Source organism: Sphaeramia orbicularis, chromosome 12, assembly GCF_902148855.1.
Source record: "Sphaeramia orbicularis chromosome 12, fSphaOr1.1, whole genome shotgun sequence".
In the NCBI taxonomy this organism is placed as follows: Eukaryota; Metazoa; Chordata; class Actinopteri; order Kurtiformes; family Apogonidae; genus Sphaeramia; species Sphaeramia orbicularis.
In genome coordinates, this window is record NC_043968.1 from 33,083,476 (window position 1) to 33,215,158 (window position 131,683).

General features: G+C 38.6%; 8 protein-coding genes and 1 long non-coding RNA gene across 14 annotated transcripts in view; 4 read left to right on the plus strand and 5 right to left on the minus strand.

Annotated features, from left to right (window-relative positions):
- Positions 1-30,988, plus strand: part of LOC115429759 (neural Wiskott-Aldrich syndrome protein-like) — a 32,635-nt gene extending 1,647 nt beyond the window's left edge. Inside the window, exons 2-11 of one of the 4 annotated variants that reach the window (XM_030149466.1) lie at positions 12,907-13,041; positions 13,326-13,412; positions 13,996-14,092; positions 16,567-16,590; positions 22,653-22,836; positions 23,031-23,073; positions 25,420-25,573; positions 26,836-27,386; positions 28,312-28,466; positions 28,689-28,790. In XM_030149466.1, coding sequence (XP_030005326.1) covers positions 12,907-13,041; positions 13,326-13,412; positions 13,996-14,092; positions 16,567-16,590; positions 22,653-22,836; positions 23,031-23,073; positions 25,420-25,573; positions 26,836-27,386; positions 28,312-28,466; positions 28,689-28,755 — 1,497 coding nt within the window. In that variant the 3' untranslated portion in view covers positions 28,756-28,790. Of the gene's footprint in view, positions 1-12,906; positions 13,042-13,325; positions 13,413-13,995; positions 14,093-16,566; positions 16,591-17,814; positions 19,767-22,652; positions 22,837-23,030; positions 23,074-25,419; positions 25,574-26,835; positions 27,387-28,311; positions 28,467-28,688; positions 28,794-28,965 lie in introns of those variants that run through there. The other 3 variants (XM_030149468.1, XM_030149467.1, XM_030149469.1) reach the window with 3 other exon arrangements.
- A 6,218-nt stretch (positions 30,989-37,206) lies between these two features.
- lmod2b (leiomodin 2 (cardiac) b) lies at positions 37,207-46,465 on the minus strand. The gene is made up of 6 exons (XM_030149458.1): positions 45,842-46,465; positions 45,111-45,569; positions 42,344-42,604; positions 42,046-42,258; positions 40,914-41,372; positions 37,207-37,997 (listed from the first exon to the last, which is right to left on the minus strand). The coding sequence occupies exons 1-6, from the start codon at positions 46,115-46,117 to the stop codon at positions 37,971-37,973; spliced, it is 1,695 nt and encodes a 564-aa protein (XP_030005318.1). The 5' UTR covers positions 46,118-46,465; the 3' UTR covers positions 37,207-37,970.
- Positions 46,466-48,350: 1,885 nt separating this feature from the next.
- asb15b (ankyrin repeat and SOCS box containing 15b) lies at positions 48,351-57,639 on the minus strand. The gene is made up of 14 exons (XM_030149457.1): positions 57,540-57,639; positions 56,916-57,024; positions 56,475-56,527; positions 56,170-56,301; positions 55,392-55,559; positions 53,801-53,907; positions 53,567-53,705; positions 52,400-52,571; positions 51,853-52,013; positions 50,580-50,724; positions 50,316-50,471; positions 50,105-50,207; positions 49,841-49,994; positions 48,351-48,954 (listed from the first exon to the last, which is right to left on the minus strand). The coding sequence occupies exons 1-14, from the start codon at positions 57,544-57,546 to the stop codon at positions 48,785-48,787; spliced, it is 1,776 nt and encodes a 591-aa protein (XP_030005317.1). The 5' UTR covers positions 57,547-57,639; the 3' UTR covers positions 48,351-48,784.
- A 3,904-nt stretch (positions 57,640-61,543) lies between these two features.
- Positions 61,544-68,282, plus strand: LOC115429760 (uncharacterized). Its single transcript, XM_030149470.1, has 7 exons — positions 61,544-61,764; positions 63,725-63,832; positions 63,941-63,997; positions 64,105-64,263; positions 64,929-65,088; positions 65,494-65,594; positions 66,221-68,282. The coding sequence occupies exons 1-7, from the start codon at positions 61,753-61,755 to the stop codon at positions 66,383-66,385; spliced, it is 762 nt and encodes a 253-aa protein (XP_030005330.1). The 5' UTR covers positions 61,544-61,752; the 3' UTR covers positions 66,386-68,282.
- A 456-nt stretch (positions 68,283-68,738) lies between these two features.
- LOC115429751 (zinc finger protein 184) lies at positions 68,739-76,345 on the plus strand. Its single transcript, XM_030149454.1, has 7 exons — positions 68,739-68,933; positions 70,208-70,407; positions 71,708-71,800; positions 71,916-72,008; positions 72,205-72,315; positions 73,227-73,350; positions 73,761-76,345. Exons 1-7 carry the CDS (start codon positions 68,909-68,911, stop codon positions 75,440-75,442), a joined length of 2,328 nt encoding a protein of 775 aa, XP_030005314.1. The 5' UTR covers positions 68,739-68,908; the 3' UTR covers positions 75,443-76,345.
- Positions 76,346-78,630: 2,285 nt separating this feature from the next.
- LOC115429079 (high affinity choline transporter 1-like) lies at positions 78,631-88,728 on the minus strand. Its single transcript, XM_030148328.1, has 9 exons — positions 88,720-88,728; positions 87,541-87,733; positions 87,286-87,399; positions 86,077-86,232; positions 85,103-85,251; positions 84,183-84,326; positions 81,413-81,566; positions 79,900-80,117; positions 78,631-79,149 (listed from the first exon to the last, which is right to left on the minus strand). The coding sequence occupies exons 2-9, from the start codon at positions 87,722-87,724 to the stop codon at positions 78,631-78,633; spliced, it is 1,638 nt and encodes a 545-aa protein (XP_030004188.1). The 5' UTR covers positions 87,725-87,733; positions 88,720-88,728.
- A 6,044-nt stretch (positions 88,729-94,772) lies between these two features.
- On the minus strand, positions 94,773-107,342 carry LOC115429756 (high affinity choline transporter 1-like). 3 transcript variants are annotated; one of them, XM_030149460.1, is made up of 10 exons: positions 107,219-107,342; positions 104,149-104,220; positions 102,115-102,307; positions 101,875-101,988; positions 100,835-100,990; positions 99,034-99,182; positions 98,212-98,355; positions 97,945-98,098; positions 97,446-97,663; positions 94,774-95,605 (listed from the first exon to the last, which is right to left on the minus strand). In XM_030149460.1, the coding sequence occupies exons 3-10, from the start codon at positions 102,296-102,298 to the stop codon at positions 95,087-95,089; spliced, it is 1,638 nt and encodes a 545-aa protein (XP_030005320.1). In that variant the 5' UTR covers positions 102,299-102,307; positions 104,149-104,220; positions 107,219-107,342; the 3' UTR covers positions 94,774-95,086. The 3 variants fall into 3 exon arrangements, 2 of the variants coding, with proteins under 2 accessions (XP_030005321.1, XP_030005320.1); XM_030149461.1 differs by lacking the exons at positions 104,149-104,220; positions 107,219-107,342 and having other exon boundaries at positions 94,773-95,605; positions 101,875-102,008; positions 102,115-102,214; XR_003936830.1 differs by lacking the exons at positions 94,774-95,605; positions 97,446-97,663; positions 97,945-98,098; ... (4 more) ...; positions 102,115-102,307; positions 104,149-104,220 and adding an exon at positions 106,956-107,061.
- On the plus strand, positions 101,266-112,384 carry LOC115429761 (uncharacterized). Its single transcript, XR_003936831.1, has 3 exons — positions 101,266-101,277; positions 108,005-108,015; positions 112,248-112,384. It is a non-coding gene; the product is annotated as an uncharacterized LOC115429761 (long non-coding RNA).
- A 5,434-nt stretch (positions 112,385-117,818) lies between these two features.
- Positions 117,819-127,160, minus strand: LOC115429755 (high affinity choline transporter 1-like). The gene is made up of 9 exons (XM_030149459.1): positions 126,846-127,160; positions 124,911-125,103; positions 124,661-124,774; positions 123,863-124,018; positions 120,596-120,744; positions 120,211-120,354; positions 119,857-120,010; positions 119,312-119,529; positions 117,819-118,520 (listed from the first exon to the last, which is right to left on the minus strand). Exons 2-9 carry the CDS (start codon positions 125,092-125,094, stop codon positions 117,993-117,995), a joined length of 1,647 nt encoding a protein of 548 aa, XP_030005319.1. The 5' UTR covers positions 125,095-125,103; positions 126,846-127,160; the 3' UTR covers positions 117,819-117,992.
- Between the last annotated feature and the right edge of the window lie 4,523 nt (positions 127,161-131,683).

Genomic DNA, 131,683 nt, shown 5'->3' on the forward strand with positions numbered 1-131,683 from the left:
AGAATCAGATTGGACAAAACGTCAGTAAAAATCCAGCCCTTGCTAAATGGAACAATTCAGATTTTATGCAACATGGTTCACTTGACTGATCCTACTGTTTCACTAATGTCACCTAATGATATCAGCCATAAAGAATGTCACACCTTTATCCATCCTTGATTGCAGCTACTGATACAACATGTTTTTACAACTGTGTTATTTCCGATTTTCATCCTTCAGTACAAAGGCTGTTACATATGGTCGTTAAATACAAATGTACATGTAGGCACTAAATATAGGTCTGATTGAATCTAAGTAGTTTAGACTTTCACATGCCTATTCTCAAGTTACTTCCCCATAGTGATCATAGTTTCCTTTAATTGTGTATAGCCTAGTAAAGATGATGGGTGTATAGGACAGAGAAATGTCTCTTCCTCTTGGCGTCAGCTGAGCTCACATCATTGCAGTGAACCTGTCATGCAGTTTGGTGTGTGTGTGTGGGGGGGGTACCTGTGTGTGCAGTTGTTTACTTTGGAAGGCAACATTTCCTGTCACATGACACAATACGTGTGTGTGAAAACTGGCCTGCCTTTTCCTCCTCCTCCTCCTTTCCCTGAGTGCACAGGTCTCTGAGGTGTGTCTGGCACCTATGCAAGATACAGAAAAATCCAACGACGACATTCTTTTGGCATTTAGGCCATTGTGTCATTCAGCATGTGACAGACGTGGATGCAGGAACATTCCTTACAGTCCTACACTCTTGTGTGTCTGTACACATCTTTGCATGCAGTGAGAGTTTGAGGGCGACAGACTGTGTGTTTGTGCAAGAGACTGGGCAGAGGGAATTCGGAAGAGACAGACATTGTGTGTGTCTCTGACCATTCTAATTAGAATGGTCAGCAGTGGTTTAATGTCTGACTGACTGTCTATTATGTAATGTACTTAATATTCAGAAAATGTAAGATTTTTCAGAGTCACCTTTACTGTGTTCTTTTGCAGTTGCCCTTTAAACATGCACAGTCCCTTTCTTGATTCTGATTCTGAACAAAATTGGCTTTTATTTATTTTAGCTGTAAAGGGTCTGTTTGTGTAACATACTAGTGGTAGCTTAAGTGCTCCTTGGCTGTTCGTAGTCTTTAAGTCATGGTATTATGGCAGATAGCACTCGACTTTGTTATATTGGGCTGTAGTTATGTCCACAGTACGTTTATGTGAGAATTCACTAGCCCAATATTGGCAGGTAACCATAAAGTAACCATAATAATAATAATTTAAAAAATCTGCATACAAACATTAAATCAGTCTCAAACATACACAGTGGTTACACTCATTAGTTCTGCTCATTGGTATTCCTTCTGCTGTTTTCACGATCAGCAACACTGTCTGCCCGGGCAAAAGGTGGATGGGGTCCAATTCACACTCTGTGTGTGTGTGTGTGTGTGTGTGTGTGTGTGTGTGTGTGTACAGACTGCCTGATCAGCAGTCCCGTCCTACAGGAAGTCCCGTGGTCGGCCTCCTCTGGTGATTTGTGCTGGAGTAGTGGAACATGACTCCTCTTTTCCTCTCCTTTTCTTAATTTTCTCTGCTTCCTTGTTCCTTTTTATCACCTTGCCTCTTTCATGCCATCTGTGCTATCCCTCATTTCCTTATATTTTTAATTTCCCCTGTTAGTTAATTTATGAAACTTTTATCCGTTATGTACACTCCTTTCTCTCATCTTTTTTCCACACACTTCTTTTTTTGCCTGATTTTCCTGCTTTGTGTTTCTCCCCACTCATCCCCCATTTTCTGCCACCAGTCACACACCTTCAGTTCCTAATATTTTTTTTAGCTACTGCTATGTATGTATTCTTGTTCTGTTTCCTTGTTTTGTGCCTTCTTTGAGTTAGGTGGTCCCAACTCTTGATCAATTTGACTTATTCCAGAACTCACTCTGTACAGTAACTACATCTACGAGGGCTGTTCAATAAGTTCATGGCCTCACCCAGAAATACTGGTTGTTATAATACAGGATGTTACATTCTTTCGTGATGGGATAGTGATGCTTGAACATCGATGGACCAAGTGCTTTGCTGTAAATGGAGATTATGTTGAAAAATAAAATATAAATTATCAGTCTGTGTTGTTCTGTTCTGGGTGAGGCCATCAACTTATTGAACAGCCCTCGTGTAATTTTATTTGTTGTGTTTATCATTGTACCTGTAAGGTCAAACTTTATTTTATCCCTGAAATCGAGTGTCGGTGGTATAATGGTTTTACCCCGAACACCACCGCTGGATATCCTTGGTGTGAACATAACAACTAGGACAGATTTGGTTGGATTTCTTATCCCTTGAGAACCAACATAGGGGAGCTCTAGTGGAAGAACTCTATTGATTTCAGCTTCTTTATGAGTATTTTAAGTATCTAAATGGGGGCGAATTAGTTGAAAACCAGTTTTTTTGGACATAAATCAAGCAATAATAGGTCAATTGAGATAAAATTTGGTTCATATTGATCGTCTTACAAATGTTCATTTTCTGCCTACCATCCAGAGTTCATATGGTGTCATTTTCATTCACTAGGTGGAGTTTTGTGGGAAAAATTGGTTCTCTGACCATTATTCTGCCACTATCAGGTCAAAGTAGCTCAAACTGAGTTCATATCAATTGTCTAACAATTATCGTGGATAGAGATGCGTCGATCCCGATACAGTATCGGGATCAGGCCTCCGATATCAAATTAATTAAGTATTGGAAAGTATCTGAATATGACATGACGTCGCTGATCTACCTTCCGATACAATAGTATCGGAATAGTAAAATAACTTAGTAGTAGTGAGGTCGCGTCCACACATTTGCGGCATCTAGACGGAAGTGACTTCTTCTTCTTTGACATAGGTGAAAGTCACATCCACTTAGTTGCCGTAAATGTGCCATGCGCAAAAACGAAGAAAGCATGTCCTTAATTTGGAGGTACTTTTCACTTGAGACGCAAAAAAGTGCCACAGCAAAGTGCAACATATGTGAAGCCGATGTTCCGAGGGGTGGACTAAAACCTTCAACGTTTAATACCACCAATTTGGCCAAGCATTTACGAAGGCGCCATGCGAAAGAACACGAGGAGCTGGAGCAAGCTAAACAGCAACAACAACAAGCGCAGCAGAGGATAACCAATTCAGTCAAGGGGCGTGAAAAACTTCTGACAGACAGTCTGAAGGCTCAAAGGATTACAGAGAAGGTGATAAATGTCATTGCACTGGATGATCAACCTCTCTCTGTTGCTGATAATGTAGGCTTTCATAGCCTGATAGAACACCTTGAGCCAAGGTATTTGATCCCCGGTAGAAAATACCTAACAGACACTGCTTTACCAACACTATACAAAAGAGTGTCATCGCAGCTAATGGCGTAGTTAAACGATGTTAAAGCTATGAGTTTTACTACTGACATATGGTCCTCTGAAGTTAGCCCGATGTCGCTAATCAGTCTCACTGTGCATTGGCTGAGTGCTGAGAATTATGCTTTTAACAGTGCGGTGCTGCAAGTTAAACAGTGCAGGGGCTCACACACCAGCGAGTCGATTAAAACCACAATGACAGTATTTTTTTTATTTTGTGTTTAATATAATTTTAAGAAGCAGCTATGCTCATTATTTTATTTATGTAGGTATACTGTTATTGTACTTATTAATATTGTAATTGCATGATATTAAGTAAATAAAAGGAGGTTGCCACTTGTACTGTTGCCTTTTGTACTGACTGCACTCATTATTAGTTCAATTAACAAATTGCTTTAATTGAAAGGTAATGCATTTTTTCTATACTTACATTTTTAGCTATGTAGTCTACTTAAGTATCGGGTATCAGGAAAGTATCGGGAAACAACCAAATTAGCGCATCGGATCGGATCGAAATTGATAAAACATAGATTGGAGCATCCCTAATTGTGGATAGATTTATATATAGCAGAGGATTGGGGGATTTTGGGGATATACTCTTGCTGACAGCCCCTGACAGTGTAAGCCTGAGATGATTTCCACCCTTTAGGTAAAAAGTCAGTCATTAAACTGAAATTTTCTGTTTCCAACTCTTTCTCTTACCTTTTTATTTTTTTCATATGACTTTTTTTTTCTCTGAACTTTCCATAATAACACAAGGTAGTTATGTCCTCTATCTCACACCAACACTTTGATGACCTTTTTTACTTTATAGTAAAATGACACTGCATTCTGTTTGGATAATTTATTTCAGCAAAAATCATAAATTACTTTGCACATAAACCACACTCACTCTGTTAGTGACCAAAACCCTTGAGATATGGAAAAGCAAAGATGCATTGTTTCCAGAAGGACTCATTGTCTCATTATTCGAAGTAACATACTGGTAAATGGCCAGTTTATTTCTGGATTGGCCTCCACATTTTGGCTTAGTCCAGTACATATGAATGAACTGTGAGTGTATGAGGGAGGGAATGTATTTACAGTAGTGTGTATGTGTCTGAGTGGGTTTCTATGTCGGGTCTTGATGACGCCATAGACGGAGCTCCACTTCCTGCAGCCTCTGGCTCTGTCATAAACTATCAGCCCTCCATGGGCAGATGGAACCTCAGGGACTCTGAGCCTGGACAGCATTACTGCTGCTGTTAGAGGTAAAAGTCCATCATAAGAAGAAAATTCAGATTTTTCTTATGATCTTTGGGTATTTTGATCCTTATCAAGAATGCCGGACTGTCACGCTGCCAAGAGACTCATGCTTGTGTATAAATGCGAGCAAAAGTATTTAGTTCATTAAGAGCTGAAGGACAAATGTCTTCTCTGAGGGTGTACTTGTATAGCTATTAATGCTGTAAGTCATGTTATAGTCATCCATACTTGTATAGTGTATATGTGTACATTTGAATGTACTAGAGATGTTCATTTTATGCAAAAATACTATTTGACAATAGCAGTGTCATTACAGTTCCCTATTTTGTCAGACCAAAAAAAAAAGACCCAAGGAATAATGTGTATTACTCATGATATGAAGATAGTTGCATAAAGACATAATTTTAATATATTATAATATCATGATGCATCCCGTGCATTTTAATTGTGCAGCGTCATACACATTGCAAGGTCATAAACATTCATGAACGTGCACTGTGACATAACATGTCCCCTGTGTAGATATTCTGTTACCTCATGTAGTCTGTTGTATGTGCTGTAATATCATGCAATGTAGCCACAGTAGCCACTGCTAACAGCCTTTCTGCTTTTGCCTTAAAGCCTTGAGGCAGTGTAACCCATTTAGACAAACATAGCTTCTTATATGAAACTACGGTGCATTGAGTTGGTGAGTAATCAGCTCCTATTTATACTGGTGGAGCGATGTGTAAGTATCAAAGCAATAGTCTGTGAGTAACCAACACTGAAAGGTATTCTTGGGAAAGTAGTTCTTGCCAGTGATTGACATAACCTGTATCTGAAAGGTTATGTATCTCTTTCAGATACAGGTTGCTCTTCTGCTGAGATAAACTCTGCAAGAACTGTAGGAAAATCCATGAATTGGGACCACTACTGGTGCAGGGAATTTGTTGCAGTCGTGCTTTATCTTCTTTGTTTAAAGGATATTTCCACAATACCCATGAAATGTGTTACTTGAGTGTAATTTACCCTTACTCAGCCATGCTTTCACATTTCTTGTGTTTTGGGCATTTCTCCACATTTTAATGCACAGATTGGAAAACTGCAAATTGTGTGAACAATAGGGTTTCACAATATTGAACCAACTTTCATTTAGTTTTACTTCTTTACTGTTAAAAAAAATAACTGTAGGTATTTGTGTAATTTTGGCAGTCTGAAAATTGTTGGATTAATGTCTGACTTGAAATAATGTTTTATCTGGGATTTCACAGAAGCATTAGTACACACATTCTCTTTGGAATTCAGAGTGGTGTTCTGCAGCTGTTCCACTTAAGGGTACCAGCTTAATGAGGTGAAATATGTGTAACAACAAAACCTGATCTCATCAGCATTTTTGTTAGGTTGGTAGAACTCAGAGATCCTTCTGATATCTAACTAATTTTTTTGTACTTCTATGAGTTTATCGTACTGACCAATATGTCTGGACTGCTACTTATACAGACCTGATCAAAATCTTAAGACCAGTTGAAAAATAGCTAGAATTTATCTTTTGCACATTTGGATCTTAATGAGGTTTTAAGTAGAGCTACAATATACAAAAGCAAGAAGGGGGAGTGAGACAAAAAGCACTTTGAAAAAGTAATTTATTGAAAACAACAAGTAAACTGAAATAGGCTGTTTATCAGCTGATCAAATGTTTAAGACCATCGCTCAAAAAATTACAAAAAACTCTCCAAACCAGAACAAAAAATTTTCTCAGTAGGACTCAGTAATGAGTAGCTCCACCGTTCTTTTTAATCACTTCAAAAATTCGTTTGGGCATGCTTGATGTGAGTGTTTCCAGGAGGCTGGTGGGAACATTGCTCCAAGTGGTGAAGATGGCTTCATGAAGGGCATCAACTGTGTGGAACTGATGGCCATTTTTATAAACTTCCCTTGCCATCCATCCCCAAATGTTCTCTATGGGATTTAAATCAGGGGAACATGCGAGATGGTCCAAAAGAGTGATGTTATTCTCCCTGAAGAAGTCCTTCGTCAAGCGAGCATTGTGAACTGCAGCGTTGTCCTGTTGAAAAACCCAGCTGTTACCACACAGACGAGGGCCCTCCGTCATGAGGGATGCCCGCTGCAACATCTGCACGTAACCAGCCGCCGTTTGACGACCCTGCACCACCTGAAGCTCCAGTGTTCCACTGAATGAAAAAACACCCCAGATCATGATGGACCCCCCTCCACTGTGCCGGGTAGAAAACATCTCAGGTGGGATCTCCTTGTCATGCCAGTAACGTTGGAAGCCATCTGGACCATCAAGGTTAAATTTTTTCTCATCAGAGAATAAAACTTTTTTCCACCTTTCAGTGTCCCATGTTTGATGCTCCCTGGCAAAGTCTAAACGGGCAGTTTTGTGGCGTTGTAGGAGACGAGGTCTTTGAATTTGTTTTTTGTTTTTGAAACCCTTTTCCCGCAGATGCCGTCTGATGTCTGATGGTTATTGCGCTGCAGTCGGCACCAGTAAGGGCCTTAATTTGGGTCAAGGACCGCCCTGTGTCTTGACGGACAGTCAATTGGATCCTCCGGCTCACCGCAGGTGTAATTTTTTTGGGTCTACCACTTGACTTTTTTGTTCCATAATGCTCAGGATCTGTCAAAAAATTTAGAATGACTGTCTTACTGCGTCCAACCTCAGCAGCAATGGCACGCTGCGAGAAGCCTTGCTTATGCAGCTCGACGATCCGACCACGTTCAAGAAGCGAAAGCTTCTTAGCTTTAGCCATCAGGAGGGCATGACCGTGTGAATGCCCGACAGAAAATGAGAATTTTGAGCAGATTTTGGCTTTTATAGCCTGCGGTCTTAAACTTTTGATCAGCTGATAAACAGCCTATTTCAGTTTACATGTTGTTTTCAATAAATTACTTTTTCAAAGTGCTTTTTGTCTCACTCCCCCTTCTTGCTTTTGTGTATTGTAGCTCTACTTAAAACCTCATTAAGATCCAAATGTGCAAAAGATAAATTCCAGCTATTTTTCAACTGGTCTTAAGATTTTGATCAGGTCTGTATATAGAGTACAGGAGTTAGTACATGTAGGCTTCAGTGCATTTTTCATAAAACAGAATTATACATGAGACCTGTATAACAAGAGGACAATCTGGAGTGTGCCATCAAGTTATTCTACACTGCACCAGCATTTACAGTATTGCGTTAAACAAATATTGAAGCATGCATATTATCCGTACAGATCTTTTTTTTTTGCTTTCATAATTACCATAGACCCGACACATACAGTACATTGAATACAAAATTCTTTTGAACCTGCTTTTATTGCACATACGGTGCATAGAATTAATCTGTTAAAACAGATCATGGTTATTCTCTTTTCTGTATTTGGACAGGCTTTTGTTTATCAGTCAGCACTACCTATGCGCACATTACATATTTGACAAAGAGCTGTTGTCTCATCACATGTAAAACTTCTCCACGGGTTGAGCTGAAAAATACGCAGAGATCTCCAGACATTTTCCCCGTCTATGGTGTCTCTTTCATCTGTGCATTAGTAGCTGTGATCATTGACTCCCTCTGTGGAGAAACCCCTCCAGCAACCTGTAAAATCTGATAGGGGGCCAGATCTGGTCCTGGTGTGATCCTAGATGTCTCTGTGTGGGCACTGCAGGTGTGCTCCTTAGCATGTACATGTAATTACATCCATATTGCCTCTACCCCTATTATGTACTGGTAGTTTAAGAATTGAATTCTTAACTTTTCTGCTTAATAAGTTAGAAAAAATATTATACAAATGTAATCCACAGACATTCACAGATGGATAGACAGTAATTATTTTAGCTGAGTTTGGATCAATAGGAACCCACAGGTGTCTAGGTATCCAGATTTATTTATTTGGGTGTTTATTCTTTTTGACTTAAGACTTTCACTTCAACAGCTGTGCAGTTGCTGAAGCGCTTGGTAATTTCAGACATGCATGATATGCTTTTATTGTCAGATTCTTTGGAGAGGGGAAGAGCTGATCTGGACTGATTAACTGGCTTTTCCTGCTACAGACTGTCACTTTTCTTATACCAAAAAAATATAAATGCAGCACTATTGTTTTTGCTCCAGTTTCTGATGGTTGAAATCAAATGCATAAAACTTTCTCTGTGTGCACAATAGACAAGTACCTCTCAACTTTTCTTTGAAAAGTTGTATAAATGTGTGATACTGAGCACATTTGCTTTGCTGATGTGCTAGTGTGGCCTGTCAGGATGCTGATTTTACAGCATCATCAACCTGTACATTTTAGAGGGGTGTTTTATTTTGACCCACCTAAGGCACATTTCCTGCAATAATGATCGGAGTAAAAGTGGTGCATTTATATTTTTGTTCAATGTATATATCAGGGTAGAGACTGCGATCTGGTAGGATCGGCGATTCTACCAGTAGAGACTCCAATCGTAGTCTCTACCAGTAGAAACTCTGATCAGAGTCTCTACTGGTAGAAACTCCAATCCAAACCCTAACCCTAACCCCAAACCCTAACCCTTCTACTGGCAGGATCGGAGTTTCTACCAGTAGAGACTCTGATCGGAGTTTCTACTGGTAGAGACTACGATCGGAGTCTCTACTGGTAGAATCGCCGATCCCACCAGATCGCAGTCTCTACCCTTACATATATATCATCCTTTAAAGATCAGCCATTGTATCATTCTACTTTTATGTTAAGTGCGTTAATATTAATAAGCAACTGGAGATAAAAGCATGTGCACTGGTTTAAAATAAGATTCAGATATCTGTTAGTTTTTTCCTCTTTTCTGTATGGAATTTTCTTTTCTTGAATTCTCTTTCCTCTCTTTCCCTTTCCTATGTGAATCTCCTCTGCTGAAATCTTGCTCCGTCGTGTCAGATAGATCCAAAGTCAGAAATGCACATTTCTTCTAAACTACCCCTCTTCAGATCCATTTATTTTATTGAATTTCTCTGCAGAATTTCTTTAGTCCTACTCCATAAATGTCATTGTCTGTACTGTATCCAATGGTACAATAAATCAATCATTAAGGAATATGACATGTTTTTTCATGAAGTATATAAACAATATTTAGCTTTTATTCTTATAGACCCTATTGAAAGAAAAATTCAGGTTCACAGGAAAATTACCGCTTATCAATTAATTGTTAATCAATTGATAAGGTCAACCAACTAATGGTTAATGAATTAATCGATAATTTGCATCCCTAGTGGAGACATGGTCTGACGATGCAGGACTAATTTTGGAGACTCAGACTTCTCACTGCTTACATTGGAAAGTTGTGTCTTATGCTGCTTGTCAGGTTTTTGTAATTGATTGATTCTGTCATGACAGCTGCAGAGGAGGGTGATTTGCCCCCCCCCAGAGTCATTCCATGTGTGGATGTGTCATTACATATGATGCTGCCCATTAAATTGTTATGAGAGTCACTGGAAAATGGGGTAATTTAGGTGCAGTTTACTGGCAGATATTTATTTAAAATATCTCTATCATTCCTTATCTGAGTTGATAAGATCAGTGACAAACATGTTTACGTCACAGATTTTCTTTTAGATATGTATCTGTGTCTCTTTCGTTCAGTGTCTTCCTGTGTAGCTGTACAGCACATAGAAGTTTGTGCTCTGTGATCACACAACATTGCCTTGCCTTTATTTTTTACATATCTGTAGGTACCTGTCACTGGAAAGCACACATGAAGGCATGTTCCTGCAGCGACCAAGTATTGTGATAGGAATGTTGTTTAGCACGTGGGAATCAGGTTTCTGTGATACTACTGGTCCTGGTGAACCTTATTCTCTGTAAGTCGGTCAGATGATGACATTTGGATTTTGTACATGTGCGCAGCATCAGGTTAGAGTTAAAATCAGTAAAACTCTGAAACTGAATTTACATGTTATGCTTAGTTTTGGGGTCCTCTTCATATGAAATAGCTCCAGTAAAGGCTGTTTTTTTTTACCTTCTTTGTTTTGCCACAGTTTTAAATGGGTAAAAGATATATTTAGTAGCTTTTCCATTGGACCTCAAATTGCATGAATATAACTTGCACATAAAAATTTACCTAATGGAAAAACGACAATTTCACCACAACTCTTGTTTTTCGATTAAAAGTTTTAGCGCTGGCAAGAAGTGGTTTTTCGGGTGTAGCACAAATGGTAGGCTATATCACACAAAACTGCAACAGAAAGACCTTTTTCCGCAACTAGAGTCATGTGAATAAAAAAAAAAAAGACTGATGTTGTCAGACGTTACAACAAGTGAAGAAGAAGAGTTTTAAAAGAAACTTGGTACATGGTATGTGTGGACACACCAGGAAACCGAATCATTTTTTAATTTAGTACGGGATAGAGGGGTAATATATAATAATCATGAATATATCTGTACTCCGGCTTCCTCCCACCATCCAAAGATAGGTTAATTGGTTAATCTAAATTGCCCATAGGTGTGAATGTGAGAGTGATTGTTTTTCTCTATATGTCAGCCCTGCGATGAACTGGCAACTTGTCCAGGGCGTACCCTGCCTTCGCCCCTATGTAGCTGGGAGAGGCTCCAAGCGACCCCCGTGACCCTAGTGAGGATAAAGCGGGTTCAGAGAATGAATGAATGAATATCTGTAAATCTACACAATATCTGCATTTGCCACCATGTTTATGGACTGACTTCTCGTGTCATCTCGCGATAATAAATAAACAAATCATTGCATTTATGATTTAATGAAAAAAAAAAAAAAGACATTACGCGCTTCTGTTTTTTCGACATTTAGTAAATATTGGAAAAGTTTTGTGCAGATGTCCAATGGAAAAGCCACTATTGACAATAACATTAAAAAGTATGCTGTTGAGGTGTAGATGCAACTTGATTTTGTGTTTTCAGGTAGGCTGTGCTACATGCATAGCCTGCTGTGGTGATAATGCATTTTTGTTTTGTTTTTAAATGAGAGACTTGTGGGAAACTAGTGATGCCTCATAAATTCCAAATTGAATGATGCAGCATAAACCATGCACCTCTAACTGCTTAGTATTTACTCTATACCAACCATTCTATACCTGTTTACAGTCTAAAATACACCATCATGGTCCTTCTTTATGGATTTTACTTGTTCTCTACTACATAGGTTCTCTCTAGGTTCAGTGGGTGAGTCCAAAGACATGAACCTCAGTCGATTACTTACAGTTGCCCGTAGTGTGAATGTGAGAATGAATGGTTGTTCATCTCTACATGTCAAAGCTGCAATGAACTGGTGACTTACACAGTGTGTGTCCTGGTGGTAGTTTGGTTAGGTATTCCTTCCTGACCCTACAAATGATTAAGTGCTTTGAAAGATAAAATAGATGAATGAATACATCATCAGTAAGACACACTAATAGGTCCTGGGTGATATTACACACACCTTTGGCCTGAACTAATGTCAAATATCTCTGAGGCATAAAGTTATAGAGCCTATATTATATTTATTATGTGGGTGCTTCTATGAAACTGGGTTCATTTTGATACCTGGCTGGCACCAGCTTTTTTAGACTCAATAATAGAAGAGAAATTTAGACATATTTCAACCCAGGATGTACCTAATGATGACCTCAAATAAATGCAAAAAAAATTAAACTCTTGCTCTGAGCCATCCCAAAATTAAGGAATTTTTTATAAAATATTGGGGCCAAAAATAGGACCAATATTGGGACAGGAAAAACTGCCTAGGTGTCAGTGCATTTGATCTTGAAAACATGGCTATAAATGGTCTTATATACCACTATGAATAAAGATGCTGTGTTAAATTTGTCGATCCTAGAGGTTTTTCTAATCCAGACACGTGGGTTTTTTATGAATCTCAGTCTCATTCCAGGTTTTGTATATAACTCATCGTGCTCACCTGCCTTACAACCTGCCCATTTAAACATATATATCGCGAGTGATTTTGCGACAGCGGTCATTTTTGTGAAACACTGCCTTGCATAATTAGTTTGATTCTCAAAATGTACCTGTGAGAGAATAAAAAGATATTTGAAAAAATAGCGCATAATTTTCGTGTCGTTTTGTACCGTGGTACATGTAGATTTTTGTATTGAAATAATATAAAAATGTGTTTTATCTGAAAAATAGTTTCTCTTTTATCTCGGTAAATATTTATTTTTTAAAATAGACTCAAAGTGCTTCCAAACTTGCTTCTTAACATTTGTCTACATCCTGTTTGAATGTTTAGCCCCTCTGTCCTGTTTTAGATACCAGTTTTGTAGAAGCACCTATATGTATGTTATTGTTTTCCTTGTCTACAGCTAACACACATCACATACACGATTCTCTCTCTGTTTGCTTGCAGACATTGTCTTCAGCAGTGGTCCAGGTGTTCACAGCCGATAGGAACTCCAGCTGGAGTAAGAGATGCTGCGGGGTGGCCTGTCTGGTCAAAGACAACCCCCTACGATCGTACTTCATCAGGGTCTTCGACATCAGGGTAAATAAACCCAGACAAAAAGGCTTTTGTGCACATCAACTATTGTGTCTGTCCAGTTCAGTGCCGTGGTAGTTTGTATTGGTTCATAACCACATGATGCTGCTGACCACTGTGAATATCCGATAGTGATGAGCAGCCATTTAATATTCATTCTTATATTTGTAAAGCCACGCAATGAATAAAAAAATAATGAGTGCATGTTTCTATGTATGAAGTTGTTATGTGTCTAATCAAATGCATCTACTCGGTATTGATCATGTTTTTTTATTTTTTATTTTATGCAGGATGGTAAGATGATGTTTGAACAGGAGCTGTATAACAACTTCAACGTCTACCTCTCCAGATCGTACTTCCTCACATTTGCTGGAGATGTGAGTTATTCTCTCCTTTTCTTATCTTTTATCTTTTCCATGATCATTTTCATAATTCTGTTTGTATTTCTCATATTGGGTTCTCTTAATCAGCATCCCACTTTATTCATGGTGGGGTTACTTTCTCATTTTGAGCTCATTTTTATTTGCATCTTCTCATAAAAATGCACCCACAGTGGAAATGGAGAAGCTTCTCTCTTTCATTCATTTATCATGTTTATGCAGCAGGCTTTTTATTAACTCTTACAAGTAACAGAAGAAAAGCCTCTTATTTATGCAAGTAAACATCATATTAAATGATGAATTTTGTTAAACTTAGCATCAAGTGAACACAAGGATTTACATTTATAAACACACTTCATAGCTTTATATAACATCTAAAGAACTTCATATGGCAGTCCCCATCTATTTGTTATGTAAATATCGTGGCTGCTGGGTTTCAGACTCCAGCAGACCATGAATTATTTGGGACAACAGTGATAAGACTGAGAACAGTCACACACAGATCTTTAAGATGTTGTTCTGCCGCTTCGTGTTGCTGTGCAAGCAATCATGCTTCTTTTGTTGTGTTTTTGTTATACAGACATGCCAAGTGGGTCTTAACTTTGCCAGTGAAGAGGAAGCGAAGCGTTTCCGTGGTCATGTGACAGAGCTACTGGGGAGAAGACAAAGGAAAACTGGTACAGTCTTGCTGCAGCTGGCAACTTACCTGTGGCTGAAAAAAATGACTTTTTATGAATTTTTATCTTGTGTTCAGAATGATCAAATCAAAGCACACTTTCAAGAGAAAGTATAAAATAAGACACAACACGTTGTCATCTGTGAATATTCCTGTGATGTTTCAACGCACAGTAGGGGTGTAACAGTACGGAAAAATTTTGGTTCAGTACATGGATCTTCAGTTCGATACGTTTTCGGTACAGAGAAGGATACCAGTGTGTGTGGGGGGGTGCGCTCTGTAACTACCTGTGGGACATTTCTACAACATATTCTTCAGTCACTTGTGCATTAACTGGCACCCTACATGTTTTGTATTTTTGAATGTTCAATGTTCATTTATGGCAAACACTGTAATTTACTGAGTTTTTGTGAACGCCTCACAGTATTCCCTGAGGTGCTGTGAATGTGACCTCACAGTAACACTGCAGCAGAGGCACGGTGGAGGAGAAGAGCAGCAGGTTCACTGGATTTGGCCAATTTGAGTTAAAAGTAAAAACCTTTTTGCTATAAAGGAACCTGTGGACTCTTTTGTGTCACAAAGCTGCAACGAACCAAAAACCAACAGTAAAACTTAACATGCTTCGAACATCTGATCTGGGCTCTGTGCCTTTGTTATACTCTCTGTTGTCATGTTTTGGGTTTTTTTTTGCAGCGGCGCTGAGAATTCACCGCTGCTGAATGTATATAGAGGAAACCCTGCACATGGGTTCTGCTTAGTGCCACCCTGCTTACCTAGTGTTTCTGTTCTCCACATAGGCTACATGTATTCGTTCGGTACACCTCCGTATTATATTGAAGGCCCCGAATGGAAATGGTTCAGTACAAACGAGTGCACCGTTACACCCCTAACGTGCAGTATTTTGACCAGTGTGAACACAAGATGAAATCAGTCAGAACTTGTCATTTTTTTCATGCTCAACTACACACAACCAGGCAAAAACATCTTGAATTCAATACATGAAGAAAAAAAGAGTCCCTGGACTAAACTTTGTGAAAGACATATTCTTAGTCTTTAAATGTCATGCATTGAAAATGATTGAGATCTGTTTTTGCCAGGGTTTGTGTTCTCTACCACCACGCTTCCTCTTTTGATCTGCCATTGTTTCTCTGTAGCTCTGGGTAACACATAACCCATTTCCATACCTGACCATCTGCAAACACTTGAGCTTACTCGTGTCAAAGTACAAGAATAATATTCTGTTAATGATCTGGCATCTCAGTATGTAAATCACAAGTGATGGTGCACCCAGCTGTAAATTACACTGTGTAGTCAACAGGGGGCACTACAAGCTGAAAACAACTAGTAGGAGTGGTCATGAGAGGGACCCAGCATGATGTCTTCTGACTGACTCCAGTGCACACTTTGTAACTCTTGAATTGATTAGAATGATTAAGATCATCTTTTTACATAATTTTCATTCAAAACCAACTAAGAACAGAAACAAAGATCAAGATTTTTATTTGTCACATGCTCATGGTATGGACAGTGAAATGCAAAAACTGTCCACAAGGCTGTGCAATGAAATTAGTCAAACCTACAAACACTTACTCTTAAAGATTAAAGTCATATAAATATAGATGTAATATAAATATTTAAATGAAATAAAATGTACAGTGCAACACTTCCCTCTTGCATCTGGAGATACTGGACTATGGATGTATGTATAGACCTGTGTTCAGTCTAACAGTCACACACACTGAGGTTTAAGGTGAAATCGCATTATTCGCTTGTGCTCTCATGCAAATACACATTTCACTTTAACACATTAATCGATCTTTTGTCTTTTATCATCGTTTTCCTGATTAAAGCCGTCCGTCTCTGCCTCTTTTCCCTCCTCTTCTTCTGTGGGTCGTTTCCTGACCCTTCAAATGAGTTGTTCTCTTTCATCTTTGCCCCTCAGCCCGCTGATTAGGGTGCCTAAACTTAGCAACAAGGCTTCTTCTGTCTGACCTACAGGCGCTGGAACCTCAAGCCATCAGCATTTAAAAGTGTGTGTGTGTTTGATTTGTTGTCAGTGAGCTCCGTACGGTAGCCTAACTGTCTGTAATTTACAACCTCTGTTCCTTTTAACAAACTTGACTCCTCCAACATTTATATTCCTAAAGAAAAGAAAGTAAGTCATGTACATTGTCCTCCAGAGGATTGAATATGGGTTTAATGTCAGTTGTGTGTGTGTGTGTGTTTTAAGGAATGTATGACTGAAACCTCCTAAACACACTAACTGAACCCTTTGCTTGGCAATTTTTCCAAATAACTTTCCTTTCTGTGCTACAAATGCACAGTACCGTCGAGCCCAATGCTTAAAAACCAATAAACTCTCTTCTCTTTGTACATTTGCCGTTTGACACACTCACACATTCACTTTTCTCTAACACACAACCAACCACAGCCACAGCAGTGTTGTAACAATTTAATTTGTCTGTGTGTTCACAGAGAAGAGACGAGACCCTCCAAATGGTATGTTTCCACCATTTCCTGTCTGTGATTAAGCAGAAGAGAAGTGTAAAACCAGCAGCAGACCTGTGTCTGTGTGCCAAAGGGGTGTGGATCAGGGTCATTGAGAATTTTTTTTTTTTTTTTTTTTTTTACTTGGCAGCCAGTTTAGACGATATTTCCTTTTCTGTCATTGTGGAAACTTTACCAACCACCTCACATATGAGAAAAACAAAGCATATTGTACTGATTATAAGAACAAATTGTATTACGCAAGAGCAAATTGTTTTAAGAGTTCTTTTTAGTACATATGAATATCCTTTTAGTAATATTAACATTAACTGTGTTTGTTGAATCATGAACTGACTCATGCATTTAGAAAGACGTCTTTAAATACTGTTGATAATAATCTATGAAGATTAAGATGGTTTGATTAGACTTCAGAATAGCAGTGACTTACACTATTCCCATTCAGAAAGTCTTTCTTTACACTGTACCATTTCTTATTACCTTTCGTAGTGATCATAATGTCTCACCTTTTCTACCTACTGTGCAGAGAACTCACAACACATTTCAATATGTTCATGCTTGTTTTATTGAATGTGGGACAATATGTCTTGGTCAAAATGAGCACAAAGGTCCAAGTTGATGGTATAGAAACATTAACCCATAAAGACCCAGTGTTACTTTTTGGCAGTTTCCAAATTAGAATTTTTTCTCTATATTTAGCCTTTTTTAAGTGATTTATCACCATTTAATATACTATTATCCTCAGTATTTTGCTTTTTTAAGTGAAAATCAGGTATTTTCTTATATTTGATTCACTGATCTTATACATGTTCATATAAGCTCAGAGTAATTTCAAAGGGGATTATATCAGAAACCGAGGAAACTGAAGACAAAATGACTTTTCCAGTAAAATATATCATTAACTGGACATAAACCAAGTGTGTCCATCCACTGTCCTTTATCAAACTCCAAGGGTTTTACTGGTGATCAGTGTTGTAGAAGATGACAGTGTTTGTACGTTCACTACGGAGCCTCTGAATGTCCAAATGGGTCATATCTGATGACCATGAAAAGATGAAAAACTGCATTTTACACCAATTATTTCAAGGTATTGATAGGATTAGTGGATCAACGGGTATTAAACATTTAACATCAGTAGATGATTTTGTTCACCAGCAGATGTTTGAGTCTTTATGGGTTAAAAAACATATAAAAGTGCAGAATTAAATAATGTGTTGATTGAGGAAAAAAGAATGTAAATTATCATGGGACCAAATGCAGCGTAACATCAGATTGCTGTGCATTAGTTTTAGTGTGGGTTCCTTAACAGTGAACATTTTGCCCTTAAGACAAGACAGTGTGGTGAGATGACTTAACAGATGGTGTACATTTGTGGATATGCACACATTTATTTTGCGGATACGCTGCCTCATTCCACACAGGAGAAGTGGTGATGAACTAGTTCTGGACTGACATGCAGTGGGATTTGACCCAGCCGGCTTATTAATATATCTGCATCCATGCGGAGGTCTTAACTACACAGATGACACATTTAGGTTGAAGCATTTAGGCGATCCCCGTATTCAGAGCAGCTTAACACTACTTATTCTGTTGATGTTGACATTTGACATGTTGACATTTTTGAGTCTGTCTGCATCCCCGTTGGACGTATTATCTGACAGTGCTTGTGCAAATGGGGCAGTGATGTATAAATGTATCTATATGGGATCAGTCATGCATTGTTTTACTTTAAGAATAAGTGCATCTTGGTCTGAGAATTGGCTCATTTCTAAAGGAAGTGAACCCTGTCCTCCCACAGGAATATACACTCCATCTGTGTAACTGTTACTTGTCATCACTTCTATGTTACTGGCTGACCAGCTCCAGTCTGCCTCTTCTCCCTCCTTCTGTTTCCCCCTCTTCTCCTGCTGTCCTCTTCTGCCCTTTGCTCCTCATTTCATCTGCATTTATTTTCCCTTCTTTTCTGTCTGTTATCACTCTGCCTTTCTCACTTCTTTCTCACTCTGCGTATCCCTTATGTTTGAGAAACCAGTGAGATTAACGTGGGATTATGCATGGATGGGTCTTAATGGTTACGTAAAATCCACTGGTAAATCCAGAATCATTTGCTGGGATTAGATCCATTTGTGTGTTTTGCAGGGAAAGGGAGGAGACAGTAGTAGAAGTGGGTGGAGAAATGATCACAGCAAAATGGTCTGAGCATGATAATCTAACAATGCACCCCGCTGGGATCGAAAGTCAGAGGAATAGACTGTAGAATAGATTAAAAAAAAACAAAAAAAAAAAACCATGCAGAGATTACACAGACTGATACTGCAAAGAAAGAGAATCTGGGCAAACGCAATGCACAGATCAAATCTGTTGCTGTGATGGAAGGAATGTAAGAAGAAGAGTTAATTTTGGTTTATGGCTGAACATCAGCTGGTTCTGCCTTCACACCCCAGCCAGTGTTTGGGTCAATTCCACCAGACGATGAGGAGATAAATCAATGAATCCAACCAGTGGCATCAAGTACGTCCTAGGTTGCCTTATTTTGATCTCATTTTTGGAACCTTTGGGAATCGCCTTCACATCCTGGCTTGGGAAGTGATGATTCTTCTCCATAACAAGACAGAGACAACAAGAAGTGCTAACATTTTTTTTCTGTGAAGCAGTTGGTCTCTGTTGGGATGTGATGCCTACCTGTAGAATCTGGTTTGTATCTATGCTCTCCAGTTTGAGGCAACAACACTGTTTCTGATCAACAAATCTACGCTTTATGTCCCTGGTTTTTATTTGACTCTTGAACTCTCATGCTTGACGAGCAGCTACGATGATGTTCTGCACCACCTTTCTATCTGCTCCGTCTGATGATCTGGGATGTGAGAGTGGGGGAGATAAAGCAGCACTAGCAGATGGAGGTTTGGGACCAGGCAGCTGCTTGTCTTCCTTACACTGCCTGGTTCTCCCTCAGGACGAACTTTATACATCCCTGTCCGAACCCACCACTCACCTCTCCATTTGCCCCAAAGACCAAACTTGCAGTTTAGTCGGAAAAATGCTGTTTGATGTCGGTGTGACTACCTGTGGCACACGGGACAGTGGGTGTATTTGGGACAGGGTGAGGAGGCGGCGTAGTCGATCAGCCTCACCATCGCCCAGCAAAAGTCCCTGTAGTGAGAGAGTCAAAGGTATGTGGTAAAGTGAAGGCATCAGAGGCACTTGTTGAAAAAATATATATAACAGGGTTGTACAAAATTCAGAACTGAATTGAGAATGGCCCTTAATTCCAATTCAGTTCTTGAATTTGAATTGAGATTGCAAACAGGACATGGAATTGCAATTCAAATTCAAATTGCAGGAAATACGATCGGAATTCCATGAAATTCAAAGACATTCATGATACATAATTGAGGTGTATTCAACAGTGAAGCTTTGCAGTATATATTACATATGATTACAACATGAATTTCATACAGATATTGTATGGACTTTATGTACACAATACTTTATTATAATAAATAAGCCTGTTTTATTTATTTAACCACAAATCAACATTAAAAACATGCTCTACATTGTTTCATTTGATTACTTTGAAATGAAGATATTGCTGATTATTCAGCATTAAGGGAATGGATGCTTAATGATACTGTGTGTACTTCCATTTGGAAGAAAAATGTATGTTCAATGTATCACATTCTCACCAATATGTGATCAGAATGAACTGCAGTGAATTCAGTTCCACTTCCTGGGATTCCAGTTCAATTCAACATCCTGTAGGGTGGAATCAATTCAAATTCATTCATTAAATTGAATTAAATTCTGAAATTCTGAATTTTGTGCAACCCTGATGTATAAATCTATCAGATGAACAGAATTCAGCTGAAATGGAAACAGCTCTCAAGATGGCGTGCTGACATGCCATTAGGGTTTGTTGTCGTGTGCATGTGCAGTACATAGTGGAGATGCTGTGTGGGCCGGCTTATTGTGATTGGTTTGAAACGGTTTATCTCACTGTATGTTTTTGTATATCACACATCGGAATGTCTGGGTTTATGTGCAACGTAATAGAATAGTGAAATTTAACACACATTTATCTTGGGTATTTACATCAATATCTACCACAGGTTTTTCGAATACATGAGTCAGATTAGTAAACATACCAGTCTGAGGGAAAAGAAGGTGGATAGGTTCAACATGAGTTGTTATACTCCTGTAGAAAAAGCCAAATAGACCAGTTTTGTAATGTTATCAAATGGCACTTCTCTATTGAGCCCTCTGTGTTATATAAACTTTTACCAACATCCAGTGGGGATTTAGTGGGACATAGGATGATCTTATGACAGAAATGGAAGATGTTATTCAGATTCATGCTTACATTGATGTGTAACCAAAACAAAATGAGAATTATTGTGTTGGTTCCTAATTTTTACAGTACCTGTGAACAAACTTCCTCGTCTTTTTTTCCTCTTTATGTCCAGCATTAAGGTGCATAAGTCTCATCCACTATGTTTAATTGTGGAGTGTGGAGTTAAAATCCCCTCAACTAAAAAGCATAGAATGTATAAACCAAACACTATTTGCTTTTCCATTGACCCTCAAATTGCGTGAATATAACTTGCGCATAAAAATTTACCCAATGGAAAAACGACAATTTCGCCAGAACTCTTGTTTTTTTGATGAAAGGTTTTTGCCCCGGCAAGAGGTGGTTTTTTGGGCGTAGCACAAATGGTATATCACGCAAAACTGCAATGGAAAGACTTTTTTCCACAACCAGAGTCATGTGAATTAAAAAAATGGATGTTGACGGACATTACAACAAGCGAAGAAGAAGAGTTTTAAAAAGAAATGTGGTGCAGTATGTGTGGACACACCAGGAAACTGAATGATTTTTTAATTTGGTACTGGATAGAGGGGTAATATATAATAATAATGAATATATCTGTAAATCAACATGATATTTGTGTTCATCGCCATATTAATGGAATGAGTTCTCATCTCACGATAATAAATAAACAAATCATCACATTTGTGATTTAATGTAAAAATAGGACGAATGGCCCTGTAGCTTACTGGCCAAATTAAAAGCTTTGGGAAATGTATCCAGATGCCATTTATTATCACCGAGTTATGTGTATTTATTATATTACAGAAATAGCCCATGTTTTGGTCATATTCCAATCAGATCTGTAAAAAAATCAAATTCCAACTTGATATCATTGATAATTAGTGATTTATTGGATCAATCCACTTCCTATCTCTTATAATGGGAAAATTTTTCAAAGTAGCACCATATCCAGAATCAGATCTGGATCAAAGTAATTTCAATGCCTTGTGTTGACATCATCATACAGAAGCTGTATACCAAGTTTGAAGTCAATCAGAACTGTAGTTTCGGAGAAAAAGACGATTGAAATTTTTTCCCCATAAGAGCTCATGTTACATTTTCCGTAAGTTCCCGGATCCAGAAGAAGATCCTGATCAGCATGTGGCCATTATGTTTTGGTCATCTCCCCATCAGGGCTGAACTGTAGAAATTTACACTTGGTATCATTTACATTTACTGAGTTATTGCATCGATCCACTTCCTATCTCTTATAATGGGGAAATTTTTCAAAGTTGCACCAAATCCAGAATCAGATCCGGATCCAAATAATTTCACTAACTTTTGTAGACATCATCATAAAGAAGCTGTATACCAAGTTTGAAGTCAATCAGAATTGTAGTTTTGGAGAAGAAGACGATTGAAATTTTTGTAACGGACGACAGACGACGACGGCGGACGACGACGTCAGATGACGACAGACGACGACAGACAACGACGCCGCATGACGACAATAGCTTAAGGCCTCTTGGCTGGTAAGCTAAAAACTGACATTACACACCTGTTTTTTTGACATTCAGTAAATATCGGTAAAGTTTTGCGCAGATGTACATTGGAAAAGCGACTGCTGACTCTATGGCCACCATAGGGGAGGGTGGGGGTTGTATTCAAGTGTTGGCAAAATGCTACTTCACTAAGTGATATCACAAAATATCTTGATCTAATTTTTTAATACTTGTGTCTCATCCTTAAGGCCCTACGTTGCCCATGGCCACAGTCGACATCAAAAACCCAGAGATCAACAGTGTTCAGCGTTACCACAACAACTCTCAGGTGAACAACATTGTGCACTCCTCTTTCCCCAAGAGGGAGAAAAAGACTAAGGGGAAGAAGAAGAGGTTGACCAAGGCAGACATTGGCACACCAAGCAACTTCCAGTAAGTTACACCGTTTTGGGTGTTACAGTTTTGTTTAGATGATAGTGATCCCAGTTGTCATTGTGATGTTTGTAGCAGCTACAGACAGGTGTTTACAGCAGAAACACACATTAATCTTCTCAGCTTTTTCACTTCCACGTGTGTTTCTATTACGGAAAAATGTATTAAGTTTTCTTTTCCTACTTTTTTCACAGGCACATTGGGCATGTAGGATGGGATCCAAATACAGGATTTGATGTGAGTAGAATTTGCTGAAGCTTCTGTTATTTTTTTTTTCCCACTTTTTGCAGCAGTGTGTTCGTGCGTATGATAGTGTATGACCTTTATACATTCTTAAAAGTTGATCCCAGTCTCTTGTTATCTGTTTCTCAGTCACCAATCCGTTTTACAGACAGATTTTTCAAATTTAATATCTGCCTCGATATATTAAGCTGTGCAGCACAGCCAAGTTATCAGTGAGGTTACACAAGGAGATTTCAGGAGGAAGAGAATCAACCTGGATCTACATAATCCATGGACTCTTTCCAAAAAAGCATCATCAGTAATTATGCTGGATGCTAGATGATGTGAATGAGATCATACAGGTCAGAGGACTTACTCCGTCCCCAAATGAAAACGAGAAAATTCATTTGAGTCGGTTTCATAAGTTAATGCTTTCAAGGACTTTGGTTGATTTGAATAGTTGACGTCATCTGAACAAAGCCTGTTCACCCCAAATCTGCAGGTTTTAAGTTGAAGCACAAATGAGCAGAGAGTGAATTTTTATCTCACTTTCTTCTTTTCAGTCTTTACTCTCATCTCTTCACCAGTTAGGGACAGTGGTACTAGCCAGGATTATTCAAGTTAACTAAAAGAAAAAACAAAAACAGCTGAGAAAATAATTGTGCTAACAAATAGAATAAAAATAAAATAAAAACTACAAAGCAGCACAAACTAAAAGCCATAAAGAATTAAAAATCACTGTAGATTTTGTGTTCCCCAAGTTCAGAAAGTCACCTGATTCACCTTGTGTATATCATGAAGCACTTTTCTTTGTAGAGTACAAGCAATGAAAAGATTTACATAATATGGGAATTAATTAGAAACGGTTCTGTTAATCTAAATTTTATCCTTTTTTAATGTTCTTATTGTGTGAGTCCAATGGCGAATCAGTACACCAAAATGTTTTTCTAAATATGCATGTATGGTGTATAATTTGGAATGCCAATAAAGTGGCTATTCTATTCTATTCTATTCTATTCTATTCTATTCTATTCTATTCTATTCTATTCTATTGTCATAATTCTCTAAAATGTAAAACTTCATAAAAATTAAATACTAGTCATTTTCTCAAAATGAAAACATAAATGTAACATATAACATGTATGTTTTGTTTGTAAAACCAAATTAAAAAAACTGAAATGAAAAAAAAAAAAAAAAAAAGCTGAGAAACAACACTGTCGCCTCGGCAAGAAGGTCCTGGGTTCGATTCCAACACCAGGGACCTTTCTGTGGAGTTTGCATGTTCTCTGCGTGGGTTCTCTCCTGGTACTCCGGCTTCCTCCCACCATCCAAAGACATGCACTAATAGGTTAATTGGTTAATCTAAATGGCCCATAGGTGTGAATGTGAGAGTGATTGGTAGTTCGTCTCTATGTCGGCCCTGTAATGAAGTGGTGACTTGTCCAGGGTGAACCCCGCCCTCACCCATAGGTAGCTGGGATAGGCTCCAGAACCCCCCACGACCCTCTTGAGGACTAAGAGGTTCAGAAGATGAATGAATGAAGCTCAGAAACAAAATTAAAATAAAGACTATAGAAATCTAATAATTGCATGTACCATCATTTGTTTTTGTCTAGTGCACTGTCACATTGAAAACTACTATTGTGAGAAATAATTGGAGAAAAAAAAATTGATTTATGGAATTTATTAAATAATATGTTGCACTGGTGCACTTAACTTTGTTTTCTGTTCTCAAAGAACTCTTAAAACATGAATGAATGAATGAATGAATACTGACCTCAGCCCGTAGCTTGTATTCATACATACAGTGATACACTTCAGGGACTCTTTCCCCCCCACACCACAAGGTGGCAGCAGAGCAGCTGACACTGTTGTCATGTGTGATGGACCTTCTGAAAGCATCCTCACAGCTCTAACTGTAACATTCCAGCTTCCTGCAGTCAGCCCCTGAAGGGAACCCATCAAACTGTGTAATCCTGTGCTTTAAAACGTCTGTGTGATCCAGCAGGTCAAAGTCTACTCTTAACACATCAGTCACTTAATGTGTTACTGAGCTGTAAAGCTGATGTAAACCGATCAGAACATACACATGATATGGTACATGTTCAGGACTGTGCTCATAAAACCACACATGCAGTTCTGTCTGTCCAGGTCAGTGTGTTACTAATGTGTTATGTAACACAGTACAGCATAGTTGTTTCTATTTTTGTACCCATACATGAGCCAAAATGCAGCTAAATAATCACTTTTTTTTATCACTGGAGTAACTTGTACTCCAGATGTGTCCATGCTGAGCAGTTACATATCCAGTCCTTGTATAATGTATAATAATATCTCTCATTTTTCATGTTCTTTATCCAGTTGAATAACTTGGACCCAGAGCTGAAGAACCTGTTTGATATGTGTGGCATCTCTGAGGCTCAGCTGAAGGACAAGGAGACCTCCAAGGTCATCTATGACTTCATTGAGAAGAAAGGTGGAGTGGAGGCTGTCAAAAATGAACTACGGAGACAAGGTAAGACAGACACCGCGTGTGATTCAGATCTCCTTCTGTTTCAGAAAGTTACCGAAACACGACATTTATCCACTGAGGTGACCACTAGTAAACCTATACTGACTGTTGAAGAATAAGTATAGGGAACCTGGCCCAGTCGGACTAATGTTTTAGAAAATCAGAACTGCTGGTTTTGAAAAGGACCTTCTCCATCAAGTAAACATCCCTGTTCATCTGATAATTTGAGTACATTGTCATTATGAAGTTAAACATTTTCAGAGACATTGTTAAATGTGGTTTCTGAACGTGTGTTTGCAGGACACTGACTGTGTGAAAATGCATTTTATAGGGTTGATTATCAGTGTAAGACCATCTAACTAGTGTGGTGGTTTTATCCCCAGGTCCACCCAGGTGGAGCGGTAGGTTTCTATGCATGACCTGCTGTGTCATGACTGTGCATGGAGAACTGCTCTGTGACTGAAGGGCTCAGATTTGGATTTGACGCTTTTGAAGTATTTTATGTAGTTTAGTGTTTGCTGTTTCATACTAAGCCAAACGTGGGATTGATGGGCTACACTTTTACCATCAGGATGAAAACTGGCCACAAAGGCTGACAGTTTAGAAAAAGAACACTGCTGGAAATGAGCTACCTTTAACTTTATTAGACTCTGAAAATGTTTAGGTCTTATTATAGCTGTATTGACAATTTACTCACATACAAATAATCTCAGTCAGGAAGTTATTATCTCTTACGTTAGCTTAATACCACAACTGTATTATAAGTCTGATAATAACTGAATAAAGCACATATAGCTTTTGAAGAAGAGACATGTATTGGCTTATATGATATAGTTTAAATATGTAGAACAAGAAGAATGGGACGCAATTAGATGATATGATTAAAAGAGCACCATTCGTATTGAAAACACTGTGGGAATAATGATGAAACATGTTATTTCTATCACACTGTTTGTATACAAATTGAAAAGATTATCACAATTAGTTAAAGTCAAAACTGTCAAAATATTTGCTCATGACAATTATTTAGCAATTGACAGGTCTAGGTGTAATGATTAGATCATATTGTATCGTTTCTTCTCTTCAACTTATAAAGTCAGATTCTTGACACCACGTGACCTTCTGAACTGTCCCTTAAAATGGTAATAAGATGCACTGAATGATTTCTGGCTGTTTTTTGTGGTTGCAGTGCAAACTCTGACAGATGTCTGCGATGACGACAGTTTCCCCTCTGTTTAAACTCATTTCTCTTTCTCTCTCTGTAGCTCCTCCACCTCCTCCATCCAGAGGTGGCGGCCCTCCACCTCCTCCCCCACATCACAGCTCAGCCCCGCCACCTCCTCCCCCCGCCCGAGGCCGAGGTGCCCCACCGCCGCCTCCCCCTTCCAGAGCTCCCATCTCTGCACCCCCACCTCCTCCTCCATCTCGACCGGGCATGTCTGCTCCACCACCACCCCCACCCAGCCGAGGCTCTCTCCCACCTCCCCCTCCACCAGCTCATGCCTCACTTCCTGTGGCACCTCCTCCACCACCTCCTCCCCCCTCATCCTCAACCCCATCTGGCACCGGAGTGGCCCCCCCTCCCCCTCCCCCTCCTCCTCCTCCACCTCCGGGCCCTCCACCCCTTGCTCCTCCACTGCCGGAGGCTAATGGAGGGGACGGTGGCTTCCCTTCATCTGGGAAGTCAGCGTTGCTAAGTCAGATCAGAGAAGGTACCCAGCTGAAGAAGGTGGAGCAGAAAGAGAGGCCAGTGTCCTCCTCCACCGGCCGAGACGCACTTCTGGACCAAATCAGACAAGGAATCCAACTGAAATCAGTGAGTACTGAACCACTACTCCTGTCTGTCTGTCTGTCTGTCCGTCCGTCCGTCTGTCCGTCTGTCCGTCTGTCCGTCCATCCGTCCGTCCGTTACAGCTGCCAAAATTAATGCAATTAACCCATCTGCAGCGCAGAGTGACGCTCAATGTTTCTGCCAGCGCATTTTGGGGTGATGCAAAACAGCATGTTGGCCCTCTGGATGGAAATATGAGTACAAAAACCCAGACAGAACAGTCGACCGTCATAAAGTATTATACACACTCTGCAGGAAGGAGTTTTCTTTTCACCAAAGCACCTCCAGCTCCAATACCACATTAACACGAAGCATACATTAGTCGGGGATTCTGCTAGCACTTCAGCTAACACGTCACCCAGCTTGTGACAAACACATTAAGTGCATATATATTCCCTTCTTTCTTGAGTCTGTTTCCTCATGTAAAATGAAATGTGATCAATATAGATTAAAATGAATGTTATTTAATTGTGATTGTGAGAGAGACAGGGACTTTTGAGACCTAGCAAGGCATTTTTTTCCCTCTGTAGGGGACGGGGGTTTTATAGCTTTACTTAAAAAATACAAAAAATCAAACAACAAAAACCACTGTCCACTACAAAAAACATTCCATTATAAAAATCTAAATGTATAAAAAAAACCAAAAGTGTCACATCCTCTTGTTTCCAATCAAGACAATTGTTTTATGTAAAAAAGCTACAACTTTTCCTTTCCTTAGTGTCAGGCGGATACGTAAGCATGCACCAAACAGTAACGGTGAAGAGAAGGAGATGAGACGATGAATCAGTGCAGATGTGTACAGTGCACAAGGATGTAGATGTATGTGTGTGCTGTATCCACCTGGCTGAGCTGTGAGGACAGCCTCAGTTCCTTCCTTTATTGGGGTCTGATTGTACTTTGTACTTTTCAGAGGGATGATAACATGGATTCAGCTCCTGCCACTCCGGCCCCCTCGGCAGGCATCGTGGGGGCGCTGATGGAGGTGATGCAGAAAAGGAGCAAAGCCATTCACTCTTCAGGTAAATCCAAACACATTACACGTCCACCATCTGCTAGACTAGCTCATTACCTCTGCCAAGGAGCAGCGGAGGTAATGTTTTCATCGCGGTTTGTCTGTTTGTTTGTTTGTCTGTCTGTTAGCAAGATAACTTAAATAGTTATGGATTTTGATTAAATGTTCAGGAAATGTTGATACTGGCACAAAGAACAAATGATTAAATTTTGGTGGTGATCGGTGGGGTTACTCATCTGCCTTGGCAGAGGTCTGCGCTGTCTGTGCTTTTCTAGTTATCAGTGTTCTCAATATCACTGTCTTTTATCCTTATTCATCTCATTTATTACAAAGGAATTTTGAAATCTCAGCCCCCAAAGGTTGCAAAAGCAGGACTGACCAACACAAATATAACATTTTTATAGCTTTTATTCACAAAAACGCATCATTTATCAAGAAAGGAGTTTTTAAAATGCATTTGCATTAGTATTAAGTAATGTACAGTATTTTATTAATCCTAAATGTCATAGTTCTTCCTAAACTTAATGTTGTCTTTTCGTTTCTATCCCACAGATGAGGATGACGATGATGAAGATGATGAGGACTTTGAAGATGAAGATGAATGGGACGACTAGTGATTTTGCCCTTTTCCTTTCCCTCCCAGAAGAACCCTGGATGATTATGACACTAAATTGTTCTCGTCTTTCTAAAAAGAAATCTTTAATTTCAAAGTATAAATGTAAATGTTCTATCAGTTTGCTGTATATTTTTGTTGCCTTTATGCTTTTTTTATTAATCTGTGCAATACCTCATTTAATCTGTACATGTTTGTCATTCTCATATCGTAGCATTTTGTTCCTTTACCTTCTTCTCGATCTGTCTTTACGTCGCTTGAATCTTTACCGCGGTTATGTCATGTTTCTCATTTTAACTGTCTTCTGCTTTTGTCTTTTTGTCGTTTCTCCATCTCGTTCTGCTCCTCACACATTGCCAGATCTTTGATATTTATCATCTCCATCTGTCATCTCTCATATCTGATGCCTCACCATCCAACATTTTTCCTGTCTGTTCCTGCGTTCTCTCGCTATTCCATGTTCCACAGATTAACGTGCAATTTCACATCATATCTGTCAAACCTTAGAGTTGATTTTTTTTTTTTTTTTTTTTTTTTGGTTTTCTTTTGGTCAGTGATTGAAGGGAAGGGCTTACAAATGAAGCTGCCACATCATTGTGTCACCATTGTTTGTCGGGAGGAAAAAAAATTGAACTATTTTCATACCCTATTGCTCTGTAGTTTATTTTTACTTATTCAAAGGAATCCTAGTTTAGCACTCATATTTTCGTAAAACAAAGAAAAAAAAAAAAGAAGAAATGCTCTTTTTTTGGAATATTTAGCTTCATTTGCTGTCGACTGTAAATTTGCTCCAGAGTTTGAGTCTTGTTATATTTTTGCACAGATTGAAAAAGGAGACTCGCTGCATGAATACAGGATATTTTCAGGTCTGTATCATTATGAAACATACATGATCTTTAAATAATGAGGCAACATACACTTGGACGTAAACATTTTTAACTGTTAACACTACATACAGTACACACACAGGTAGCCCACAATGTTACAGCTGGCTATCGGTTGTGAATTTTGTTTTGTATGTCACCACCACACTACAAGTTCAGTTGAAATTGTGTATTTTTATTCTTTTTTTTTTTTTTTTTTTTTCAGTAGCAAGCAGAGTATTAATAAATGCCTGTTTGTTGAAATCAGGTCTGTCATTATGTAAAGCTTAAGGAATAAAGGCATTTTAGTTTTACACACCTGATGCTTAAAGTGGGTCCATATACTCAGTTACTGGACAGAAACAGTGGGGTTAAAGTAGTGTTATCCTGTTTTAGACACTAACAGTGTGAGGAGATGCATTACATTCATGGCATTAGTCAAGTATCAACATTTTGTCGACTAGCAAGTAAATCATGGAATCGCTTACAAAATCACTCCGGTCAGTTATTCACAGTAAAAATTTAACACAGACGTGTATTTAATCTGAATATGTAATGTGTTTAGTCAGCCTCAAGGAGTAAAAATCGACTTTTAATCTGCAACATCTTGTTTTCCCAAAGTATCTGTGGCGTAGATTAAATACTGAGGCAGATCGAGATGTTGTAGATTAGAAAAATGTGACACTGACAATAAAATGATTGACTTAAAAAACCCAGGATAGCATCTGTTAAAGTATAGAATTGTGTTGACTGAATGAGGGATGCTAACACAAAGAATGCTAGTACTGCTAACATACAAGAAAAAAATGATTTCCTTCAGTTTGACAAATAACCAGATAAGGAGTCTGTTTGTCTGAAATGAAAGCACCTTCTGTGAATTCTGTCTTTGAGAGACAAGTTGCCACTTGTTTGATGTTAAAACTGACTTCCTGTCAAATACATGATGATTTTTGGGAAACCTAGCCATGTTTTCACTGATTTTAGCTTCTGTAGGTAACTCGGTTAATAAAATGTTATGGACGCCATGCCTTTCCAGTGAGGCTGGACAAATAACGAACTCTTACAATGTACACTCCAATAAAAGGTTGATATTTACATACTTTGGTTTTTGGGCTTTTTATTTTTGTTTTTTTTAACTTCTGTCATCTTGGTTTTTTTGTGAACATTTCTTTTTTTGGATGGTTTATGAAAACGAAATCCTTGACTGTCCAGCTATTTGTTTAGAGTTAAAATAAACCCATCCAATGCTTGAAAAGCCAGGTGATCCAGATCCCAGAGTTTTGAATTTGATCTATGTATTAGACAGTCAGGGTTCATACGGGTGCTTGAAATCCTTGAAAATACTAGAATTTCACTGCTGTGTTTTCGAGGTCTGAAAAGTTTCAGTGCTTGCAATTTTAACTCTGTGATGTGATTTATTTATTTACTGTTAGTTAACTCTTCCAGGTTTGATGCCAAGCCAAAGCTACTTACAGAGAGGTGATACATTTAGAACAAGTGGTGCTAGGCACAACAAACCCCGCCCCTCACACGTATTATAGGTTATTTTGGTATTGATGCAGCTGAGGTCATCATGTCTATGCATGTGCTGATGTCAGCACATCAGTTGCCTTTATATATGTGCCAAGTTTGAAGTAAATTGAAACAAATTTATAGGTATTTGGAATTTGGCCCATTATAAGTAAATAAAAAAACAAAAAAGAATTTTTGAAGTCCATTAAAAAATGTGAACTTTGACCTACTTTTCCTAAAATGTAATCAGATTTATTCTGGGTCACTGGCCAACTATAAACCAAATTTGGTATGAATTCAACCTGTAGTTTTGCTGCTGGGGTGTTAAGAATCAAAGAAACAAACTGAACCAAAAACAATACCCCTTGCCTCCCCTTCGGGGGGTGGGGTAAAAATCAAACTTTATGCCAAAAAAGAAAATTACCAGGTGTTCTCAGGTCGATTCCAGGTACATTTTTATCTTTGTCTTGCCAAGTGGCTGCTCTCTTTTTTTGGATAAAACTTTGTACTCTCCTTTGATTTCTAAACTTTTTGCTATTTTCAAACATGGATATATAGCATAATACAATGTACATCACTGAGATAGAAAGTGAAAAAAAAAAAAAAAAAAAATCCTGAGTATGTGTATTCCTGTAGGTATGTATTTGGCTCCAGTGATAAGGTGGTGTGCTGGAAAAATTAGAAAATGACCCTTAAAAGTGCTTGAATTTGAGTTTGAAAAATGTGTATGCACCCAGGACTGCACTCATGCCTGTCAAACATGCAGTCTGAGTACATGCATTTGCTTGTCCATGTGTGTAAGAAGTGATGAACACAGGCCTCATCACATGCAGTACGCAGCCAAACAGTGAGCTGAGCAGATCTGGTAACAGCTGAGCAGGGGATTATCGCATCTGCCACCATTTTTATGCCTGTGCCAGGTAGACGTGGAAACGGGGTGAGTAAGAGTGAAAGCACAAGTACATCTTGTATCTCTCTGTAGCTCTCATTGTGTTTCATTTTCCACATGCGTAGCAAAAAGCCATTTTGTTTTTTGTTTCAATGTGTGCGGAAGATGAACAAATGCACCCCCAGCCCACACACATAATGGCTTTAATGTACCATTTTACACAGGCTGCTGTTTCATCTGACAGATACTCATGACCCCATAGGTTACTGAGTACAAACACTGTTTCAGGGTTAACCATTTCATTTCATGTACATACTAGATGGAAAACCTAGCAGTTATACCCAGTGTTAGAGGAAAATGTATTATCTAACCTCTTTGCTGCAAGTTTATGAATTCAATGCCTTTACTGTTTATTTTTAGTTGGGGTCCACATCAGCTGACACCACCGAACCTGTATCACTTCTCACTGTTGCAGAGCAAATGAGAGGGATTAGAGCAGCTATGGTACTTTCCACTAGTGTGTCAGCACTACATGGATACACACTGCAGCTTTAGAGATCATTGTACACAAGAGGACAAAAGCATTTACAGAAGAACAACACCGACACTACACTAAATCAGGAGCCACAAACGAACCATTATGATTTCAAGTGGGAAAGACCACAAAAATACAGCTCTGAAAAAAAAAAAAGACCACAGCAGAATTATCCCTTTCTCGGATTTGAGCATTTATAGATATGTGTTTGAATAAAATGAACAGTTTTGTTTTATTCTCTAAACTACCGACAACATTTCTCCCAAATTTCACATAAAAATCTTATTATTTAGAGCATGTATTTGCAGAACACGACACATGGTCAAATAAAAAGATGCAGTGTTTTCAGACCTCAAATAATGCAAAGAAAACCAGTTCATATTCATTTGTAAACAACACAATACTAATGTCGTAACTTGGTAAAAGTTCAGACATCAGTATTTGGTGGAATAACCCTGGTTTTCAACGACAGCTTTCATGTGTCTTGTCTCTCCTCCATTGCTGTTGGATAACTTTATGCAGCTCCTGCCATAGAAATTCAAGAAGCTCAGACATGTTCCATGGCTTGTGTCCATCCATGTTCCTCCAGAAGTTTTCAAAGTGGGTTCAGGTCTGCAGATTGGGCTGACCATGACAGGGTCTTCATCTGGTGGTCCGTCATCCAGACCTTTATTGGCCTAGCTGAGGCCAGGAGCATTGTCCTGATAGAAAAACCAGTCCTCAGAGCTTGGGAACATCATCAGAGCAGAAGTCCAGTAGTTTTCAATAGTTACTTTTGGATTCAAATTACTTTTGCGGTACTAATAGCACTGTTTTTGTCTATTGAAAGAAGATAGTGATGGCCACAGAGGTGGTTTTTATACTTCACCTTCTTAAATAAGACATGGATCAGGTGTTTATTCAGTAGAATAAGGTGTGCATGTGTTGGAATTCAACAGACACAGGAATGGAACAGCTGTCATACATGCACACATGATTTCAGAGGAAACTGCAGTGGTCTCTTAATGTTTCCAAAGGTTGTAAATACAAATAATAAATAACAGTGAAAGTAAAATTACATCATGAAAATGTTTGCATCTACAAAGTATCCTTAAAAAAACACTAGCAACCTGAAATTTCTCAAGAAAAAAAGGTGCAATTTTAACAATATTATGTCTCAGCTCATCATGTGCATTACAACTTACAGATCACAGTGGAGCTGCAAAGGCACAAAACATTTAGTAACAGGCAGAATATTGTAAAATACCACTCGATTCTCTTATGACATTTCATTTTGTTCATATTTGCTCAGGTTATTCACAGTTTTTGAAAGGATAGTTTTTGAACGTTAATGTTTTCATGTAATTTTGTTTTTTCATGCAAATATAGAGACAAATTTGGAGTTGTCATTATTTATAAGTTAATATGATAGTATTTTACTGGTCTGACCCACTTGACATTTCACTGGGCTGTTTATAAGACTTCTTCAATTGTTAATGTCGTCAGTGTAATTTTTGCATTTCACAAACTGATCCCACGGGCCCATTTTAGCCCATGGATCATATGTTTGACACCCCTGTGCTAAACCTTTCCTCTGCTCATTACTACACATTGTATTTGTTTTTTATGGAATATCCAAAAATTCCATAGTTCTTTGCTTTGTGTTGTGTCTGCCGGCGCAGTAAAAGCAGCATTTTCAGCAGAATCACATGATTTAGTTGTATTACAGAAGACTGCGGTGAAGCAGAAGTAAGAAGACAATCCCAAGCTGAACTGGCGCTCTAATGCACCAGCTACAGTGAAGCTTCAGGGATTAGCAGGATACAAAACTGTGCAGCAAAATAGCCTTATTCTGTAAATCAGCTACAGTGGTGCATATATTAGTGAAGAATTCATAGGTCAAAGGGCGTTAGAGTTGTGACTGAACCCAAGTAGGGTTACACTGTGGCTGGAGTGTCCATCTCTGTCCATTCCAAACATCATGTGTTGGAGAAGGAAGTGACCACCCTGAGAGCAGAGCAGGAAGCTGCAGCGTGTTATGACAGATGTTATGAAGGGATCCTTCTATTGACAGTTTGACACATTTGATGAAGTGTTGCATGAAGCCCTCAAGGAAGTTTTATTCTTAGCTCCTTTAGCTCAAGGAATGCATTGTAATGCGGCGCTGTAATCGAGAATACCATTGAGAATTCTTTCCTCCTGCTGCGTACTTTTACTCGTTCATTTGTCTTGTAGCTTGAGTGCAGTCGTGGGTTCCTGCAGAATACAGTCTAGAACCCTGGTACAGGTTGTGGAACGTTTTGCCATCATATAATCTGTAGTTTTGTCTCTGCAGCCACTGTTGAGCCCTCGTGTCACCTCTGAACTGCTGCACTGTGGATTTAGAGGTGGAGGGAACTCTCCATCACACATAAACAAACACAGAACCAGGATTAGGACCACAGATACTAAAAGCTCAGGTGTCTTAGGCTCTTTTTCTTTCATTCTCTCCTGTCATCCCCCTCTCACATGTTCTCAGACTCCTGACCCCTAGTTTTCCTCTCTGTTTTCCCTTTTGTTTGTCACTTTTCTCACTTGATCTTGCTTGTCAAATACAAGTCCCTTAGTCACGTTTCTGTGTCTTCATGAAGGTTAGAATAGTTTTGGATTTTTACCTCCGCCAAGGAGGTTATGTTTTTGCCAGGGTTTGTTTGTTTGTCTGTCCGTTAGTGTGCAACATAACTCAAAAAGTTATGGACAGATTTGGATGAAATTTTCAGGGTTTGTTGGAAATGGGATAAGGAAGAAATGATTAACTTTTGGGGGTGATCCGGAAGAAATCCTGGATTCTGGATCACTTTGAAATTTTCGTTAACATTGTGGTAAATGGGGCCAAAATTTTTGTTTCCCAATATCTCGCTTAATTATTGACCAAAACTCATGAAATTTAACTCAGGAATTGACAATGGGGTCCTCTATCACATTTCAAAGGCTGATCCGGATCTGATCCAGAAGGCGGATTTTATCTCAATTTATATAAAAAATGGGGGTGCCCTTACTTTTTGGCCTACTGTGCCTTTAATATTAAAGGTAGAAATTTCTGACAAGCGCCATCGTGTAGCTCAGTCAGTTCCGCATCGGGAGTATGCCACCGGATTTCATGTAGCTTTAATACTTAAGGAGCTAGATCCAGAAGAAAACCGCCATTACGAGAAATGTGATTTTCGTGAATAACTACTGAACTAATAAGGATATAATTATGAATCCAGTTGCTAATGGTATGTTTTCATGGTCAAGGAATCTTAAAATATAGGTAAAATAAATATGGGACTAATATTTATGGTGGAAATCACAATATGGGGGAATTGTGCAAATCTCATGCAATTTGACTCAGGGATTTACAATGGGGTGTTCTATCAAATGGCAAAGACTGATCCGGATCTTTCAAAAAGTTATGGACAGATTTGGATGAAAATTTCAGGAAATATTGATACTGGCACAAGGAACAAATGATTAAATTTTGGTGGTGATCGGGGGGGGCACTGATCTGCCTTGGCGGAGGTCTGCGCTCTCAGAGTGCTTTTCTAGTTCACTATAGTTTAGTTTTATTTAGTTTTGACTTTTTTTCTCTAATTCATTTTGTTTTAATTAGTTTTAAGAGCAGGTTTGCTAGTTTTTATTAGTTTTCGTTATTTTCTAAATGCTTAGTTTTAGTATTAGTTTTAGTTTTGTTGTATCTTTTATCTTCTTCACCATCATATTCAAATAAATCCCAGACTGGACCCTGTTGCTTTCTCCCAGCTTTAGTCTCCATGTTTCCAAGTAGAGTTGGGACGAGAAGACGACTGTAAACCACAAGTGACAAGAAGTGACGGACCGTTAAATATCATATGGTGCCAGCAGCTAAAACTGCTTGAGGGAAATAAATCGATTTCGTATCAATCCGACATTGACAAAGACAAAAACGAAGGGAATTTTATCCATAATTTTTATACGTTTTAGTTAGTTTTATAAGCACACAATACTGTTTCAGTTAGTTATCATTTTTCTTTTAATTATAGTTTTTATTTATTTCAGTTAACGAAAATGTGTTTACAATTCTAGTTTTCGTCATTTCATTAGTTTTCGTTAACAATAATAACCTTGGTCTTCATGTTGTTTTTTTCTCTTGTATGTTGCTCCTCTGGCTCTGGTTAAATACAGAATAGTTGCTGGAAGCCACATACTATACCTAAAACTAAATTAGTAGTAGTAGTTTTATTTCGAGCACATAGAATCATCAGATAACAAAGAATCATACAACATGTTCAAAAAAATAAAATAAAATAAAATAAAATTTTTCTGCTCTCGAAAAGGAGTGGGAAGAAGTATAACTTACTGACTCCCACCCCCTTTTTACAAACTAATAATCGAACTAGATCCTCTTCCTTTGCTTTGTTAACACACATTTTCCTCTGTATATTTTTATAATAACACAAAACATCTGTACAAACCATTCATATACACTTTTTTAGTCACCTCACACACAGTCAGATTTGCGTAATCAACCGTTTTAACTATAGACTATAATATTTATATGCACTTTTAATTCAGAGGTTTTGTTATAGAGCATAACTGTTGCAACATAGCTATTTCTTTCTTACGTTGTCATTGTGAATTGTTTAAACAAAGTGCGCAAAAGCCCTTGTCTAATACGTCCTAACTGGAGTGGGTGTATTGTGAATGTGTCACAGTGGTAATCAGTGGCGTCTACACAGTGGCGTGACTCACTGATGAAGAAGTGGCTTCATCATATACTTGCATGTATCAGCTTCATCCTTGCATCTCAAAAAGAAAAAGGTGTGTTGTACGTACTTTGACAAGGAAACTGATGTAAACACCAAATGGTTATATTTGGACATGAACACATAATTCAAACAGGTGATATTTACAATTTTACAAGATAACAGTTAGAAAACAATAAACAATTCAGAAAACTCTGTCACATACGCAGAAGTTCATACAAATACAAAACTTCAATGTAAAGCTATTATGCAGTGCAAATTTCCAGTATGTTTTCATTTTTACCAGTTTTTTCCAACTTGTTTTTTAGCTTGTGCTCCCATCATTGGTGACTCCATGGTCATTATTATGCAGCTTCTTGCAATTTCCATGGCAACGAATGGACATGTTTTATATCCTCTTGTATTATTGAAGATGATGTGGGAGTTCCACCTGGAAATCAAAGACAGTATGTCAGCTGTGTAGCGTACATAGGCTAAGACATGTTGTGTTGACAGTGTAAAGCCACAAAAGAATAAAATGAACCTCAGCCTCGTGTCAGCAGTTAAATAGAATCATTAATTATTTACTGTTGTTGAACTTTACCATTACATTCCACTCCCAGATAATACTAATACTGATGAAATGTTAGTGGTATGTGTTGCTGAGTCAGTGTGTTGGTGCATGTTGTGGTAACGTGTCATATCTGTCTTTATCGAACTGCAGTTTCTATAAATACCTGCACTAAGTGGCAGGAATTTCACAGCTAAGAGACCCTGCCATCTGAGGGCACAGCTGATTTTCCATTCTAGTAATGTGACAAACTAAAGCATTAGGTAAGGTAATGTTGTTTGTTTTCTGTCGATTCAATATGGCGCACACTCAAAATGTGCTTCAATAAATACATCCAGACCAGATGTGTCCAACTCATTTTAGTTCAGGGGCCGCATATAGAGCCCAGTGTGATCTGAGGTGAGCTGGATCAGTAAAATACTAACATAATAGCCTATAAATAAGGTCAACTCCAAACTTTTCTCTATATTTTAGAGTGAAAAAAGTAAAAAAGTTACATAATGGAAAAGTTTACATCTACAAATTATAATCTAAAAAATGTGAATAACATGAAAAACCATAAACAAATTGAAATTTCTTAAGAAAAATGAGGGTAATTTTAACAATTTTATGCCACTTCTAATCAGTTACTCATGTGCATTACGACTTCTAGATCACAGCGGATCTACAAATATACAAAACATTTAGTAACAGGCAGAATATTGTTAAAATTGCACTGATTTTTCTTGAAGGGGTCATATTTTGCTAAACCCACTTTTATTTGTCTTTGGTTCATTTATTTGTGTATTTGGACCATGATAGTTCATACAGTTTGAATTTGAACCCTCCAGGTGCTGCAAGATATCTTTATATTAATTTTGGCAAAAATCGAGTGGATTTCTACAACCTGTTTTAATTCCTGCTTCATTTGTTACGTTTTATAACTACTTACATCACAACATTTGCGCATATAAGGTCAAGACTTTCCACAAACATTTCTCTGAGTACGACATAATTGTTTGTCAGCAGAAGTGGTTGTAGTCCATACTGAAAATATGTCCAAACTTTGAGCCGATTACCTAAAATGTTCAGTTGTCGGTTGTATTAATGATCACATGTGGCTGAATGGGACAGAAAGCACAGTCAACAACCTGGAGGGGGGGTGGAGTCATTTGCATTTAAAGGGCCAGCGCTCAAAACAACCTTTCTGGTGTCATTACTCAGAAATAGGTTTGAAGATGGACCTGTGGAGTTGAATTAATGAAGAATTCAGACTCAAGTATAGCATTTACAGTTTATGTAGACCACAGGGAAATGTTTCAAAATGCATAATTCATTTAAAAAAAAGGAAAATATCACTCCTTTAAGACATTTCAGGTTGTTCATATTTGTTCAGATGATTCACATTTTTTTTAAAATGATAGTTTGTAAATGTAAACATTTTTATGTCATTTTACTTTTTTTACACTAAAACAAAGAGAATAAATTGGAGTTGCCATCATTTATAGGTTAAACGAACCAAGGGCTGAACCTGAACTAAAATCACTGTCAATATCTTCAGTGTAATTTTTGCATTTCACAAAATTATCCGACGGGCCGGGTTAGACCCTTTGGTGGGCCGATTCTGGCCCACGGGCCATATGTTTCACACTCATGATCTAGACCAGGGGTGTCAAACTCATTTTCTTCCGGGGGCCACATTCAGCCCAATTTAATCTGAAGTGGGCCGGACCAGTAAAATAACAACATGATAGCCAATAAATAACGACAACTCCAAATTGTTTTAGTGCAAAAAATAACATTTAATTATGCCAATATTTACATTTACAAACTATCCAAACAAAAAGGATGTGAATAACCTGAAAAAAAAAAAGGAATTTGTTAAGAAATATAAGGACAGTTTTATCAATATTATGCTTCGACTTATCATTTATAGATATGCATTACAGATCAGATCTACAAAGGCACAAAACATTTAGTAACAGGAAGAATATTGTTAAAATTGCACTGAATTTTCTTCAAACATTTCAGGTTGTTCATATCTGTTCAGTTTATTCACATTTTATTGTTAAAGGATAGTTTGTAAATGTAAACATTTTCATAATTTAATGTTTTTTGCACTAAATCAAAGAGAAAAAAATGGTGTTGTCATCATTTATAAGTTATTATGATATTATTTTTCAGTTTGATGCCCTAACTTGCACTTTGCAAATTCATCCTACGGGCCAGATTGGACCCTTTGGCGGGCTGGTTTTGGCCCCCGGGCCGCATGTTTGACACCCGTGATCTAGACTATTACAGTATCAGTACAGTTTTTAATGTACTAAATTACAATTCAGTTTTTAAGTTTTAGAAAACTTCCTGTCTCCATGTTTCTTTTTCAGTATCAGTGTATCTTCCTGTTCAGGGTGAGAATCCTGCACTTAACTGGCTTGGCTGACATTATTGTTGGCTATGTGTCTCTATGGCTGTGAAAGCATTGTGATCATACCACACTGCTGGCTGGTGGTGGGCCGTCCTTTGCCTGAGTACCCCAGCGTAGACACTGAACATACCATCTCAGCCACAGAGATGACTCACACACCACTGGCTCTGTGTCATTCTTATATAAATCAAACCTCCTCCTTGTTCAGTTTGCCTACAGATATCCCTGCAGAAGGCCTTCAGTTTGGCAGGAGTCACATCATTTGATTGCTTGCTGTGGTGTAAGTTGTCATTTTGCACATGAAACCCAAAAAGTTTCACGTGGACAAACTTTGACTCATGAGATGCAACATATAACCACGATATAAGACAAATATGCGTCCATGTACTCACCTTTTTCAGGTTGCGGATGCTGCTGCTGCGTATGGATTCCATCAGCTGGTCGTGGGCTGACCTCATCGGCGTTGAGGGTCTGCTGCCCTCCTCCCCCCTCTTGTCGACCAACACAGGCCTCAGAGCGTTCTTTAGCTCCTTCAGGATGCTGCTGGTCTCATCTTTCCCAGAGTCCTTCTCTTTCCCCTTTTTGCCCTTCTTCCCTTTCACTTTTGTCACTTTCTTGCCACCAGCCTCGTGTGCCCGGATTACCTCTGCGATCATCCTGGTCGGCTTCTTTTTCTCCCGCTGTGGGGGAGGAGGTGGTGGAGGAGGGGGAGGTGGAGGGGGAGGAGGAGGGGGAGGAGGAGGAGGGGCAGGAGGAGTCTTTTTAGTTGCTTGATTGCTCCGAGGTACTTTAGGTGAGGACCATGGAGAGGCTTTAGGCGAACTATAAGGGGATGGAGAAGGTGTTCCTTTCTGGGAAGTGAGAAAAAGACCTGCATTATTTACTGGTTGTTATCATTTATGCCTGAGGTGTCAAACATACAGCCCACCGAACAACAACAGCCCACCAATGGTCCAATCTGACCCATGGAATTTTTGATCTCCAGCAGGTCAGAGCAGTAAAGTAATAGCACCAAAACCTATAAATAATGACAAATCCAAATTTTTTATGGAAAATCTTTGTAAATCCACTGCCATTTGTGAGTTGTTATGCACATCTGTAAATGATAAGATGAAACATAATATTCTTCTTAAGAAATTTCAGGTTTTTGAGCTTATTTACTTTTTTGTGAAAGGATAGTATGTAAATATGAAAATAATGTAATTTTACTTTTTTACTAGAACAAGAGAAAAAAAATGAGTTGCTATTATTTATAGGTTTTGATGCTATTATTTTACTGGTCCCGCCCACTGGAGATCAAATTGGGCTGAATGTGGCCTCCGAACGAAAATGAGTTTGACACATCTGATTTATGCAGTCCATTAGTTGTACATCACTGGCATTTGGCTTCTTAGCTGAAGATGGTGTCAGTTTCTTTCAGAAAGTAGGACTTTGAATGTCAAATGTGAACAGTAGTCACTTACCAGTCACACTAACTTATCAATTTACTTCAATAAATGTGTGTTATGGAACAAATGTGAATACCAGTGCAGTTGTTCGTGGATTAACAGCTCCCTCAGACACCACTTGTTGGCCCTGCTTCTGCTTCTGTTCCTGCATTCGTTTCTGTCTCTGGCGGTCCTGATTCCTTGTGAGGATCCCTGTCATGCTCATCCTAGGACCTGGAAGGTTGAACTGGTATCCGAGTTTGATCAAAGTGTAATTTTCTCTCAGAATCTTCACCATCTCCATCTCCACCTACAGGGGTTAGATTCGAGAAAATAGTCAGAATACAGACAAATGATGAATGAATGCAATTGAAAGTGTGGAAAAACCACCATACCTGTCCTCCACACATGTGCCTCTGGTTGTGGAATCGAAGCTCTGTCAGGGTGTTGTTTCCTGGAAGTGCTTGAACCAGTGCCATCACACCCTTCCCAGTCACATAATTGGACTCTATATTCAGACTGATGATGGATGAGTTCTCCCTCAGCATCTTAGCAATGGCCAAAGCTACAGGGTCATCGGCTCGGGTGTTAGCGAGGCTGAAGACCCGCACATATGTGTTGGACCGCAGTGCCTCAGCAAATCGGATCAGGGTTTCCTATGGAGCAAGTTTTCCAAAACAAATTCCAACCATTATTCTAAGAACCAGTTTTTACCAGGTCACTGCTTTGGTGTTGCACTAGAAAGACCTTAACCCTACTTGTTGATTGAAGCACAGGATAGTGACAAGAAAACATTAGCATCCTCAGTTATTGTTCAGTTCTTACCTTTCTTTTCTTAAACCTAACATCTGGAAATCTGGATAAGTTAAGGTTCACTTTTATTGTCCTCACAGGGAAATTCAACCTCTGTATTTAACCCAACAAAACTCAAATACAAGGAGCAGTGAGCTGCTACGAGATACACCGACTCCAGACTTATGCCAGCACAGGAGAATTAACCTAGCATACATGCTTTTGATGAGAGGGGAAACTAGAGGAAACCCACACAGAAAACATGCAAAGAAAGGCCCTGGTTAGAGTGGGAACCAACCAGTGTTTAAAGCTGTTACTATACTTGTCACTTTTACACAGAGATCCCAAAAAAAAGGTGAGATTGTGATCCCACCTTATTTCCACCATCGACCGATTTCCACAGCCAAAGGAGTAACAGAGGTGAGACAGGCTGGACTTTTACAAAGCGGACCTATGTTCCGGAATCAAAGGGGCAGTGAAGCGTATAGTGTGACATATAACTTGCGCGTGGGAAATACCCCAAGCATAGCGGTGTTCCTAACCTCTCTAGAGTCTTTCCGCCCATCTTTCACCGTTCCACAAATGTTAGCATGGATACTGTCCTCCGCCCGAAGAGACAACAGCTTACAAATCTTGGCGTCTCCCGGTTCGACATCTTTCTGGTCACATTGATATGTTTGTTTACTGTACACGGCCCGCACTCATTTTTAAATCCCCCCAGTGCAGGGGTCGCATACGCAATACGTCATCAAAACGTCACACCTTGGTTGCAGAATGAGAGGTGTTCCTTTTACATAGCGTTCCGGAATCATGATTCCACCTTTATCATGGCTCTGTTACTACCTCCAGAGGTGTTACAGAGGTGGGATCAAATGATCCACCTTTTGTTTACACAGAAGTTGTTCTGGAATAAACGTGAAATTTTCCTGGAACAGAAGTGCTGTGTAAAAGGGGCTAATGACTCAACAGTCCTAACCCCTGTACCACCATGTCATGCGTTCTAAGTGAATTAAAGTCATCTACAGCGGTTGATGAGGGTCAGCAATCCCAAATTATTCACCCTACAGTGCAACTTGCCATAGATTATAAAATTGTGCTGTGACAGTCTAAAGATGGGGATCATTTTTGTCAGGAAAAACTACAACCATGTGGCCATTATTTCAACCTGTGTTTTGGGTTAATAGAAACTTGGATGTGATGGTGACATGACAATCAGTCACATTGTGAATTACTCAGAGTGCAATAAACTACTCTTACAGTTGCTTAGCTTGGGTTACTGAACAGGTAGCTATCATACATGGAAGTAGTAGGCCCAATTTTAATATTCTAAGGAGGGTTAGTTCATTATTTTAAAGCTCAAGAAAGACAATTATAGACAGGTCATTTGAAAGGTGTGACATACTCCTGGGCTGTTACTGATCATTTTTGGAAATTTTTAATGGAAAAGTATAAATTCTGTCATGTTGAGCCCAAATGTAAAGGAAATGAGTTTCTCCTCAAGGCTATGAAACAGATTAGAAGTGTTGTGGTTGACAGGTTTTAGTGTACAGATAGTTCCAATACAAATAGCAATAAGTATATGCTCGACAGTGTGAAAATGATGACAAGGTTACTTAACAAACTGGTGAGGAAAGCCGGTTCAGTTCTAGGCTGCAGTCTCCATCCAGTCGAGGTGGTGGGGGACAGAAGAATGACAGCGAAGCTGTCATCAATCATGGACAATGTCTCCCACCCCCTACATGAGACTGTAAGAGCCCTAGAAAGCACCATCAGTGACTGGCTTCTTCACCCACGCTGCACGAAGGAGAGATACCGCAGGTCCTTCCTTCCCTCTGCTGTCAGACTTCACAACCAGTCCTGCTCCCATTAGATCAATGCACAATGTGTAATAACAACCCTCCCTCCACTCCACTTATGTTATTCAATCCGTATTTATATATTTATATATATATTTATATATATATATTTTTTTTATATTTATAACCGTTTGCACTACATCATATCGAACAATATTTGCACTCTCCTTTTAAACACTTTTTTATTCAAATTTATATGACTGTTTTTATGTGTATGTGTATGTCTGTGTATGTTTTTTTTATGCTGCTAACAACACTGCGAATTTCCCCATTGTGGGATCAATAAAGGAATATCTTATCTTATCTTATCTTAAGGTCTCAGAGAAGTTTGAGAATCACCGTTCCAGAAGACCACATACTACCTTATTCAAGACCTGATTTTCAAATAAGCCCAATACTTTCTAAAGTTTCAATTGTCAGCCAGATTCACATAGATACACCCAAGTTTGTCTTGTTTGTCTGACTTTTACTATTACATTGGTTTGTTACTTTGTTGAGAACTCCGTCTTCATACCTGTGAGATGTCGTCAATGTTGTTAAGGTTAACCTCTGTAAGTTCAGGATCATTGCTGAGGACTCGTTGGAGAGCCTCGTCCACAACAGTTGGGTTTCCAGTTGTGTTGGCATCAGCAAGCGGAGGGGGAGGAGTCAGTCTCATAGGCTCCACCCTCTGAGGCTTCAATAGCATTGAGGAGTTGGCTTGTGTTGTCAGGGAACCAGAGTCCTTTGAGGCTTCGGGTTTTTTTTCATTGTCTTGTTCATCTTCATCTGACTCCTCTTCAGTTACTGCTTCCTCTTCTTCCTCACTCTCTTCCTCCTCTTCTTCCTCCTCCTCTTCCTCCTCCTCCTCCTTCTTTTCTTCTTCTTCTTCCTTTTGTTTTTGATGTGTTTTCTGTTCTTTCTCATTTTCGTCATCTTTTTCATCTTCTACTTCACTGTTGTGGTCTGTCCCAGATTCTTCTTGTTCTTCATCCTGTGTTTCAGTTGACATTAATAGAGTTTAAAATACTATCTGACCACTGGGTTTCACCAATATAACATGGATTTAACTATGTTGAATGAAGGCAAATGTTTCAAGATAGAAAGGAATTTTTTACATGCCTTTACTTGCTGTTAATATTTCAACTGACTCATTATTTTCAGGCATTTAATAACCAGTCTTGATAGTTATACGACTTCAGAGAATGTTTTAACTCTTTTACATTGTACACATGATAGGTACATCATATTAATGGTATCACTAACCAGTTTGGGGCTTCCTCCAGCGATCTCATCCTCCAGCAGTTTCCGAGTCTCATTTTCCCAATACTTCATAAGGGCTTCTCTGCTGAAGGTGCCCGTTGGGGTCTTGTCGGTCTGGTCTCTCTGTCTGAGACCTATGGGCACATTGGCATCAGGATCGATGTCCGCCAGCTCCTTTTCCAACTCAGCAAGCTCTTCAGGGCTGAGAGAAGCCAAAAGCTCGTCTTCATCAACATCTTCGTACTTACTGAGCTCTCGACGGTACCCGAAACAGCTCATGGCCAAAGTGTGATTATCACAGACCAGAAGGTGTTAGTTTAAAACACTAGAAACACCACTTCTTCAGTTACATGTGACCACGAATCACAGATAGATATTCCAGCAATAGACAAGTCTCTGGGAAAAGTCCGAAATGAGGTTGTTGGACATCCAAAAACATGAAGCTCATTGGAGATTCAGAGTCCAATCAAGATGTTTTTCCATAGAAAGGTATTTGGACAAAGTGGACTCTATTTTTCAGAAGTCTTGGTCCAGTCAAAGGGTCCTTTTGATCAGAGCCCAGGCTAGTCTGAACTGGATCTATCTTGGCTGGCAGTGTTACTGTGAGAGTGTTTGAATCACTGTCCTCCCTCCTCTAATCTCCCCAGCTGCTGCTCAGGCCTTAAGAGAGGGATCAGAGGGGAACGTACCAAAGTGTGGGCCCCATGATGCACCGTCTTTTTTGGGAGACACTGCTCTGAGAGACAGAGCCACAAAAAGCCTGTGAGCTCAGAGACTGTGACCTGTCAGCGTGCCTCCCTGCCGAGCCTTTGGCTTTGTTCATGGCCAAAAAAGACCAACTGGACAAAAGAAAGATACACAGCTGTGATAATGTATGGACCAATAAACAGGACAAACCTGATAAACATATTCCATATGTCAACAGGAGTCGGCGCCTTCTCAACTGTATTTTTATGTTGATCATTAACAGAGATAGGCATGAGGAAGGCTAGCTATGGCATGAGAGGTAGATTAATTTCATCTGTGACTTTCAGATAAAGGTATGGTTATTGTGAGCAGAGCACCACATTTTTTCTTTTCAGGTTTTTTTTCTATAATAGCCAATAAATTATTATTCTTAATTTTGATGTCCAGTCTGGCACAGAAAATTTTTAAAAAGTTGGTGAAAGTATGAATATAAGGAGTTGAAACAGGTCATACTTGTCCTAATCTTATCTGTCATGTGTCATATCGCAGCTACACTCAACCAGCCCCAGTGCAAAATAGTCACATGATCTAAAGTAACAACTGACAGTGACAAATTACAGGCTTCTAGGTCTACACATCAAGTATTGTTATTCTGCAGGTGTGTATGTTATCCAATGAAAAACTGATTTTTTTTACTTTTCATTCACTAACTGGTTCAATGTAAATATAGTATGTTGACATACAGTAGGTGACGGCCATGAAAGTACAATTTATCTCCAGTTGTTCAAATAATATATCATCCACAAACCCTTGTGTTTAAGGTTTTCAATCTTTCAAATAATTTCCAATGAAAATAACACACTAAAACATCTCGTTTTTTATTACATTTTAATTACAACATAATAATTGTGTCACAAATTCATTAAATAAACTACTTGTCAAATATTTATCCACCTCCATTTTTTAACAGTAAACGCATACCTAAAGGCAGCACATAGAGAGAATAATAATGTAGTCTGCTCTCACCCTTACATGTGTTTTGACTTAGATTTCTACTCTGAACTTTCTCTCCAGTTACAACTTTACTCTAACCTTAGAAACAAAATGATCTGTATCCATGACCATCAGTCTGGAACTGTCTTAAAACACATTTTCCTATGGGTCCTACAAAAGGAAAAACAAGTTAAAAAGACTATATCTTCTCATTGAAGCCAAATCTATATTAATTGACCACCTTCTCAACCTGATATAGAGCTGTATTTTCTGTAATATAAAGAATAAACAACTGCATTTAAAGCCTTATTTGACCAGAGACTATGTGTTTTTGTACATATTTCAGGAAGGATTTGGTGAGTTCAATGTTCTCAATACTCCATGTGTCATTGTTTTGAGGGGATGTCAGTCATGTCCAACTGTATCCAGAGACACTTTGGTCCGAATCCTCGGAAGTCAAAAGTGATCTGAAAAGTTCCAGACTCCCATTTTAGAATTAGTCTCAGATCATCAATAGTGTGCCACTGTGGAACTTCAACAATGTCTAAATAAGAAATGATAACACGTGTGTGGGTGTGTTTACAAGGCTTCTGTTTTGTTCTGCATTCAAGTGCATTAATGATAGTCATATTAAACAATCACACAATACACAAATAAACTAGAAAAGCACTCTGAGAGCGCAGACCTCCACCAAGGCAGATCAGTGTCCCCCGTCCCCCCCCCCCCCCCCCCCGATCACCACCAAAATTTGAAAGTTTGTTCCTCGTGCGAGGATCAACATTTCTGTAAAATTTTATCCAAATCCGTACATAACTTTTTGAGTTACCTCGCTAACAGACAAACAGACAAACCCCGATGAAAACATAACCTCCGCTGTTACAGTTGGTAATTACTGAATGAAATAAGAACAGTAATATTATAACAAACATGAACAGAAAGACCATCATTTGCTTGTAAGGCATAACATGCTGTATTTTCTAAGGGATAAACTAGGATTAAGCTAGGAAGACTGATTATCCCAAATGTGTCTGTAATGGACATGAAACATTGCTCATGATAAATGATTACATTCTTAAAGAAAAGAGAGCTTTAAAGTGTTGAAGCCTAAGGGGAAACATCAGAACTGCAACCAAACATTACTGACAACCTCATACTTAAAACAATGAAATATAGCATATAAAATTTTAAGGCAATTGCAGAAAAATATCCATCTTAAATAAGTGGCTAGTGCTCAGTGCTTCAGTCCCACACATATAAAAATGTGTTTCATGTTGAGGAAAGGTGACCATCCAGGTCGTACTCTCTGTAGGTCAGATAATTCTTCAGTCTGGGGGGAAAAGGGACATTATTCATGGCCTGTAGATTATTCAGTGTTTTTTGGCAAATGTGACTTCTGATCACCAGTCGACACAAGTGCTGCAGTGACCGTGGACTACCTGGGAACACACACCCAAAATCATCTTTCACAATCATGACAAAATACATCAATATTAACAGGAGGCTGGGTCAATATAGAACTGAGGGACTTTTGAAGTCTATGGGATATATCTTGCATACATCTTTATTCAAAGTAAAAAAAAAAAAAAAAAAAAGTTATATTTTTATTTTCATTATGATCATGTCTTTAAAAATTCCACAATTATTTAATTATGGAAACAATCACTTATTAATAAATGATTAATAAATGACTAGATATACTAAAATGTCAACTAAATAATCATCCAAATTTAGTAATGACCACCGTCTACTTAGCTAAACAATAATAAAATGAGCTTATTTAAAAAATTTGATTGTGTTCTTTTTATTAAGTTGAAATAATCATTACAGATATTTCTAATTTGGCAATATATCAAATTATATATGGAAATAACAAATTGTATCTATGTCTGAGAAATCACTTTCAACTATGTTACCCATTACAAAAACACCACTGAAGGAAGTTTGTTAATTCCAGATCACATGACCTGCTCCACATGATGTAATTTCCTCCTGAAGAAAACACCATCAAGACTCCAACATATGTTCTTTTTCCTCTTTCATAGTTATTTCATATAAAGTAGTGTTGAGTCAAGTGTGTATTTATTGCATTCTTATGTCAACAGTGTTACTACAATATCTTTATAAATAACTTTTAATTTCAATTTTACTCAGTTGTACATATGATATGTACAAGAATCTTTCTATAAAAATCCCATGTTGTGGTTCTGTTGATTTTAGGCCTGAAAACAGCAAAAATGTCAACTCTACCTGCCAAATATGTTACCCTGTAAAGGGAACTCAAAAAGTCCCTCAATCATATATTGACCTGGCTGATTCTTTTACTTAGAATGTCAGAAATCTCCTCCCATTCTGGTCTCTTCTCCAGAATACGTCTCAGGTTGGGACAGATGTTGACATGGCTCACGTAGTCCAGGAGCATCCTGACCACACGGCCCACCAGATGTGTCAGCCATGACACAGCCACAAACTCACAGAACTAAAAGAAACAAAGGAACTACAATATGATTTCTTGTATAAATGCTTATTATCAGGCTCCATGTTATTGTCTATTGTGGATTCTGCTGTAGATAAGGACACATTTCTTACTGAGATGGCATTTGGCTGACAGTAAATCTGGTAGGCTTGGTTATGGAGGTCAATCCAGGTACTGTCCAGTTCTTCACTGTTACCATGACAACACTGAAAACACCTACCAGAGACAACGTTGCTATTGGACAAATATTGAATGCAGTATGCAGTAAAACTCAATGTTTTACATCTTGTTGATTTTTATATAATTTCCAGGAGACACACCTACTTGTAAGCATGATATCCACTATTGAGAAGCAGTCGCAGCATAACATGGTCCTTCAGCGAGTACTGCAGGGCTGTGGGGAACACGGTGTTACTGATAACTCTGAAGTAGCAGTTCACCTCTGCTCCGTAGGACAGCAACAGTTTCACCAGCTCATACCTTGAAAGAGGCAAACAGAGCCTATGAAAAGTTCAAATTTAACATGCATTTTCCCTCCATCTAATATTGTTTGTACTGTGTTGATTATGACGTCTACACAGGCCACACCTCTCAGCCCGTATAGCCACAAGGATACATCGTAACGGATCCAGATCAGTTCTGGCTCCAGCTGCGAGCAGTATCTCAGCACAGGTCATGTCGCCGTTGGAAACAGCAAAGTAAAGTGGAGTCCTTCTGAGATCTCCATAGTTCTCTGTAGCGTGACATCAATGGATAAGCCCTTCAAAGTGCTGGTTTGATCTGCAATTTACCAGAGGCACTTCCCCAATCCAAGATTAAAGAGAATTTGCATGTTTGACAGGATATGTTTGCACACTCTTATCTGCACAGACTATGCTTTGTCATGTGTGTATGGAAATGTACATATAGTCTAGATCAGTGCTTTTCAACCTTGGGGTTGGGACCCCACGTGGGGTCACCTGGAATTCAAATGGGGTTGCCTGGAATTTCTAGTAATTCATTTAAATAGATAAATGAATAAATAAACTTACTAATAAAAAATATATGGTGAGTTGATCGAGACAATCCCAATCCATAACAGACATGACAAACTGTGAGTCTGAAACTGAAGCACTGTGGTTCTGTTTATCTTTCAAATGTTCATTGTGGTCAGTTTCAGATGCTGCAGCTCTTTCATAATTCATAGTTTGAGTTCTTGTTTGTTCAGTATTAATTGTCAGCCTTGTAAATCCAAGCTGGACTGACTGTACATATCCTGACCAAGGAAAATCAAATTCTTACTTTGTGCAGTAATCTACACCTGGCTTTTCCGCCTCCGTCCATAACAATATACATTACAGAGACTAAATGTCCTCTAAAATTAACCTTTATTTGCAACATAGTATAGCAAACTATTACATGATCAAAAACAAATTAATTTTAGCAAAAAAATGTCTCAGTTTTGAATGTCTGGGGTCACCAGAAACTTGTGATGTTAAAATGGGGTCAGGAGCCAAAAAAGGTTGGGAAGCACTGGCCTAGATACTGTGTGTGTATTAGGATGGGTAAGATGCACAGACCAGATTTCCCTACAGGGGATAATAAAGTGCATTAACCTTTAACTATTCATGCTTAAGATCATGTTCATGTTTTCGGGCATGTAAATGAAACTATTGTGCTGTTCTTCTGTCTAAGATTGTCTTGATTGTTGATTTTTCTATTATTATTTATGTTTTTCTTGTTCATATACATTGTTAAATTTCATTCCATATTCAGAATAAATCACTAAATCACAATCACATGTTACTGTACACAGTTTTGGTGTTAACACATATGAGTGGGTCGAGGTCTTGATGTTGAATGCATCCAGATGTAACCCTACCAGAAATGTGTTGGCCTAACAAGGCATTGACACTGAATCCTTTCTGAATGAGCAGCTCCAGACACTTAACCTGCCCCCCGTCAGCTGCTGAGTGGACAGGGTCCTGGCCTGATAGGCGGATGGCTCTCTTTGTGGTGAGGGGGATGAGAGTCCTCAGGGCTCTACAGAGAGACAGAGAGGCAGAGACAAACAGGAAGAGCGACAGGGAGAGTAACTGTGAAAAACAAATGAAAAAAAGAGGTCAGCGAGAAAAATGATCATTAGATTGTGGTTTAGCAACAGTGTTAGTCAGAAACAGCAGTGAAAAACAGTGATAAACAGAAGGTTCTTTGTGGAAATAAATACAGAGAACAGACAGTAGAGCTGTGAAGCAGAGAGGGGGACATGTTTCAGCCTACAGTTTGATCAATTAGGCTGCTGAATGGAAGGAAAAGAATGTTAATTTCTTTCTCTCAGCAATTATCCTCCATGTTGAAATTCAGACCATAATTGTTTTTTGTGATGAGAGTGTTGCTATATGTGACTGGGTGCATCCAGGTCAGCTCACAGTATGTGTCCCTCGTACGCTGCTCGGTGGATGGGCAGCTGGAAGGCATTGCTGGCTACATTTGGGTTTGCACCATGTTGCAGGAGCAGCTCAATGCAGTCCAGGTTTCCATTTCCTGTTGCATCATATATGACTGTGTCTCCATTGGTGGCCTGGGCATTCACATCACCACCTAGTGGTACACAGAGGAATTACAACACTGACTGTAAAGACTGGGTGAAAGTTGTATACGCAAACATGAGGATGCAGGTGATTGTCACTACAAGCTGAACTTAACCCATTAAGACCCAAACATCCATCAGTGACCAAAAGCATCTACTGATCTAAACTGTTTAATACCTGTTCATCCACCAATCCTATCAATCCATGTAAATAATTTATGTAAAATACAGTTTGCCATCTTTTCATGGTCATCAGATATGACCCATTTGGACGTTCAGAGGCTCTGTAGTTACCATGGAAACAGTCATCGTCAACAACATTGATTCACCAGTACAGCCCAAGGAATTGGATCAATGATTGTGGCTGGAGATACTAGGTTTATATTCAGCTACTGGTTTATTGTAGTTTAGCAGAAAGTCAATTCATTGTCATTTACCAGTACAAAATATATTTCAATAATTTGACAAAGTATAATACTGATAATTAACATTACAGTAGCAGCAAGTGATGAACAGGAAAGGCATTGATCGGCCTATGGCTTTCACTCATGGCGCAGCACTACAAAAATAAAAAAACAAACAAAAAAAGCCAATAAACATTGCCATACACACATTAACTCAAAATTAACACTAACACCACAACCCTGCTGAATCCATGCACATAAAAATAACACATTTTCAACAACGTGCCCATTACCCACAATGCAATGTGGCAAACATACCACAATATTTTACTGAAAAAGTCACTTTTTTTTCAGTTTTCTCTGTTTTTGGGATAATAACCTCCAACTTTAATCTGATCTTTTATGAACATCCATATGATCAGTAAATTAATATTGGAAAATACTGGATTTTCACTGGAAAAAAGCAAAATACAAAAGATAATATTATAATAAATGGTGACAAATCACTTAAGAAATGTTAAATATAGAGAAATAAATTATGTGGGAACTAACACAAAAGTAACACTGAGTCTTTATGGGCTAAATCTGTTTGAAAATTTTACCATGATGTATGAGAATATCCAGAACTTCAGTGTTTCCATATTCAGCTGCAGTCCCCAGAGGTGTCACCCCATGACCATCTCTACTCGTTACTTTGGCTCCATGTCGAAGGAGCAACATCACAATAGCTGGACAACCCACCTGGCATAAGGAGAAAAATTATAAATAAAAGGTAGAACAAAACCCCAGATCCTTCATACCCTGATCCTCTGATGCTCCAGTGGACTGTCACTCACCTTTGCAGCTTCATGGATGGCTGTCCACTTCTTCAGACAGATCTGTTCCACAAAGGCCCCACCCATAATAAGAGACAAGACCATGTCATAGGATTTCTGTCTCACTGCTGTAAAATATAAACAGAGGAAAACACGTCAAAAATCAGAATGTACTGTGATGCTTTATTTTACAGTTTAGTTGCTTTGTCAACCAGCAAGAGATAAGATTTCTATCACATTAGCTCCCCAAAGGAGAAAACAAAGGTCTTCTCCTGTGAAACCACTCCTTCCAGTTTGAGTTTGGAATGTAGACACCCTGTCTGCACACATGACCTGGTCCAAAACTTTCCTTTTTTGACACTGTTTGAAATTGCATCCCTTAGTTATGCTGCTGCAGGCTGGGAATTTCCCATAATGCACTTGAGATGTGTCCTGAGATTGTTTTGGTTAAGATATATAGTTCTGTGCAAAAGTCTAAGGCCACCTCATGCTATATTCCTCATATTTGTCAGGATTAGATTAGATTACATTACATTACATTACATTACATTTAGTGATTTTTTCTGAACATGCAATGAAATTTAACATATATGTAAACAAGTAAAATTGAAATAATTTATACAATAATGATAATACAAAATAATAATAATAATAATAATAATAATAATAATAATAATAATAATAATAATAATAATAATAATAATAATACAACAATCAACAATCAAGGCAATCTTAGAAGGAAAAACAGCACAATAGTTTCAGAAGTGCAATTTATTTAATCCCACCCCTTCTCCATAAAATATTAATAATATATATTTATGTCCCTCTTCCTTTTACATTACTCTTTAAAATAAATAAATAAATAAATAAATAAATAAATAAATAAATAAATATATATATATATATATATATATATATATATATATATATATATATATATATATATATACATATATATACATATATATATATACACACACACACACACACACACACACACACACATACACATATAATCTTTTACCTTTGCATTTCTTAATTGTGCTGACAATATATAAATAAATACATAAATAATGAAGAATTGAAAGAAAGAAATATATACATAAACAACAGTGAACATACAGCAAATGTTAATAACTCTCATCCCTATATCTTGTGAAAAACATTTTTAAGTGTTTTGAACTGTTTTATGTTAGAACATTCCTTGTGCTCCTCCCTCAGTCAATTCCATAATTTAACACCACACACAGGTATACTCAAACTTCTTCTAGTAGTGCTCAGGGTTGAAATGAGCATACATATTTATTTATTGTTCTCTTTTCTTCAGAGACAGTATATGCACAGCCTTACACAAAAAACTGAACTAAATGGGTTTTAAAGTTTAAAGGGTCTAAGTGTCTATTTAGAGTGACCCCTGACCCCATGACAACAAACAACACAAAGAATTAGGAATGTTTGACATGTGTTGGATAGAGCTCTGTCATTCCTTTCTTGGACTGTATCATTTGCTGATGATGCTCATAATCTTTTAAAGGATGGTAATATAATAATATAACTCATGATTGAAATGTATCAGACATTTTCATTTGAGATAGTGTGAATGAGTATCTACCCAGCAGCAGAGGGGACTCGTTCCTGTCATTAGTGTTGTGAGGTGAAGCTCCGTGCTCCAACAACATCGTGACGTTTTCCACCAGACCAGCCTCAGCGGCTAAAGTCAGAGCTGTGTCCCCGTCCCCGGTCTGTTCCTCCAGTGTCAGATCCGTGGATGAACATACCACTTGACAAATGAGGAAAGGTTGAAGATGAGAACATTTTCAGTAAATCTGTTGTTCTTCTTTACTGATATAATCTTGCAAAATACTGTAGCTCAGTGGTTTCCAACCTTTTTAGGCTCGTGACCCCATTTTAACATCACAAATTTCTGGCAAAGTGAGAATTTGATTTTCCTTGGTCTGGATATGTACAGTCAGTCCAGCTTGGATTTACAAGGATGACAATTAATACTGAACAAACAAGAACTCAAACTAGGAATTATGAAAGAGCTGCAGCATCTGAAACTGACCACAATGAACATTTGAAAGATAAACAGTACCACAGTGCTTCAGCTTCAGACTCACAGTTTGTCATGTTTTTAATGGATTGGGATTGTCTGTCAATTTACCATATATTTTTTTTTATGACTAAGTTTTTACTTTTATTTTTATCAATACTAGAAATTTCAGGCAACCTCATTTGAATTCCAGGCGACCCCACGTGGGGTCCCGACCCCAAGGTTGAAAAACACTGCTATAGCTGCTTTAATGAGTGTTGTTTAATCCACATTTTTACATTTGGAGACAAAAGAACTTGGTTGCAGATATTATAATAACGTGTGATACAACTCTCACCCTGCAGCACCAGATGCAGGATCTGAGTCTGTGGGTGTACAGCTGCTGCATGCAGAGGCAGCCAGCCCTTACTGTCTGTGTCTGTGAGGGCAGACACACAACCTGACAGCTGCTGCAGCGCACACACATCACCTGTGGAGACACCACCCAGTTCAATACAGAACAAAAACAGGGAAGTGTACGTTCATGCATGTGCTGCACACACAGACATAATGAGGTGTTTGCGTACACTGAATACATGTTCAATGACAACTCTCTTTTATTTCACCCTTTTTTAATAACTTGTGCAATAAATGGGAGCTCACCTTTATGAATGGCTGCCATTATCTCTATACACTTTTCACTGGTCGGCTCCTTCCTAATAAAACCAAGAAGAAAAATAAGATAAGACTTCATTCATCCCACTGTAGGGAAATTTCACAGTTAACAGCAGCAACATAGAACAGGCAAGTGCAGAGAAAAAGTGAAAATATAAAGATAAAATAAGAAATGTGGTATTTATGTAAATATTTCTATGAATAAAGAATTAGAATTAAAAATAAACATTATTTACATATTTACATCATGGGTGCACATACACCTGGTGTGATGTGGGGGTGTGGGGTTACTGGGAGCTGTGGAATTGCTCCTGTAGTTTATTATTATTGAGCAGAATTCATTTATTTTGAATAATTTAAGACAGGATTTCCTGATAATAAAGATATAATAAAGACTCTTAATATTTTACAGCATTTGCACATTCATACCTGTTTGTTTGTACTGAACATGAGAGCCTGTAGGAATCCCGAATGCTCTCTCGAATGGCAAAGTCAATAAACTCCTCATTAATTCCTTCCTGTTCAAAGTCATCCATGCCTACATCAAAGAAAAATGACAAGACACCATTACCAGTGGTGGACTGTAACTCAGTACACTGACTAAAATATACATTTGTATTTTATTTCAGTAATTCCATTTTCTTGTTTTTTTTTTAAATTAAATAAAAGTACCTTTACTCCACTACATTTTGGAGGAAAATATTTGATCTTACTCCACAACATTCATCACATGTGAGCTCAGTTGTTGGTGACTTTGTAGTCGCAGATTTTACCAGCTGTAACTTTAAAGATGAAAACATTAATGCATCAATAATTATAATCCAGAAATGGGTCATTTGTACGGAAGCGCAGAACTACCACAGAAGTAAAAAAAAAAAAAAAATTAAATAGCGTTTCTCATTATAATGTAATACTTTTACGTTCAAACTTGATAAGTTTCTCATTTTAACGAGCTAAGTTTCTCATTGAAACAAGAAAATTATCTCAATTGAATGTGATATTTATTTTGTTAAAACAAGAAAATTATCATGTTAAAAAGTGTTTACAAGAGACCTCCCATGATGCCTCAGTCAGGGTATGTTAGGGTTAGCCAAACGACTTTTATTTACATCTCATTCAGAGCTGCGGCACGCAGACTGGAGACTGGATCAGACGGACAGACAGATGGAAGCCCCTATAGACACCATATAGACGAACATCAGCAAACTGCGAAATGACAACCTAAGTAGTAGCCCAAACATTATTGTAACTGCACAACCTGGGACATTCTAAAACGCTTAACAAAAAAAAGCTTACTGTAGCTTAATGCCTGAGAACAGTGATTAATCATCACCAAAGTTGGTGTGTACATCTCTGGTCACGCCCACTTTCACCTCTGCACAAATCACAACGACAACCCCAGTTTTATGGATGTTGTCCACGTTAAGCTTTTTATTGTCCATAGGCGCACATTATAGAGAACAAGCTTAACGTAGCTCAAGGTCTGAAAACAGTGGTCAATCATCACTAAATAATGCATGGGTATCTCTGAAGCAGGGATAGGCTCCAGCATCCCCGCAACCCTCTAGAGGATAAAGTGGATCAGAAGATGAATGAATGAATGAATGAATGAAACCAAAACAATGATACTCTAAGATTAAACTATGTTCAAATGTGCTGTGATGTACTGTATTTGTGTAACTTGTCTGATGGAAATGCAGTGGGAATTTGGAAACAACATATACTTGGTTAAAGTACTTTTACTGGTTTGTAAAAAAAAAAAAAAAAAAAAGCTATTACAAGGAACTGTGGAAAGACAGAACCACCAGCAAAGGACCAATGGATCACAATTATAGAAGGAATACATACAATGGAAAACATAACTCACAAACTGCGACTACAAGAAGCACAAATGGACAAAAAATGGAATAAATGGACTGATTACAGAACCAGGAATGATGGAAGGACTGAATAATGTGAATGTAGTGTTGTGTAATGTACCCAAGCAAAGTTTGTTTGTTTGTTTTTTGTTGTTTTTGATGACTATGTGTGAAAACAAAAAGATTAAACTATGTTAAGTTATTGTTTTTTTAATGTGAGCCCATGTCGGGGGAAAAGGCTTAAAGGTGGGGTATGAGATCTTAGAAAAACAGCTACATTTTGAAAATACTCAATTCAAATGTCCAAACCCCTTTCTTCAGACATCCCCCCCGAAGCCACGCCTCCAGAGTACTGGCATGTGCAATACTTGTTCCTGAGGGTTCACGAGCGCTGCACAGCAACAATTCACCCGGCTCTGGCCCCGGCCCTGGCTCCAACCACAGCTCCGGCCCCGATCCATGCATACCTCATTCAGTCTCCTCCAACACCCCCGCTCTTACAGAACAGCCCCAGTTCAGACCTACCTGACTAACATTACATTTCCTAGTGATTTATGTTAGTGACAAAACAGCTTACTGGTGAATATCCTAATATAGCTAATATAGCCAAGCTCTGGCTCTGGCTTCATTTCCTGTACAAGTGCTCCAAGCCTCTGAGAACGCATGATTCATGTATGAAGAGGGGTACACACAGAAGGGGGAGGGGGGAGGGACAAATGGCAGTTGAGTTTGATAGACATATCACCGTTCAATCATTTCGAGTGGGCGCTCAAAATGATTGGATGGTGTTTTTTCAGTCCTGTCCGTTCCACAGGTGACAAATTTTTATTTTTTTTGTGTTAGAGAATTTAATTAATTAGGTGTAATCTGGGTGTGAAGGGGATTTTAAGCAATATAGTAAAAAAAATGCTCCAGGAAAAGATCTCGCACCCCACCTTTAACGTGGACAGAATCCATAATTCTGGAGTTTTTGTTTTGATTTTTGCAGAGGTGAAAGTAGGCATGACTAGAGATGTCCACATGAACTTTGGTGATCGAAAAACACTACTTTTTTTTTTTTAACTTCTGTGGCAGTTCTGCTCTTCCGTACATTTGCACTTTTACTGATGATATAGTATCTTCCTGAGACCCAGCAATGCATTTTCGTCCTCTGTAGGAGACAAAAGTTAGACAGTTTTACTTAACATATGCTGTCCATTACAAAGGACATTCCATTAAATAAATAAATAAATAAAATATTTTAAAAATGTATCTGAAAAAACTGTTGCATTATGCAGGTTCCTATCAAGACAATTGTTTAATGTAAAAAAGCTAAAATTTTCACTTTCCTGGGTCTCAGGAGGATATTTAAAAGTACTCGTTGACACTCATACTTTGGTATGTTTACTGGTGTACATCAGTAATAAACTGTGATATTGCTAGTACTTCCTCCAACACTGAGAGGTACATGTTTTTAGCATTTCAGTTTGCAACATATGTCAAACTGTCAAACACTACCCAGTTTGTGTTCAGCATGTAGCCTGGGGTCATACAGCGGAAAAAAAAAAGGAGCATGTGTGGAAAAACAGGACTCATTGTCTGACCTGTCACCTCTGACCTGCTTTAAATGACCTGACTCAGACTACCCCTGTCACATTTAAGTATTCCTTCCCTCTTTTCAACTCTGGCACTTTTATTGACCTACATGTTTTTTCATTTAACTTTTCAGTTCACAACATTAGTCAAACGATACACCTCCGTCCAGTTTGGGTTGGACCACAACCCCAGGCATGCAGTTTATTTTCAGTGATCCTGCTTGAAGACTATTAACAGTTGAAATGGCATCATAAAGCAGTGCATTAGTATGATTGAGTCCTATTCAACCACAAAATAAGTAACATTTCAGGTTAATCTCATTACTCTGTCTCACCTTTTGATCTGGAGGTCGTTTTTATGTCCTTGATTTCCCCAGTTGCAGCGCGTGTGTTTTTGTTTTGCAATGTCCTAAGCTGTCTGGGTTATATTTAGATGTGACCTGCTTCAAATGACCTGACTCAGCTCAGACAACGCCTGTCACATTTAAGTATTCCTTCCCTCTTTTCTGCTCTGACACTTTAATCAGATGAGGTAATTTCCACACAACCAAAGAATAAAAGTCACATGTTTGTGGGTAAATATAAATATCACACCAGGCACATTTTATTAACCAAATATCTTAACTAATCCTACATTTTACAGGTCAGATAATGAGCCCTGAAGGTTACAGATCAGTTTTTCCACACACACTCTTTTTTTTTTTCTTTTTTTTCCTGATTACAGATTACAGACATACAGGAAGGGTATGACTGGTATTGATTTGATGATGGAAATCAATTATGGAAACTGGTTTTCATGGTTTCCTTCCATCAGTGTACAAAATGAGAATATTCTGCAACTCCACTTTCTATACATATTCAATAAAGTAATTAAATGACTTAACCCACAGATAAACTGTTGAATACCTGTTGATCCATTAATCCTATCAATACATGTAAATAATTGGTGTAAAATACAGTTTGTCATCTTTTCATGGTCATCAGATATGACCCATTTGGACGTTCAGAGGCTCCGTAGTTACCATGGAAACACCGTCATCTTCTACAACATTAATCCACCAGTAAAACCAATGGAGTTGGATCAATGACAGTGGATAAAGGCACTTGGTTTATGTTCAGTTAATAATAGATTTAGCTGAAAAAGTCCCTTTTTCCTCAGTTTTCTCTATTATTGATATAATAGAAAATACTGGGGATAATATTATAAAAAAAAAAAGAAAGAAAAATAAAAAAAATTGGTGATAAATCAGTTAAGAATGGTAGAAATAGAGAAAATTTGTTTGGGAACTGCCACAAAAGTAGCACTGGGTCTTTATGGGTTAAAAAGGAAAAAAGAAAACAGATTCCAGCAACCCAGGTAAAGCTCTGAAAAAAATAAAATAAAGTCCACTATTTAGTTGTAACCATGTATATGTATATCTATGTATATATATAAAACAAACCCCAACCTTCTCCATACAACTAATTTTCACTTTCCAAACAGCAGCTTGGGATACAACCTTGATGTATTCTAAAGCAAAATATCCCCTCAAGAGAACAAGCGCCCACTTTCTCCTGACGAACAAATTGATCCGTGGGAGTTTATGGAAACGTCTCAGACAGCGTCAGTGTGTGACACAGTGACTCAGCCTGTAGGCGGACTCTCCACCACGTCAAAAGACTTCACCAATCTGTCTGGAGTGAAACAAGCAGACTGCCAGCCCATCCTCAAGTTTCACTACACGCTTGGCCGTTACACACATACACACACACACACACCCAGAGCTCTGTAGTTGGACTGAAAACACTTCATTTCATGCACTGGATTAGAGAAACCTTGGATTTTTGCTCCATATGAGGAAGAAAGTAAGTAGAATTATATTTTTATGTGTTTTACAAAGCTTGCTAGTGTAGTTTGAAGTTATTAAAAAGTAATGTACTGATGCAGCTGTTTCCTACAGCTGAATTCATTTAACCAAGTCCACATAGTAGCAGAATATTTTAATATATAATAGTAATTCTCATGTTTTTTAATATCATATTTGCGCTTTATCAGATGGGGTCTTTGTGTTGTCAAATACAGCTGTGAAATAAATGAAAAGATTGTTTGTAGGCTGATGTGATAACACATGTAAAGCATTATAATTTTATAGATTTATTCAGAGATGAAAAGGGAACTAGATATGGGTTATAGATATTATAAACATTTTATTTGAGTAAAGTATACATCCAGTTAAAATGTGACCTTTGTTCCAATGTACTGGCTGTAGAGTTGACTCAAAAACAGGAGAACAATGCCATTTAAGTGTAATGTTGTTGCTGCACATGTTGGTATTTTTAAGACAGTTCACTGCTGTGTAAGCTGCTGGTGCATCCTTTACAAAGGGAGAGTAAAGAGACACATGGACACTTCATTCAACATATTGAGTAAGGTAGATAAGTACACGCTCTCTGACTATATTCACTTCAATCTGCAGTTAAAAATCATATATTTTACAAGAATGAAACATTCCTTTCATTCCAAAGGTCACTGTGGCCGTTCATCGTATTTGAGGTCACTGAAAGTTATCATGTTAAATCTTCAAAGTAGTTAAAACGCATTTAACGACACAGAAAGGTTCTTGTTGACTTAGCATGTCTGTGCATCTATTGTGTTTTAAAGTGTGCAACTGCAAAACAGCAAACTAATAAAAAGGGAATCTACAGTAATAAAATGAAAAAGGAAAAGCCCTGCACGATGGATCCTGTTTTATGTTCTTTTTTACTCTGCAGAATTTGTTTTACTCATTATTTGTTTTTTTTAAATTACCAAATATTCACCTATCTCTGCATCATTTTAGTATTTGTTCCAACATGCATCCTCTTCCCCTTGAAACAAAATCCATAATCAATACAGGCATGGGGATTAACCTGCAAACAATGCTAAAACACTGAGTGATGCATTAAAAGCTTTTGCATTTTTATTAACATCCTGCATGTTTTGGAAAGCCATCAGTGCCCCCAGCCCTGCCCTGTATCAGAAAATAGGGTGGGGAAATTTATACAAAACAAGGCAGTGGGAAAGGCTCTAGGAGTGTAAAAAGCATGTGGGTGTTTTACTGGTCAGATTCCTGAGAGAATATAGACAAGAGCGATGGTGAATTAAAAAGCACATGCACTGTTAAACACTAGGTCCATTAATGACTTTCATTTGATTGAAGACTCAATGCTGCAATATTAACCCATAAAGCCCCAAACATCCACCATCTACCAAAACCATCTACTGATCTAAACTGTTTAATACCTGTTGATCCACTAATCCTATTAATACATGTAAATAATTGGTGTAAAATACAGTTTTTCATCTTTTCATGGTCAACAGATATGACCCATTTGGACGTTCAGACGCTCTGTAGTTACCATGGAAACACCGTCATCTTCTACAACATTAATTCACCCGTCAAACCCATGGACTTGGGTCAATCTCAGTGGATAAACACACTTGGTTTATGTTCAGTTAATAATAGATTTTGCTGAAAAAGTCATTTTTTCTTCAGTTTTCTGTATTGTTGGTATAATAAACCTCAACTTTACTCTGAACTTTTATGAACATCTACATGATTAGTAAATTAAATGTTGGAAAATACCTGATTTTCACTGAGAAAATAACACAAAGTACAGAAGATAATATTACAATAAATGGTGATAAACCACTTAAGGATGGTTAAATGTAGAGAAATATTCATTTTGGAACTGTCACAAATGTTACACTGGGTCCTTATGGGTTAAAAGCAACAGTGTTTCCTACAATACACATATAACTTTTAATCTCTTTGTAATTTTGCAGATCTTGAAAGCACCTTGTCTCCTCTTGAGTCTGTTCACAAGTCTGAATCTCTGTTCTGGGAAATTTGGGGCACCGATAACTGATGATGTGAGCAAGCTGTCATTATTGGTGAGATTACTGAACCGCTACAGGCTTGATACATATCACTTGATTATGTACTGTATATTTACTGTATCTGAAATCCAACTACATTCATCTTTTTTGGTCAACATTTAGAAGCAGAATATCCCCTCTGATTATGAGATTCCTGTTCATTACATTCCCAAAGAAGTGGTATGTATGAAGCAGTACCAGCTGAAATACTGTCTGACAGTCAAATGGAGATGGAGGAGATCAATATTAAATGTCTGTTTTATTGGTTTTTACCTGTGCATTTCCAGGCTGGCACGTGTTGGGTGGTGTTAAATATTTATCCCTTGGAGCAAAGTCTTCGGAAACTGGCCAACATGTTTGGTGCCATCTCCTCCAACAAAGAAAACATAATGGTCTTTATTGCAATGCTGAAAAGTTTACGCTTCACCTTTGACCATGAGGAGTTGGTAGGTAAAACTACAATTTAATCACTGCACCATGACATATAACATTATATTTATAATTAGTCTCTCACTCTACTTTGATTAGTTGAACTCCTGCTGTTACACATCTATTGACTGTATTGTAATTAGTACAGAATCAGATCCCTTTATTTTCATTCAGTAAAATTACATCTGAGATGCACAGCAGAATGAAATTACAATGCAAGGTCAACACTAAAAAAACACCTGAGATAAAATAAGTAATCATGAATGTACTAAAATTATAATGAATGATATTTATGTAAAATCATATGTACACTGTTGCCCATAAAGTTGGAGTAAAAATATCTTTTCCTCTTCTCATGAAATGATTTTGACAATGTGATTTATTCCTGATAGATAAAGTGTAAATGGGACTCAGTATGTAATTATTGTACCTGGTCAAAGGTGGTTACTGATGTGTATAAATAGGAATAAAAAGGGGACTGTGTCTGAAAAGAAAATAATGTGAATGTGGCAACAACACATTTATTAAAAATATTTTACGTATAAATTGATCACAAATTGTTGCAAATACAGGAACAAAACTTAAACACGAATTGTGAAAAATGAGAAGTGCAGCTTAATGTAGGATCATTTTGTAAATTTAATGAATATCTGACTAATTAAATTGTTGTCTTCTCCCTCAGGAAACAGCGATGCAAGTCTTTCAATGTCACTATCGAGAAGGGAGTTTAATCTCAAGTCTTTACTTTGACTACATCAAAGACATCTTACACGCTGCCACACAAGGAACCTCCAGCTTCTCCTGCAAACCCCCTCCATGCCTTAATTCACATCAAACACCAGGTAAATCAGTCAATTGCATTCAATTTCTTCTCAGGGGAAGCTCAGACAATTAAAGCTTTCCAAAAGCCTGTTAGTGAGCAGATATTGATCCTGGGGTCAGGGACACGCAGCTGTGGACTGACATTAGAGAGTGAAAACATCTGAACCACAACATCATCCCTCAAAATGTCCAGGCCACCCCCAGTGATTCTTACATTAAATTTTAATGCCATCTTACTACGTCACAGGGGAACCAACATGTGCATTTTTGAGTAGAAACATTTTAGACAGCTGTAGTAACAGTCCATGTCCATAATTGATTAAGCTGACTAAACCAACAGGACCCCTTCCCCCCCTCCTTGTTCAATAAATAAAAATCAAGTGGATTAGTCAGTGAATTATCCAGTAGGACTTCCTTCTTTGCAGGTGGTCATGAGGATGGTCGTGAATACAGCTGGTCCAAGAGAACTCCCTTACTTCTGCTGCTCATCCCTGTCACAGCTTGTGTTGTCCTCATAGTGTGGCTGGTAAGCAGTTTAACTATCCATGATGATTCCATTTGCCTCTAATTAACAATTTAAAAAAGCAAAAGATAAAACAGAAAAATGATGAGGCAGGGAGTAGTTATGCTTTTCAGAAAAAATATTTTTCTTCACATTTGCTGCAATTATTGAAATGCATCTATTCACCAATATTTGCATCTATTTCTATAAGTTCAGAAAGGTTAAAGTCAATATGTTGAATTATAATTCTTCTCTCACCCATTTCCCAGTTAGTCCAAAGACACAATGAAGCATCCACGTACATTAACAACCATACATCAGTGTAATGTATTTCAAACTATAATTTAAGTTGTATTAAGAGAATTCATTTGTGGTTAATTTTCCATCGCCCTTTGGTCCCTGTTGAGAACTCTAATAAAGCCTGCATGATAATGTGTCCTCATTTTAGTGAGCACTTCCAGGAAGGCAGTTCTTGTAAAATTAACAACTGGTCATCAAATATTCAGCAGCACTCTGCAACTTCCTTATTACATTACGTAATGATGTCCGCTTCTGGGATTTATTATATGTCATTAATCCATCATGACAAACAGGATAGAATCACACTGTTCTGGCTGGCTTTGAGTTATTCTTTTGTTCTTTTCTTTCAGGTCAAGTCTGGAAAGCTCTTACCAGCATGCAACACCGAAAATAGCCAAATGGCCTCTTCAGACATGATCCCAACTGTGTCTATCTCCATCCCACTTGAAGCACTCACCCACGCTGCAGATACTCAGCCAGCAGAGGAAGCAGCCCTTGAACGTGAAAGTGGATGAACCACAATTAACATGCTGAACAGCAGCCTAACACTCTCTCTGCAGGTTGTTCTGTTATTAGCAGAAGTGGGTTGGATGTACCAATGTGGTCTGACTCTCTGCCTTTCTCTGCTTCCACACATCTGAGTGCATGGACCTGAGCGATGAGAGCAAACTCACCTGATGGGAAGGAAAAATCCCAGCACTTTGAAGAATTAACCATCTAAAAAACCAAAATAGCTCACTGACCAGCGGTGACCCCGTGTCTAGAGAGGTGTTTTCATGTTGTGGAAGTGTTTAACAGTGTTGTAACAGTATTGTCCTGGCCTGTGCAGAATATGTTTCATTCCTACTACTACCACTGGAGTCATTCCTGGAGCGCTGCCATGCTGCTCTTTAAAGCCACAAGCAAAGTAACCTTGAAGCCTCCACAGAAGCACGGGAGACCAGAGTCATTGAAACACGGTCTAGAGGACTTTAAGTGTGAGATGGGACTCCTGTTGTCAACTTGTTGCTGTGTGCTAGTGGTCACAGAGACTGCTTTGACTGTTGTTGGTAACTGTTACAGAGTCAACAAATAGTCAACACACTGAATCCCAGATGAAGACATTCATAACAACACTATCCTTATTGAAATGACAAAATATCACAACAATACCCGGAAACAAATTCATCACAAGTAAAAGAAATAAGAAAGTCTTGGCTCCTACTGGTTGTTGATGTTATTATGAGCTGTCACAAGTTTCAAACCTGCTAGTCACAAACAACATGCTGAGCAGTTCAACAAGCGTCCTACTTTGTGTATCAAAGATCTGACCAGATGGCAGATAGCCATCGCCAGAGGCACTTTGAATCCCATCATTGTATTTCAAAGCTGTTACCCAGTGATCTATAGCTGCTGCTCAACCACAGTGAGTTTGTTGAGTTTTTAAGGCCTTATTCACTGAGTCAATCATGTTCAGTCATGAGAACATGACTCCCTGAGTGTGAGCGCTGTTGTACTGTATGTGTCAGAGAGAGGGAGCGAGAGACAGGACAGGCACAGCAAGGGAAAGTGAGAGAGATACAGATAGATGGATGGATCGACGGATGAGCTCAGTGAGCAGCATAAGGAAGGCTTGTTCTCGTCACAAAAGAACTGGCCGTAGGCTGGAGGAAATGCCACTTACAAACACGACTGATGTCGGCAGATCCCTATGAATCAATGGGCTAAGAATCTTTCCAGACCGCAGGCTAAGTGGTCTCATCTACAGTGGTTGGTTAGTATTTCGATAACAATTTTCTGTACACAGATGATTTACTTCCAAAAGTCATCAATGAAATATTGAAAGTCTACTACTTATGTTTATTATTGTCTGTTTGGGACCAAATTAGTATGTTTTTTGTGAAAATGTGTATTTGTATTGTGAAGTATTTATATTTGCATATAAACCACTCAAATGTTTGATGAAAATTTCCCAAATGTAATGTGTCAAATGCAAAAACAAATTCAAAGGGCAAGATAAAACACTGTGAAGGCTCATCATAACTGTGGGGTAACGGAGTCCTTCGAAAAGAAGACTCTTCTCTTTGTTTTTTGGAGTTTATCTGCAGTGCTTTCTTTTTTCTGAAAACATGCAAAAAAAAAAAAAAATTAAGTCTAGTTTGTAATCAGTAATAAGTCATTTCTTTTTTGTCTACCTGTGACAAGTGAAACATTGGCTAATTTTTTTTGCATGTGTGTAAGTATGTCTGGGGTATGGGTTTTTGTTAGCAATGTAAAAAGGTACTGGCATATCTTAATAATCTGCTTGATATAGAGTCTGAACGTACTTTGTAGATGTCCACTTTTGATAAATTATAAAAAGAGCTAAATGATTAAACATCTTTAAGATGACAGTCTAATATGTATGATACTATATCATTATTGTTATTATCATTAAAAAGGCCTCTATTTCCAGTTTGATACTGAGCATCTGGCTAAATCTTTTGTAGATCTCAGGAGAACAGAGACTATAAATTCAAGGTGATTTACACTAAATCTCCAATGATATTACAGGGTATACCCACAAATTTTTCATGTTCTGCTTACTTATAGCAGACACCAAAACAGTACATTTTTGTAGATTTATTTGTAACAATAAAAATTGTATTCGTCCTAAAAGGCTGCTGTGCACAAGGTGAAATGGCAGATTTTTGTAGTGTTTCTATGTTTTGTTTTATTCCATTAAAAGTATATTCAGACATGTGATAAGATCAAGTATGGACCACATCTTAGTGCCCTATCTGAATCCAGGAGGAAGTTTGTTCATCTTTATATTTACATCATAACTACACAAAGACCGTGCTTTTATTTTATAGAGGAACATCCGCCGGAAGTTGTCGGACTTTTGTTTTGGAAAACCGCTAATCGGCGGTCGCCATTATTCTTCCTGGCTTGACGGTCAGACAAAAGGCGGATAAGTACTTTTTAACTGATTATTACGGGGTAAACTACAGTATTCTAAGTTTATTCCTGCATTCGGTTGGATATCTTATGACTCAGCAGTACATCCCGGGCACAAGATGGAGAAACGGTCTGACACTAAAGGTACGTAACAGCAAGCTAACGTTAGCTAGCTACAAATATGGTAGCTGCTAGAAACGGCGGTCAGAAAATAAGATACACTATGGGCACTCTAAGTTATCCATCTGCTGCTGGAAACTGGATGTAGCTGGTAACTGTAGCTCAATAATGCAGTAAGTCTAATGTAGTGGTCGTATTTATTGTATTTGTAGGCCGTACTATAATACTATCCTCCGTTAACTAGCTGTGCATCGTGGAACCGTCCAGACGGATTCAAATAAACCAGACTGTGTTCCGGGTGTCCTCGTCCACTACTGCAACCTAACTTATTAACCTTAAAAATACACACGACTGAAAATATCCGGTTCCAGTAGATGTTGTAGCTAATTGTAAACCTAATTCGTATGCAGTTTGGCGCTCATTCTCTTCACGACCACACACGCACGTAAATGCACGTACACGGGTGTAGTGCTCCAGATCCGCCGTCATCAAAGCCGTCTGTGGCTCTGCAGCGCCCCCACGGACCCCGGAACTGTCTGGAAAACGACTTCACATATCAGTGCTTGAGTGGAATCCCACTTTAAAATATGTATCTACTCATACCTGTTATCGCAGATAGAGGAACGGAGGATTTACAGAGTCGATTACTTTTACACCGTGGACAAAGTTACTAAGAGTGGTCGCAATATAATACACATTGTTTTACATTTATTTGTCAAAACTCATCAAACGTAGGATCCTATAATACAAAACCATAACCCTATGTAACATAGTCAAAATGGCAGGTGATAAACCTACAGTAAACTTAAACCGTCTAAGTAAAAGTAAGGATGAAGGATAATGATAATTATCATGACATAATACTATGTCATATGACAGCTTTTAAAAATGTAAAATTTTGATCATGCTACTTGGAGATCAGCAGCTATGATTATAACAATCGAGTGCCTTTAGGGCTTAGTTACTGACATTGTTAAATAAAACACAAAATGTTTCATTGTTTTGCCCTCTCAAATTCAAGCTTTACATATTCTGATGTTCACATAAAAGTATGACTGGATATCATTATTGTCTTGAATGTTAAACTTTTAGATTTCTGAAATGTCATGAATGTATTGCTCTGTTCGTAAAGAAGAGTATGAAGCCACAAATACTCATCTGCTGTCTTTAAACCTGAATTAAAGAATGAATGATTGTGGTAGTATAAAAATTCTTGTCGTTGGCCATGCGACGTATCACTCTACTTTCATACATGAACACTTGAGCACAGCTGTCTGATTCTGTCTTGTTCTTCGTAGGTGCCCTTCCTTTGGCCTCCCTTCGCTTGATGGCTTCCCCTCTGCAGCTGACTTACTCGTACATATGGCAGGTCATTCGGCAGAGAAATGTGAAGCAGTACGGAAAGGTGGAAGACTTTGTGACCATGGTGACGCAAACTGTTCCTGAGGTCATGAGTGTCAAGCAGACTGCCCAGCTCATCTTGGGATTGAGGGCAAGGGTGAGAGTTTGTTTTCATCTGATGTTTGCAGTACATAATTGAAGGACTACATTATCAAAGTGGGAGGATTAAGTGGATAGACATTAAAGCAAACAAGATAAATATATTCAGGAACCTAACGTATGAGTCATCCATACTTGAAAGGCAAAGTGCCAATGCAGCTCCCACGTAGAGCCTTTTAGCTCCATCTGGAAAACAAGTACTGCTGTTAACAGTTAAAATGAAAACACTTTGAAATGTGTGCAAACTCAAGGGTTACTATCACTGACAGAGGAAGGGAGGATTTAAAGTGTAGAGGCTTTCATACCGTGAACAAGGCCAATAAAGGAACATTTTTACAAAACTAGGTGTCATACAGGGCTTAACATTGGATCTGGAACATATTTCATTGGATCCAGCACCTCTATGAAAAAAATAAATAACCTAAATGAAAAAGAAAAAAAATTTAGTGTTATCTGTCATGTTAATCTTTATTCCCCATCGAAGTTGCACACAAATCTTGTGTTCACATGCATTTTAAGGTAAATTTTAAGGGAAACAGTGACATAATGGGGACAGTCTAAAACGTTTAAAAAAGCTTAATGTAGCTTAATGTCGCACAACTGCAATCAGTTATCACCAAATTTCACATCTCTTGTCATGCCCACTTTCATTTCTCCTAAAATCAAAATGAAAACCCCACTTTTATGGATGCTATATGCATTAAAAGTTTTCCTCTCCATAGGCTCACATTATAGAAAAAAGCTTAACGTTGCTTAGGACATTTTCACACAGCGTACTCGAGTCCATATCTGAGTACGCTGGACTCCAAAGTCTGCTTCATTTTAGCTTAAATTAAGCTACGTTAAGCCTTCTTTACATTAAGTGTTTTAGACTGTCCCCGTTACCTTCACCCCCATTTTGAGTCACCAGATCTACCCCCCCTGCATTCCAGCATCTTCCACTTTACAAATTAGGCTCTGGTGTCATGCACAAGAACAGAATAATGCTCCAGACATTGTCACACTTGAATATTCGGGTTGTTTGGTAATCTCTTTAGGTATCGCCACATAATTTTTCCCACAGGCCACCACTGCTTTCCATATTCCTATAGTAGAATTCATTCACATACTTACATTTGTTTCTTAAGGTTTTAGAGTATCATAGTTGGTGCTGATGCTACACTGTATTATATGTAGTATGAATACATTTTATTATCATGGTCGAGATCCTTTCATACTATGTTAAAAGATAAATGGTTTAACAAATACCTCATCCAAGTTTGTCTTGATTATATTCTGCAATCCTTCCTCCATTGTAGATCATTTTGGATTTGCTCCAGAAAGATGGTCCACCAGATTCTCGGGCTATTCAGCTGCTCATTAATAAGTTGAAAGTTTCAACATCTTCAGGGGTAAGAATCTGATTTTGTTTCGTAAGAATCTCATCAGAGCTATCACATGCCGGCTATATGTGTCAACCACAGATTATAATGTTGATAATAGTTGAATAAATAATTTTTGTTACAGAAGGATGCTGAAGTGGAGAAATCTCAAACTAACTTCATGGTCCTTGTCCAGAATCTACTTAAAAGCCCTGCTGAGAGGAAACACTTCTTTCAGGTACCCAGATATCTTAATATGGTAATTTACAGGAATAGATGTATCCATATAATTATATTATAACAACGTAAGTGCAATTACAAGCTAAGTCTCCATAATGATGCCTAAATAAACATGTATTTATTTCAAAAGGTTTCAAATCTGCACTTTTAAAAAATTATAGAGCTGTTAAACGTAGAATCGTCTCTCATTGCAGGAAGTGTTCCCTGTTCAATATGGCACAAAGTTTGATACAGCACTGCAGGCTCTGACTGCTGGATTAGTGTGCAAACTGGAGCAACTTCTTCCTGTTCCTAATCTATCTCAGGTATGTTAAATGTCAGGATATTTTACATGTGATGTAGTGTGGGGAGGAAACATAAGCTAATATGCTGCTGTACTTGTACTATAATCAGAGGCAAAACAGTCTAAGACAGGGGTCTCAAACTCATTTTCTTTCAGGGGCCACATTCAGCCCAATTTGATCTCCAGTGGGCCGGACCAGTGAAATAATAGCATAATAACTCATAAATAATGACAACTCCAAATTTTTGTCTTGTTTTAGTACAAAAAAAAACATTAAATTATGAAAATACTTATTTTTATAGACTATCCAAACAAAAAAGATGTGAATTACATGAAATAACTGAAATTTCTGAAGAAAAATAAGTGCAATTTTAACAATATTCTGCCTCAACTTATCATTTCTACATGTGCATGATGGATCAGATCTACAGACACTAAACACTTAGTAACAGGCAGAAAACTGTTAAAATTGTGCTTAATTTTCTTAAGATGTTTCAGGTTGTTCATATTTGTTCAGGTTATTTATGTTTTATTGTTAAAGGATAGGTTGTAAATGTAAATATTTTCATAATTTAATGTTATTTTTTGCAGTATAACAAAGAAAAAAAATTGAAGTTGTCATTATTTATAGGCATAATGTAAGATTATTTTTTTCACATCAAACCGAGAAGAAAATATGGAGTCATTATATTCTAACTAACATAAATTCAACAGCCTTGACTGTGGAATTTTTGCACTTTGCTAATTCATCACACGGACCGGACTTGAACCTTTGGCGGGCCGCATGTTTGAGACCCCAGGTCTAAGATGAATCTAGCTGACAGAGGAAACATTTTCTAAAGTGACTGTCACTGTCAAACATGCTTAGCTTAAGAGCATAAATACACTTTTTGCACTAAAATCATTATTCAAATTTATGCTCCTTAACCTCAGCTTGGTGCCATGATCTCAACGGAACCCTCTGTCCTGGAGGCATGTGGCGGCTTCATCCCTGATCCCGGAGACCTGAAGACTCTGCTCCTGCACCAACAGGCAAAGGGACTCATTAGTGTTAAAGGTAGAGAAGATTTGTTTGACTATACCATCACATACAGAAAGCAAAATATGGTATGTGTTGAAGAATTTTAAATTAAATGAATAATTGAAAATAAAACTAACTATTGAAAAGGACTTTTTTACATGTACAATGTACAAAAGTTCTTATTCTGAATAATATGTTTACTTACCACTGGAATTTGGAGTAATTAATATGTGAAAAATTCAATAGTGTTGGCATCTGTTTTCAAACAGCTTTAGAACAGAGGGCACATGCATCTGCATAATATCTACTTTCCACAAATTTTGTAATATGGATTTCCTGTAATTCCACGTAATTACAAAATTGTGTGTCAGCTTATACCGGACTATTTATTGAGAACAAGGTTCACAGTGAAAAAGAAACTGATGAAACCTTTTTAATTTTTGCAGCTACTATCTCCACTTCTGTGGGCGACTGTGTGCTGTCCTCACTTGCCTTCAGGCCCAAACCAGCAGAACCTCCACCACCAGAATCACCCAAACCATTAGAGGTGACCCTCAATGACACCAGTCCCACCTCTCCAAGTGACACTGAAGATTTGGGAGTGATGTCAGATGACTCTGAAAGCCCCGCAGTCCCAGCTAGTGAAACACAAGGGACAGGGCAATTTAGTAATAAAACAGCTGATGGCACTGCTGCAAAAGGAAACAGTGTTACACCGACTGAACCAGTAGTACAGGAGAAGGAATGCACACAGCAACAGCCAACTACAAATCCAAGTACAGCTACAACTACACAGAAAACACAGCCACCACCAGATAAACCAGAACCCCAACAGCTACCCCTCAAGTCAATCCCATTCAGGGTGGTTCAAGTGCCAATTAAAACTGCTTCAACTTTGCAGAATGCAAGCAGTGCAGGAACAAAAGATGGCCAAAAGCCAGTGACTCAGCGAGTCACATTGCATCAGTGGGTGTCACAGATCGCCACTAACACACTCTCTCTCCCAGCCTTGCCACCACTTCCTCCAGCCAGGCTGACTCTGGATGATGACCCCAGACCGAGCATAAGACGAAAAAAGCAAATTCGGCCTCCGGCAGACAGATTTACCTGTAGTGTGTGTGATAAGAGCTTCCCTTATCAGTCCAAGTTGATGGACCATGAGCGCATTCATACAGGAGAGAAGCCTTTCTTGTGCACTGCCTGCAACAAAAGCTTTAGAACACAGGCATTCCTGAACAATCACCTGAAGACCCACAGCACAACACGCCCCTACGCTTGTGGTCAGTGTGGGAAGTGTTTCACCAAATTACAGAGTTTGACAAAGCACATGCTTGCTCACAGTGGCCAGAAGCCCTTTTACTGTAACATCTGCAATAAAGGCTTTACGCAGTCCACATACTTCAAAAGGCACATGGAGTGTCACACCAGCCAGATGACGTTTCCCTGCAAGCACTGCAACAAAAGCTTCCCAACAGCCTTCAAGCTGTCGAACCATGAGCGCTGGCACACTAGAGATCGTCCTCACATGTGTGAACGTTGTGGAAAGAGATTCCTCGTCCCCAGCTTGTTGAAAAGACACATGGGCTACCACATCGGTGACCGTCAGTATCTCTGCTCTCAGTGCGGAAAGACCTTTGTCTATTTGTCTGATCTGAAGAGGCACCAACAAGACCACGTGCCTAAAGCAAAGATCCCCTGCCCTGTTTGCCAAAAGAAGTTCTCCAGTAAATACTGTCTGAGGGTTCACCTGAGGATCCACACCCGGGAGAGACCATACCGGTGCTCAATATGCGAGAAGACCTTCACCCAGGTTGGCAATCTGAAGGTTCACATCAGGTTACACACCAATGAGCGTCCTTTCAGCTGTGATGTGTGCGGGAAGACCTACAAATTGGCATCCCATCTGAATGTCCACAAAAGGACCCATACTTGCAAAAAGCCCTGGACGTGTGACACCTGTGGAAAGGGATTCTCTGTCCCCGGCCTCCTGAAGAAACACGAGCAGCTGCATACGCGGGAGGCCAACCCTGACTTCTCTGGTGGTAAACGGAGACACAGGGGCAAACACAAGAAACACTCACTGAAGAGGAAGTATGATGAGGACGATGAAGGCAGTGATGACTATTAATCAGTTTTAGATTTTTTTACGATTCTCTGATAAATCACTGATTGACCTACAGATCTTTATGAGAAGCTCCCATAAAGGAAACCCAGTGAAGGTGGGAATTAACAGTTTTTTTCAGTTATTTCGGTTTAATTGAGTTGGGTAAACATATTTGGAGTACATTATCTTTTTTCAGGTAATCATGCTAAAACAGCCACACTGAGTGAAATTCATTGTAAGTGGCATCCAAGAAATTGGAGCAACTTTTCTATTGAAGTTCATTATTTTACTGAAATCATATGAATGTGATTTTAATAATTAGGTGATGTAACAAATATTTAGGTAATAAAATGTACCTGAAGCTGTCAAAGGCAAGTTGTCAGTGCTTTGTAAATATTTTTTATCACATGGGGTGTGAAGTTTAAGAAGAAAAGAGGTGTATGCTTTTAACATTTCATTTCAGAAAAGGAGCATTATGTAAACAAAAGTGTTTCCATATGTGTCTGTAGATAAAATACCTGCAGTGGAATTAAAGGCTGTAGTATTAATAGGAATCTTGTGGATGTTGAACATCACCAGACGGCATACTCGAAGTCTGAATGGTAAACTTTACACCTAGACCGCTTTTGTCATAGAGTAAAATTAGACTCATGTATGTTTATTAGGAAACTAACGTTTATTAGTAGACAGTTTCCTTGCTTTGCTAATGTTGTATTAACACATTTTTACACACTGTGCTTGTGCACGGACAAAAGAAAAAACATTACGCAAATGTGTTATGAGGCAGTGCTGTACAATGTTCAGTTTCATGTCGCTTATACTTTTGTGAACAACGTACAGTAAAGACTGAAAGTCATTGTACACCTGGTCTGAATCTTTTCTTTGTTTATTACACATTTTTGTATTTTAAATAAATACTCATATGAAGTAACTTGTGTTTGTGTATTTTGTGCAAATCAGTCCTGTGAAAACACATTTCAGTAAACTAAACCTAAATATTGTTCATGTTCATATCTGAGGCTGTTTGTGACATTCAGGGTGCTTGTGCAGGTCTTGAAAGTCTTAAAAATGGAATTTTGGGTGGAAGTCTAAGTATGGAAAAAACTTTATTAGTCAAATTTTAGAGTATGATCAAAGGCACATAATCTTGTAAAATAAGAAATACATGAGGAAAGCATGTAAAAAAATTTTTTTTATATGATTTCACTAACCAGTCAGTACTGGAATGAATCTAGTCAAACTTGTGAGTTTTGCACTTTGGTCATTGTGTTTTGAAAACGTTTTGGTCAGTAAAACATAATGTGTGAATGTGAGTGAATGAATAATGGATCAATAATATACAGTGCTTTGGATACCTTGAAAAGTGCTATAGAAATGTAATCCATTATTATTATTACTGCGAATTATGCATTGATTCATCCATTCATACATTTATTAAAATGAACTTTTCTACTGCACACAACAGGTACAATGTCAAACAAAAAATAAGCATGGAAGTATAAAAGTACATAAAGTCTAGGTCTTGCACTTTTTCAAAATAGCAGTTTTGAAAAACTGACATTTTTAATTGGATAAAGAGCAAGCAACCTGGACACTGCAGACAGTATTACACTTTGGTGTGTATGTCTATATGTGCAAATCTACAAAACTATCAAAGCTTGAAACTTACACACGACAAGAATTTATGAAAACAAAAATAAGGAGAAAAGGAAAAGGCCTGTGTGTGAGGCCAAGTGCACCTTATGTCCTAATGTTTACTGCAGGAGAGGAAGACCCATCATACTGCAGTTCAAATTCAGAGCTTTTACTTGTAGTGTTTTAATAATGCAGATGTTACTACTTTCACATAATCAATCCTACCTCAAGACACTCAAACCTAAAGGTTGTCCAGTTAAACATTAACTGTGGGACTTTTTTTGGCCTGGCTAAATGCCAAAAAAAAAGGTGAAAACCACAGTGCACATGGAGCACAATGATTCCCTCAGGACTCATTCAACAACCATCCCCCACAGGTTGTTACAGCACTGGCCTATAAGTATAAAACCTCCAGAAATAACTAGTGCAGCTTTACCAAGTTTGAGAGTAATACAGAAAAATTAAGTCAAAAATGCTGGTTGGTTGTAGTTTCCAAATACAGTCTTGGGTCAAAATGGGAAACAGAGAATTAATGAGAGAATGAGTTTTACTCCAAAGGACTGTTTGTCTCAGAGCTACCTGCTCTGCTTCAAAACACTGTCAGCACATGACAATATATTCACTTTACAGGTTCCTTCTAATGGAACATTTATTCATCTATTGTATAAATGTGCATACATCAATACATATGTGTAATAACACAATAACACTTTTCTCATTTGTTTTCCAATTCATCCTATTAAGGTATGTCCAATTTAGCACATTTAATCTGGCAGAAAATTTCTACAAATAAATCGATAAAAATTGTAGACCCATATTAGCTTTAGGACCAGCTCCAGATCTTCTTCAGTTACCATGGTAACAGTGACATGTGCTAAAGGGATCCTGCATTACCTAAAGGAAGGAAATCATTGCTGTGTAGTCTGCTTGTTGGCTTTGTACTTCATGTTCACTGTTTACTGTAAAGAGTGCATCGCAGCCCCTTCAGATGAAGAAACAGTAGAGTTCACACGTACAAACATGGTAAGCAAACCAAGGCAGATCAAGGTACTGCTTATAGGATGAGTTATATAGTTAAACCAGTTATTCCCTAGCTGCCTAAAGCAATGTGAACTAAGGTGTGGTTAAAATACTCAAGAAGGCACGTAAAACTGAATGTATTTCAATGTGCAGAGATTGTTTTGAAGTAGATATGGAAGCGCAGATTGGAAGAGACAAACATTCCATTTGAGTACCAAACCAATTTTCTCATTAATTCATAGAATTTCATATTTTGATCTAAGACTGTGTCTTAAAACCTACGCCTAACCACCACTTTTTACTTAATTTTTCTTTACTAGATACACAAACTTCATAAAAATTCGCTGCTTTTATTCTGGAAGCATTTTGCTTGTAGACCAGTGTAATCTGTAGCTGGTTTTATTGTCAAGGCACTCTGAACAGATAAAGAACAGATTACAGAGAAATAATTCCAATTTGCTTTACCATTGGGCCAATAAAATATTACTGGGGGCCCATTTGATGCTTCATTAAAAAATAGATGAAAAACACTGCCCACATTCTACCCGATAGCACTTCTAAGTAAGATACAAATGTTCCTTTTCCTTATTCAGTGCTTCATTTTCTTCCACATTTTTCTGGTTCGGTCCCAGGTCATGCATTTCATTCATTTCTGCATCACTTGTGAGTAATTTCTTCCCCTTCAACCTGATAGACATTTGTGATACAAGTAAAATAACAACAAATGTGAGGAGCATGATGGCAGTGCGGAATGGAAACAGGCGATATCTGTGTCCATCCTCCTGGACCCTGTCCCATGGCAGAGGCAGCACATCAGGAAGGCCCAAGAAGGCCTCCCCAACCAAACCTCTCAGTAGTAGTGAAAACACAAACCCACAACTGGCTCCATAGACGTTAACCCACTGGGATAAGTAGAGGATGCATATCACCTGAGGAGTCATCATTGAGTACAACACATCTGAACTGAGGATCCAAAAAAGGGCAACAGAGGACGTTGTCAGAGCTAGACATGCCCCGATCACACCACACAGGAGAACTGATACTTTAACCACCACAAGGACACTCTTCTCTGATGCCTAAAAGAGAGGACATAAATATATCAGATCATATTTTAGCAAGAACGAGCCTTGGCTCCTGTGAAGTAAGAAATCATTTTCTTCATGTTCCATGTGAATCATGTATTTGTATTTTTAAAACAGCATATTTGCATACTCTACAGGTACAGTTTGTAACCTTTTCCTGAGAAAACACCATACAGGCTCATAGAACAACAACCCCTCTCAATCATCACCTCTGACCCTCTGTCACTGTGTCATGTTGTAGTTCCCTGTAGAAACCATGCCTACTGTCTGTATTCATATTGTGTTGTGGGTACTGAGGTTGTACCTACAGCCCATCAGTAACAGCACCACACAGTGTACAAGCCACTTGGTTATGCAGCGCGCTGTCTGCTCTGAAGTACTGCATAACTGTGTGTGAGAGACAAAACTGTAGGCAAAGCACAGAGACCGATTAGCCTCTAACCAACTCTGATAAACCATAAAAATGGGGAAGCCTCTGGCACATTCACATTGAGTTTTGCACAGGTGTGAATGGATAAGCAAGACTAGATGCATAGTTGTCTTCTAGAACATTGCACATACAGACCAGTGTCATTTGTCCAGAGGATGGCTCATTTTCATGAAAATTCCTTTATACCTCACTGCCTTCCTTACTATTGTTGGAAGGATATATTGCTTGGAATTGGCCTTTAGTTGACGATTTTGTTGACTTCTCATCTTTATTATGTTTTCCTTTTCCTGAGTCTTGGAGACTTCTGTACCTACCTGTCTGTAGATGATGTTCTTGTAGATATTTCGGGCCAGTTGGGAGGCAGCAGACAGAAGAGCAGAGTCGACTGATGACATTACTGCTGCAGCAAGTGCTCCCATACCGATCAGAGAAACATAGAATGGACAGAGATGCTGAAGGGCAATTGGCAAAATCGTACCAGCTTTACCCTGTTCATACGGGCTGGGTGACCCAAAGGTGGTCTGGTTCCAGTCTGAAACAAAACACATCAAGTAGATACAATGAAAATGTATGTGTATCCTGCTGAATTCTATGTGATATAAATATGATGTTTTAGTTTTGACTTAATAAAATTATATATATATCAGTGGCGATTTCTCACAGACTGCAAGGGAAGCTCGGCTTCCCCTAAAATTACGAAAATTAAATGGTTAAATATGTACGGTTGTGTTGACATTTCATTAACTACAAATGCGTTAGAACACGTTCATCTCAAAGATGACTTCGTTCAAATCAGCTTTATCACAAATCAACGGACGAGATGTTGTTCACTTCTCCTCCCTTCCCGTTGTGCTGTTTTCTCATCCATCTCTGCTCAGTGCATTTGTCCGTAGACTGCGGGCGTCTGTGGGCTTCAATGGGACTGAGTGGAACAGTGTTTTTTCATTGCGTCAAAACTGGACGGTAATTGGATAAATGCCACGATGTTGTCCCGCCCCCGGACGCCAGCGTCTCTGGGGGTGAATGGAGTTGTGGGCAGAGCTCGGCCGGGCTGGACGCCAGAATCCCACGTGCTGATTGGAGGATCAGTCGAAAGGCTGAATCCCGTTTGATTGACAGCTGTTTTCAGATCTGCTCCTTCACTGACACAGTTCAGTTTAATACCGTCGCACATTCTGCTGTGAAATCAGAGAGAGAGAAACCACTACGAAATTACTCGTTCATTTCTTGCACTGTAAATAAAACACACTCATTGTACTTCCTTGTTTCAATTTAACATAATTTCAGCGTTTTCTTGTTTCAGTTACATAATTTCATCATTTCTTGTTCGAGTTTAATATCATTTTGTAGATAATTAAATCAATCAAACTGTCGGCTAGGTCGGAGTGAAAGGAGCATCTGTAGTTTAAAAAGGCTGAAGTCTTACGCCTGCAACACAATGGGCCAAGGCGATCTAAGCAGCCAAGCTCTGCTGGACATTGAGAGGACACTGGTCCAGTCCCTGGGAAAGACGCCGACTTGGTACGATAAGGTCACTGAGCATTTTCTTAATTTTTTTTTTTTTCCTTTTTTCATGTAAGCCGACAATGAGCTTCCCCTGTCTGAAAGACGAGCAGCCGCCACTGATATATATATATATATATATATATATATATATATATATATATATATATATATATATATAGTTCTAGAAATCTTTGTTATGGAAGTTACCAAATTCATGGCCACAGATAACTTCCATAACACTCAGCAGAAAAAAAACAAAGGCTATGTTGTTGTCATATTGATCACAAACTGAGAACACTAAGAAAAGAATGAGAACTGAACTGGTAGATGCAGATACAGCCCCAATAATGAGTGATGGGATGCCAAGGATAGGACATAAGACTGCTCCAATGTAACAGGTGATCTTAGCCTGGGCATCTGTGGCTGCAGACAGAACTCGCTGGTAGAAAATCTGATAGCAAACCCCTCCAATGGACTAGAAGAGAAATAAAGAGATATTTTTCTTCAGCATGAATCTCCCACACATTATAGTCCTTAAAAACAACTAATGCTGCATTCCAGGCAGGTTTTTGAGCCCCAAGTCAGGACTTCAAACCACTACTCATGACTTTGTAGCGTTCCAGGGAAGTCACGTCAAACTGCTTGAGGTGGTAGCTGAATGTAAACAAACCAGCATGGCAGACCGTACGGGGCTTATGCTCATTTACAGTCATTTCTAACCCAGACGTGTTTGGTCTTTGCTTATTTGAGGGAAACAGAGGAGGACAAACGGTGCATAAGGCAAGAGAACCTGTTATGCCTTTTATGTCATGTCATGTTATTTGTATAGTTGAATACGGATTTGGTATTAATTTATTCTTGCGCTCAATGGACTGAAAACTAGCTAACACTAGAGTAGCTGCAGATTATGCAGAACATTTGCAGATAGGCTAAATAATGTTAGCGCAATACCTTGTTTTAATAAACAACTTGAATAAACACTGCATCCATGGGGGGCGCCATTGTTGTTTCACAGGCTTTGTGACGTCAGAGTGCAGAACTGGGAGTACATCAATCTCGTATGTGTTCACAGGTGGGATGTCATGGGTTTGACTGCCATTCCAGTGCATTTTCACTGGTAGAAGGTTGGAAAAACACAGGTTATGGGTTGCCTGGAATGCAGCATTATTCCACATAACTTCAGGTACAACTGTAACTGTGGAACCATAGTCACATTTGGTGGAATGTAGAAAATTATTTGTACACCAACCTTTAAAATACACATCTACTGTATAGTTGGTTGTAATCATTACAGCAGTGACATGGGCAGAGGCATAAGTCAGTATCTACATTCTTTATCAAAATGCCACAGACCAGACATTGAGACAACCCATTGCATGAGTACTTTTACTTTAAAAAAAATACTAGTAAGTAAATTTAAAAATAAATACTTAGTAATTTTACTTAAGTAAGATTACTGATGTAGTACTTCTACTATTACTTGAGTAAATATTTTGCAGGATATTTGTACTTTTACTTGAGTACTAAGCTTCAGTAGTTCCTTCCACCACTGCTGCCAGTGGCAATAAGCAACATGGATAACTCAAACCTTTAGTGTCATAAGGAGCTAATATCCAGCTACTGCTCAACATGTGGAGGCCAACAGCCGAATGGCAGATGCAACATTAAGGCAATAGAATCTGAAAAATGTATGAGGCATTAACCAGGGTCCTACAAAAGATCTCCCTCAAACAAATCCTCCCTTTATGCCAACCAGTCTGTAGTTCCTGTTCTGGTGGAATAAGATGACATCTGAGCTGTCAGGGTTGCCTGCTACATCATACACCTGGTTTACTGTGTCCACAGGCCTTGTTCTCCAGTGTGTCCTCTAGGTTGAGGGCCAGAGAAACAATTCATTGATCTAAAGGAGACATGTGATCTTAGCCATGCTCCCTGACTTGGTTAGCTATAGGGTCCTAGTATTCTTGTCAAGGTGGGCAAATGGTCTTGGGTCTGGCCAGTAGCACTTCAACTTCTCCAAAAGCCAGGTGAGGATGTAACCTCAAAGTGTTGTTGAGCAACAGACAGTATCTCTCTCTCTCTGCTAAGTGCTCCCAGAACTCTTGAGGGAGCTGAGAGACCAAGGAGTTGATGCTCCAGTTGGCATTACATCATTCTCTTCTAAATCCCTGCCAACCGCTCGGATGTTGAAGGGGGAGGTGAAGCCTGCACCAACATCTTAAAATGTTCCGTCTCAGCCTCTAAAGCATCTGTTTCCTGACAAGAGGGAGCAACTTCCTTTACCCTCTTTCATTTTGTGCTAGTATAATCATCCTGACACTTGCTTTTCCACTTGTCCCATGGTTTATAGAACACAAAGCCCCTATAAATGTCCTCTGAGGGTGGAATGTCATTGGTACAAACTGGTTGGAAAACAATATTATTAATACACACTGAACGTTCTGGAAGTGAAATAATGAAGAGTTGGAGGGAGAATGATGATGATTTAAAGTATGTGTTAAAGGTCATCATATGAAATGATCACAGCATGCCATACCTATCATGTATAAAATATATATGTAAGTGAAGAAACATATAATAATAAAAAAAAAAAAGTAAAGGAACTAAAACATACTGGTACGATAATAAAAAACAGTATAAAGAATGGTGAAGATGTAAAGGTGTAAAGTGCAGTAAGAATGTGTTAAAAGGAAAAAAGTGGTTATGTCCAAGCATGACTAGGGCAAGACCTGAACCAGGTCAGCACGACCCTGGAAACTATTGTAACATTCTAATGGTGAAATTTTGTAAATTCAATGAAATGATCATTGGTCATGGGAAACAGCAGTTCTGAGATGAATATAAGGAGGGCGACGAGTCCTGTTGGTCAGAGTAGTTCTGGAATAGCTTGGAGACACTCAGAATTGCTCTTAGGTTTTTTGTCTACAATAAAACTCCGTTGCCTTGAAAGCTGACTTCTCCTGCTGATTTTTTTTTTTTTGAAGACATCAAATAAGCTTTTTGATCAGCAGTACAAAGTCAAGTCCTTGACTCTGGCCCTTGATTTGAGATTTCCACATCAATTGTACAAAAGTCATTAGGAATCCATTACCAGCAGCAGCAAGTTATCTATCCAGTAACCTGCATCCTCCAACTCCAGTTTTCCAACCCATGGGTCCTGGTACAGTTTATTCACTGCAGCAGCAGTGATGTTAGCAGCAGAGGGACTTGTCAGGATGAAAGGCACACATATCCACTGAAATAAGAAGAAAGACAGGTTAGAGACTTACAAATGTAGTTGTCCTGTTCAGCTCTATGAATAAATAACACTAATAGGGACTAAACAGATTGTAAAGAAATATAATAAAGCTTTATGTCATGTCTCGTCAGATGTGTTAATTATGTTAATGTTTAGTGTTTCATGTCTCGTCTTTGGTTTTCAGTGTTTTGTCTTTGTTTCATTAGTCACTTTATGTTAAGTTAGAGTTTTACATTTTGTCCTGTCTTGCACTTCCTGTTTTATTTTGTACACATCTCTTCCTTCTTGTTTCAGACCCTGACTTCCTCCCTTTGTGTGTTTTCCCACCAGTGTGATTGTCAGCCCCACCCCTGATTGTTGTCACCTGCGTTCCCCTACCTCATGTATAGTCCTGTCTCCCTTTGTCTTGTGCCAGTTTGTCTGATTCCGTCATGGTGTTTCACGTCAAGCTGTCTACCAAGTTTTTCCATGTTTGTCAAGTTTTCTGTTTTGTTCATTGTAAAGATTTGTTTGTAGCTTTTATATCCTCCCTGTGAGTGCCTTTTGTTAATCACTTTTTCATTATTAAAATATTTTTGTTAAAATCTTCAGTTTTTGTGAGTCGTGCATTCGAGTCCACCATTTTCATATGTTAAGGAGTTCTAACACTTTAGACATGTTGCATGCTCCATGAACCACAGACCAAAGAATTCCCTTTACTTGAAAGCCATGTTTCAACCAGATAAAAATTACATGAAAATACTTTGAACTGATGTGAATTATTGTGATCATACCAATCCAAGAAGCATGAAGATCAGCTGGATCACATCAGTGTAGGCCACAGAATACAGGCCTCCCATTAGTGTGTAAAGGATGGCAACAGCAGCAGAGATGCACACAGCCACTGAGGAGGGGATATCCATGACCACACCCACTGTTCCTCCTGATTCCAAAAACATTCATTCAGAGTCAGTACAATAGTGAATGACACCGGTGCTTTGGCTTTATTAGGGTTTGTACCAGAATACACTGGAGCTACATCCTGATGTGATTAGCTGTTTTGTAGTTAGCTGCTATTAACTGATAATGCTAACAGGGTTCTGATCAGCTGTAATGAGACAGCTGAAGAACACACAATGAACAACAAACCAAACATAAAACATAACATGTTGCATTTGTAAAGAAAACACTGCCTTATACTTCACTAGATTTAACTGATTTAACTACAGTGACTTAATTGTAGTCACTGCATATGTGTCTATCTTCTGGTTCCAGTTGTTTGTCAATTGCAGTTTGTTGTAGAATACCTTTCATCACAAAAATAATTTTTATTTCAACTGTTCCGAATGTAAGTAAGGTAAGATAAAAAAAAAATATATATGACTTTTTCTCACCATGGGGACATTTCACAGTTTAACAGCAGCAACATACAACAACCAAGAGCATAGAAAAACAGGTAGAAAAATAACAAATGAGTGAAACATGAAATATAAAGAGAAATTAAAAAAAAAAAAATCTGATATTTACATAGGTATTTATCTAAATTTAGATTTAAATGTGAGGATTGTTGTTTTAACATTTCCATTAGTGTTTCATACCCAGATCTCTGTCCTTTGATAGTGTTAATTTGCTATCTCATGCATTTAATTCTCGTTCAGAAGTTGTTCTTCTTTCACAGTAAATAGTCACACTAATTCCAGCAGAGCACATCCTGTTAGCAAATATGTTTCCATTTTTAAGAAAAACTCACTCTTTATTTATGGCTCACCTAGTGCAGCAAGAACGCCAGCTGTCCAAAAGATATCTGACAGAATAACAGGAATAAACAGCACAGCAGCTACAGTGTTTCCATATTTCTCTTGAAAAGGGTCCATGAGAGTTACATAATTCTTTGACCGCATTGGTGTGGTGAAGAACATTCCACCTGAAATCACACAAACAGATGTTTTTAAACTGTGAATATACATTTTTTAAAAACATTTATTTGTATTCAGTTTCTTTTATATCATATGTTGTTCCGTGTCTTCGTTCTGATTGGCCATGGTAAAATACTGTACCAAGCACACACCTGTCACAGCATTACTTAAGTGTTACTAAAGCCGGTACATTTATTTTAAATGTTAAATGTTTCATTGTGAATTTTGATTTACCAGGTTAGCTTTAGACAAGTGCTGGAAAGAGATGAGGAGGATAAACAATAAACAAGACACACTGGGATTAATGAGAGCCTGAAGAGCTCAAAGAGTCAATATATTCTACTTCACAGACTGACCTTATAGTTCTTTTTGCTTAACAAATGACCTGGGAGCATCTACCATGATAAGAACTATCTGAATTCTCTAAATGCAAAGGAAAGGAACTTCAGTGCTTCCATTAGTACCTGGTTTAGAATAGGATCCACTGAACCATCTTTTAACAAAAGAGAGGACGGAATGCCATCCACCAATTCAGTGCAGGGGCATTACTGGCCGACCTGACTGTTCATGAAAACAGCCAAGATGACAGGACATGTATTTTCATCTAATGGCTAAACTGTCTAATGTGATGATATGTTTTTTACTTTGAAAACCTGCAAAATATGAAGTTAATACAGCAGAAGCCATGCTGAGTTAGCATGAGTTGGATCCTCTGAGTCTACTGTATATATCAATGATTCATTTTAAGATCCTTCAGCAGCGAGAGAAATGCAGTTGAATCAGGTTAAAGGAAGAGTATTTGTTGAGTAAAATGTTGGCAGATGATATTTTAACTTATCAAGTAAACTGAAGAATGAAAACATGTAAGCTGATAGATTTACTGACATAATTTGTAGCTTTATGCTGATTTTGCATGGATTTATTTCATATACATTTTTAAATCACATACATATGATTTAACAAAAAATAAAGGATTTCATCACGACTTCACATTGTACCTAACAATGCTCCTCGTGTTGCACTATCTCAGCCTCTAGATCCATTTCACCTAACACACTCACCAAGAATCAGGTTTAGAGAGAAGGCAATGGGTCCCACAGCCCACACCAGCCCTTTTGTAGGGTCATAGACCATTTCAGCAGTACCCAGAATGTAGCCCCCTCCAACCCAAGTGGCTGAAAAAAGAAAAACTATACTGTAGAGATATTAAATACATTTATACCATGGTCACAGAAAAAGAAAACCATTCTACAGCCATATGAGCTAGTAATGTTTTTATTCCACCACTTTTTTGTGGATGATGGGGGATGTTTTACCTGTCATAGTAAAGATGCTGACCAAAATGTTCAGGTTTCGTCCTCCAACCATTGCAACTTCACTGCGACTCTCAGTGCATTTCTTCTCCTCCCGTTTGGCTTTCCTAGACGCCCAAATGCCTGTACCCAGTACAATGATGTAAAACACTCCTATGGACAGGAGCCCAGGCCAGTTTACTGCCATCTTTAGTATCTGCAGAGACAGGATCCAAACAAAATGACTTCAAGGCTCCTAAAAGGGCATTACTCAGTGTAACTTTGGTGTAAATGAGGTAAAGAAGTTTCAGCCTCTGCCTCTTGGTTCACTTCCATTACACTGCATCCTCACTCACTGCATGATCCTGAAAATTGTGACAAAGTTGGAAACATGTGACTGTGGGGATCATGGGCTGAATGCAGATGTAGATGTATGACAGGAGTAGTTCAGAGATTTCTGATAGAGGATCACAAGACACTTATGCAGAGCCACAAGGCTCTGAAAGGGTTAGTTTGAGTTTTTGCACTAGTTTCAATGTAAACATCCATATTTATCTGAGTGTGCACAATTTTTAGAATTTTTAACCCCCTTTTCATGCCGTCATACAGTCCTTTCCAAAGGGAACCTGAAACCCAGACACCAACTAGAGTTCACTGTCTTCGTGCCACTATAGTGTTTTCTTTCATATCTAAAAAAAGACAAACAATAAAACAATCAAAGTACTCAGTTTATTAAGAAAAAATCAACAGCCATGTCTGAATCTGGAGGTTCAGAATTATGATAAAAAGACTTTGGGCTAACCTGTCAGAAAACAAATATTTGGCTTTTTTTTTTTTTTTTTTTTTTTTTTTTTTTTACAAATTCAATTTAATTTAATTCAATGAGTTATACAGAGTGACATTCATTTTATCAAACACTTACAATTTAACCAAATGCCACGGTTTAACAAGATCAGCGTTGGACATGATAGTGACCACCCAGTCACCCCTTTTGACAATGAGAGCTGCCCTACATACACCCCTGTTTTTCCCTGCTCCTCTATCAGTAACATGATCCCATCACCTCATCTGTGCTGTATTCTCCTATCTGCTCCCACAACCATGCACTGACCCCAACAGACCAGGTCAACATCGCTGTCTAAATTTGACATGTTAAAACCAATTTGACCCTGCAAATGAATGTGAGTGTTGGTCAGTACTTACATGTGAAGATCAATTTGAGTTGATTTAACAGAACAGACTGCTGTAAGCTTCAGCTTGACGTGTCAGACAACACCACACCCATGCGCATTAATTGTATGCATGTAAACTAATGGGAGGCACTATGGCACAAGCACCCCTTCAAGACTTCCACCACTGTTTTGTGCTTTGACCTGTCTTTGAGGTCCTTTTTATCTGTGAGCAGGTGTGGAATCAAGACTGAGGAATACTCACAGGACTCATTTATGGGTACAAGCTAGAGAGAACAGATTGCTCAGTCGAGGGCACTGATAAATCCAGGTCTGAACGCACTTCTTGTTGTACAGAATTTGTATACTGTAAATACCATAACCTCTGATCCAAAATAGGGGATGGAGTGAGTGCGTCTCTCCATACATAGTTGAATAATGTAAATATATCTGATTGTACACTATGCACTTTGCACATTCCTGAGGGATACAGAAGGACAGAGTTTTGGTGAAATATCCAACTTCCATCCTTGGTTTAGAGGCTTTCTACTCACTGTTATTTTGACCTATGGTTTTATCTCACACAACAGAAGAGTACAGGCCTCACTTTACATAACAGTATCAAGGAGGAAACATTGTCCACTTTAACACAGAGATCCTGGAAAAAAGGTGAGATGGTGATCCTTCCTTTTTTCCGCCACTGACCAATTTCCATCACCAAGCCAAAGGAGTAACAGAGGTGAAACAGGCTGGACTTCTACACAGCAGACCTGTGTTCAAGAATCAATGGGGCGGTGATGCAGCACGGCGTATAGTGTGACGTATAACTTGCACGTCGGAAATACCCTGAGCAGAGCGGTGTTGCTAACGTCTCCAGAGTCGGCCTGTCTTTCACCGGCCCACAAATGTTAGTATGGATAGAGTTCTCCTCTCAAAGTGACCACGGCTCGCAGATCTTTCTGGTTGCGTTGATATGTTTGTTTACTGTACACAGCATCATTTTTAAATCCCCCCTGGTGTGGGAGAGACAGCAGGCGCATATGAAGGCACTGGCATGGATTCTGTGGCAGCCGCCCTGGGTGCTGCAGGTTCGTGCCATGGGTGAAAATAGCGTATAGCCGCAGCACCAGTGACATGTAGCCGTAGCACCCTTGGCACAAAGCGGTGGCAGCACCAGTGGCATGAACCCACGGCACCGAGGGCAGCTGCCACAGAATCCATACCAGTGCATCCATATGCGCCCACTGTCTGTCATCAAAACATCAGACCTTGGTTGCAGAACGAGAGGTGTTCCTTTTACATAGTGTTCCAGAATCATGACTCCACCTTTATCACAGCTGTGTTGCTACTTCCAGAGGCATTACAGAGCCATGACAGAGGTGGGATCAAATGATCCACCATTTTGTTTACACAGACATTGTTCTGACTTTGGCTCTAAACTGAAGCCAATGCAGCAGTATCTTAAAGTTGTAATACCGCTGACAGCCACTGGGGGCAGCTCTGATCGACCACATTTGGAGTGGATGTCGCAATTACACTTGCAGCTGCATGTGCAGACTGGTAGCAGAATGACAGCAGAAACAAGTGAGAGTTAATCAGCGAGTTGCTCAAGATAAGTAATAAAAATGTCTTGTTATGCCTTTGGATAACTCAAAATACAAATAACGATCATGTACAAGTTCAGACTGTTGTTGAAGACATAAATTTGAATCTAACTGTAGACATTAAGCCTCTAGACAGGCAGCTGCATTATAGTTGTGGTTAATAAGTTCCACTAACAAGAATCTCAAATGACTTTTTTGTGCAATATTTAATAAAGTTTTCCATTTTACCATGTTATTAAAATAGCGTTTAGTATTAGCCCCCCAAAAGACCCTCCCTTTGGACCATTCAGGTTCCTGTGTTTCCAATCATTTTGTAAAAAAAAAAAAAAAGGTTACTTCTGGCTTCAAAATGTGTAATGCTACTGATAGTTGCTGCTTGCAGCCTCCGGAAAGTCTTGTTGCCAGTGGACTTGTATTGAACTCTCAAAAAAGTTTTTTTTTCAGGACCCATTCTGGTGCAGTTAATTTCATTTTGACCCTGGTAGTTAGTTGATGGTCTAAATTAGAATTTCTCCTCTACTGATAAGACCTCAGGTCAAATAAAACCATTTGTGGTCTGCTATGTCAGGCTTTGATTGACAGGTCTATATGAAAGCACCACTTACCAAGTTGGGCTTTCAGAGTCTATTTTTTATATAAAGCCTTTTTTCCTTATGTCGTGGTTCCTCTGTCTCCTATTTACACTCAACTACCACTTTATTAGGTACACCTTCCTAGTCCCTGGCAGGTGAATGTATATGCAGTCCATGGTTTTCTAAATAACATAGCTTTACAGTACTTTAGGGTCTTTTATTAACCAGGTAATGGCACTGGTGATCCTGGACACAGCTTAGGCAAAACTGAGCTTGTGAAGTAAAGTAAAACAAAGGATGTGTAAGTGATGCTGCAAACATATACGGACATTTATGAGTAGAGATACTGGCATTTATGAGGCTAACATCAAGGACTAGTCCTTGTTGAGAGTCAGGACAAGAGAGAAGAGGAAAACAGATGCAGTATCTGGAGTATGGGTGATGGAAACATGACAGAACCTGTAGCACTGACGACAGAGAGGATCTGCCCCAGAGGGTAAATACATGAGTTTATTTCAGTTTTCCACAATCGCCAAGACACGTTTTTTCAAAGCTGCACCCCTTTTCGCAACATTGTAAATACAAAACCAAGAATTCAAACTACATGCACAAAATCTCTCACTCTAACAGTTTTTCTGAATCGCTAAAACACTGAACCCCATTCTCTGACTCATCTATTCAGTTGCACAAACTCATTTATCAAATCAGTCACTTTTTTGGCATAACCTTAAGCTGGTTCTCATACTTAGACACAATTTTCACACCCGTAGCACACTTTTTGCACAACTCTACACACATTCTCACTTTCTAAAACACATTTCTCACTGTGATGCACAAGAGCTGTAAAATGGTGAACACAGGAGACAAACGTTCAACACAAATACAGCACAGTTGTCATCAAGTACACACAACCACTCAAAACTGAATACACTATTTTCAAACCAACTGCACATGATATGAGCCAGTTCAGCGTGCACTGGACACAAACAATGGATGGAAGCAACCTGAGAGGCAGAGGGCTCTGGCTATGTTGTAGTTTAGGACAATGTCCAGATACAAGAGCGGTTCAATATCAGCCAGAGTTTCATAAATGTTTGCCTTCCTCCATACAGCCCTTCCCTGAACTCAACAGGAGAATGTTTCTCTGCAAGGCGGTGGAAGGTCTGTAAGAAAGGTAAATGGGTAAACGGTAAAAGAAAAGCACATTACTATAAAACACTCAAAAATCTTGTACATCTTCAAATCAAACTGATGACAGGTCCATTCTGCCTCAGCATCATGTCTTTGTGCAGCATCTGTCCAGAGGACTTCATCCATACTACAGGTTATATTGTCCCTTTCCCTGTGCATCACAGTGAGAAATGTGTTTTAGAGAGTGAGAATGTGTGTGGAGTTGGGCAAAAAGTGTGCTACAGGAGTGAAAATTGTATGAGAATCAGCTCAAGGCTGTGTCAAAAGAGTGATTGATTTGATAAATGAGTTTGCACAACTGAGTAGTTGAGTCAGAGAATGGGGTTTAGTGTTTTAGCGATTCAGAAAAACTGTAATAGTTAAGTTTAAACAAAACAGCAAAATATGTATTCAACACCTGGCTGTGGAAACCGCAGAAGAAGCTCTTCGCAACACACATTTAAAACAAATAAACTGCACAACATCACTGATCACAGATTTAAAGGCTGAATAATAAATACAATAATTTATATGTATCTACTGTCAATATAAATGGACTTCACTCAAAACAACAATAATAATACCAGTTTGTGATGTGGTAAATTAGTTCTTACCATGCTTTTGTTGCTTAAGTCGCTATATTTTTTAGGTGGGACCTTCAGTGTTGTTAAATGTTATTTAATGTGGAGTAATTGGTAGTTTGGCTCATTACATTTGCCTGTGTAAGTTTTCATTTTTCCAAGTCATCATTCTTCCTTCAGCCTATGTGGTCACTGCCAGGTGAACCAGTGCAGAGGTTCACCTAGTAGAGGTGGGAACAGTCACTTTACATAGTATACCAGCAGTATGGAATTAGATAAACTTGAAATTGCAAAATACTATTTGTAATTTAGAGTATGATTTTAGATCAGGGTTAAAAACCCCTGAAAAGAATGATTCAAGATTTGATGCAAACTATTAAATCACTGGCCTCAATGAGTTCATATTCAACCAGTGGGTACCCACTAAAGAGCCTAACCCCAGGACCACTACCTCAATGACCCTAACACTTAAGGTCCTTAACACATATGAAAAACACCTACACAGACCACTCCCCTTACAGGTTTATAAGTCTGCTTTCCCCTAAATGGAACTGATTAAGTTTTTTGGATAAGAGAAGAAACATTTTCAAAAGAGCAAAACCAGTCCATTTGAACTTCCAAATCTACTAAGGAAGTCCATTTTCATTGCTTGTCCAACACTGGTGTTACTATATGGTAGCACTTGTAACATTTGTCCTTTTTGCACAATGCCAAAAGCCAACATATCACTCTAATCTTCTCTTGTTGTAGTGTGAGTGACAGTAACATTACAGGTATACCCAGTTACAGAACTGATGTGTCTTTGCTGTGTTCTTACTTCTAATGAGTCTGATGTAAGTGCCCTATTCTCTTATGGCTTGGTATGTCTTGTGGTGTGAATGCTCTTTGTGTTAAGACAATGATATTATCAACTTAAGATGTCATCATTATCAAAATGTCACCCTGTACTCTAAATGTCATCCTTTATCATGTGTCTAATGCATAACGTAACAACTTTTGGGTCTTCCTTTTGGATTATTGACAGAAATCTCTTCTCATACGGACGATCTTTGGTTTCTGTGTGAGCTCCTAGCTGTGCACAAAGGCAGCCTTAAAATAAACACAGCATTTCTTTTTCAAGCACCTTATCTTAGAGTGGTGATTTTTGGTCTAAAATCCCACAAGTACATTATCACTTACCTGGTTCCTCTGCCAGTATCAGAATTGTAACACAGTTCTCTCACACCAGGCTGGAAAACTGAGCCAGACCACAGGTTGTTTAATTGTCCATACTTCGTATCTTGGGTTTTTCCAGCTCTTCTGGGTATCACTCATAAATCTCAGTGTGTCTCACTTATTTTTTTAACTGCCTTTTTCACAGAGTCAAATATTTTAAATCACTGTGGGTTCTACAGTAACACGGATTTACTGTTGTTATGACTCAAAACAATGCTACACCATTATTTGGAGAGCTTTAAGGGATGGTTTTATGGTATACCATCGGAATTATGAAATTTGACCCTAGCAGTTTAAAAATTATCTTTTATTCACAGTACATCAGAGTATATGGAGGCCTATGAGTTAATATTCAACTAATTTATATCCTGTCTTGTATCATCTTTTGAGGGCTTTTCAGCCCTGATCTAAAACCATACTGTAAATTGCAATTAATATTTTGCAGTTTCCAAGTTTAGTTAATTCTGTATTGTTTGTATATAAATTAAGTGTTCTCATCCGTACCACGTGAACCTCCTCACTGGTTCACCTGGTAGTGTGCCAACCACATAGCCTGAGGTCTTACTGCTGTGGCCCAGGTTCAGTTTCATCCAGAGGCCATACGCTGCACGTCATTTTTATACACTCTATCCCCATAGTTCTTGCCCTACATTGACTGTTGGATACAACAGGCAAGAAAATCCAAAAACAAATCATAAAAAAATGTACTTAAAAGGGGAAATGTTTTACAATTCAGTTGTCACTGTCACAAAGGTATCAGCCACTTGAATGTGACATTTGTGCAAATCCAGCAAATGTGACATACCCACATGCACATACAAGGAAAATAATTATCCGTGTACAGAATAAAAGAAAAAGATGCAAGACCATAAACATGCAAAAATGAAAAGTATAGACAGGGTCAATAATGTTTAAGTAATTTTTATTGATTTTATTTTCAAATGTGTAAAACAGATCATTTGATGTGCTGATGACTTTTAACACTTATTTGGATACATTTCATATTTGATAAATACGTCCTGTAAGAAAATAAAGAACAGTGCCCACACCCGCCAAATTCTACATTTTTACCGTCTCCTATGCAGGAGACTATGGCAGGTCAGCAATGATTATGTAATTTTTTTGGGTTTCATTTTCAAAAACATGTAAAAAGCGTAATACAAATCATACAAAAGAACAGATTAATTTTTACCAAAAAACAAAGCCCTGGTTGAAAACACTGCCCACATTCTACACAAATATCACTTAACCAATGTTTCCTATGCAGGATAGGAAGGCTCCTCATCTTTATTCAGTGCTTCATTTTCTTCCACATTTTTCTGGTTCGGTCCCAGGTCATGCATTTCATTCATTTCTGCATCATTTGTCAGTAATTTCTTCCCCTTCAACCTGATAGACATTTGTGATACCAGTAAAATAACAACAAATGTGAGGAGCATGATGGCAGTGCGGAATGGAAACAGACGATATCTGTGTCCATCCTCCTGGATCCTGTCCCATGGCAGAGGCAGCACATCAGGAAGGCCCACCATGGGCTCCCCAACCAAACCTCTCAGTAGTAGTGAAAACACAAACCCACAACAGGCTCCATAGACGTTAACCCACTGGGATAAGTAGAGGATGCATATCACCTGAGGAGTCATCATTGAGTACAACACATCTGAACTGAGGATCCAAAAAAGGGCAACAGAGGACGTTGTCAGAGCTAGACATGCCCCGATCACACCACACAGGAGAACTGATACTTTAACCACCACAAGGACACTCTTCTCTGATGCCTAAAAGAAAAGGAGATAGTTTTATCGACCTACTCTTGACTTATTATAAGTGTTTGACTAAAATGAGCCCAGGACCTGAATAATGTAAAAAGTAAAATTATGAATTTCTAAAACAGCAGAAAACTGGAAAACACACCATTAAAATGTAAATACAATGACTCACAGTCATGTTAATTTATACACCAAGATACATCCTGCTCTTCTTCAAAACAAACCAAGACTGACCTGAATGTTGGTGCCGATGTCCAGCCAGAAATATAAAAAAGAATACTATAAAATATTCAGTAGCTTCATTCTGGTATAATGTTTTGTCACCATAACATACTTCTTGAAAGACCAACTACCCATGAGTTGCAACTACAGACTTAAAATGGCAGGATTTTACAAACACATACATTTTTTATGTGATGATTTCTTTCTGGGGGTATTTTGTCATTTTAGTACCAGAAGACAAATGATCCTTGACACAGTTTTATGAAGGCACTGCTGCTGACTCATTTGAAGACAGTTTTATCTCTGTTGTTGAATTATAATAGTATGACCTCATCCTGTATTGAATCACATCGTACCTCTGCCTTACTGAACCTGGAAAAGGTGCACTGTTATTGTTTGGCAACAATTAGCTGATTACATGTTTTATTATTTCATTTCATTGCTTTTATTACTTCCAGCAAAATTTTTTCATTTCAGATGTTTTTTTTTATTCCAGATGTGGATCTGTGAAAACCAAGGGCCGGATCTACTAAAGGTTTGCCTGTATAAAAACGTGTGCAAACTCATTGCACACGCAAACAAATGTACAAACTGATTTACTAACAGTGCGCACTAAGGGTTTCGTCTTTCAAAGGTGCCAAATAGCGCATCTACATCCAGTTAGTACATTTGCCACAATAAATAAGCAATATGGGGCATTTACACACAATTGCGCATGTGCTGGAAGGGGAAAACATATTATAAATATATTAATTAAGCACACGCAAAGTGATTTATCGAACTGAAAGCACTTTTGCTCATGGAAACTGCATCTATATTTAACATGTCTCAAAGGGAGGTGCAAACGGTTTGTATGTGTAATTGCGCATACATGGCTGCGGTTATTATCACCAGAAGGAGACACTGAAACGATGAGTCACGATGCAGAGAATGCATTTTTCACCCTTGTGTGAACATTTTTGGAATGAATGATGAAACACTCATTAAAACATATGGCCTATCCAGCCTTGTCATTTTGGAGCTGTTGGAGGAAGTCAGAGCACATTTGGAGTCGGTCACCTGCACCTGCTCCTCAGTGCTGGTCAGAGGCATCTCATCCACTGAGCCCCCACCTGTTTTATTTGCTGACGTTCTATTATACGCCAATTTTTCTTTTGTTCTTCTTCTGATGTCTTGATACTTTCTTTTCACTTCATCCACTGTTCACATCGTTTTACCAACAGTATTTACTTTTTACAGATTTCCTACCATATAGCGTTCCTTTGTGCGATCGTAAGATTTCTTTGCTGTAGCTCATTTAAGTGTTTATTTGCTCCATCTACCAACACCTCTAATTCTATAGGATTGAATTTACCTTCGCGCTTTCATCTCTCCAAACTCGCCATGCTGCAAACCAACAAAAAACACACAAAACCTTCATTTAAATAGGCGAAGCTCTAACATGTTTTCACCTGTTGTCATTTACTCAATCACTCTTGGTAAATCACCCGCAAACTGCTGTTCAACCCCACACGCAAAATTCTAGATTGTACACGCAAATTGGGGTCTTAGTAGATCCGGCCCCAAGTGTAGACATTTACACACATTTTTTATTTCTAAATCAAGCCATAGAGTCTTCTGTACCTACCTGTCTGCAAATGATATTCTTGTAGATATTTCGGGCCAGTTGGGAGGCAGCAGACAGAAGAACAGAGTCGACTGATGACATTACTGCTGCAGCAAGTGCCCCCATACCAATCAGAGAAACATAGAATGGACAGAGATGCTGAAGGGCAATTGGCAAAATCATACCAGCTTTACCCTGTTCATAAGGGCTGGGTGACCCAAAGGTGGTCTGGTTCCAATCTGAAACAAAACACATCAGGTACATACAATGAAAACATCAATGCGTACTGTAGGATTATACGATTATAATTTAAGGTTTAACTACTACAGACATTTTTTTCTGAATGGCAAGTTTCCATTATAGTAACTGCATGGTTTTGAGCAGATGTTGCAGCATCTAAGCAAATGTCCTGATTGTTGTCATTAATTTATTTTCTGAATCATTTAGTTCTTGAAGGTGGTGTTGGTCATCATGTTGAACACCAATGGCTAAGACAGTTAAAAAAGAATTAAAACATTACTAGTAGATGCAGCCACAGTCCCAACAACGATTGATGGGATGGCGAGGATAGGACATAAGACTGCTCCAATGTAACAGGTGATCTTAGCTTGGGCATCTGTGGCTGCAGACAGTACTCGCTGGTAGAAAGCCTGATAGCAAACCCCTCCAATGGACTAGAAGAGAAATAAAAATTTATTGAGCATGAATCTACAATGTCTGATTTGATTTACTACTAAAATTATTCTTGCAGTCTGTAATTGTACAGAAGTCATAAGGTATCAATTACCAGTAGCAGCAAGTTATCTATCCAGTAACCTGCATTCTCCAACTCCAGTTTTCCAACCCATGGGTCCTGGTACAGTTTATTCACTGCAGCAGCAGTGATGTTAGCAGCAGAGGGACTTGTCAGGATAAAAGGCACACATATCCACTGAAATAAGAAGAAAGAAGGGTTAAAGACTTACAAATGTAGTTGTCCTGTTCAGCTCTATGGATAAATAACACTAACGGGGACTAAACAGATTGTAAAGAAATATATAATAAATATTTAGACATCTCCCCCTTAAACTGCCACCTTACCATGGTGGGGGAGTTTGAGCGCCCAAATGATCCTAGGAGCCATGTTGTCAGGGACTTTATGCCCCTGGTAGGGTCTCCCATGGCAAACAGGTCCTGGGTGACAGGCCAGACTAAGAGCAGTTCTAGAGGCCCTATGAGAGACGAAAAATCCAGGACTGTGACGTCCCCCGGTCTCGCAGCTGGGACCCCACCCTGGACCCAGGCCCAGGGTTGGGGCTCGGAAGCAAGCGCCTGGTGGCCGGGCCTTTGCCCACGGGGCCCGGCCAAGCTCAGCCCGAAGGAGCGACATGGACTCACCACCCGCTGAGGGAACCGTAGGCAGTGTGCATTGGTTTAGACTGTTGCCTCCGCGATTCGGCCCCGGATAAGCGGTAGAAAATGGATGGATGGATGTTTAGACGTGATGCATGCTGCATGAACCACAGGACTGATCAAGACCAAAGAATTCCCTTTCCTAGAGAGCCATGTTACAGTCAGATCAAACTTGTTTTAAAGTGCTTTGTACTGATGTAATATATTATGATCATACCAGTCCAAAGAGCATGAAGATCAGCTGGATCACATCAGTGTAGGCCACAGAATACATGCCTCCCAATACAGTGTACAGGATGGCAACAGCAGCAGAGATGCACACAGCCACTGAGGAGGGGATATCCATGACCACACCCACTGTTCCTCCTGTATCAAAAAACATTCAGAGTCTGTACAATAGTGAATGACATCATGCTTTGGCTTTATTAGGGTTGGTGCCAGAATACACTGGAGCTACATCCTGATGTGATTAGCTGTTTTACTGTTAGCTGCTACTGCTAATTGTTAATGCTAACAGGGTTCTGATCAACTCTAAAGAGACAGCTGAAGAACACACAAAGAAGAACAAATCAAACATTACATATTACATTTTAGCAGAAAACATTGTGACTTTTACCTCACTAGATTTTACAGTTATATTGTAGTCACTTACAATTCTCAACCAATCAGATCCAATAGAGCTTTGCACATAGTGTCATCACTGCACAAGCTAAGGGTGGGATCGATCTAAATGTGGATAGTATTGATACAAAGGTTAGTAGCAGTGTCAGACTGATATTAGCGTGTGAGCACAACTTCTCCCACTCCATATGAGTGAACAGCACTCCTCTCACTCTGCTCAGGCTCACTTTGTCCCTCCCCCACCCTGTTCTGCCAGAACAGAATTTTTTTATTATTCTTTTATTATGTCTCTCTGATTCTGGAGGTCAGGGCTCTCAAGTCTCACGCAGTGGGCGTGAGACACACGCATTTCAACCCCTTCACACACACACACCACACCTTGTATTTCTCACACAGAGAAATGACCAGGATAACACCCACCAAGTTGCGCTGCAATTTTTTATCCAGTGGAACTGGCAGGAATCAAGTGGGTTCCCCGTAGAGATCAGACAGCACCTGCCATGCACCAGCTAATCAAATGAAATGAATATAGCTACCGAACAGACAGTCAAAAATTAGCATTGCTGTAAGATTTGGATATTCCTGCTACAACATTACAGAAGAGGACAGCTGTCACATTGATTTTGCCGAAGTACAATAAACAACACTAACATTCTCTCTCTCTCTCTCTCTCTCTCACACACACACACACACACACACACACAAAGAAACATCAAATTAAAAAAATATATTTTTTGTATGATTATATGTGTCATTTATCAAATCAGACCCCACCCAACCAACCCCCCCCCAAATCTCACTCTCAAACTTGAGAGCCCTGGGAGTTGTTTGTTCCTGATGTGTGCTTCTGGTATTTGCCTGTGTTGTCCAGTGTCTGTGTTGTTTGCTCTGTCTCTAGGCTGTTCTTTTCCCTTTCCTCTGTTCTCTAAACTCAGCCACTTGTGGTTATGACTGTCTACTTGTAACTCAGGTCTGCATGGGGTTTTTCCCTCTGTTCAAGACATTTTTCCTCCTCGCTGTTACTTGGACTTGCTTCAGTTAGTAACAACATATAGGTTCTGCTAATAAATATGTTAGTTTTTTGTCAGGTGCAAGAACATTTATTTCAGCTGTTTCATTGGTAAATGTGAGGATTGTTGTTTTTACATGTTTTCCATTAGTCTCTCATTACCAGGTCTTTGCCCTTTGATAGTGTTAATTGCCATTTTAAGCCTACAGTAGTAGTTCAAAGGATGTTTTTTTTTTTAACATAGTGAGGAGGGGCTATCAAAACAATAATATAGATATAGCCACTGCATGACTGAAATAGTCACACTTATTCCTGCAGAGCACATCCTATTAGCAAAATTACATTTCCGTTTAAAAAAAAAAAAACTCACTCTTTATTTATGACTTACCTAGTCCAGCAAGAATGCAAGCTGTCCAAAAGATATCTGACAGTATAACAGGAATAAAGAGTACAGCAGCTACAGTGTTTCCATATTTCTCTTGAAAAGGATCCATGAGAGTTACGTAATTCTTTGACCGAATTGGTGTGGTGAAGAACATTCCACCTGAAATCACACAAACAGATGTTTTTCAACTGTAAATATTTAATTGTTTGAACTGTTAAGTCTATTCCTCATATATATATACATATATATATATATATATATATATATATATATACACACACACATATATATATATATATATATATATATATATATATATATATATATATATATATATATATACACATATATATATATATATATATATATATATATATATATATATATATATATATATATATATATATATATATATATATATATATATATATATGTCTCACTGGTGTGTGCCTGAGTGTTATAGACAATAAATACGACAGCATTTTGATGAAAGGTTTAAGTACTTTTCCTCTAGTTATTGTGCAGGTAGTTCCATGTCTTGATTCTGATCGGCCACATTAAAATGATGTTCATCTATTCAATTGTGGAATGTTTTCATGAGAATTTTGGTTTTACATGTTACTTTTGGATGGGTGCTGAAAAGAGATGTATAGGCTAAATGATGAAGATAAACAATGAAGCAACACTGAGATTAATGAGTAACTGATGTGTGAGAAAAACTGTATGAAACTTTTTGACACTGAGTCATTAAACACATCTCTCTACAGCCAAACGGTCTGCAGCATAGAAGTGCAAATGCATAACTGACCATTACTTCAGCAAATTGTGCAGTCAAATTGGAGATAAATGTTAATGATATTTAAAATATTCAGGTATGTGCAATAACGATAAGCCTCACAAGGGAGTGATTTTCATTGAATTTACAGTGAACAGCTACTGAACTTTACTTGAATTTTTTGTTTTGTTTAGTTTTGTTTAGTTTTTTTTTGCTTTATCTAGGCAATTCTGAGCTGGACTAGATCCATTTCACCTAACACACTCACCAAGAATCAGGTTTAAGGAGAAGGCAAGGGGTCCCACAGCCCACACCAGCCCTTTTGTAGGGTCATAGACCATTTCAGCAGTACCCAGAATGTAGCCCCCTCCAACCCAAGTGGCTGAAAAAAGAAAAACTATACTGTAGAGATATTAAATACATTTATACCATGGTCATAGAAAAAAAATCCACAGCTAGTAATGTTTTTATTCCACCACTTTTTTGTGGATGATGGGGGATGTTTTACCTGTCATAGTAAAGATGCTGACCAAAATGTTCAGGTTTCGTCCTCCAACCATTGCAACTTCACTGCGACTCTCAGTGCATTTCTTCTCCTCCCGTTTGGCTTTCCTAGACGCCCAAATGCCTGTACCCAGTACAATGATGTAAAACACTCCTATGGACAGGAGCCCAGGCCAGTTTACTGCCATCTTTAGTATCTGCAGAGACAGGATCCAAACAAAATGACTTCAAGGCTCCTAAAAGGGCATTACTCAGTGTAATTTTGGTGTAAATGAGGTAAAGAAGTTTCAGCCTCTGACTCTTGGTTCCCTTCCATTACACTGTTTCCCCACTCACTGCATGATCCTGAAAATTGCAGGTGTAGATGTGTGACAGGAGTAGTTCAGGGATTTGTGACAGAGTCACAAGACCCTTCTACATCTACAGCCAGATGTTTAATCCTCCATGTAATAAACATAATAAACCTCAGTGTTCTGTGGCACACAGTCATCAAGTAAAATACAAAGACATCTGTACTGAGGTACAGACTAGATCTGACAGCTGTGAGACATGAGGATTGCAGGCAGGTTTAGTGAATTAGAAAATAACAGAAGCTTTCTTTATCAGTGAGTTAATCTGTTTTCACCTAAAAAATTGCTTTTTTTAAAAAAAATCCTTTTTTACATATTTGCAGAGTTTCATGCACATTATCATGATCATTGATTCATCACAACTGCATCATATGATTCTGTATATATTTACAGAACATGTTTTATCGTGCTTCTATTGTGTTATCCATCACCTGGATGTGAACGTAGAAATGATGAAGCAGTCAGTCTCTGCAGACCTTCTCTGACACCTCCTCTTAGTTTAGTTTTGTAAAATATTAGCTTTACTTCCCTTTGTATCAATGGGTTTTTTTTTAGTACATTTATTAATGCATTTTTTAACTTTACCTTTGTCTTACCATTATGTCCTTCTCTCATCATACCTTTGCAACCTCCAGACCTGATGAAGTCATTTACCGTCTCACTTTGAATTTCATCCAAATTATCCCAGTATTCTCTGCATAATAACAGGGGGTTAAGCATACATATGGCTGGATTATGCAAAGTCCCAAAGTGTTAGTTTATACACTGTAACTAGTACCTGAAACCAAACACCAACTCTCCATATTTCTTCCCTGTATTTTTTATTTTTCTATTTTGTGGTGTAAACCACATATTTTAACAAGAACTACAGACATTTTGCCACATGTGAAACACTGTTCACTGATCAAGTTTCACATGTTCATAATGTCACTTGTTCATACAGAAAAGATGTGAGAGAACTACCAACTAACCCACTCTACCTCTTTCTCTTGAGCTACAGCTGCTCAGGAGATGGAGTGGGTTAAACTGAAACCAGACGTAGCTCTCTCTTCATCCAAAACCCAAAGGGTTGGAGGTTGGGATATCACTCCATCACATTTTCTGCCATTGTGTCCTTCGGCAAGACACTTCTCACCCACCTTGCTTCCAGTGTTGTGAATTCAGTGTAAAGCGCTTTGAGTGCCTTGGAAAGCACTCGTATAAATCAAATCAATCTTAAATCTATTCTAGTTTGTCTAGTGCTGACTTTTATATTGTTTTGTATTTGAATTTACATTAAAAAACCCTTGAAAATCACATACAAAGCAAGATCTTTCAGAAAACTAAGATGCAGCACTGTGTCAGTTGCTTCAGTTAGCAATGATAGGTTTATTTACAGAATTTTCATGCCCACACAAAACAAAAGCTTCATAGAAAACATATTGTAGTTGCTAAATGTTATGCAGCGTTGGTGCACACAAATATAATGTGGTACATAATATTGTTATGCTCATTTACAAGCTAACCAAATGTTGCAATATGTCCTGTGTTTCATGATAGAGCAATAGTTCAGAAGAAGCTGCTTCGGTAATGTGTATAATGCAAAAAGCAACACATCTTACTATGACAATGTTTTTCTCTCCCTATGATGTTTAATACAGTGTGAGCATTAGAACCCCAAATTAAATGTAGCATTGATCAGTACTTACATGTGAAGGTCACTTAAATCAACAGAACAGACAGCTGTGAGCTTCAGCTTGATGTGTCAGACAATCCCACACCTGAAACATATATCAAGTTTTTACTTGCATTAATTGTGTGCATACATATTAACTATTGCTTAGCTGGCTTGGGAACGCCCTGGAATCCCCCAGAGGAGCTAGAGGAGGTGGCTGGGGAGAGGGAAGTATGGGCTTCTTTACTTAAGCTGATGTCCCCACAACCCAAACCCAGGTAAGTGTAAGAAGATGAATGCTAAACTAAAGAGAGATGCTATGGCACAAATGCCCCCTTAAACAGTTATTCCACTTTTTCATGCTTTAACCTGTTTTTCAGCACTTTTTATCTATGTGCAGGTGACTGAGGAGACTGAGGAATACTCAGAGGACTCTGTGCATGTACTATGCAGGAAACATTTATGAGAGTAACCTAGTGAAAACACTGATAAATCCAGTTCTGAATATACTTCCTGTTGTACAGAGTTTAAATACTGTAAATACCATAACCATTGGTCCACAAAAGGGATGGAATCAGTGTGTCTCTCCATACTTAGATGTGTAAAGTTATCTATGATCTGATTGCACACTCACCCTAAGGAAAACACAGCATTTTAGAAGCATATGTACATTGCTAAAGATTACAGAATGACATAGTTTTGGTGAAATATCCAACTGCCAACCATAATTTGGAGACTTTCTACTCACTGTTTAATCTCACACAACAGAATATCGCTAACATATTGCTCTGATGTTACTTGTGTGACAGGGAGACAGTTCAGAAGTCATCAGATCAGCAAGACACCTCTTAAACACATGATGCCCTTTCCTCCAGACCTGTAGGGCCCAGTGTGCAAACAGCACACAGGAGTCTGGATTGCTGATAGACGTTGAGGGCAGACTGTTGTGATTGATCCAATGAAGTGACCAATCAAATCAGAGGAGAGGCGGGCGAAGTAAGCGCACAGCTAAGGGCAGAGACAGCTGTGATTGGTCTAATCAAGCAACCAATCAAAAAAGAGGAGGGGAGGGAGACGTAAGCACCAAGCGGCTAACGGTTCTGGCTTGTATCATCATTGTGAATGGAAACCACAGCGTTCTTCATCACAGAAAGGTGAGTTTATTTTCCGGTGAAATAGTAGTGTGGAAGAGTTCAAGTAACAGTAAAAGCCATAGTCAATTTTCGTGTGTGTATCAATTTTCCTTACTCAGTGACATGCCTACTAAAGCTGATACAGTTAGCTGAAGCACAGCACTGTATGAAAGACACAGACATATGAAAGCTATCATTAGCTAGCTAGCACCAACTGGAGGTAGGTTCATCAGTTCATACATTTGTCTGAAGGCGTTTGTTTCCGTCAAATAAATCCGATAGCCCACGTTTTACCCACGTAATAGCGCACATTTCTGTATCTTTGTTTAATATAGTAGTAGTAGTATACATAGTAGCCGTTGCAGGAAAAAAAAAAAAAGTCATTGGCTTTCTTGATCCTAGGGATGAAGTAATATTCTCCTGCTCTCAGGGTAGAGTAACCTAAATCATAGTGTTGTCTGAGGGTAGTTTAGTCTTTCTTGGTTGCAGGGCTTAAGTAATATATTTAATTCTCTGTTAGTTCCTCTGCTGCTTATGTTGAACAAATATGTTAGTTTGTTATATGGAAATGCATAAATAACCTATCATGCTGTTAGACATAGTTTGGCAAAGCTACTGCTTATACTGACATACTAATGTTTCAAACGTCAGGTCAGTTTCATGCTTACTTTAATGTGGGCCTCTAAAATCTGCACGCTCTTATTAAGAATCTCTCTTCTAATTTCAGAGAAAGGATGAATACTGGCTGATGGGCGTTTCATCAAGGAAGATACATGATGCCAGGATTGAACAAGAGGTCGTCATTGTCAAAGGAGAGGAAAAGGACTTCATGAACAGCTATATAGTCGCAGAAAAAAAAAATATTAGACCACCCTTGTTTTCTTCAATTTTTTGTTCATTTTAATGCCTGGTATAACTAAAGCTACATTTGTTTGGACAAATATAGTAACAAAAGTAGCTCAGCAGAGTTGAATTTAAGAGCTGATATCTAGCCATTTTCCATGGTTTTTTTTTTTTTTTTTGATAATAACCAAAATCACTTAAGTTCTTACATCAATAGCTATGGCATTGTACTGCCAAAAACAGTGTTTTTAGGCATTGCATGTTTTCTTTTCTGTCTGTTTTAGTCACATGATACACACAGGAGTTAGTACTTGATTTCATAGCCGTTGTTTTTGATGACTTTTGATGGTTTAATGTTTTTTTCCCACAACTGTAAATGAGGTCCAGGAGAAAGAGAATATTTATTTTAAAGCTCCAGTCTCCATCCCAGAAAGACTACCATTACTATGCCTGTGAAAGAGCCAGTAAAGCAAGTGGAGGAAGTAGAACTGAACTGAACTGTTTGCATTTGTGGAGATGTGGCTTACACAGGGTTGCTCAATATCAGAGACCCTCCTGAAAACCTGTAATTGGATGGATAGAAAACATCACACTACTACAAAAAAGAGAATATATATGTGTGTGTGTCCTCTCTGTTTTTGTAGTAGTGTGATGTTTTGGAGGAGACTATGCAGAAATGTGTTGTGATTTTTACACCCTTACTTAGAAATGGGTAATTGCAAAGAGGTGGCTTTAGTTAGGTTCACCTGTTTATTTTGCTAAATGGATGTGTTGAGTAAAATCTTTGTGCGCAATTATACCAAGAACTATGGTTGAATCTGCAGATAGGCAGAATGTGAAAGTCATTAAATTTGAAGTAAATTCAAAACTATTTCTGGCCCTTCAAGATCTGCGGACATAAACCATGAGTGGCCAGGTCATAGGTTGTCCAATTGGCCTCCATAGCACCCAAGAGTTTTCCCAGGGTCTTCCTGCAAATGTATATTAAAATTAATTGAATTTATTAAAATAGTATGCCAAGTGCAATGACGGATAAAATCTAAACCTTTGTAGTCTTTGTGGTTTTAATGAAAATTTTACATATTAATAATAGAAGCAAGAGATGAATGTATAAATACAGACAAGTACCTGCAATTTTCAGCCTTCACAATGGCTTCATGTATCCTGTCACACTCGTCATCCAGATAGGCTTGGCCAGTATTGGTGATGGGGAGAAATTTGAGAGTTCAGATCCTCAGCTGAGGCCACACATTCCTGTACAAAATGACAATAGCATAATTGTATTAAGGGCAAGAACATTACAAACAACATTAATGGAAAACTATGTCTCAATACATTACCAGATCCTTTGATTATTTTTTTTAAATTTTATTAGAGTATTACTTCATCCCTGGGACCAGGAAAGACACTGACTATCTGTAGTCTATTGTTTTTATTTGGTAGTGGTTTACTGTTCTTATTTATCTATTTTATTTATTTATTTTGTTGTTTGTAATTGTATGGCTTTTAAATCTAATCTTGTATTTTATTCTTTTTATTTGGGTTTTATTTATTCTTCTGTGTAGCACTTTTTTCTTTTTTTGTACAGTTTCTATGTCTTTAAATCTATTCTGTATTCTTCTATTTTGGTTTTAATTCTTTTGTACAGCACTTTGGTCCACTGCTGTTGTTTTGAAGTGCTTTACAAATAAAGTTGGATTGGATTGGACTTTTTTTTTCCTTCTGAAACAGCTACTGTGTATACTGCTACTATTAGTACTACAATTACATTAAACAAAGACAGAAATGTATGCGATTCCGTGGGTAAACGTGGAGTATCGGATTTATTTGACTGTATCAAAAGCCCTCAGACAAATGTATGAACTTGTGAATTGATGAACCTACCCCTGGTTGGTGTTAGCCAGCTAAAGATAGCTGTAACAGCTGTGCTTCAGCTACTATCAGTATTAGCAAGCATGCTATTGAGGAAGGAAAATGGATACACACACGAACATTTACTCTGACTTTCCCTGTCACCTTCCGCACTATTTTATTCCACACTGTAATTTCACTGGAAAATAAACTAACTTTCCGCTCATGCAGAACACAGGCCTTACATTCACACAGATGATGATCCAAAAAAGAGCCGTTAGCTCCTTGGTGCTTACTTCGCCCGCCTCTCCCCCGTTTTGATTGGTTGCTTGATTGGACCAATCACAACTGTTTCTATCCTTAGAACATCAATCAGGAAGCATAACTGCCATCTGTAAACGAACGAACTTTAGTACCTTTTAAACCTCCATTTAATTGATTATATATGACAAAAGTCATTTAGAGAGTGAGTCTAATGAGTCTCATCATTAGAAGTAAATAAATAGAAAAAAGAATATAAAAAGGATTATGAGGTATATATTTTAATGAGGTTGAACAATCAGTAACAGTCAGATGTTTGTTATCAAACAAGATCATCCTTGTCTTTAAAAGCCATTGTCTTGCTTTTTCCACTTGCTTTGACAGCCTACAGAGAAAAATGTGGATATTGCAGAGGTAAAACGGGATACAAGGTTTATTGTATAAAGGCATCATTGTTTTCATCTGTCGTAAATATTTTTGTGGCTCCTGTTATAGATTATGTGCCCAATCTGTGGTTGGACAATCTCTCAAAGTAAGATTAAGACACATGTAAGCAAGTAAGTCAAGGATCCCGCTCCAAGAATCTGTGTTTTCATCAATTAATAATGATTGAAAACCTTATGTAGTATAGAAAGCCATTGAATAAGATACACAGCACAGTTTTGGGTTATTTGGTTGTGTCATTGGTGTCATAATTTTAATAAATCTCAAACTCTACCTTTTGAGTGTATTTTGAAAGGTCGTGCTTAAGGCTAAACTCATAAATTTATTGTTTTATTTGTTGATTGTTATGTTTTTTGGCACATAATCCAAAATGGTGGAATGAGACCTTGCATATTGGAAATGGCAAAAGTGGGCACTACCTACTTCCCACTGCTTTACTGCACATTCATAGACAAAGACCTTAAGATACTGATGTGTGTACCTTTGGGTGTCAGATACATGAGACTCCTTGGTGAAAAATCAGATACAGCAAAACATTTTTGAAAATCAAAATACACCAACTATATGAGTTGCATCATTTATCAATAATATCTTAAATTACAGAATATATAAGACCATACAAATTAAAAACTTCATAAAAAACATATTTTTAGTCCTCCCTGGAACTTTCTTGGAGCAAAACCCAAGGACAGATCTCTTCCCTGTGATATCAAAAGATGTGTAACAGGTAGGATCCAGCGGCCAGAGATCTGTGATGTGACGGGCTGGCTGGCGTTATCCTCCTCCTCAATGCCTGTGCAGAGAAATTGACAGCTGTGGATAACAGCTAGAGGGAAGACAAGCAAAACAGCTCCCAAACAACCACATGTGCAGCTTCAAAACAGATTTGCTCCACTACTGTAGAATGCTGGATCTCCATCTGATGACCTGGATAACTTCTCAATCTTGCAGAGAAGGATAAGGTCTGAAAGTAAATCAGAAGACAGAAAGCTACAGGGAAAGCTAATGGCCGGACCTCATACTCTGATTGTGGGTGACTCTGCCTTAAAAGATGTGAGAAACATGTACAGTTAAAAACACCAAAGTGCTGTTTTTTCCCAATGACATGGTTTGTGACATGACTGACAGAGTTCTGAAAATTGTGGCTGCAAATCCAACTGTGGAACACATTGTACTGCACACCGGAGCCAAAGATATTGTGAAGCGGCAATCAGAAACCCTCAAACGAGACTTTAATAATCTGCTAAACATAGTTAGCTCTGTGAATGCTGAGGTGTTTATCAGCGGGCGTCTACCACCAGTCAGAAGAAGAGTCGAGAGATTTAGTAAGTTGCTGGTTCTGAATGCTTGGCTTTCTGCTGCATGTCAGATTCATTCAGTACATTTTATTGATAATTCTAGCTTTTTTTTTTGGGACCGCAGACATCTTTTTAAGGCAGATGGGCTTTATTTAAACAAAACAGGAGCTAATCTTATCACCTCCAACCTGTATTTCTTCTTGTGTCACACTGCTCCCTCTGCCAAGGACAAGAGACAAGAGAAGCCAAAACAAAAGGAAATAACTTCAAAACATGAAGGAGAACCAACACTCCCCAGTGGCAAAGCGCCACCCCAACCAGCTGCCATTGGTTGTGAGGATTCACCCCCTCCAACCCCGCCAAGTTCACCATCTTCTCTGGATGTCACATTACCATTCTCCCACGAGCTGGAGTTCACTGATCAGATGAACAAGCTCCTCACAGCCGGCCTCCAACTTACTCCCCGTCCATCTCTGATCTTTTCCCCCAAAATTCCACCCTGCCCCTCTCGACGATCTCAGCGCCAACACCCACCTCCCCCAATCCATCCACGGCGGCTTAATGTCTCCAACTGATGTGTTTCAGGTCCAGACTTCAAGGTGAGTGTTATTCCTGACTTTTCCAAGGAAAAGCCAGGGCCCAATGTGCTGGAAGCTTCATTGATTCATGTTTTGATAGGTAAAAGGAAAAGAACACCCCATCCTTCAAGAAATGTGTCAACATCAAATTTAATATTCATTCCATGTCAGCCACAGTCCGCACCACAACATGGAAAAAATAAGGGTCTTAGCACGTTAAATTTAACTCTTTTAAATATCAGATCTTTGGCGGGCAAATCATTCTTAATTAATGATTTTATTAAAAAAACACAACCTTGATTTTATGTTTTTAAATGAAACATGTTTGGGACAAGATAACAGTGCAGCAGTTATTATTGAATCAGCCCCTCCTAACTTTAGTTTCATGAGCGAAGCTAGATTACATAAGAAAGGAGGGGGAGTTGCCATTTCATATAAGGACAGCCTCTAGTGCAAGAAAATATCCTATGGAAAGTTTGATTCTTTTGAATATGTTGCTCTTCAGTTAAAATCTTCCTGTCGAGCAACATTTGCAACCATCTACAGACTTCCAAAATACAATGCAAAGTTTTTTGAGGAGTTTGCCAAAGTTTTATCCATTGCGTACATTGATTTTGACTGTGTTGTTTTAGTCGGTGACTTTAACATTCATATTGATACTTGCAATGATGGAAGTGCTAAAGAACTTTTTAACGTCCTGGATAATTCTGGACTTTCTCAGCATGTAACAGATTCAACACATAATAAGGGACACATATTAGATCTATACTCAGTGCCAATGAAAACGCAACACTTGAAGATTCTTATATATTTTTTTAAATCGATGAGGATTTTTATTCCATAAGCTCTTTGGAATTAATCATAGGCCATTTCTGTACAGTAAAAATAAAAAAATCACACCCAAATTTGTTGACAAAAAATAAGAATAAAGAAAGAAACTCAAGGACCCCCAAAACCAAAAGTCACATTGCAGTCCCAGAGGTGTTGCAGCTCAATGTAGCGATCCTGCTGTGGCGTGGTCACACGTGCTCGTCCAGGGCGAGGTCTGTCTGCAGTTGAGCCAGTTTCTTCATGCCTCTGTTGCATCCTGACTATGGTGGACACATTGCATCCAAAACGGCGCACCACCTCCCGAGCAGAGATTCCGGCCTCCAGGAGTCCCATAGCATGGCATCTTTGGTCACGTGTCAGTCTAGGCATTGCTGAGTTATTGCAAATGATTTTGGTGCTTTTCAGCTTGCCTTTATATACAGAACATGACCACTCCTTAACTGACCATGATTCCTTAAGTTGAGCAGTTCATTGCTGAGCAATGAGAAAAACAAGTCTTATGAATGCAGACAAGTTCATTCAAGAGTGACAATAGCTCAACCCGTCTCAGGCTGTTAAGAAATTGTCTGGGATTATCTTATACAGGTGAAACTTAAACATATTCATGCAGCTCAGGAACAATAAAACACATTCAAGTGTTGCGTTTTCACTGGCACTGAGTATAATTTTTACCGAAGGTATTAATATTCTGAGGTCATGGTGACTGATGTCGCTCTCTCTGATCACTACTGTGTTTTGTTTAAAAGGACCGCCCTTGCTAATCCTAACAAAAGTGAGGGTGAGATGATCAGAAGGCGTTATATTAATGATAACACCTGCACATTATTCACCCAAGCTTTTGCACCATCACCAATGCTGCCCTCAGCTTGTGTTGATGACCTGTTGATTTCTAAGTCTGCCTATTACCACCTGAAGAACATCACTAGAATCAAGAGTTTTCTGTCCAAACAAGACACAGAAAAACTTGTTCATGCATTTATTTTCAGTAGGTTAAATTATTGTAATGGTGTCTTCATAGGTCTAAACAAAAAAATCAATCATGCGGCTGCAGCTGATCCAGAACGCTGCTGCCGGAGTCTTGACTAATACCTAGAAACTGGATCACATCACACCGGTCCTCAAATCACTACAATGGCTTCCTGTGAGCCAAAGGATAGAGTTCAAAATCTTCCTCCTGGTCTACAAAGCACTGAATGACCTTGGGCCCAAATGCATCCTAGACTTCTTAGTTCCCTATGAAGCATCCAAACCCCTGAGGTCATCGGGGACAGGTTTACTGTGTGTTCCCAAAATCAGAACCAAACAAAGTGAAGCAGCATTATTAGCACTAGTTCTTTTGCTCCTCACCTGTGGAACAAACTTCCTGAATACCTGAGGTCTGCTCAGACTGTTAGCTCTTTTAAATCAGGCCTGAAAACATTATTGTTTACTGCAGCTTTCCCTTAAACTCTTAAATAATGTCTTTTAAATTAACTTTAAAATCACATTTTATTGCTGAAGATTTTATTGTCTATTTTAATTTCAGTGTTTTTATATTTTAACTTTCTCTCATCTTAAATGTATTTTTATTCCTCTCCAGTGATGCTTTTATGTTTTATGTAAAGCACTTTGAATTTTCCTGTCATGAAATGTGCTATACAAATCTATACAAAAACTTGCCTTGCCTATTTTGGATGTTAAATGGAATGTGGGCACACAAATATAAACCAGTGTGCAATATCTTAAAGAACATTTATGAGATAACCAAATGCCACAAATATACAGACTCCTGTGCATATGTGTTTCATGTTTGAGCAATACTTCAGAAGAAGCAGCTTCTTTGTAATACTGTATATAGTGCAAAAAGCAAAATATCTTTCTATGACAATGATTTCCCCTCTGTGTGATGTTTAATATAATGTAAGCATTGTACACTCAAGACAGATGTAGTACTAGTCAGCTTGATGTGCCAGATATGCAAAGCTGTTATAGAGGTCTGTAAATCAAAGCCTGTATGACATCTCACTTGTCAAGTTGTACTTGTTGTGTGAGTATAGTTTAGTTTGAGTTTAGTGATTCACGCTTACAGTTATAAAAAACTTTTTTCAGCAGAATTTACAAAAGATAAAACACACAGGTAAACCACATAAAACATTCAAAAATAATCAACCAATAAGTTTATATGCAGTGTGCTCACCTGTATGGAACAAATAAAAAGGATTCTAAATACAGTTAAGTGTTTACAATGCTTATAGGGACCACAAATCCTAATAGATATGAAACACCCTTATTACATTACACCAGAGGTTCCCATAGTGGTACACTGGAGTCTCAACTTCCTGTCCAGCTTCACTCCTGCTTGACAGTGGAGACGTGATAGAGCGGAAGAATGGGTGAGAGAAATGGAACTTAACAAGAATAACTGTCACCAATATTTTGCTCAAAGCCTGTGAAAATGACCCTAATGATAGAGTCCAGCCTAGCTCGGGGTACAGGTGACACAGGCAGCTGCCTAGGGTGCCATTGGCTGGAGGGGGTGCCAAATTACAGACAAAAAATTACAAAAAAAATAAATAGATATATAAAATTTTTATTTAATGCATGATGCACAGACACAACAGCAGCTTCTCTCCGTCCAGTTCAAACAGAGGACAGATGTTGACTGAACCACATGGAACGTTTCCTAGCTGGAAAAAGCTAACTCCTACCTAACAGCATAAACAGTGATCTACATTTCAGTGCAGCACAAATTGGGACTGGTGATGATAATAATGTGTTGGTATTAAGTGGTGGAAGTAAAGAAATGCGTCACATGCAAGGTCATTATCGTTAACGAAAATGAACAAAATGATGAAAACTAAAATTGTAAAAACATTTTCGTTAACTAAAATAAATAAAAACTCTAATTAAAAGAAAAAAACGATAAATAACTGAAACTGTATTGTCAGCTTACAAAACTAACTAAAACGTTTAAAAATTATGGATAAAATTCCCTTCATTTTCGTCTTTGTCAATGTCGGATTGATATCAAATTGATTTATTTGGCTCCAGCAGTTTTAGCTGCAGCACCATACGACACTTCACAGTCTGTCATATCTGGTCACTGGTGGTTTCCAGTCGTCTTCTGGTCCCCACTCTGCCTGGAACATACAGACTAAGGCTGGGACACAGCAGCACAGTCCTGTCTGGGGTTTACTTTAGTGATGCGTGGGGTCAGTTTTTTTTTTTTTTTGCACACCATGTGTACCTGAGTGACAGAGACAGAGCAGAGCTAAATGATCGCGTCAGTGCTGAACTAGCATCCAGGTAAAGACTGGAGAGTTTATCACCATGAAAAGGCCTTCCAAGCCCTTAACTGCACAGTTTAGAAGAGGAGAAAAGAGGAGGATGACAACTAATCCAATTACAGAGATATGGAACCTGTCAGAATGTTAAAAAAAAAAAAAAAAACATTTGATGTTACTGGCTACAGCTAGCTGAACTGAAATGAAGCAAAGTTGGCTAATAATGGAACTGGAGATGATTAAGATATGACATACCTGCTAAGGTGTGGTTTACTGCTGATGAACTGGGTTATATATGTTTATAAATGGTTTATATATGTTTCTGTATGGTTTATATATGTTTCTGTGCGGTTTACTGCTGGTTAGCTGGTTTATATATGTTTCTATCTGGTTTACTGCTGGCTGCTTTGTGCATCTCCTCTCACGCTTTGCACATCTTCGCACTGTTTTCACATAAGTGACGTTGTGTATGGATCGCACCCTCCCCAACCTACTATAGAGAATTTACTCACTAATTTCTTTGAATAGGATGGTGAGGAAGATAAAATATATGAAATAACTAAAACTAATACTCAAACTAAACTAAAACTAAGCATTAAGAAAAAGATGATAACTAATAAAAACTAGCAAACCTGCTCTAAAAATTAATTCAAACTAAACTGTAATTAAAAATCCAAAACTATTATAACCTTGGTCACATGTCCTGGTTTAAACCAGGTACTTACACCACTACTGCATCCCAACTCTGGAAGGCAGCGCCTGTGCACTGCTCTATACAGGTGGAGCCTCAGAGTCTGAGTTCAGGAAAGTGGGGAGGGATGGGGTGGATCAAACCATTTTTGAGACAAGATGGGGGGGTGCTGTATTTTTGTTGTTAAAAGATAATGTTTCAACCACATACTGTATATGGTTTTGACATTTTTCTAGCATGTTAAGAATGGACATAAAATAAACAAGAAAAAAAGAAAATTTCAGCAACCTTAAAATATCTTAGGGGTGCAGGGAATGACTTTAAGAGTGCTTCAGCACCCCCAAAAATGGCTAAAAACCCCCATGATGCAGTCCATGGTACATCCTTATCACACAGTTTACAAAACTGCACCAAAGTCAACATTGTGTGGAGGACCATTGTCTGCACAGGTCATTGCTGGGATGTTCATCCACTCGTTTGTGATGACCTGTCTCAGCTGCCTGATGCTGGACACCTGACATTCCTCTGTGTTGTGTTTCTGGAGGCCTCATGAGTTCTGAATTGGGTTCAGATTAGGAAACACACCACAACACTTGTACAGAAAAGCAGTGTTTTTTTTTTTTTTTTTTTGCAGCAATGCAGTGGGACATTGTACTGAAATACAGCCCTTTGACCAAGCTTTCAAAGGAACAGGAGTATCTTCTCCTTTGAAATGTTACAGCACACAGCAGAATTGAGAATTCCAATTTAGTTAACTTTAACTCTCCAGCTGTCAGGGTCTGCATCAGGTTTTGCTGCTTGCTCACCCTCCCTCAGCTCACATTTGCAACCCATTGCCCAGTAGCGCCTCATTAATGAGCCTCCCACCACCAGCCTGCTGCCAGATCTTTACCTGTCCTCTCCCAGGAGGAATCCTTTGATCCCTGTGAGTGCTCTTCTTCTTCCCTGGATTCCTTGAAACCCCCTCCCAAGTCTGCCTAGCCAAAGCCTGCCCACAGCCTTGTACCAGCTTAAAGACCAGCCCCTTGCTGCAGATTTTTGAGTTTGTTTCCTGGTTGTAGTTTCTGTTAATAGAGATCTTCATCCTAAGCAGCACTGAACACTTGAGTTGTTTCCAGCACCATCACACCAGTACCAGCATTACTAATGTAGCCCCAAACAATGATGCTACTACCACCATGTTTGACTTTAGATACCAGACAGCTTCTTGGTACTCATCAGATTATCACCATAGAAACTGCACTTCAACAAACCCACACTACTTTGTATTTCATTGTGTTTCATTTTCAGTGCTTGCCCAACACTGGTGTTACTATATGGTAGTACTCCTATCACTCGTCCTTTTTGCACAATTCCAAAAGACAACATATCATTCCCAATCTTGTCTTATTTTAGTTTGGGTCACATTAATATTACACGTGTTTTTACAATTATACCCATTTATCATGCATTATCACCGATTTTAAAACAATGTAGATTGTGTAGTAATACTGATGTAATGTGCTCATGGGTGTATTGTCATCATATATATTTATTAAACAGCAATAACCGCATCAAAACCAGCTCAGCCAGTCACGATACAGATGATTCAAACTTTTTTTGAGTGCAGTGAAATAACTTTGACTGGTCATGTCTTGGGTAAATCCTTGCCAGGTTAATGATACCTCACAGGAATGGTGAAATTTGACCTCAGCAGTTTAAAATATATCATTTATTTAAAGCGCACCAGAGTAAATTGAGTTAATGCTTATGCATTTGGCAGACGCTTTTTTCCAAGGCGACTTACAGGGAAAAACCAATTAAATCACTCAATCAATCAAATTTTATTTATATAGCGCCAGATCGCAACAAAAGAGTTATCTCATGACACTTTATATATAGAGTTGGTCAAAACCAGACTCTAAGCCAATTTACAGAAACCCGACAGAATGTTCCTCCCCACTGGTTCACCTGGTAGTGTTCTGACCACATAGGCTCAGGTCTTACTGCTGAGGCCCAGGTTCAGTTTTGTTTGGATATACTGCATGTCCTTTTCATACACTTAATCCCCACAGCTCCTGTCTCAATCTCCACTGACTGTTGATACGACAGGCAAGAAAAGCCCAAAAACAACTCATTAACAATAAAATTAAAAGAGAAAATGTTACAATTCGCAATTCAGTTATCATCGTTACAAAGCAGTATGAGCCATTTGAATTTTATATTTGTCAGAAGACAATAATCCAGCACCTGTGACACACCCAGATGCACAAAAGAGGAAAGTAATCATCAGTGTACAGCATAAAGGAACAGCTGGGTGACCCTAAACATGCAAACATATAAAGTATAGACTGGATCAATGATGATTAAGTCAGTTTTATTAATAAAATTATCAAATGCATAAAACAGATCATTCAGATGTGTTGATGACTTTTAACACTTATTTGAGCCAATAACTGATATATTCTGAAAAACATTACTGCACACATGAGCAGAATCCTACTTTACTCTCTCCTGTCTTCCACTATAGTGGACATGTGTTTCACATTTGGAAATATCTGGAACCTGACAGGTCAACAATGATGTAACTTTTGTTGGCTTCATTTTCAAAAACATGTGAAAAGTGTAATATAGACCATACAGAGGGATTCACTACATACATCCTGGTTGAAAACAATGTCCATATTCTACACAAATACATCTTACTTACTGTGGGATTGTAGGATTAAATTGCTCCTCATCTTTATTCAGTGCTTCATTTTCTTCCACATTTTTCTGGTTCAGTCCCAGGTCATGCATTTCATTCATTTCTGCATCATTTGTCAGTAATTTCTTCCCCTTCAACCTGATAGACATTTGTGATACCAGTAAAATAACAACAAATGTGAGGAGCATGATGGCAGTGCGGAATGGAAACAGACGATATCTGTGTCCATCCTCCTGGATCCTGTCCCATGGCAGAGGCAGCACATCTGGAAGGCCCACCATGGGCTCCCCAACCAAACCTCTCAGTAGTAGTGAAAACACAAACCCACAACAGGCTCCATAGACGTTAACCCACTGGGATAAGTAGAGGATGCATATCACCTGAGGAGTCATCATTGAGTACAACACATCTGAACTGATGATCCAAAAAAGGGCAACAGAGGACGTTGTCAGAGCTAGACATGCCCCGATCACACCACACAGGAGGACTGATACTTTAACCACCACAAGGACACTCTTCTCTGATGCCTAAAAGAAAAGGAGATAGTTTTATCGACCTACTCTTGACTCATTATAAGTGTTTGACTAAAATGAGCCCAGGACCTGAATAATGTAAAAAGTAAAATTATGAATTTCTAAAACAGCAGAAAACTGGAAAACACACCATTAAAATGTAAATACAATGACTCACAGTCATATTAATTTATACATTAAGATACATCCTGCTCTTTTTCAAAACAAACCAAGACTGACCTGAAGTGCTGATGTCCAGCCAGAAATATAAAAAAGAATACTATAAAATATTCAATAGCTTCATTCTGGTATAATGTTTTGTCACCAAACGTACTTCTTGAAAGACCAACTACCTCTAAGTTGCAACTACAGACTTAAAATGGCAGGATTTTACAAACACATACATTTTTTATGTGATGATTTCTTTCTGGGGGTATTTTGTCATTTTAGTACCACAAAACAAATGATCCTTTACGCAGTTTTATGAAGGCACTGCTGTTGACTCATTTGAAGACAGAGGTTTTATCTCTGTTGTTGAATTATAATAGTATGACCTCATCCTGCATTGAATCACATCGTACCTCTACCTTACTGAGGCTGGAAAAGGTGCATTGTTTTTGTTTGGCAATGTTTAGTTGATTACATGTTGTATTGTTTCATTTCATTGCTTTTATTACTTCCATCTTAATTTTTTCATTCCAGATGGGTTTTTTGTTCCAGATGTGGATCTGTGAAAACCAAGTGTACAAATTTACCCTTTTTTTTTTTTTTTTTCTAAATCAAGCCATAGAGTCTTCTGTACCTACCTGTCTGCAGATGATATTCTTGTAGATATTTCGGGCCAGTTGGGAGGCAGCAGACAGAAGAGCAGAGTCAACTGATGACATTACTGCTGCAGCAAGTGCTCCCATACCGATCAGAGAAGCATAGAATGGACAGAGATGCTGAAGGGCAATTGGCAAGATCATACCAGCTTTACCCTGTTCATAAGGGCTGGGTGACCCAAAGGTGGTCTGGTTCCAGTCTGAAACAAAATACATCAAGTAGATATAATGAAAACATTTACATGTACTGCAGGATTACATATGATTATAATTTACGGATTTTATTTGATTGATTAGAGTATGACTGATTTGAATATAATTACCCCAAGCATGTTTTTCTGAATGGCAAGTTTCCATTATTGAAACTGCATGGTTTTGAGCAGACATTGCAGCATCTAAGCAAATGTCCTGATTATCGTCAGTAATTAATTTTCCAAGCTGCTTAGTATTTGCGCGTCATGGGGTGTGTTTTTTTGACATGTTGAACACCAATAGCTAAGACAGTCAGAAAAAAACTAAAACATTACAGGTGGATGCAGATACAGCTCCAATAATGATTGATGGGATGCCAAGGATAGGACATAAGACTGCTCCAATGTAACAGGTGATCTTAGCCTGGGTGTCTGTGGCTGCAGACAGTACTCGCTGGTAGAAAGCCTGATAGCAAACCCCTCCAATGCCCTAGAAGAGAAATAAAGATGTATTGAGCATGAATCTACAATGTCTTATATACCACATTGACATTTTTGTTTCATCTAACTCCATTTAATTCAAGGGGATGTTACGTCTTAATAGTATTGTTGATGAGATTTACTACCAAAATTAGTAAAATTGCTTTCTTGCAATCTGTAATTGTACAGAAGTGATTAGGTATCAGTTACCAGCAGCAGCAAGTTATCTATCCAGTAAGCTGCATCCTCCAACTCCAATTTTCCAACCCATGGGTCCTGGTACAGTTTATTCACTGCAGCAGCAGTGATGTTAGCAGCAGAGGGACTTGTCAGAATAAAAGGCACACATATCCACTGAAATAAGAAGAAATAAGGGTTAGAGATTTACAAATGTAGTTGTCCTGTTCAGCTCTATGGACAAATAACACTAACAGGGACTAAACAGATTGTAAAGAACTATTTAGATGTGTTGCATACTGCATGAACCACAGGACTGATGAAGACCAAAGAATTCCATTTCCTAGAAAGCCATGTTACAATCAGATAAAACTTGTTTTAAAATACTTTGTACTGATGTAAAATATTATGATCATACCAATCCAAGAAACATGAAGATCAGCTGGATCACATCAGTGTAGGCCACAGAATACAGGCCTCCCAATACAGTGTAAAGGATGGCAACAGCAGCAGAGATGCACACAGCCACTGAGGAGGGGATATCCATGACCACAGCCACTGTTCCTCCTGATTCCAAAAACATTCAGAGTCAGTACAATAGTGAATGACACCAATGCTTTGGCTTTATTAGGGTTGGTGCCAGAATACACCGGAGCTACATCCTGATGTGATTAGCTGTTTTACTATTAGCTGCTAGTGCTAATGCTCTGATCAACTGTCATGAGACAATTGAAGAACACACACAGAAGAACAAACCACACATCAGATCCAGTAAACTGTGCACATAGTCAGTCATTGCACAAGTACATGCTGCCTGTTTACTGACATGAACTGAATTGAAGTAAATGTCCTGATCAATGTTCTACTCCTAGTTACCAGTGTTACTACGTATATTTTCCATGTGCAAAGACCTAGGTGCTGCTAACAAACATGATAGATGTTTATCAAATGCAAATGCAGAACACCTTTCATTGCAGAAAGATGTGCTTCATCTGTTCTGATGTGAGGTTTGCTGTTTTTCCATATTGATCAGTGACATGCAGTCAGTCATCATGAAAAACCCCCAAAAGATTAAATAAAATAGATGTCGATATTTGTCAGCTGATCTGTACTATAAACGTATTTTCTGTGTGATTCCAACAATTTTTTAAAAATTATTTTCAGTTCAAAATTGTGGAATTTCTGCATTTCCCATTCAAAACAAGAAACAGACACATGGTGGATCACATAATCCCTCTCAAACTGTGCCAGCATCCCATGTAATTAAGAGTGTTGCCATCTATGTACATCACCAAAATGGTTTAAACACTCTGATTATATGCCCTGACTTTCCATAGTCTGGATATTTTAAATGCATGTGTGTAACTTGTTCAGTCAAGCAAATCAATCATAAAAACGCATAAAAAAAAGCCAGTCCTTCTGCCTCATGGCAGAGGATGCTCCTGAGCACACAGATTCTTGCTACTGCACGACCTACAATGTTATTCTATAGTTACAATTAACAAGTCAAGTGCAGCAATTTGTTTATTTTTTCTTTTTCACCCCACCTTAATCCCAAAATGGAAGATTACATATCCAACATAATTTGATTGAAAATAAATTTCTTACCTTAAATGAAAAAAGCATCACATATGTATGTGTAAATAATGCTGATATGAGATATGAAACATAACCTGCTAACTGTTGCCAATCAAATGGGTTATATATTTGTAGAGCTGATTTATCAGCCTCTCCAGACATGAACCTCACCGCATGTCACAGATTTGAATTAGTCTTCCATAACTAGATCTGTGGTTGGGTTTTAAAACCGGAACGTGGAGATAGCTGAGTTAAAGTGGAACTCTATTTTTGTAGCATTTTTCCTCTGTGGAGTTCCCCCTATAATTTCTAAGTACATATTCACTGTTGTAATACCTACGCTTAACCCCCCCAGCCATGTGCACTTCTTTTCAATGACGCTAGAGACAAGAAGGCAAATGTAGTGATCAAAGACGCTGCTGGAGCGGACCGGGAAACTTTAGCTGGACACTGAAGTTTCGGACATTTGTTTTCACTTCACGGAGGAGGTCATGGATCCAGAGCTGCGGTGGGGGGTGGGGGGGGGGTGGACAGGAACCCCTTTCCATCCAAGCGCACAGGTCACACTGACCTGTCTGTGGGTGCAGGGACCGGTGGTCTGAGGCTCCTGCTGCAGCCGCTAGCACCGCACTGCTAACATTAGCTGCACAGCTTAAGAGCTAACAGGCTAACAAGCACGAGCAGCTCCCATCATTCACCGTGTCCCAACCCATTAGCGATTAGTGCACTGTCATCCCAGAGCTAACCTTTAAAACAGAGGGCCGGTATCCTGCATGTTTAAGGTATTTTCCTCTTCCATCACACCTGGAAGCCTTTACATCATTATCGGTCTTCTGCAGAGCTGGATGATGGGCTGATGATTAATTGAACCAGGTGTGTTTGGAAGAAGGAAATACCTAAAACATGCAGGATACTGGCCCTCGAGGACAGGAGTTTGACACCTGTGCTTCATAACAACAACAATCATCTAGATCGGGGTCACTAACCCTGGTCCTCAACAGCGACTATCCTGCATGTTTTAGATGTATCCCTCTTCCAACACACCTGATTCAAATGATAAGCCTATCTTCAAGCTCTGCAGAAGTCTGAGAATGACCAACAGGTGTGCTGGAAGAGGGAAACATCTAAAACATGCAAGATAGTAGTTCTCGAGGACCAGGGTTGGTGACCCCTGATATAGATTCTAGACCTTCACCTGGACAGGAGACAAATATCATACGACACCAGGTAAGATTGAACATCAAGGCTAGTTGTTATGCCAATTGCTATTCAGATGAAACAAATTAGACATGGGTCATATAATGAATCACATACATATCACAAAAACTAGATTCAACTGACAAAATTCTGTAGCTAGTAATAAAAAGGCATTTCTGAGGAGAAAAAAGGGCAATGTAGTTAAGAAAACAAACATACACCTATGTGACACTAGCGATTACTAGTGAGTACGCTAACACCTCTGCTAGCCAACAAGCATCCGGGCATTGTTCATAAAATGAGTTCATAAACGAGTAAACACTGTTAAAACCAGTAGCATCATCAAGAGCACAAATCCACTGAAACTCATAGACTATAGAGAATTTATTTCAGTGATACTTACAAGTGCATCAGCAACAATGCCAAGTCTGCGGCTCTCTCCATTCTGCTAAACCAAGGCAAACTGTTACCTTGTTCCTGATTTGGTCACTCATTCTTTTCTTATTCTTTCATCCTCTAACAATGGCCACCTCTTCCTTTTCTCTGCCACGGTAAACGCCTGTGAAATGAAGGCGATCTGGCTTGTGTTTATAGCTAGCCAGCTGTACCTGGCTGGGGGGGTGTTTGTGACGTAGTGCGGTAAACTGATGTTTCTCACAAGAGACAAGATCAAGGCCACCGGGATGTGGCAGAGAAGTTGCAAGTGGCATATTAGGCCCTAGAGACCCTAGTGAGAAGGTGGAGGGCTTCCATTCTCCCCCTAACAAGCCATTTAACCATCACAATTACTCTGAAGCTATTTAATTAAGGCTAAAATGTTACATTGTTCTGCTTTAAGAAGAATGCCCTTCCTGTTAGCAAAATTAAATTTCCATTTTTGAGAGCAACTTACTCTTTATTTATGACTCACCCAATGCAGCAAGAACACCAGCTGTCCAAAAGATATCTGACAGTATAACAGGAATGAACAGTACAGCAGCTACAGTGTTGCCATATTTCTCTTGAAAAGGATCCATAAGAGTGACATATTTCTTCGACCGCATCGGTATGGTGAAGAACATTCCACCTGAAATCACAGAAACGCTTTTAAATTGTAAATATCTAAGTTTTGAAACACTTAAATCTATTCACAATTTCTTTTATATCACTGATGAGTGCCTTCAGTGTTACAGACAATAAATATGGCAGTATTTTGATTAAAGGTTTAAGTGCTTTTCTTGTAGTTATGGTATAGGTAGTTCCATGTCTTCATTCTGATTGGCCGTATTAAAATGCTGTTCATTCATTCAAATTTAGAATGTTTTGTTGTGAATTTAGATTTTCCAGGTTGGCTTTGGACAAGTGCTGGAAAGACATGGATAGGATAAATTTATTCATTCATTAGTCGCTTAGGATGAGCCGCTTAATCCTTTAGAGAGCTTGTCACTGGTTACTGGTCCCTGTCCCAGCAACAGTGGTGTACACCCTGGACATGTCACCAGTTCATCACAGGGCTGAGGTGAGCAACCATTCACCCTCACATTCACACCTATGGGCATTTCAGATTGACCAATTAAGCTATTAGTGCATGTCTTTTGATGGTGGGGGGAAGCTGGAGTACTCAGAGCAAAGCCGTGCAAACACAGGGAGAAAATGAAAACTCCACACAGGAGGGCCTCTTTGGGCCTATTGTCTACTACACTAAATCCATTTCACCAAACACACTCACCTAAAATTAGGTTTAGGGAACAGGCAATGGGTCCCACAGCCCACACCAGCCCTTTTGTAGGGTCATAGACCATTTCAGCAGTACCCAGAATGTAGCCCCCTCCAACCCAAGTGGCTGAAAAAAGAAAAACTATACTGTAGAGATATTAAATACATTTATACCATGGTCACAGAAAAAAAAATCCACAGCCATATTAGCTAGTAATGTTTTTATTCCACCACTTTTTTGTGGATGATGGGGGATGTTTTACCTGTCATAGTAAAGATGCTGACCAAAATGTTCAGGTTTCGTCCTCCAACCATTGCAACTTCACTGCGACTCTCAGTGCATTTCTTCTCCTCCCGTTTGGCTTTCCTAGACGCCCAAATGCCTGTACCCAGTACAGTGATGTAAAACACTCCTATGGACAGGAGCCCAGGCCAGTTTACTGCCATCTTTAGTATCTGCAGAGACAGGATCCAAACAAAATGACTTCAAGGCTCCTAAAAGGGCATTACTCAGTGTAATTTTGGTGTAAATGAGGTAAAGAAGTTTCAGCCTCTGACTCTTGGTTCCCTTCCATTACACTGTTTCCCCACTCACTGCATGATCCTGAAAATTGCAGGTGTAGATGTGTGACAGGAGTAGTTCAGGGATTTATGACAGAGTCACAAGACCCTTCTACATCTACAGCCAGATGTTTAATCCTCCATGTAATAAACATAATAAACCTCAGTGTTCTGTGGTACGCAGTCATCAAGTAAAATACAAAGACATCTGTACTGAGGTACAGACTAGATCTGACAGCTGTGAGACGTGAGGATTGAAGGCAGGTTTAGTGAATTAGAAAATAACAGAAGCTTTCTTTATCAGTGAATTGAGCTGTTTTCACCTAAAAAAAATTGCTTTTTTAAAAAAATTAATTTTTTACATATTTGCAGAATTTCATGCAGATTATCATGATCATTGATTCATCACAACTGCATCATATGATTCTGTATATATTTACAGAACATGTTTTATCGTGCTTCTGTTGTTATCCATCACCTGGATGTGAATGTAGAAATGATGAAGCAGTCAGTCTCTGCAGACCTTCTCTGACACCTCCTCTTAGTTTAGTTTTATATAATATTAGCTTTACTTCCCTTCATATCAATGGTTTTTTTTAGTACATTTATTAATGCATTTTTTTAACTTTACCTTTGTCTTACCATTATATCCTTCTCTCATCATACCTTTGCACCTCCAGACCTGATGAAGTCATTTACCGTCTCACATTGTGTTTCATTCAGATTATCCCAGTATTTTCTGCATAATAACAGGGGGTTAAGCATACATATGGCTGGATTATGCAAAGTCCCAAAGTGTTAGTTTATACACTGTAACTAGTACCTGAAACCAAACACCAACTCTCCACATTTCTTCCCTCTATTTTTTTAAATTAATTTTTTTTTTTTTTTATGTTTGTGGTGTAAACCATATATTTAAACATATTCATGCACCGGTGTATGAATGTGTATGAATGCTTGGCGGTGATCAGAGACACTGCTGGTACAAATTGGTAGTCAACAATTTACTTTAAAAACCCAGTCAATATCACTCCATCACATTCTCTGCCATTGTGTCCTTCGGCAAGACACTTCTCACCCACCTTTCTTCCAGTGTTGTGAATTCAGTGTAAAGCACTGAGTGCCTTGGAAAGCACTCGTATAAATCAAATCAATCTTAAATCTATTCTAGTTTGTCTACTGCTGACTTCTATATTGTTTTGCATTTGAATTTACATTAAAAACCCCGTGAAAATCTCAAACAAAGCAACATCTTTTACAAAACTGAGATGCAGCACTGTGTCAGTTGCTTTCAGTTAGCAATGATAGGTTTATTTACAGAATTTTCATGCCCACACAAAACAAAAGCTTCACAGAAAACTTATTGTAGCTGCTAAATGTTATGCAATGTTGGTGGACACAAATATAATGTATTACATAATATCGTTATGCACATTTACAAGCTAACCAAATGTTGCAATATACAATTAGTCCTGTGTTTCATGATAGAGCAATAGTTCAGAAGAAGCTGCTGCGGTAATGTGTATAATGCAAAAAGCAACACATCATACTTTGAGAATGTTTTCCTTTCCTTATGATGTTTAATACAATGTGAGCATTAGAACCCCAAGTTAAATGTCGTATTGATCAGTACTTACATGTGAAGATCACTTAAATCAACAGAACAGACAACTCTGAACTTCAGCTTGATGTGTCAGACAATCCCACTCCTGAAACATATATCAAGTTTCAACAAGCATTGATTTTGTGCATACGTATTAATGATCTCTGGCTTGGGAACACCCTAGAATCTCCCCAGAGGAGCTAGAGGAGGTGGCTGCGGAGAGGGAAGTATGGGCTTCTTTGCTTAAGCTGATGTCCCCACAACCCAAATCCAAATAAGTGGAAGAAGATGGATGGTAAACTAAAGAGAGATGCTATGGCACAAATGCCCCCTTAAACAGTTATTCCACTTTTTTGTGCTGTAACCTGTTTTTCAGCACTTTTTACCCTCATTCACACTGGCCGAAGGGTATTGTCATCAGTTCGTCGTCCGTCTGTCAGCATGTGCAAAAACTTTGGTGTGCACTGAAAAATCAGGCCACTGGGTGGCAGTAGTGCGACTGATAAGTCAGACCAAGGGTTTTCAAGTGCTTGCACATTATGTTTATCCATGAGCAGGTGACCAAGGAGACTGAGGAATACTCAGAGGACTCTGTGGATGGACTATGCAGGAAATATTTATGAGAGTAAGCTAGTGAAAACACTGATGAATCCAGTTCTGAATGCATTTCCTGTTGAACAGAGTTTAAATACTGTAAATACCATAACCACTGGTCCACAAAAGGGGATGGAGTCAGTGTGTCTCTCCATACTTGATTGTGTAAATATATCTATAAACTGATTGTACACTTACCCTAGGTAAAGCATAGCTTATAGCTTATAAGCATATGCACATTCCTAAAGACTGCAGAATGACATATTTTCGGTGAAACATCTAACTGCCAAACTTGGTTTAGAGGCTTTCTACCAGTGGCGATTTCTCACAGACTGCAAGGGAAGCCCGGCTTCCCCTAAAATTCCGAAAATTAAATGGTTAAATATGTTCGGTTGTGTTGACATTTTATAAACTACAAATGTGTTAGAACACGTTCATCTCAAAGATGAATTCGTTCAGAATCAGCTTTATCACAAATCAACGGACGAGAGGTTGTTCATTTCTCCTCCATTCCCGTGTCTCTGTTTTCTCATCCATCTCTGCTCAGTGCATTTGTCCGTAGACTGTGGGCGTCTGTGGGCTTCAATGGGACTGAGTGGAACAGTTTTTTCATTGCGTCAAAACTGGACGGTAATTGGATAAATACCACGATGTTGTCCCGCCCCCGGACGCCGGGAGTTTCTGGGGGTGAATGGGGCTGTGGGCGGAGCTCGACCAGGCTGGACGCCAGAATCCCACGTACTGATTGGAGGATCAGTCGAAAGGCTGAATCCCGTTTGATTGACAGCTGTTTTCAGGTCCGCTCCTTCACTGACACAGTTCAGTTTAATACCGTCGCACATTCTGCTGTGAAATCAGAGAGAGAAACCACTACGAAATTACTCGGTCATTTCTTGCACCGTAAATAAAACACACTCATTGTACTTCCTTGCTTCAATTTAACATAATTTCAACGTTTTCTTGTTTCAGTTACATAATTTAATCATTTCTTGTTCGAGTTTAATATCGTTTTGTAGATAGTTAAATCAATCAAACTGTCGGCTAGGTCGGAGTGAAAGGAGCATCTGTAGTTTAAAAAGGCTGAAGTCTTACACCCACAACACAATGGGCCAAGGCAATCTAAGCAGCCTAGCTCTGCTGGACATTGAGAGGACACTGGTCCAGTCCCTGGGAAAGACGCCGACTTGGTACAATAATAATAATAATAATAATAATAATGATAATGATGATAATGATGATGATGATAATAATAATAATGGTCACTGACCATTTTCTTAAAAAGGAACGGAGGGCCGAATATATGTTTAAATAACTTGACAATTTTTTTTAATGTAAGCCGACAATGAGCTTCCCCTGTCTGAAAGACGAGCAGCCGCCACTGCTTTCTACTCACTGTTATTGTGACCTATGGTTTAATCTCACACAACAGAATGGCACAGGCCTAACTTTATATAAAAGTACCATGGAGGAAACCTTGTCTGCTCCAGGCTCTCAGAAGTGAGTATGCACTTTGGATTTCGTAAGTTAATTGGAGGGACAAAAGAAAAAGCTCAATATTTTTTTTTTTTTTAATTTCAAAGGTAAAACTGTGAAAAGTATGATTCAAGAATGTTTAGTCATTATGTGCACGTAAGGAAATTTTTCTTCAAGGTACTTCTCAGCTAGATCAAAAAAATATAGAAAAACACTCAAGAATAAGTATATCAATACTTTGTACATTGTATATAGAAAAGAAACGTAAAACACAGCATGTAGAGTCCAGTGCAGTAACAGTGTAAAACAGTATGTGCCATTAGGATGCAACTGTGTGCAATACTGTGTGCAAATAAAGTAGCAATGTGCAAATGAATCGCAGTCCCAGAGAAGCTGGAGAGTGATGGTAATGTCAATAATTTCTTCAACAAGCTGCACATTTTGGTGGTTGAATGGTTTAAATTGCACAAGTAGGAGGAGTAGCAATTCAAATTATTAATGCTCATGATTCGGTATTTTTAGTAAGGCTTTTATTTTGAAACATTCCTATAGTTTCCTGTAGCATTTCCTTCACAAAGCTTTCACTTATTGCGGTCATATTGCCACATTGCTTCAGGAGGCTTACTGACCAGCATCACAACAAAAACTTCGCTCTTAAATTCGGAAATATTTCAAAACTATTTTGTTTATGATATCAATAATTTGATCAGCCTTAACCTAAAGCTAATTCAATGAAGGTAAGATATACAATAGCAGATTTAAAATGTGCAGAGAAAAATAACCACTTCAACAAAGAATCGATCCCTATGGCAACAGTATGATGCCAGATAACATTGTACACGTACGTGAAGTATTGTGAGCACCAGTGAAGTTTTGTAAACCAAAAATATATATTTATTTTTAAAAATGCACCTACAAAACTTATTTTGCTCCTACAAACCCATTTTTTGCTTTTACAAAATGCTTTTTGCATTTACAAAACTTTGTCTGCATTTACAAAACATTTCTGCGGTCACAAAACATTGTAAAGCATGGAGCTTGGTGCCTGGTTTGGTTCCAAGTTCCATGCTTCACAAAAATGAAACTGATTCCGTTTGTGGATCTCAGAACTGGTTTCGAGAACAGACCCAACTTCACTCTGCCACATAATAATAAGTGGTATTATTTAAGGTGAAATAGACACATTACGATGGTACTTCGCAATCACTCTATTGTAGTGAATGAGGTGATGTCTGTCCATCACCACTAATGTTGTGTCCTGTCTGGACCAGGTCTGGACACGCCTCTCATCTAACCATGCCCCCACGTCAAGAAGAGGCCAGAATGTTTTGTGACTGCAGAAAGCCTTTTTGTAAAAGCAAAAAACGGGTTTGTAAGAGCAAAATAAGTTTTGTGGGTGCATTTTTAAAAAGAAATATATGTTTTTGGTTTACAAGACTTCACTTGCGCTTACAATGCTTCACATACATGTACCATGTTATCTGGCCTCATCTTGACACCATAGATCCCTAGTCTTCTGTGTGGGAGTCTGATGTGCTACCCACTATACTACTCAGCCGCTGTGCTGTCAAATGCCGAATTTGCCGTTCCTTATGGAGGACACATGGGTGCACTCTGTGCACTTAAATGCCTGTCAATTTAAAATGAAATGTTTTAAGATTAACATGTGAATAGTGTTTGAAAGAAAAGAGTTTTTCCAACCTTTTGATGTATACATTGTTGCTCAAATCCCAGAAATGTGAGTTATGAAGAGCCTCATCCAGTTTAACTCTGCCGCAAATGCAACAAACACACCATACTATATTGTGACTTTCAGTAACATTATTTGGAGACATGGGTTGTAGAGGATTGTGATGTTCATTATAACTTAGGTGAAATCTCCTGCTTGAACTTACTGTCACGCATGCCTATACACCTGACTCGGGGCAGTTTCTCTTCCGTGTGTCTGCCCAGTTTTCACACACACGGTGACTGCAGAGCTTCCACTGTTGATTGGCATGTGCCGTGTAACCAATCAGATGGTGGCACAGCACCACAGAGCAGAGCTGAGACAGCCGGCTGCATAAGAAACCACCACTCAAAGAAAATGCTATTAATCAATAACCGTATGTCCTATCTGAAAAATTCTTCCGCATGAGGCTTGTGGAGAGTCTTGTGAACATAATATATAATATGTGGGGAAAAAAGTCAGAACTGAAGCAGTGATTGTGGGAACGTGGAGTTTGTCAAACATGTTAGTGACAGACATTTAACATGGGAGTGAATGAGAAACAAATCGGGCACTTGATCACCTGTCGATCTAAAACGAAACCTTTTGACGTTTTGTATGTAGTATTTGAAAGAAGAGTTTTTTCAACATTTTGATATATAAATTGTTGCTTACATCCCTAAAATGTGAGAGTAATGACGAGTTGTTTCTAGACTGAGAGGATTTCAGCCAATCAGTAGTTTCATTTTCAGTGTTTGCCCAACACTGGTGTTACTATATGGTAGAACTTCTATCACTTGTCCTTTTTGCACAATTCCAAAAGCCAACGTTATCATTCCTAATCTTCTCTTGTTTTAGTCTGGGTCGCCTTAATATTATTTAATGCAGTGAAATAACTTTGACTGGTCATGTCTTGGGTAAATCCTTGCCAGGTTTATGATACCTCCCAGGAATGGTGAAATTTGACCCCAGCAGTTTAAAATATATCATTTATTTAAAGCGCACCAGTGTAAATTGAGTTAATGTTCCTCCCCACAGGTTCACCTGGTAGTGTGCTGACCACATAGGCTCAGGTCTTACTGCTGAGGCCCAGGTTC

Excerpts from the sequence above, each read along its gene's own strand:
- LOC115429079 (XM_030148328.1), bottom strand. The coding sequence starts at position 87,724 with ATGGCAGTAAACTGGCCTGGGCTCCTGTCCATAGGAGTGTTTTACATC. Across the intron at positions 81,567-84,182 it reads TAGATAACTTGCTGCTGCTG|TCCATTGGAGGGGTTTGCTA; the intron begins GTAATGGATTCC and ends TTTCTCTTCTAG. Across the intron at positions 79,150-79,899 it reads AGAACATCATCTACAGACAG|GCATCAGAGAAGAGTGTCCT; the intron begins GTAGGTACAGAA and ends CCTCTCTTTTAG.
- LOC115429760 (XM_030149470.1), top strand. Across the intron at positions 63,998-64,104 it reads ATTACATTCCCAAAGAAGTG|GCTGGCACGTGTTGGGTGGT; the intron begins GTATGTATGAAG and ends GTGCATTTCCAG. Across the intron at positions 65,595-66,220 it reads TTGTCCTCATAGTGTGGCTG|GTCAAGTCTGGAAAGCTCTT; the intron begins GTAAGCAGTTTA and ends CTTTTCTTTCAG.
- LOC115429755 (XM_030149459.1), bottom strand. The coding sequence starts at position 125,094 with ATGGCAGTAAACTGGCCTGGGCTCCTGTCCATAGGAGTGTTTTACATC. Across the intron at positions 120,745-123,862 it reads TGGTGTTCTTGCTGCATTGG|GAGGAACAGTGGCTGTGGTC; the intron begins GTGAGTCATAAA and ends TTTTGGAATCAG. Across the intron at positions 120,355-120,595 it reads TCTTCATGTTTCTTGGATTG|TGGATATGTGTGCCTTTTAT; the intron begins GTATGATCATAA and ends TTCTTATTTCAG.
- LOC115429751 (XM_030149454.1), top strand. The coding sequence starts at position 68,909 with ATGGAGAAACGGTCTGACACTAAAG. Across the intron at positions 70,408-71,707 it reads TCTTGGGATTGAGGGCAAGG|ATCATTTTGGATTTGCTCCA; the intron begins GTGAGAGTTTGT and ends CCTCCATTGTAG. Across the intron at positions 72,009-72,204 it reads AGAGGAAACACTTCTTTCAG|GAAGTGTTCCCTGTTCAATA; the intron begins GTACCCAGATAT and ends CTCTCATTGCAG.
- asb15b (XM_030149457.1), bottom strand. Across the intron at positions 56,528-56,915 it reads TGTTCAGTACAAACAAACAG|GAAGGAGCCGACCAGTGAAA; the intron begins GTATGAATGTGC and ends TGGTTTTATTAG. Across the intron at positions 56,302-56,474 it reads AATGGCAGCCATTCATAAAG|GTGATGTGTGTGCGCTGCAG; the intron begins GTGAGCTCCCAT and ends GTGTCTCCACAG.
- LOC115429756 (XM_030149460.1), bottom strand. The coding sequence starts at position 102,298 with ATGGCAGTAAACTGGCCTGGGCTCCTGTCCATAGGAGTGTTTTACATC. Across the intron at positions 98,099-98,211 it reads TAGATAACTTGCTGCTACTG|TCCATTGGAGGGGTTTGCTA; the intron begins GTAATTGATACC and ends TTTCTCTTCTAG. Across the intron at positions 97,664-97,944 it reads GACTGTGGCTGCATCTACTA|ATTGGAACCAGACCACCTTT; the intron begins GTAATGTTTTAA and ends GTTTTGTTTCAG.
- lmod2b (XM_030149458.1), bottom strand. The coding sequence starts at position 46,117 with ATGAGCTGTTTCGGGTACCGTCGAGAGCTCAGTAAGTACGAAGATGTT. Across the intron at positions 41,373-42,045 it reads ATCCACGAACAACTGCACTG|AAAGGAACACCTTCTCCATC; the intron begins GTATTCACATTT and ends CTCACTTCCCAG. Across the intron at positions 37,998-40,913 it reads GCATCCGCAACCTGAAAAAG|GTGGAACTCCCACATCATCT; the intron begins GTGAGTACATGG and ends TTTGATTTCCAG.